A 144,179-nucleotide genomic window follows, 5' to 3' on the forward strand; every position below is an offset into this window, starting at 1 on the left:
TAAAATTTTCTCCCCTTTAATATTTTTCCAAAGATCAATTTTACCTGGGATGTATTATATTGTTTATAAATAGCTCCTTCATTTTGTCATTTGATATAGCTGATTTTGCCTGTTAAAACCACTACCTATACTTAAAATATAAAACAAGAGATTGGGGCGCACACTAAAATAAAAATCATAGTCCAAATCAGTAGGGACCTCAAACGGAACTGATCGGCTTCCACTCCTCATAGAGACAGGTATGTTGAGCCCAAATTTAAAAAATAGCAAATGAGATGAGTGCCTCATGGTGCAGTATTACACTCCAACATAAAAATAATTAAGAGTATACAGTTCCACTCACGCGTTAGAAAGTGACCAGATCCTTAGAGTCGTCTGGTGGGCTCACCTCCCGTCTCAGGATACAGACTGGAACCCAGCTCCATCAAGTTTAAAGGCACAGTTTACACCTTAATCATCTAAGTCATACCTTAGATTAAGCTGCAAATATCCTCTTTCACCCTTTCTTTATAATGCAGCAGGAACGGTAAAAAAATATTTTAAAATGAATATTGTTTCTGGCCACTTTGAAATGACTGAGATACAGGTTTCTAAGCAGCATGCCCCCTTTCCCTATACTTTGTATTGACAATTTTAAATAAAGTTGCGCGGTGACGTCATCATTGCGCATGATGTCACTGCACATAACGGGAAGCCCCGGCAATGCCTGTCACTATACAGGCCCGATCGCCAGGGTAGGAGCGGGTGGGGGCCCCCAGATTGCAAAAAAGGTAGTTGAGTGCTAATGATGGCTCTGAGCCGTCATTAGCACTCAAGTAATATAGAAAAGGTGCAGGAAGCTATTTGCAGCTTAATCTAAGGTAAGACTTTAAGGTGACTAAAGTGTAGACCGAACCAACTTCTCAATAGACACAGCAAGCGGCTAGGCAAAGAAACTCGCAACAAATGTGGAGCAGGTTAAAAAGTAAAGCAAATGCTTTAATTAAAACAAAGAGACGTGTTTCTCGGCTACAAATCATTTACACACTGCTCCCCGTTTAAACATTTACCCAAACAATGACAGTATATTTCCAGTGTTAACAGTAACTGTATCATTTGCCTTGAATGGTGGGATACAAACCTACTGTCGTCCATGCATGCCATGATACAGGGACTAAATATGTGATCAGATACAAAAAACATTGTACATATAGAATATATATAGATGTATATAAATAGTCACCTCGTATAATATGCTATACATAAACCAATAAAAACCATTAAATATGAAAGACACACCTCACTAGGGTGGACTAAATAAATCTAACGTAGGCAGGTATAGTAGGTATTTTAGAAACCCCACCCCCATTCAAGGCAAATCATACTCACTTTGCACACAATACAGGATATCCAGATAAAAACAACCCATACCTACATTGTGTACATTTGTGAAGATCGCAATAATTTCTCATCTCTCAACTGGACACAACAGGAAAAATAAAATACTATGGGCCAGATTACAAGTGGAGCGTTATTTAATGCTCCCACTCTCGCGCTTTCTCCACTAGAAGTAAGCTTTTTGCGCATATCGGGTAGCGCTCAAATTACAAGTTGAAAGTAAACAGATCCCTTGTCAATACGGCTGATGATCGCTCAAAACAATATATTAAAAGGTGGAACACGTAGATAATTTGGATGTCTGGGATGGACTAAACCTATCACAGGGCATCCATACGTGCTGCCCTAGCCACTGCTGAAAGTCATCAGCCAGTGGCTAGACAATTTTTGTATGCTAAACATACTGTGGCCGATTTGCGATATGTGATCATTGATCACGTCCCTCCCTTACTGAGAGGGGTAATAGGGCCAAATTGTTGTTCCAAAAAGAGACCAGGTGGATTTACACCTAGGATACTTTAATACCTAGAGGCCTTAATACCCATTTTGATATGCAATGTTTCTTGTAATGATCCTGTTTGTACATATTTTACACTTAATAGTATATTGTGTAGTACAGCTAGCCATAGATTCATACTAATCTGATAGTCATACTCTGAGGCTGTCAAATATTAGATTATACAGGGATGATTAAGATTGTATTCATCTTTTTGACATCTTTTTGACATATTCCCAGCTAGTTAAAGCAATTTTTGCGGTAGGTAGGTTCCATTTGTCTCCCTGGTCAAATTAATTATGTCCTGTTACAGGGTATGGATTTCATAATTACACTTGATATTCATTACTTGCATGTTTTTTTGTAAGTAACATCTTACTTATTCCCCTCATTAGTTAAGATGTAATATTTATTTGTAGCCAATTATTGTTTTTGCTAGTTTTGTTACATATTGTGAAGACGAGTTATTTATCACATATATTAGGGCTACTTAGGTTACATGTTTGTTTATATGAATATTGTTACATTGTAATTTCAGGCATTTTCCATGTAAAACTTTGCTTTTAGTTGTTTGTCCCAATGCAGCCACTGTAGTTATCTCTGAGCATGCTCAGTTGCGCAGATGAGAAGCTGCAGGTGTTTAGCATTCACAGTACATTGTGGAGGGTATTTAAGGGGAGTAGTTTGCACTATATTTGTTATCTGTCTGAGGAAGGGGCTAACTACTCCGAAACGTCATAGTTCAATTAAAGAAGTTTGTGTTTTCACAACGTAGAGTGCGGGACCTGTTTATTTCATATATATATATATATATATATATATATATATATATATACTGTGCCAAACAGACTGAAGAGGTACTACAAACTGATTGCAAATAAAAAAAAACTTGTGTGCACTCACAGCCTTCAAGTATATTCTGCTGCTTTAGTTTTTTTTAATTACGGCAGAAATCAGCCTACAGGTTTTGGGCAAGAAGGGCAATAGTTGCAAATTAAAAATGCCAAACTAGAAAAGTTTGTAGTAGTGTTCTATAAAAATGATCATTATTCCATGTCATTTACTATGCTCATCTTCTTTATATGCAATCTGCCTACAAAACTAAATTTTCATGCTGAAACAAAATCAGTGTGAAAATACTGGCCAACACATAAAAATGCACTAAATGTTCCAGTTAAACAATTGATAGAGCAGAGAACGCTATCAATTTTGCAGGCCCAGCACTCAGAATAGTACACAATCTGGTATAGAAAGTGAATGGTAGAACAGAATTACCAAAGATTGCGGCCGACATCTCTTCAGCACTATACTTTCAGTTGTAAAATTATACGTTTTTTTTTTAGCACAGCTAGAGGCCTGAACTAAACTGTTATGGTTAGAATTAAAGTATGTCAAAATGATTAAAATATTAAAAAAGTATTACACCCAGTTACCTGTCTACAGCATATCTACGTACCCTGCCTGCTATAACAGAGTAACCTGTCTACAGCATATCTACGTACCCTGTCTGCTATAACAGTTACCTGTCTACAGCATATCTACGTACCCTGCCTGCTATAACAGAGTAACCTGTCTACAGCATATCTACGTACCCTGTCTGCTATAACAGTTACCTGTCTACAGCATATCTACGTACCCTGCCTGCTATAACAGAGTAACCTGTCTACAGCATATCTACGTACCCTGCCTGCTATAACAGAGTAACCTGTCTACAGCATATCTACGTATCCTGTCAGCCATCGTATCCTGCCTGCTATAACAGTTACCTGTCTACAACATATCTACGTACCCTGCCAGCCATTGCAGAGTTACAGCATATCTACGTATCCTGCCTGCTATAACAGTTACCTGTCTACAGCATATCTACGTACCCTGCCTGCTATTGCAAAGTTACCTGTCTACAGCATAGCTACAAACCCTACCTGCTTTTGCAAAGTTACCAATCTAGGGCAAGATTACATATGCGGCGTTGCCCGCAAAAGCCGGCAAAGTCGTTTTTTTAAGCGGTTTTGATATCACATATACAGCGGCACGTATATTTAACCCGTCGGCTACAATTTTTACTCCCATAAACTAACATAGAACCGCATTGCAAATCGGTATCACATATTCAGCGCAAGGACTTACGAGGAGAAAATTGAGAAGTTTTACTTGCCACACATAGGCAGGCACAGCAAGCCTTGCGCTGAGTATGTGAGCACCGTAACTACGTGAAAATATTAACTAATACTTAACGCATGCGCAACATCTATCTACCTCCTGAAAATAACTAACACCTAAGACATGCGCAATACCTATCTACCTGTCAACCGCAATCCCCCACCGTAATAATTAATAAAGTATATTAACCCCCTAATCTGCCATTAACCCACATCGCAATAAACCTAATAAAGTATATTAACCCCTAATCAGCCATTAACCCACATTGCAATAAACCTAATAAAGTATATTAACCCCTAATCCACCATTAACGCATATGGCAATAAACCTAATAAAGTATATGAACTCCTAATCCGCCATTAACCCTGTTCAAATCAGCCAATAGGATTTCAGTAGCTCTCATCCTATTAGCTGATTTGAATTTGAAGTTTCAAATCAGCCAATAGGAATGCAAGTAACACCATTTTTAAACGGGTACCTTGAATTCACTATTCAGACTGTACGGCGGTGATCGTACAAAGAAGATCCTCCAAGCTCCATGGCTCCACGGTCGCCGGTCCTGCCCCACGCTCATCTCCGCTCCGCGTCTGCTTTGTCCTGGATGAAGAAGGAAGAGGTCCCCACTTGGAAGAAGATGTCGGCCGCTTGGAAGAGGACTTCACCGCCTGGAACAGGACCTTCTGCGCCGGACTTTAGAAACGGTGAGTACCTATTTGGGGGGATAGACTTAGGCTTTTTTTTATTTTTTTGGTCTTTTTTTTTTTTAGATTAGGGATTTCTGGACACTCTTAAAAGAGCTCAATGCCCCTTTAAGGGCAGTAAAATAGCTAAATGCAGAGAAAAAATGTGTGTTTTTCTCTGTGGTGGCAACTTTTTAGCTTTTTATATATATCGGAGACGTCCGATTTTATAGAATTTAAACTTGTTCTTAGCATTTATTTATGAAGCTACTTGACAATTTTTATTTGACTAAACTGGCATAGCCATTTTCTTTCATTTTCGTTTATTGGCTTTCTGTATATGTCCTTTTTAATTTCTCACATGCACCTTTAGCTTAAGTGCTCCTATATATATTTTCTGTCTGGTTTTCTATTTTTGCCTATTGTGAGGGTTTTTTAGGAGTTTGGTGATTCACTCAGCGCACACTACTTTACATATGTGTTTCAATAGAATGCAAGCTCAATCAATCAACCAATAGAATGCAAGCTCAATCAATGGGGCTGCATTACAGAGCTTTACGCTCCTTTGTTGCAGGTGTTAGGCTTTTTTTTCAGCTGGCTCTCCCCATTGATGTCTATGGGGAAAGCTGCAATATAACTAATAGTTACATTGTAGCTATCTTAGGGTTTATTTTTATTTTACAATCAACTTTGTATTTATTTTAACTAGGTACAATAGTTAAAAATTTAATAGTTAGTAAATAAGTACAATTTTACCTGTAAAATAAACCCTAACCTAAGTTACAATTACACCTAACACTACACTATAATTAAATTAATTACCTAAACTAACTACAATTAATTACAATTAAATTAAATTAAATAAACTACGAAAAAAAATAAACACTAAATTACAGAAAATAATAAAATAATTAAAAAAAATTTAAGCAAATTACACCTAATCTAATCCCCTAATAAAATAAAAAGCCCCCCAAAATAAAAAAAAAATCCCTACCCTACACTAAATTAAAAATAGCCCTTAAAAGGGCCTTTTGCGGGGCATTGCCCCAAAGTAATCAGCTCTTTTACCTGTTAAAAAAAGACAATACCCCCCACAACATTACAACCCACCACCCACACACCCAACCCTACTCTAAAACCCACCCAATCCCCCCTTAATAAAACCTAACACTAACCCCTTGAAGATCACCCTACCTTGAGACGTCTTCACCCAACTGGGCAGAAGTGGTCCTCCAGACAGCCAGAGGTCTTCATTCGATCCGGGCAGAAGAGGACATCCAGACGGGCAGAAGTCTTCATCCGATCCGGGCAGAAGAGGACCTCCAGATGGGCAGAAGTCTTCATCCAGGCAGCATCTTCTATCTTCATCCATCCGGAGCGGAGCGGGTCCATCTTCAAGCCATCTGACGCGGAGCATCCTCTTCCATCCGACGAGTAACACTAAATGACGGTACCTTTAAGTGACGTCATCCAAGATGTCGTCCCTTCAATTCTGATTGGCTGATAGAATTCCATCAGCCAATCGGAATTAAGGTAGAAAAAAATCCTATTGGCTGATCCAATCAGCCAATAGGATTGAGCTTGCATTCTATTGGCTGTTCCAATCAGCCAATAGAATGCGAGCTCAATCCTATTGGCTGATTGGATCAGCCAATAGGATTGAACTTCAATCCTATTGGCTGATTGTATCAGCCAATAGGATTTTTTTCTACCTTAATTCTGATTGGCTGATACAATTCTATCAGCCTATCGGATTTGAAGGGACGCCATCTTGGATGACGTCACTTAAAGGTACCGTCATTTTAGTGTTAGTCGTCGAATGGAAGAGGATGCTCCGCATTGGATGGCTTGAAGATGGACCCGCTCTGCTCTGGATGGATAAAGATAGAATATGCCGTCTGGATGAAGACTTCTGCCCGTCTGGAGGTCCTCTTCTGCCCGGATCAGATGAAGACTTCTGGCCGTCTGGAGGACCACTTCTGCCCGGTTGGCTGAAGACGTCTCAAGGTAGGGTGATCTTCAAGGCGTTAGTATTAGGTTTTATTAAGGGGGGATTGGGTGGGTTTTAGAGTAGGGTTGGGTGTTTGGGTGGTGAGTTGTAATGTTGGGGGGGTATTGTCTTTTTTTTACAGGTAAAAGAGCTAACTACTGTGGGGCAATGCCCCGCAAAAGGCCCTTTTAAGGGCTATTTGTAATTTAGTGTTTATTTTCGGGGGCTTTTTTATTTTATTAGGGGGGATTATATTAGGTGTAATTAGTTTTAATCATGCACGAGCACATTTTGCCAGGTCACCGCTACCGTAAGCAGCGCTGGTATTGAGGTGAGATGTGGAGCTAAATTGTGCACTACGCTCACCTTTTTGCGGCTAATGCCGGGTTTAAAAAAAAAAAACGTAATACCAGCGTTACTTTAGGTGAGCGGTGAGGGAAAACTGTGCGTTAGCCATGCACACCATTACCGACAAAAACTCGTAATCTAGCCGATTGTATTTTAGGCATGGATTCTCAGTTCCTGTTATGTGTTACTGACAAAAAACACCTCAATATGTGTTCAACAACATCTCCTGAATACAGTGATACCACCCATGAATAAGTTTGTCGGGTTCTCAGGGGGCTAAAAGGCCTTATTTTTAGGGTTCGCATTCCAGTTTTCCAACTTGGAATTTTCACATCTGTCATCATGCACCCATGTCCTATTTGGGACATTTCTGAAGCCGGCCAATGTAATTTACCCCCATCAAACTGTATATTTTTGAAAAGTAGACACCCTTGAGTATTTGAAATGCTGGTATTTTAACACATTCCATGCACTAATTCAACCACCAGTCTTTGTCAAACTTTTGGGTAGTAATTTTTTTTTAGTTATTTTTCACACACATTGTATTTTAGGCATGGATTCTCAGCTACTGTTATGTCTTACTGACAAACAACACCTCAATATGTGTTCAACAACAACTCTCACAAACAGGTCTGAGACAACGCAAAGGCAAAGCATACTGAACAGAGGCCCTTTAAATAATAAGTGATGACATCACAATTCTGAGACTGCATCCTGTCTCACACAGATGATGCACACCAGTCTGGTCATAAAAGGAAGTGCAGGAAATGAGCAGCATCCCCCACAATGCACCATAGTCAGCAAGAGAGGTGAGTAAAATGGCTGCCAGCAGCACATGGCAAACAAAACAAGGAAAAAACCCTGACAGTACCCTCCCCTCAACGACCCCTCCCCCGCAGGAGGACAAAAGGATTATTGGGGAAACGGGCATGGAAGGCACGGAGGAGGGCGGGAGCATGAACATCAGAGGAGGGAACCCAAGAACGCTCCTCCGGACCGTAGCCCCTCCAGTGAACCAAATACTGTACACGGCCCCTGGACATACGAGAGTCAATAATGCTGCGGACCTCATACTGCTCATGGTTACAACAAAGATAGGATGGGGACGAGGCAACACAGTGGTAAACCGATTACAAACCAATGGTTTCAAGAGGGAGACATGAAAAACATTGGAGATGTGCATTGCAGGAGGAAGGACAAGAGCGTAGGCCACAGGATTGACCCGTCGGAGTATTCGAAAAAGACCAACATAACGGGGAGCCAGTTTATTGGAAGGCACATGAAGGTTCAAGTTGCGGGAGGACAGCCAAACTCTCTCACCAACCTGGTAGGAAGGCGTGGGCAGACCCCTACGATCAGCCTGGAACTTTTGGCGCTGCATAGAACGATGAAGGCAATTCTGAATCTGCACCCACGTGGAACAGAGTTGCCGAAGATGCACCTCCAAAGCCAGAATACCCTGAGACATGAATGAATCGGGCAACAAGGATGGTTGAAACAAGGGGATAACTTGGTGGAAGCATTAATAGCACTATTACGAGCAAACTCTGCCCAAGATAACAGTTCAGACCAATTATTGTGGTGATCTGAAACATAGCAATGGAGGAACTGTTACAGAGCTTGATTAGACCTTTCCACAGCCCCATTGGATTGAGGGTGATATGCCGAGGAGAAGGAAAGCTGGATCCCCATTTGAGCACAAAAGGAACGCCAAAATCTGGAGACAAACTGGCTACCCCGGTCCAACACTATCTCCTTGGGTAACCCATGTAAACGGAAGACCTCCCGGGCAAAAATTGAAGCAAGCTCCTGAGCGATAGGCAACTTCATCAAGGGAATGCAATGTGACATTTTAGAAAAACGGTCAACCACCATAAGGATAACAGTATTGCCATTGAAAACAGGGAGCTTGACAATGAAGTCCATGGAAAGATGTGTCCAAGGACGCTCACCATTAGCAATAGGTTGAAGAAGACCCACAGGAAGACATCGAGGAGTCTTATTCTGTGCACAAACTGAGCAGGAGGCAACATACGCAGCAACATCAGAACGAAGACCTGGCCATCAGAATTGTCGAGTGACAGACCAAATCATTTGGTTCTTGCCTGGGTGACCTGCGGCTTTAGGATAGTGGTAAGTGTGCAAAAGTTTAGTTTGAATATTCTCAGGAAGAAAACACTTACCACTAGGTTTCTCAGGAGGTGCATGGGTTTGTGCAGCCAGGATCTCCTCCCCCAAGGGAGAAGTCAAATTAGTACGTATGGTAGCCAAAATATGGTCAGGAGGTATAACAGGCATAGGTACAGACTCCTCCTTGGACAGAGGCGAAAATTGTCGAGTGAGTGCATCAGCCCTAACATTCTTACTACCAGGCAGGTAGGAGACCACATAATTAAACCGAGACAAAAATAGCGCCCATCTGGCCTGACGGGGCGACAAATGTTTTGCTTCAGATAGATAAGTTAAATTCTTGTGGTCAGTAAGAATGAGCACTGGCATGCTAGTACCCTCAAGAAGATGCCTCCATTCCTTGAGTGCCAAAATTATAGCCAGTAATTACCTGTCGCCAATTTTATAACTGCACTCCGCTGGAGAAAATTTCTTAGAGAAGAAACCACACGGATAAAAGGAACCGTCAGGCATAGGACGTTGAGACAAAAGGGCACCTACTCCAGTCTCAGACGCATCAACCTCAAGAACGAAAGGCAGGACAGGGTTAGGATGAGCCAGAACTGGAGCGGCAGCAAAGGCAGTCTTAAGACTATCAAAGGCCTTAATGGCAGTAGGTGACCAATGGAGTGGATCATTCTCTTTACGGGTCATGTCTGTGATAGGTTTGACCAAGGAAGAAAAGTTTGTAATAAACTTTCTATAGTAATTGGCGAACCCCAAAAAACGTTGAATAGACCGAAGACCAACTGGGCGAGGCCACTGCCGAACTGCAGATAACTTGTCAGGATCCATGGAGAACCCTGCAACGGAGATAACATAACCTAGGAAGTTGGAACTCACATTTCTCGAGTTTATAAAACAGGCCGTTCTCACGTAGTCTCTGAAGAACCCGTGTAACATCATAACTATGAGCCTCAAGTGTGGGTGAGTGTATGAGGATGTCATCTAAGTACACCACAACACACTGTTGCAACATATCTCGTAGGACATCATTCATAAATTCCTGGAAAACAGCAGGAGCATTACATAGGCCAAAGGGCATTACAAGATACTCATAATGCCTGCTCCTGGTGTTAAATGCTGTTCCATTCGTGGCCCTCCTTGATCCTAACGAGATTGTACGCTCCTCTCAAATCAAGTTTAGTAAAGACCGTAGCTCCCTTGAGGCGGTCAAAGAGTTCCGTAATGAGCGGAATAGGGTAAGCATTCTTAATGGTAAGACGATTAAGACCCCTATAATCGATGCATGGTCTTAACTCGCCACCCTTTTTCTTCACAAAGAAGAAGCCAGCCCCTGCAGGAGAGCAGGATTTGCGGATGATCCCCCACGACAGAGCATCGGCAACATACTCCTCCATTGCACAATTCTCTGCAACAGACAGAGGGTAAACCCTGGCCCCGAGGAGGAATGGCTCCGGGTTGCAGGTCTATGGCACAATCGTAAGACCAGTAAGGAGGCAACGTACCCGCACGCACCTTGTCAAAAACGTCTAGGAACTCTCTGTACTCCTCTGGCAATTGAGATACCGCAGAAGTGCACAAGACTTTAACTGGTTTCCGAAGACAAGTGGAAATACATTGCAGGGACCACGACAAAATTTCGGACCTGTGCCAGTCAAGACTGGGATTGTGCTTTTGGAGCCAGGGATAACCCAGAACAACCGAAAAATGCAGAGAGTTTATCACCTGGAACTGGAGGGTTTCAAAATGGAGAGCCCCAACAGCCATGGACAACGTAGCAGTTTCGTGAGTAACGAGTGCGGGCTGAAGGGGCCTGCCATCCATGGCCTCAATAGCAAGCGGAACGGACCAAGGCAAAACAGGAATGGAGTGCTTTGATACAAAAGCACTGTCAATGAAATAGCCCGCAGCACTGGAGTCAACAAGAGCCTGGGTGACTATGGAGGAGTCCACCCAGGAAAGGACAACCATGACCAAAGGTTTCTCCGTAAGCAGTTCCGGGGATGAGAATAAACCACCTAAGGTCTGCCCAGGATCTCAAAGTAAATGCCCACCTGGTTCAAAAACCCTCTGCACTGAACAGGATCACCTCCATATCGCTGAGGTAGAGGTGCAGAACCGGACATGCTCCTGGTAGGACAAGGTGCAGCAGCGGAAACAGGAGCAACCATAACTTGTGGGACACTTTGGTCCAAATGTGCAGTGTGAGTCAGCAGGGTTTGCAGGGCTAGTGCAAATTGATCCAAGCGGTGATCCTGTTCATCCATCCTGGAAATGATGTCAGGTAAAGGTGGATTATTAAGTGAGTAAATTAGAATAATTTGGTCACTAAAAGAAACCAAAAGATTCTAGTATCATAGGCGCTAATGAAAGCTTAAAATAGTAATGTGAATATAAACTACTTACTAAGTGTAAATAAGGTGCAAAAAAATAAAAATGCAACAAATAAATAAAATGATTGTATCAAATAAAGTGAATGTGACACAAATTTAAAAATAATGTGCAGAATCTGCATAAATTTAATAACAATGTCAAAAGTCTGTATATATAAAAAAGCAAAAGAATACAAAGTGGCAATTGCGTTGATCAGACACAGTTAAAAGTGTAGTATACAATTTGCAACATTTGCTAAAAGAACAAACACCAGAATAAAAATCTTTTTGAATCAATATGAAGTCGGATAAATCCCGTTGGTCGTCAGAAGAACAATCTTGTCACGCCCGAGATAGGATTTTCAGGTCAAGCTGGAACGAAATAAGGGACCGATCAAACGGCAGAAAAGGCACCAAATAAAGGTCAACACTTTTACTTACACCGGGATCGGTGATGAGGCGAATGGATCCCTCTCTTTGGCTCAGTTCCCGACACTGTCAACACCCGCTTGGATGCGGCGTCTCAATATGGCGATAGAGTGGAAGCAGTATATTCGTCCAAATTACGTTTGCGAGTAGGTAGCCGAAGTCAGATTCTACGGAAGCCTTGGAGGGACGCAACACTTAAAAGAGCAGAGCAAAATACATGCTAAACTAACTTTATACTTATTTGTTGGATCATTAGACAGTTTTTGTAAGTCTGCTGATCTATAATGATATTATCACACATTGATAGATAATCTTTGCTGTCCATAATTACAATCCCGCCGCCCTTGTTGGCGGGTTTGATAGTGATATTTTTATTTTCCTCTAAATCTTTAATGATTCGTAGTTGTGTTTTAGTTAAATTATTATTAGTAGGTTTAAGTATTTTTTTGGGTAAATTTCAATATCCCTAAGTATCAACTTTTCAAAAGACTCAATAATTGGACCCTTCTCATATTTAAGGTAAAACTTGGATTTCTCTTTAAGATTCATGTGTATAAACTTATTATCAGATGCTAAAATATTTGAAGCTGCTTTTTCAGCGCCTGTTTTTAAAAAAAATTTTTTACAGTTAATTTTATGACAAACTTGTATGCATCCACAAATGTACCAAATTTATTTAGTCCATTTGTAGGGGCGAAAGAGAGTCTCTTACCTAAAATGTCTTCATGTTCTTTACTTAATGGATTTTTACTAAGGTTGAATATACCCAAACTCGAACTGGCTTTTTTGTCCTTCCTTATTAGTTAAACTCTTGATTTTTTTGTTTCTGCTATGCCCTCCCCTCTTGCCTCGCTGTCTGAAGCTCTTCTTTTTCGCATACTTCTTTGTGGTAAGGAACTTGAGCAAGTATTTGGGCCCTGACCTAAAAAATGATGACTTACAAAGTTAGAGGGTTCTCTATGGGAGTATGAACTCCTGTAGTCAGTATCTATATGATTGGACAGTGGAGTGAATCTATTCGATAATCTTAAGTCATTATCCAAATGAAAATTCTGTTGGTGAGTATTATCATATGCTTTATTAGGAGAAATTTGGGATCTATGATTGTAGAAATGAAAGTTAGAGTTCTTAAAAGGATTATTAACATGCCTTTGTTCATTAGAATTACTTGAATCTATTTCCCTTGAAACAGTTTGATGATTTTTAAAGACACGCCCATTTTGTGATCTATATGGATTAGTATCATGATGATTACGTGTATTTTGTGTTCTATATGAGTTAAAAGAATAGCTGTTTTTGTTTTTTATTGATTTCAGAACGTCTTTCTGTAAGATTAGAGTTCTGATATTCTTGAAACTGAGAATTTTCCAAATCTCCATGGCCAATATGTCTATTATAAATATGGTGATTTCTATTGTGATGAAACCTTCCCAAATTTCTATGAGTATTATTACTTCTAAGTGTTAGATACAAATTGGTATTAGAGTGTTCATCTAATATTTTTTCATTTGGTACTTTTTCACCACTTCTCCATTTATGTGAAATATAATTATCCCAATTGGGATTTTTGATATGTGAAAGATAATCTTCCCTATCCCTATCAAATTTTCTCACTTTCACCCTAAGAATTTCTTCTTTAGTATTACTTAAGGTTTTCTTAATATCTCTTTCTTGATCAATATATTCTGTACTGCCCTCAAAGGCTTTTAGCTGAACTTCCAACTCTTTTATTTCAATTTCTAATTTAGTTAAAATCTCATTTCTATGATCTTTAATTAATCTAAGTAAATTAAAAGAAGCCTATTCTAGATTCTCATTCCATTTCTTTTTAAAATTAATGTCCTCAACCTTAAAAGCACACTCTTTTTAATTCTGAGGCCTTGTGGTACCAGAATAAAAATCTTTGTGAAGCAATATGAAGTCGGATAAATCCCGTTGGTCGTCAGAAGAACAATCTTGTCACGCCCGAGATAGGATTTTCAGGTCAAGCTGGAACGAAATAAGGGACCGATCAAACGGCAGAAAAGGCACCAAATAAAGGTCAACACTTTTACTTACACCGGGATCGGTGATGAGGTGAATGGATCTCTCTCTTTGGCTCAGTTCCCGACACTGACAACACCCGCTTGGATGCGGCGTCTCAATATGGCGATAGAGTGGAAGCAGAATATTCGTCCAAATCACCTTTGCGAGCAGGTAGCCAAAGTCAGATTCTATGGAAGCCTTGGAGGGACACAACAAAAGAGCAGAGCAAAATACATGCTAAACTAACTTTATACTTATTTGTTGGATCATTAGACAGTTTTTTGTAAGTCTGCTGATCTATAATGATATTATCACACATTGATAGATAATCTTTGCTGTCCATAATTACAATCCCGCCGCCCTTGTTGCGGGTTTGATGGTGATATTTTTATTTTCCTCTAAATCTTTAATGATTCGTAGTTGTGTTTTAGTTATATTATTATTAGTAGGTTTAAGGTTTTTTTTGGGTAAATTTTCAATATCCCTAAATATCAACTTTTCAAAAGACTCAATAATTGGAACCTCCTCATATTTAGGGTAAAACTTGGATTTCTCTTTAAGATTTGTGTATAAACTTATTATCAGATGCTAAAACATTTGAAGCTGCCTTTTCAGCGCCTATTTTTAAAAAACATTTTTTTACAGTTAATTTTCTGACAAACTTGTGTGCCTCCACAAATGTACCAAATTTATTTAGTCCATTTGTAGGGGCGAAAGAGAGTCCCTTACCTAAAATGTCTTCATGTTCTTTACTTAATGGATTTTTACTAAGGTTGAATATACCCAAACTCGAACTGGCTTTTTTGTCCTTATTAGTTAAACTCTTGATTTTTTGGTTGTGTTGTCGTTTATGTTGTTGTTTATGCAGATTCTGCACATTATTTTTAAATTTGTGTCAAATTCACTTTATTTGATACAATTATTTTATTTATTTGTTGCATTTTTATTTTTTTGCACCTTATTTACACTTAGTAAGTAGTTTATATTCACATTACTATTTTAAGCTTTCATTAGCCTATGATACTAGAATCTTTTGGTTTCTTTTAGTGACCAAATTATTCTAATTTACTCACTTTGTTTTTATAGAGGTTGGAGAGACCTCTTGTTTTTCATAGGTATTATAGAGTTTCACAGCGCAGTAACCAATATACCTTTTTCACACCCAAAGGTGGATTATTAGCACCATCAGGATTCATGGCCCTTGCGTAATGTCAGGGTGCCAGGAATCAGACTGAGACGAGAAGTGCAAAAATAATCACACCTTTATTAATAACAAAAAAATAATAAAAAGTCCACAAGTCAAATAACAAGCCAGGAGTCAAAACCAGAGATGGTAGTCAGACGAGCCGAGTCAGGAGCCAAAGCGAATAGTCAGACGAGCCGGAATCAGGAACAAGGAAAACAGCAGAGTCAGGAACAAGCCTGGGATCAGGAACCAGGAAGGACATCAGACAGCCAGGTAATACACAGGAACTCTCACAAACAGGTCTGAGACAACGCAAAGGCAAAGCATACTAAACAGAGGCCCTTTAAATAATAAGTGATGACATCACAATTCTGAGACTGCATCCTGTCTCACACAGATGATGCACACCAGTCTGGTCATAAAAGGAAGTGCAGGAAATGAGCAGCATCCCCCACAATGCACCATAGTCAGCAAGAGAGGTGAGTAAAATGGCTGCCAGCAGCACATAGCAAACAAAACAGGGAAAAAACCTTTGACACATGTATAGGACTTGGAATTTTCACATCCCATACACCCATGTCCTATTTGGGACATTTTTGAAGCCGGCCAATGTAATTTACCCCCATCAAACCATATCTTTTTGAAAAGTAGACACCCTAGGGTATTTGAAAAGCTGGTATTTTAACACTTTCCATGCACTTTCAGCCACCAGTCTTTGTCAAGCTATTGGGCAGTCATTTTTTTGTGTTATTTTTCACACACTTTGTACTTTGGGCATGGATTTTCAGCTCCTTGTTACTGCCAAAGAAGACCCCAATATGTGTTCAGCAACATCTCCTAAATACAGTGATACCACCTATGCATAGGTTTGTTTGCTTGTTTGGGGGGTGCAATGCCAAATTTCTGACATGTGTTTGTGATTTTTTTTCACATTTAAAAACCCCCCACAATGGCAAATGTAAAAAAACATTTTTTAAATTTACCAGTGTGTGATACTGCTTGAAGCAGTCCCCAATGCAGTGTCCAGGATGTCCAGGGCAATCAGGACAGTAAAAGTTGGTGTCCTTTCTCTGCTCCCTCTTAGTACAGACTCTGCATTTTTTCTGAGGATTCTGCTTTGCCGCAGTAGGGGGGATTTTGAAAATAAAATGGGTAGCCCCAACTCTGCTTTTTCCCATCACCGCTCGGGAGCAGGTGCATCTTGGAACAACAAAAAGCGTTGTGGGTTGCAATCTGCATTAAGTAAATTGCAACCTTTTTGTACCAGGCCATTGTCTTCCGCATAATTAGGTAGGGCTGCAGCAGCTGATCTGCTAGATCAACCCCACCCATATGCCGGTTAGAAGCTCTGTCACGTACAGGGACCTCCACAGTCCTTTCTGTGTGGATGGTGGTAAGAAGGTATACATATTTCTTGTCTCTTTACTTAACTGCCAACAGCTCCTCTTGGCACAGAGCTGAGGTCTCCCCCTTCGTAGCCGGGTGCATGCAAGTTGTTTTGGGAAACCTGCGCATTTTTTTCGATTTGTACAGCAAGCTACTGTATCAAAACAATACAGTAGCTTGAACAAAAGGTCACTTGTATAAAAATTGTCTGCATACAAGTAGTACCCTTTGTTCATCCGGGGGAAAATCAGGTCCCAGACAATCTTGCCAGTGGTTCCCGTATGTTCTAGGCAGCCTGGAGGGTCACGGTGGATATATTTTCCCTTGTACACCCAGAAGGCCTGAGTATATCCAGTCTCGCTTTCACAGAGCTATACACCTTTACTCCATACATGGAGCGCTTGGAAGGAATATACTGCTTGAATCCCAGCCTTCCCTTATACTTCATCAGGGATTCATCCATGCATATCTTCCTTCCAGGTGTATAAGCCTCTCCAAACCTGGCAGTAAAGTGGGTAATCAGGGGGTGGATTTTATACAGCCTGTCAAACTGGGGATGCTCCCTAGGGGGGCACAGGCTGTTGTTGCTTAAGTGCATGAAATGTAGAATAATTTCATACCTCTTCCTCGACATAGGAGCGGATGGAGGGTTTCTTTATGATGCCCATCAGCATAGTCAATGCATAGTCAATGCCCAGCACATTGAGGGGGGCCCATTGCTGCTTTGCCAAAAAAGTGTCAGGCTTTGCAGCACGGAACTGATGGGCATATAAACTAGTTTGGGCGACAATGTTCCCCAATACATCATCTCCCAGAAACACCTCCATAAACTGTTGGGGGCTAAATCCTGCCACATCCACATTGATGCCAGGATTTGCACTGAAGAGTGGGATAACTGGCCTCTGGTGATGAGGCATTACCCACTCTTCAGCAGCAATGGCAGCTGGAGCAACATGTCTCCTTCTGGCAGGGGGGATAGTTGGGTTAGCAGCCACAGATACATCACTATCAGTTGAGACTGTATCTAATGATGTATCTGAGCATATGGCAGGGTCAAAATTGGGGTCTGTGTCAGACATAGAGGTGTCTGACTCTGACGCAAGGAAGGCATACGCCTCCTCAGCACTATATGTTCTCTGTGACAAGATTTATTTATTTTATTTTTTAAAAAAGTTTTTTATTCATTTTTCCTCAGAATTACAAAAAAGCGTAAGTCACATCAACATAACATAGCAAGAATTAAGGCTTACATCAACAAGTCACAGTTTCATATAAACAAAAATAATTTGTTCATAGTTTCCAGGTCACATTATTCATTAATATACTATACTGTCTAGCATGATAGTACACAATATCTTCTTCTCTTACTTTATACAAACCCATTTCCAGTACGAATACAAGTCAACAGAAAGGTCTATAGTGGCCTATATGACCCATCATACAATCGGATTCAAACACTCTCAAACCTACCACATTGAACAATCCTCTACACTAACTGGGCAATATATATTCTTAATAGTGTAAATTATTAGTCTGGCTGCCTATCAGATCTGGCCTCTGAATACATGATCCATGGTTCCCAGACAGAAATCAACTGCTCTTCAGTATCTAGCAAATTAGCCGCATTGCAACTCATTTGATAGTAGTATCCAATTTTTTTTATAATAAGCTGAAAGTTAGGATCTCATCTTTCCAAAACTGGGCTATTGTTAATCTGACTATTGTAAAAATGGTAAAAATATAAACTTATTTCGTGCCATATTGAATCCAGGTATGGGTTCATGTAAAAGGGCTTGAGTGGCTGTTACCCGAAAAGGGCGTCCGAAAATATCGCTCAATAAACTGAAGGTTTGTAACCAAATGTTAGCTACCTGCGGACAATCCCACCACATATGTGAGTAAGTGTCTATTGCATCACACCCTCTTAGACATTTCCTTCTACCCATCTCCAAATTATGAAGTCTCGAGGGGTGAAAGTACCACCGAAATGCTGTCTTCATGTAATTCTCTTTTAAATGTGAACATATGGAAAAGGAAGGTCCCTTATATAAAACAGCGTTCCATTTTTCTAAAGGCCAAGTAAAATTAAATTCCTTTTCCCACTTTTGCATATAGGGAAGCTTACAAGCAGACAACGGAGGGTTAAAAATGGTATACAGTCTAGCAATGATACCTCTCACCCTCTGCCTGGCTGAGCAGATTTGTTCTAGATATGTGGTGCTTCCTTTACATGAGTTACCTATCACCTCAAATACTCTTGCTCTCAGTTGTAGATATTGGTACCAGTAGTGTTAAAGTCCATAAAGTACTGTCCCCTCAGAGTGTCAGCAATTCTGTACAACCCCCTATTAGCCCATTTATTCTGAAGGCCCAAGTTAAGTGTAGTGGATAGCGTTACTAACGGCATTGCCTGGGATGTGTCCGATATCAGTTTAAATTTAGCGGACAGAGAGTCCCATAGCAAAATGGAGTATGCAACCGTTATGTAGGTTTTCCATATATTGGGTCTATGGGATTTATTGGTCCATAAAAGTTTATAAATTGGTTCTACCCCAACCATATCAGATTCTAATTGTACCCATTGAATATTATCCACTCTATTATGCCACAATGCAGTCTGAGCGATACGAGCTGCGTGGTAATATGCAAGAAAATCCGGCAACCCTATTCCTCCCCCTCCTCTACCTCTGCAAAGTGTTTGTTTATTGGTTCTTGCTCTCTTACCTTGCCAAATAAACAAAATTATATGTTTTTGCAGTTGTATAAGCGTTTGGTTTGACAATGAGACAGGCAGGCATCTGAATAGATACAATAATTTTGGGAGAATTGTCATTTTAATTCCAATTATTCTACCATATAGCGAAATTTTCATCTTTTCCCATTTCTGAAGCAAATTTTTAACCTGTGATAACAAGGGAGGATAGTTAAGTTGGTAAAGAGTGTCAGCCATATTCATGAGCATCACTCCTAGATATCTCATTCCTTTCTCTGCCCAAGAGAAAGAGAAATTAAGCTCCATGAGTTTTTTAGTGTGTGTTGGTAAATTGACACTAAGAGCTTCACATTTATCATTGTTAATTTTATAGCCTGAGATCGCAGCAAACTTATCTATAGTGGAGTATAATATTGGTAAGGAAATAAGTGGCTTGGTGATCGATAGGATAATATCGTCTGCAAAAAGACTAATTTTGTATTCTTTAGCATTTACGTTTATGCCTGTGATATCTGCATTTCGTCGAATGTTATCTGCCAAAGGTTCGATACATAGAGCAAATAAAAGCGGGGAGAAAGGGCTTCACTGTCTGGTGCCATTTGCAATTTCAATGGTCTTTGATTTATATCCCGCCATTTTAACAAATGCAGAGGGATGAGAGTATATCGTGGAGATTGCTTTTTTAAGTTTCCTGTTATGCCAATTGTGTCTAGTACCCTATCCAGATAGTCCCAATAAATACGGTCGAATGCCTTCTCTGCATCCAGGGAAAAGAACAGAGAAGGCACCCTGTTAACCGACGCAAAGTTAATTAAATCTATCACCTTTCTCACATTATCTGGGGCTTCCCTGTTTGTTATGAACCCTACCTGGTCCGGATGGACAAGTTTGGGCATTAGCTTGTTGAGTCTGGAGGCTAAAATTTTAGAAAAAATCTTAATATCCTGATTAATTAAGGAGATAGGACAATAATTTTTGCAGTGCTGTTTATTTTTACCCGGCTTCGGAATCACCAAGATTTGTGCTAGTAGATATTCCTTTGGGATAAAACCCCCTTCTAACATGTGATTAAAAGTGCTCACCAATAAGGGGCCCAATTGACAAGATTTATTTTTTATCTGTCACAGAGAAAAAAAAATACTTTAAAAAAAAAAAATCAACACAAAATTTAAATTTAAATTAACTAAATGGCTCTGAAAAGAGTCTTTGGGTCTCAAAAAAATTACTAAAAAAAATGAACCCCTAAAAAAATTCACAGAGAGCAAACAAGTGCTGCTGTGCTACTGCCAGTGATTTATAGTGATCACTGGAAAGCTAGGGGTTAATGGCTCTGAAAAGGGCCTTTGGGTCTCACAATTTTTTACAAAAAATAATTTAAACTAGCTTAATGGCTCTGAAAAAAAATCTTTGGTTCTCACAAAAAATTACTAAAAAAAAATTAACCCCTAAAAAGATTCACAGAGAGCAAAAAAGTGTTGCTGTGCTACTGCCAGTGATTTATAGTGATCACTGGCAAGCTAGAGGTTAATGGCTCTGAAAAGATCTTAGTTAAAACACAGGGCGGTCTGGTGATTATGTCACTCAGTGTCAGCTACGGAATCCGAGGTGCAGCTCCACTGATGCTGAGTTCTTCTCCTCTCCGCCGGTGTACATACAGAAAAAAAGGAGGAGACAGGAGCGCAAACTCGATTCAAGTGAGCTTATTAAAACAACATAAATATACAGCGCAAGGAAAAATCTGTACTTACAAGATGCAAAATATAAAAAAGCACCGGCTAAAGGTGGCGAAAGGTTAGGGAAGCAGCTGTCTGATGACCGCTGCTTGTTAAATATGGACTGAAGGTTCTCTTGTGAGAACCTGCAGTCGTAGTGGGGCTAAGCTGGACGAAGGGTATGATAAATCGACCCCTACATACTCTTTCTGTACCTATTTTGAATAAATACCTTTACAATCACTGACAATCAGGAGCTCACTGCATGTTTGTGTTTGGCACATAAAACAGACCCAACTTATTTATTTCTCACAAACGTAGGTTATTGTTCACTTGTGATCTAATCGATTGCTTTAGTAAATATTGATTGCCCTATTGGCATAACGTATTAGGTTTGCAATCTATATCATGAAAATAAAGCTTGCTATTGCATAGACCTCCAAATATTTGCAGGACTCAGTAATGGGTAATACGTTTCTTGATTAACACAATCTTCTCATAACAGTAGGCAACCTTGACAAGAAGTGAGCAACATCCACCCTGACCAAGGATACATTTTCCAAACAGTCCACTTAGGGCTTGTTTCCAATGAGGTGGTAAAGTGTGGAAACTGGTGGTAATTTATAAAAATCTACATAGACTTTAATGGAGAAAAATGTATTTATCACCAGTTTCCACAACTTATCACCTCAATGGAAACTAGGCCTTAGTCAGGAATTCTGGCTTTGATTCTAGTGGCTCACATCGGACCATAAGCAGCTTTGGCTTAACCTTTGCTTATGCTGAACATTGTTTTCCTTCTGTATGAGATATTAATGTTATTTATATACTGTATCACGTTCATCCTCCTGTAATAAAAAGTTAATAAATAAAAAAACAACAACATAACTTGCAATTTGTTAAATAAGCTCTTTGTGCCATTACCAAACTTGCTAGTACAGTTTCTTAATCCAAAGTTATTTCTTATATAATACTGCTATACATATAATGAAGCCAACAGTGATTCCCTCTAATATGTTTTAAAAAATAATTATAACAAAAGTTTGCTGCAGATTGAATTTTACCGTTACACAGCTTTTTCAAAGGGTATTTTTTTGATGATATTGATTGCAAACCTAGGGCGCGATCCGATATAGGTCGTAGTTTTCGGCGCAAGCGAGGTAACCCGCGTTGCCCGCAGTTTCAGCTCACAACTCGAGCTATCCAATATTCACCGCCGTCAGATGCTAAACTGGCGTAAGTGAGAAAAACCGACGAGCAGGCAAAATGTGCGCAAATACACCTTTTAGTCGTCGCAAGTACTTGCGCCTGTTTTTTGTTCACGTAAAGTCTCAATAAAGTGTAGTTTTATGCAAATTAGCCTACGACTCGTAAAAAATAACGCCAGTTCTAAGAGATGCGCCACGTAATGACGAGATTCAAAAATCATACTTAAACACCTGCGCAGCCGCCATTTCTTTAGTGTGTTTGGTTGGTTCTTGGAGCTACAGCACACTACAGCGAGTATAGAGATTAGTGGTAAGAGTAGTGAGAAAGGAGCATCATCAAGTTAGTTAGGTCGGATTGTTGGTTGGATTGTTAAGCCAGTACATTTACTTACACTTTTTTTCATATTGCACACATTTTGCATACACACATATACAAAATACACAACACTTTTTTTTTATAACACCCAACACTTTTTATTTATCTTTTACAGTTTGAAAGGCTGAGTGTCTGGTTGTGATTGTGTGTGATTGAAGTGGGAGTGAGTGTGAGTGTGTGAGTTTGTGTAGTGTGAGGATGTCAGGGAGAGATAGGGCTGGGGGGAGGAGGGAAGGGGAGTCGCAGGGAGAGGATTATGTACAGGAGGAGCAGCAGGGTCCCCGTCAGGGAGTGAGCGGAGTGGGGAGAGGGAGAGCCAGAAGGGAGGATGGGAGTGGGGTTGCCCAAAGGCCAGGCATACTGAGAAGAGGGATAGAGGGTGCACATGGGGATAGAAGGGGGGAGGAGGGAGAGGATAGGGAGGAACCCACACCAGGGACATCCCAGGGAGGGAGCCAGGCAGCCCAGGACGAGGAGCGTATGAGGTGTCCCAATTTCAGTTTTGCTGAAAACCTCGCTCTCGTCCAGGCTGTCCTGGAGAACCATAATGCCCTCTTTGGACAAGAGAAGGGCAAAGGAGTTGCCCGGAGGCGTAAAGATGCTTGGCAGAAGGTGGTGGAGGCCGTCAATGGTGTGTCCCAACAGAGGAGGAATGTTGACGGCCTTAAGAAGAGATGGAATGATTGCAAGAGGAGAGTCAAGGAGAGGATGGGCCAGGAAGCAATCTCACAGAGGGCAACAGGAGGTGGGCCTCACTATGAGGCCGAATACAATGAGTGGCAGGAGCTCATTCGTAGGTCCCTGAGCCTCACAGCAGTCCGTGGACTTCCAGGGGCTCGTGACTCAGGGACTGCAACATCAGCACAGCATGCTGGTGAGTAACATCCCACACACTAGTATAATATGTATTTGAGTTATAACATCCTATATTGTCACACATTCATGTACACAATGAGGATCATGGTATTTTGATTACTAACAACTAAATATACAATGATATTTAACATTAAAGGGACATGAAACACAAAGAATTTATTTCATTATTCAGATAGAGAATACAGTTTTAAACAACATCAAAATGTACTTCCATTATCTATTTTTAATTATTATTTTGAAAATCTTAGTTTATTAAATATCAATGCACATGGGTGAGGCAATCACACGAGGCATTGATGTACAGCCACCAATCAGCAGCTTCTGAGCCTATCTAGAAATGCATATCAGCTAAGAATATCAAGATAATGAAGCATATTAGCTACTGGAAGTAAATTTTAATTTTTTTTAAATTCCATGCTTGGCTAGCTGAATCATGAAATAATAAATATGGTTTGCATGTCCATTTAATGCTACTTAACACATTGAAAAGCATGATATGAGGTAGAATAGTGAAATACTAACATGTCTCAGAGTAACACAGGCCACAAGCCACATGTAGACCTTTCAGTAAATGGACACCATAGTCATCACAACCATAGTGTCACTTAAAGAACACATTTTCTCCATCACTGACATGTACACAGAACTATTGTATGAAACACATACATGTATAATTAGCATATTACAAACCCTCATATCACAAATCTCAATGTGCACATGCATGTTATAGAGTTTGACATGAGAATGTGGATAGGCCCTAGCATGTAAATTGTATGCCCACATGGATAGATATGTGACTGTACTAATCCCTCTCATCATTTGACTCCTCCACAGAACCTCCAGTCACCAGGGTGCCTACGCCCATGAATCCCCCAACACCGGTTCTAAATATATGTCCACCACAACCACCGGTACAGATAAGACAGCAGGAGTATGCCAGGCATGACATGGCTTGGACTGCGTCAATCGAAAATCCACATATCATGCCACCTGCATTAGAGGAGGATACCTGGCAGGAGCCCTGGCACAAGGAATATTCCTATGGCTTGGAGGGGGAGCCCCGCCAGCCCCAAAGGGTAGATGTATTTACCCCCCCCCAAGAATATCAGGGCACTACAGGAGTATACCAGCAGGCTGAGTGGATGCACACCAGCGGCCATTGGGACTATCGGTCCATCCCGACATCTGGACCATCATCTTCAGTTGTAAGGGCTCCACCAACTGTAATCCATCGCCCTGCACCTCCAGCTCATATTCCTGTGGCTGCACCTCCAGCTGAGATATCTGTTCCTGCACGTCCAGCTGCTGTTTTTGTTCCCGCACCTCCAACTGAGGTTGTTGTTCCGGCACCTCCAACTGAGGTTATTGTTCCGGCACCTCCAACTGAGGTTGTTGTTCTGGCACCTCCAACTGGGGTTATTGTTCCGGCACCTACAACTGAGGTTATTGTTCCGGCACCTCCAACTGAGGTTGTTGTTCTGGCACCTCCAACTGAAGTTATTGTTCCGGCACCTCCAACTGAGGTTGTTGTTCTGGCACCTCCAACTGAAGTTATTGTTCCGGCACCTCCAGCTGAGGAACACGTAATTGAAAGAGTGCCTATTGTCCCTGCTGATGAAGAGCCCATGGATCAATTGAGTTCTGCCATGGGTGATGAATATATCTCACTACAGAGGAGGCAAACTTTGACCTGTGAGACTCTAACGGAAACGTGTCAAAAAATGCAGAGGGAACAACACAGGTTCCATAGAAGCCAACACCGTTTGCAACAGAGGTCGAATGAGCTGCAAAGGGACATGGCAGCATCGGTATCAGCTATGGTCCAAAATCAAAACCAAATGCTGCGTGTAATATCGGACATGCAAATCCAAAGTGACCAAAGATGGAGGGAACAGAATCAACTGTTGGGGGCTTTGGTGGAGCATTTCACCCAACAGCAGGACATGGCATCAAGTATCTCCTCTGTGACCAGCACTCCTACTGGATCCACACAACCCAGGAGAGGCAGAAGACCCACACCAGGCCCCTCATCTAAGAGGCCTAAAAAAAAAAAAATATTATTCAATTTCATTGAAAATCTTGTCCTCTGTTATTTACTATCTAATTGTCATCCACATCCATGTGAGTTGTGTTTTAGTACAGTAATATTGGTAAAACATATAATAATACCTGTGTTGAAATGGACCAAAAAGGTATTATTATAATGTTTATGACATATTCATGCTCAATAAACAACATCACATGGTTGTGTCTCAATGGTACATATAGTAATATTAACTTCTAAGATGTACATCAAGGTTTCTCACATCCAATATAAATTGACACGTTGGTATATATAACTAATAATATATTTAAAGAAGGTGTGAACATAAGGTATAAATATCCATTATCCTCATTCTTAATGATAGTGAACTAAACATGAATTAAACAAATTATAAATATACAGTAATTAGGGTTGTTAAAGGGACATGAAAGCAAATATTTTTACTTCATGATTTTGAAGGAGAAGATAATTTCAAAAATAAACTATAATTTCATTCTATTATTTCTGTTGCTTCATTCTATTGATATTCTTTGCTGAAAACCATATCGAGATATGCTTGGTAGCTGATGATTATTAGCTGTATATAGATGCCTCCTGCGATTTCTTCACTGTGTGCATTTCTATGTCTTCATTAAAGTATATCTAAATAAATAATGAAAATAGGTAATTGATTTAAATTATAATGTTTTTAAAAATTATCTTCTCTATCCTTAATCATGAAACAATATGTTTGGGTATAGTGTCCCTTTAAGGGAAGGGGGTTGGGATGTAGTAGTTTCACTTACATGCAGTGGAAATCCAAACTTTTACATTCTGAAAGACATGATATATACACATGCAATGGTTGGTGAGGTACTGTCAAACATCATAATACATGTGAATGTTACGGTTTACTGTAATTATGAATAAGTAACTTACAGGTGAAGTATTCACGGATGACATAATCCCTCACTTCATTCCCCCTCAGTGTCCCCCTGTCCACATCCTCAAGTACAGGAACCAGCTGCTGCTGCTGCTCTGGGTCAATGTCCACCAACAAACGTGTGTCCACAGCAATGTTGTGTAGAATACAGCAAGCATTGACAATGGAACACACTTTGTTGGGGTTATACTGTAGTGCTCCGCCTGTAACATCCAGACACCTGAACCTGGTTTTTAATAGGCCAAAGCTCCTTTCAATGACATTCCTTGTTCTTATGTGTGCCTCCTGGTACCTGAGTTGTGGCTCCGTAATGGGGTGCACCAAGGGGGTTAATAGCCATGGTCTGCAGCCGTACCCTGCGTCACCTGTCATGTAACATATGTGTTTGGATTACTACAGGTACATCATGTGCTTTAAAGGGACACAACATGAATCACATATAAAAGATAGATTTAATCAAAACATTAATGGAAGTAATCAGGATAGTTAATTAAAATTAAAAGGCCTATCTGAATAATGGAAGTGCAATTTATACTAGACTGTCCATTTAATAAGAACCTGCAATTGTTAGCAGCTTGATAATTAACTTCGATTAGATCATTTTCTCCATTCTATAGATAACTCTTGATGACAAGCATATTAGATATGCTCAATAGCTGCTGATTGGTGGCTGCACATAGAAGCCTCATATGATTGGCTCATATATGTGAATTATAATTTATAAAATCAATATATTTAAAGAATGAATAAAATGATATAAGAGAAGTGAATTGTAATGCTGTTTAACATTGTATTCTCTATCTGACACATGAGATGACAATATATGTTTAGTGTCCCTTTATTAGAAATATACAGACAGAATGAAGGTACTCACCAAGCAGCCATCCTCCCGAAAGTGTTCCATTCTCAAACATATTGAATAAGGAGGTCTGGCGCAGGATGTAGGAATCATGTGCACTCCCTGGGAAGCCTGCATACACATGTAAGAATTTCAGATTGGTATCGCAGACCATCTGGCAATTCAATGAGTGAAACCCTTTCCTGTTAATATAGAGGATTGTCTCCTCATGTGGGGCCACAATACGCACATGTGTGCAATCAATTGCCCCCATGACATTAGGAATACCCCCCAGTCGATAGAAGCCTTGTTTAAGACGGTTCCATTCCTGGGGGGTATGGGGGAAATGAATGTATCGTTGTGTCTGGTTATCTAGAGCAGTCAGAACCTCCCCTAGAATCCTGGAGAAGGTAGACTGCGCTAGGCCAGACACAAGCCCCTCTGTTGACTGGTATGAGCCAGTTGCCAGGAAGTGTACAACACACAACAGCTTCTGCATACCAGTCAGAGCTCGGTTCCTATACGCTTGAGGGTCAATTTCATCCTTCAACACCTCATATAGGTTAATGAGGCTTGCAGATGTCAAGCGATATTTTTCCCTGACCTCCACTTCTGTCATCCCAAACAGGGTGACCCTAACCCTGTGTACCCTTGGTGCTCTTCCCCTCTGCTGATGCCTTCGTCTTATAGGCCCTGCTGGCCTATGGGCAGCTGCAGCAACAGCAGCATGGGGAGCACCAGGAACAGGGACAACAGCAGGAGGAGCAGGGAGGGCAGCAGCAGCAGCTGGAGCAGGGACAGCTACAGCACCATGACCAGGGACAACAGCAGGAGGAGCAGGGAGGGCAGCAGCAGCAGCTGGAGCAGGGACAGCTACAGCACCATGACCAGGGACCTCAGCAGCAGGGATACCATCCAAAACAGGGGCTTGTAGGGGTTCAAGCACCCCTTGTGCCCCACGACGCTGTCTGACTCTAAATGCAATATACTGCAAGGGAAACATGGTGGCTAATGAGGGTGTGCATTTGCAGGTGTTTTAAGTCTGCAGGTGAGAGGTTGTGCTGTTTGTGATTGGTTTGACACACTTGCAGGGGCAGGAATAATAAATGCTTTTAAGAGGTTAACTATTTGTGAACAAGCTGCTGCTATGTATATTGTTAGGCATGCATTTGTTAGGCCTTCTGAGAGTTACGTTGGTTTCTAAGTCAGTGCAAGGGTACCTGCGCCTTCAATTTGTGGCGAGCTGAGAATGGCGTAGATTTTGTAAAATCTGCGCGCGTAAGTCCTTACGCCGTATATTGGATAGCAAATTGCGCGTGTTTTGTATGTCAGTCTATGGGCCAAAAAACTACGGGCGACGCCAGAAATCTACGCGCGTAACTTCTAGCTTACGCCGTATATAGGATACCAAATCCGCGCAATTATTGGCGTCGCCGGCTTTTGCGGGCGACGATTTATATCGGATCGACCCCCTAATACGTTATTCCAATAGGGCATTCAATATTAGATTTAATTATTTCAATTAGATCTCAGTGTGATGATCATATGTGAACAATAACCTAATCTTTAATATAAACATGATTCAGTACTCGAGCGAAACAATAATATAGGCAGGTGCCTCAGAAGCAATATTTACTTATTAACATTACACTTGACAACTAGAGTGAATGTTATAGTGAACTATTTTACAATAGATCCACAAATAACTGTTGAATCTTTACAGCAGTCATCTTGTTACATTAAAGGGACAGTAAAGTAAAAAAAAACTTTCATGATTTAAATAGGGCATGTAATTTTAAACAACTTTTCAATTTACTTGTATTACCAATTTTCCTTTGTCCTCGTGGTATTCTTAGTTGAAAGCTGAATCTAGGAGGTACATGTGCTAATTTCTTAGACCTTGAAGACTGCCTGTAATCTGAAAGCATTTTGACAGCTTTTCACCACTAGAAGGTGTTAGTTTGTGTGTCTCATATAGAAAACATTGAGCTCAGGCATGTGAAGCTCCTAGGAGTCAGCACTGATTGGCTAAAAATGCAAGACTGTCAAAAGAACTGAAATAAGTGGGCAGTTTGCAGAGGCATAGATACAAGGTAATCACAGAGGTAAAAAGTATATTATTATAACTGTGTTGGTTATACAAAATTGGGGAATGGGTAATAAAGGGATTATCTACCTTTTTAAACAACAAAAATTCTGACGTTTAATGTCCCTTTAATGTATTGATATAAACCTGCAGAGTATCAGAGTCAGACAATATAACAAGCCAGATTTTATATTATGCAACTCATCATAGTTTGCAACATTTATATTCACACTTGAATATGCTGATATTTGCAACTCATTTTCAATTTGTAACATCAATGTATATACATTAATATGTTCATTAGCCATCAGCTGGGGAATGAATAGCTATACTTTTACTTTATACTTGCAAAATTACTTGCAAAATTACACCAGTATTTCTGGTTTATTATCAACTTTACACAATCAGTAGCTTTTCTCTGAAGGCCAAGATTTAATTATAATACTGCAAATACATTTTTGTGCTGAAGTACCAACAGCATATGAATATACAAAATAAGAACAAAGTGACTGCAGATAAGGTTTTTAGTTTAAATAAAAAGAGAGAAGCGCTCTGTCATTTTCAGACTCAAGTCCAAATTGGCTCCCTATGGAAAGTGGTGGTGGAGTTTAAAGGGATACTAACCCCACATTTTTTCTTTCATGATTCAGATAGAGCATGCGATTTTAAGCAACTTTCTAATTTACTCCTATTATCAATTTTTCTTTGTTCTCATGTTATCTTGATTTGAAAAAGCAGTAATAAACGGTTAGGAGCCGGCCCATTTTTTAGTTCAGCACCTTGGTAGAGCTGCTGATTGGTTTGCTACATTTAGCCACAAATCAGCAAGTTCTACCCATGTTCTGAACAAAAAATGGTCTGGCTCTAAAGCTTACAGTACTGCTTTTTCAAATCAAGATAGCATGAGAACAAAGAAAAATTGATAATAGGAGTAAATTAGAAAGGCGCTTAAAATCCCATGCTCTATCTGAATCATGAAAGAAAAAAATTGGGGTTAGTATCCCTTTAACTATTAGAAAACTATCGGAGCAAAAAATGTGTTAATTGTTCTAATAACGTGTTGACTTTGCTGATATGTTACTCTATTGGAAGACTGAAGAAGTGTGATGTAATTATAAAATGTTTACTCTCCCTTTAAGTGGTGTCCTAAATCCTAATGATGCTGCAGACACTACTCTAAAAGCAATTTGTCACTTCATTTGTAAAGGTAACGACTAGCATTAAAAGGGTTCTTTTTGTTGCTCAGTGCCAGTTACATACTTTACAACTACAATTTGTGATGGGATAGACTGATACTAGGGACCGAGTGGATAAAGGATCCCTTTGGTCCCAAAATCCAATTCTACTAACTTTAGACAGAAACCTTGAAAATATAAATTGCATTAAGGGTTAAAGCAACCATTACATCTTACAAGGAGATCGTGTATATAAATCTTCAACACATGTTAAAAAAATCAGTTCATATTTATACAGCATAAACAACAGCAAGTGACAAAGGTTACTAACCATATAGCGTTACTTATATGTGACAGAGAGTAATTTATTGTGCAAACACAGAAACACATGATAGTATACTTTTCACACAGCACAAGGGGAGGAGGTGTATGAGGAGGAGCCAGAATAGGGAAGGAGGGTGAAACAGTCAGACAAGCTTCCTGTAGCGTATTTTTCTCTGGTTTGCTAACTTCTTCAAAGTTATGCAGAAGAGGAGACACAGTGGACTAACTAGACTTTCCTGTGCCTGAATCAGGTTTTGATTTCCATAAATTGTAGAGGAAGGTCCCCTGTGTATTCAGATGTCTCCCAGGTCAAGTCTGCCTTCTTGTAGAGGGAATTTTGGAATCAGATGGTAGTTTTTAAGCAGTATCTGGGCTTATTTTGTGCTCCATTCTCTGGGCTGTAAACATAATTGTGGTGTTCCTGTGTGAGCTTCAGGCTGCATGATGAAGAAGCCAGATCTGAAGGTGGTCCTGCTAGGGGACATGAACGTAGGGAAAACCTCCCTCCTGCACAGATACATGGAGAGGAGGTTTCAGGACACGGTGAGCACTGTCGGGGGAGCTTTCTACCTCAAACAGTGGGGACCCTACAACATCTCTATCTGGGACACTGCAGGTAAATGCTATTGTTGTGGTTGTAGCAGACTCTGTAGTAAGGCACTTCAATAGAGCAGCAATAGTTATTAGTAAACAGGTGAGTGTGACACATTCTTTCTGTACTTACAATACATTGCTGCCTAGGAAGTGTTACAAATATATGTCTTAAAATAAATGCGACAGATGTTCCCTTTTGATGAGCTAAGGCAGTTTTATAAAGAAATATATTTATGTGTGTATTTTTTATGTTAGTGTGTTTTTATGTGTGTATTTTTATGTTAGTGTGTTCTTATGTGTGTAGTTTTTATGTGTGTATTTTTATGTTAGTGTGTTCTTATGTGTGTAGTTTTTATGTTAGTGTGTATTTTTATGTTAGTGTGTTTTTATGTGTGTATTTTTATGTTAGTGTGTTTTTATGTGTGTATTTTTATGTTAGTGTGTTTTTATGTGTGTTATTTTTATGTTAGTGTGTTTTTATGTGTGTAGTTTTTATGTTAGTGTGTTTTTATGTGTGTAGTTTTTATGTGTGTGTTTTTATGTTAGCGTGTTTTTATGTGTGTGTATTTTATGTATGCTTCATTAGAGCCTGGTTTTGTTGTTGAAAACTAACTTTCCGTTTTAAAGAAAAGCCTACAGAGACGTGTAGGATTGATCACTTCCTAAAGTTTGTGGGATTGCAGAAAAGCAGGGTGCTGGTTGCAAAGTGTAAACATACCCAACAGGGCATGTGTGTTGGAGCAGCTGCTGTGGTTGACAGGTGGACAAATCTAACCTCCTTAAAACAGCTCTATTAAATGTTGATATGTAAACTCTTTGGAGAAAGCCCCCTCCTCTTATCTTATATTCATAGGTTTAATTATGTATCCTTTTTAACCATTTTATGATTCAGTGTTATTGTGAACCCAGAATACAATTTGACAGTGCTTTATAAGTAAATACTGGTGATAATAACAATAATATTATTGGTGATAATAATATTAGTATTATTGTAAAGCAAGGTTATGTGTACAATAACTACATAAAATCTGAATACATTTAGATCCTCACTCTGCTTATTAGTTACAATTGTGCTAAAAGTAGCTTTATGAAAGGTGTTCTACAGGATAAGTGTGTTCATGAGTTTACTTACTCAATTATGTATTAGGGGCACAGATGAAAAAAGAGTCTTTCTCAAAATATTTATTAACCGCTGTTAAAAATAATATAATTATGACACTTGATTTTCACAAAATTCCTTTAATCCAGTATTATGGTACCTCTCATCAAGAGAAAGGATTGACAGTAGTTTAAAGCAGGGTTCATTAAAATACTGATCGCTACACATTACTGGGTCACAACACCATGTTGACTATAAGCAGGAATAAAAGTATGCACACATTTTAGTCAGTTTGCCAAAAATCGCAGCTATCTTATTGTATATTATGTCAGAAATTTTCAGACCAAGCATAAAAATAAGGGTCTTGGGAATTTTTTTTTTAAAGAACCCTGGTCTAAAGTAAGAAATGCGTAGGTGTGTGATTTCAAAATAATTGCATGGTTCATGGGATATGTAAGGAAACTGTTATGTAATAAGGGTGATAAAAAAGAAGGGGGCTCTACAAGTGCAGCTTTGCAACAGAATAGTTAAAGTAATGGTTAACTTTTTCTTTTGTATAACCAGATCCATAATGTTAGCAATATTTTATATGGGGTTTAACTAATCAGTTGTAATGAAGATGCGCTATAACTTTTTAATGTAAAGCTGAAATGAAAATATCCTGCGCTCCGACTGCCCACTTAAAAATATATATTTTCTGTAAGCTAATGGTTTGAACTGTCCTCCAATCGGTGCTCTAGTTACAAAAATAAAATAAAATTGAGGGTTGTATGGCTAGAGCGCTGATTGGAGAACAGTTCCAAATGTTAGCTCACAAAAAAAAAATACTTTTGAAGTGGGCGGCCAGAGCGCGGGTATTTGAATTTCCGCGGTACATTAAAAAGTAAGTTATAGCGCATCTTCATTACAACTGAAGAATTAAACTCCATCTAAAATATTGCTAACATTCTGGAACTGATTATACAAAAGGGGACATTTTGCCATCACTTTAAATTCAAGCTTGTGCAGGAGAATTTTCCTAGCTGAAAAGAGTCAGCTGCTTATGGCAGTGTGTAATTCTTTGCTTACTTGAGCTGAAAATTGTTGTGGTTGATGTTTTGTAATAATATTACATGGATATCTGGTGACAAATTTGTCACTGAGGGACATGAAAGTAGAGAAATAAAATGCTCTATGTGCAAGTCAATAGATAATAAATAGCCATGTGATCAGGGGGCAGTCTGCAGAGGCTTAGATACAAGGTGTTGGTTAGGCAAAACTGGGGAATGGGTAATAAAGGGATTATCTATCTTTTTAAACAATAACATTTTTGGAGTACACTGTCCCTTTATTTTCAAGTGAGAATTGGAAACACCATACTCCCAGATATTTAGATTCCTAACCCTGTTACATTATACACAGTGATTGTTAGATCAGTGTGATAGCGCATTTATATCAGAAGATAATTGCAGTTTAAAAGGCTATATCCACGGATAAGTGTTTTTATATACCTTTGAAGATTTCCTTCATCACCTACACTTGTACTGTTTTGTGCTTTCTTGTTTGTTCCTTGGCTTTAGAAGAGATTGCATACCATACACCAAATTCCTTTAGTTTTTGTATGACCAAAGGAACTAAGCCCTCTTTAGACTATTTTAACAAGATTAGCTTTATGTTAATAGAATTTTCCACAAGCCCAACAAAAATAATCTGCTTTGAACTTCTGTGAACCCTTTCGCTGCCAGACGAATTTCAAAGAAAATGTATTAAAGGGACAGTCAACTAAAAAATATTATTATTGTTTAAAAAGATAGCTAATCCCTTTATTACCCATTCCCCAGTTTTGAACAGACAACGTGGTTATATTAATATACTTTTAACCAATGTGATTACCTTGTATCTAAGCCTCTTTAGACAGCCCCCTGATAACATTACTTTTTCTTTTTCTTTATCTATTGACTTGCATTTTAGCTGTGTTGTGCAAAACCCACGGGCATGAGCACAATGTTATCTATATGGCCCACATGAACTATCAGTCTCCTGTTGTTAAAAGCAAATAAAAAAGTTTGTGATTAAGAGCCTGTCTATAGTGGCTTAGAAAGAGGCAGAAATTTAATTTCAAATGTTATAAAGTATATTCATCTAACAATGTTGGTTGTGCAAAGCTGGCTAATGGGTAGTAAAGGAGTTATTTAACTTTTTAAACAATAACATTTTTAGTGTTGACCGTCCCTTTTATATCTGTTGCTAGCCACTTTGGCAGTCATCTATTGCAGAACTATGTAAATGTGCAGCTAAAGCTAAAATCATGTAATAGGATACTGTTTGACTTGTAGGAATAGTAAGAGGAATGCTTGGATCTGGAAATATCTACTTGTGATTCATGTTTAGTAACAGACAGAAATAGTATGTCTGTAAAAAAAATACATTCAAAAAAATCTATTAGCTTTGGATAGAATTTCTCATCACAATAGGGAATGTGGTAGGTTAATTAGAATGTACATTGTTGTTTGTTCTCTCTGCTTTGGAAGTTAATTAATTTTTTAGCAGTGGGATAGCTATAGTGCAACCTAAGCCAATGAGCCCCCACCACAAAACAAACAAGCGAAAAATAAAATACAGTACAGGCCATTTTAGCTTTAGGAATTGCTATTTGCGTGTTCAAACCATCACCTCTACTGAAGATTTCTATACTGCAGTATTGGCTTAAAGGGACACTGAACCCAATTTTTTTCTTTCATGATTCAGATAGAGCATGCAATTTTAAGCAACTTTCTAATTTACTCATATTATCAATTTTCCTTCATTCTCTTGCTATCTTTATTTGAAAACTATGAATGTAAATCTTAGCAGCCAGCCCATTTTAGGTTCAGCACCATGGATAGCGCTTGCTTATTGGAGGCTTACATTTACCCACCAATAAGCAATCATAACCCAGGTTCTCAACCAAAAATGGGCCGGTTTCTATGCATCACATTCCTGCTTTTTAAATAAAGATAGCAAGAGAACAAAGAAAAAATGATAAGAGTAAATTGGAAAGTTGCTTAAAATTGCATGCTCTATCTGAATCATTAAATAAAAAAATTGCCTTTAGTGTCCCTTTAAGAAAATGTAAAGAAAAGATATCAACAATAATCAGCCTCCAAGTAGGTCTATGCAGCTGCTTTGGATACTATCAACTCCTACTATGAATACTATGAACTCCTATTAGCCGCTCGCCTAAGAACACTGCCCCTTTAAACAAGATGATGTGATCTGGTCATCTAATTGTTATCAAGCAGGGAGATCCTTAAATGAAACACAAATAGTTTCTTTTTCGATTTAGATAGAGTATACAATTTTACACAACTTTCCACTTCTCTAATGTTGCTTCAGTCTCGTTATGCTCTTGAAAAGCATACCTAGGTAGACTCAGGAGCAGCAATGCCTTACTGGGAGCTAGCTTCTGATTGGTGGAGTACATATGTCTCTTCTAATTGGCTCACCCATTGTGTTCATCTAGCCCCCAGCATTGCTGCTCCTTTTAACAAAGGATACCAAGAGTGAAGCAAATTTGATAATAGAAGAAAATAGCAAAATTGTTTAAAATGCTCTGTCTGAATCATGAAAGATACATTTTGGGTTTCACGTCCCTTTAAAGATACAACACTCTTGATATACCTGTCAAGCATATTTAAACTGATACAATTATATATATATATATATATATATATATATATATATATATATATATATATATATATATATATATATATATATATATATATATATATACACACACACACACAGTGTGTGTGTGTATGTGTATGTGTGTATATATATATATATATATATATATATATATATATATATATATATATATATATATATATATATATATATATATATATATACACACACACACACATTTTGAAGCTATGTTTTTGATTTTTGCTAGTCTGTAAGATAGAAGCCCACTGGCTGATAAACAAAACTCCAAAAGCTTTGTGGGAAAAGCAGATAATAAAATACAATTTTTAGATGCAACAAGGTGCCTTCCTATGGAAAGGGACAGTTAACCCTAATTTTTTCCCCCCTTTAATTTTTTCCCAATATTCAGTTTTACCTGCTAGAGCATATTCAATTGTTTACAAATAGCTAATTTTACCTTTATATTGGGATTTAACATAACTGATTTTGCCTGTGGTGTCCCTGCCTATACTGAACATTTCTTTACTAAAGTATAAGCTATAGAAAAGTGGTGTAAACATAGCGAGTGGGAGGTAGGAGAGATAATCGATAAAATGTTCATTTTCAATTGTTCTCTCTAAGGGCCTGATATTCAAAACCTAATGGTTCAGGTGAGATATTCTAAAAAGGTCCTTGAAAAAGCTAACAGTAGTTGGTGAAACCATTGTTAGTCTTTTAAGCATTGTTCAAATTGGTCACAAGGAGTATTTGTCCAGTACAGAAAGACTACAGATACAGTGTGGAGCTTCATGAGGTCTGTAACAATGGACTATCACACACATAATATCCTTGTATGTTTGTACCTCTTATCCTTAGTGATCTAAAAGAACTTTGGCTTTTGTTTTTAATAAATTGTACAATTGCTTTAAGCATTTGTCATTGTCTGTATCCAGTCTACAGAATAGAGCTAATTATCTAGATCTGTTGAGGCTCTAACTAATGTATTCTGGGTCTGCCTTCCATTCGGGAAGTGAAGATTTACACAGTATTATGCTATGATTGTTTCTTTCTCTTCCTTTTGAGGAACATCATTTGAACTATTTGTGTTTGGGGAACTGTCTCCATTAAAGGGACAGTTAAGACACATAATAATCATTATTCAGTAGGTTACTTGCCTATTGTTTATGTGGCACATCGTTCTCCCTGTGCTGCAGGCCTCAGGTATTATCCTTTTTTTTCCAAAATAACCAACTGCCGTTCACAGGTAAAAATGGTGGCCTATCTCCTCCGCCCATTGTCTTCTTCCCCCGGAGCAAAATTGTCATGCATGCCCAACTTGAACGAGCATTTAGCCCAACGAATGCGCAAATACTGTTATTTTTATTTTCCTATAGAATGCGGTGGAGATCCGTTTCAGTGCTGCACCAGAAGTCTATAAAGCCAAGCTCTCTTATGCGCGTTCAGTTTTCGCGCTTTGGAAACACAGGTAAGTTGTGTCTCAAGCTGCTCAGCTCCTCTCTCAGGCATTAGAAAAAGGCAGGCTGGCACATGCGAATCGGGTTGCAGATACATGTAATGTATGTTTTGTGATATGCCTGGCACAGGGTTATATTATTTGTGCTATACAGCCCGGGTGTCTGATTCCAGCACAATAGTGATTTGATTTGATCAATATCGCACTAATCATCTAATGCGATTGAGGCTGCGGGTTCATCTGTGTATTTAGGGTGACAGGGGCATAAGGCAGGCAGGCTGGCACACTGGAATAGTAGTGTCTTTCACCAGCAAAATGGAGATGTAACCATATCTCTTTTCACTTTGGATATATTCCGGAGTACTGATCTGTATTATTATCACTATTTGTGTGTGACTTTTGTTAAACATTTTATTTTTAGTTTATATCATTTTATGTGTTAACCACATTATTGTGATTTTTGTATTTATAGCATGTTCTTATCTTGTTCCTCAATATATCTACTTATTACCCCTAAATACTGAGTAAATGTGTTAGTCCCAGCTCTTACCCGTTACCCATTGCTCTAAACTTACCCTGCATCAGGTAGTCCTGCCATTCACACCTACCAATCAATAGGACCTACTTGGATTCTTGGCTGGTATTATTGTTCTTGGGGATCTATTAGCTACTGGCATGGTACTTCCCTCCTGATTATGGGTCATATTAGCTCTATATTCAGATGTAGGTGCCCTGGCATTACCACCTCACTGGTGTGTAGTCTTTTCTCTCTGCCAGTTTACTGTATAGATACATGTACAAATTGCAGAACAAAATGTGCAGTCTATTTAGCTTGGTGCTAGGTCTGTAAAAAACAGTACATAGGTCGTACTATATGTGAGGCACGTGAGCGCATTAGAGAACATTTAAATGACATTGAGAAATCGATACATTGTTCAGCTTTGGCTTCTCACTTAATTACTAAACACCAAGGACTCACCAATGATTTTAAATGGTGTATTATTGAAAAAGTCACTCGGCCTCCAAGAGGGGGCGATGTTCAGGCATTGTTGGCAAAAAAGAGTAGTCTTTTGGATTTTAAATCTTGAAACTCGGGTTCCCCTAGGTTTCAACATTGAAACTGATGTTATTAATTTTTGGCAGTGACTTAGTTAAAGGGACAGTATACTATAAAATTGTTTTTCCCTTTAATGCGTTTTAAATAACTTTATTTTTTAATCAGATGCAGAGTATAAAATGCATGAGATTTGCTTTTTTTAAGGCTTATTTGTGTATATGAATTAGCAGATTTTGTGTTTTGAAGCCACAACCTAATAAAATGGGTTGAGCTTGTAGGTATAATCAGATCTCATTGTTTTATCACATTGTGTAAATATACCTGCTTCTTTATCTTATATCTGTCCATAAACCAATCACCAATACTTGGAGATAACAATGGAAACTTAACATTGTATTACCTTATCTCTTCTATAACCCACTGGGAGTGTAATTTCTTCTACTGGCTGTGTTAAAGGGCCATTATACACTAATTTTTTTCATTGCATAAATGTTTTGTAGATGATCTATTTATAAAGCCCATAAAGTTTGTTTTTTTAAACGATGTATAATTTTGCTTATTTTTAAATAACATTGCTCTGATTTTCAGACTCCTAACCAAGCCCCAAAGTTTTATTTGAATACCGTCAGCTACCTACTCCAGCTTGCTCCTGTTTGTGTAAAGGGTCTTTTCATATGCAAAAGAAGGGGGAGGGGGGAGTGTCTTATTTCCCACTTGCAGTGGGCTTTCCAACTGCCTTTTCAACAGAGCTAAACTGAAAGCTTCTAAGTACGTTTTTAAACCATTTTATACTGGATTTTTATATCAGTATCTGTGCATCTTATTCTTTATAGTAGTGTCTATTACATGCAGTTCAGTTATATGAAAATGAGTGTATACTGTCCCTTTAACACAGCTTGTCCTTGAGGCCAAAAACTTTCAGGATGGGTGATGATACCACAGACTATACAAATTATTTCAAATGCCAATATAAGGTTAATGGAAATACAATTTTTAAGTAAACTGCCCCTTTAATCATATAGCCATTCTTTACCTATGTGTTCTTAATTAATTTCTTTGAACACTAAAATTAAGGATATATAATATGAGTAGTTAGTCTAACCTATCTTTTTATAAGAGTATTAAAAAAAAAATCTTTAGGCAAATAGAATTTTCCCTCCATGTTAATACTAGGACGTTTGTATTTTTAAGTTTATTATTTTCTGCATTGATATAAGTATATTTGTGTTTGTCTCAAGTTTATATTTGTGCTATTTAATTGATGTGTGTTTATGACTTTAAGAACTCATTTTGATTTGTAGCCAATTACGTTGCAGAGATGTGTTTAAATACCTGCGGGTAGGTGCTAGGAGATGCAGATCAATGAGTAAGGCAATGCTTCACAAAAACACGTATCTCCTGCCCTACAGATACTTGTTTTTATGCTCAACAATGCTGATTACCTCGCATGTATAATAAATACTTGGACATTTCTCTACGTGCCCACTTGTCTTGTTATTTTTCTCTCTGCCAGCGTCTTCTAGTTGGTGAGCTACAGTGGAAACACACCTCTCTTGACAGATCAAAGGTCACTGGTTAGAACTTGGTAATTACAGTTAGTAGAGTAAGGAACTAGTTATATCAACCTTTCTGCAGGTGGATTGTTCATATAGGCAAAACCATTGCTCAGATAATGGTAGCAACAAACTGTTTGCTATTTGGATAACCTACAAGTTGCATGTTTATCTTGGAACTTCAGTTTAATCATTTCTAAATGTACCCATTTAATGAGATTACGAAAATAGACAATTCATGTTTGAATTCTGAGATGTAATAAGAACATAGACCTGCAGTGCATATCAGCAGTAAAAATTGGCTTCCTGTACTACTAATTTTACTTTGCAAACATGATTTACTCATAAAGGAAAGAATAAGATTTGAAGAAATATAGAGGTCTATTACTATCTTAACAGTAGTAATATTTTCTCAAAGAAATATGATTGCTCTCGTCACTTTAAGCCTGGATCTATAGAAGGGAGTAGTTTGGCTGGCTGCCTTAAGAGGGAAGAGTATTGCAGGACCACAGTACACACATGAATGCACTTCTATAGCGAGAACATCATTAAGTGGTTTTGTCTGCGGAAACACAAGCTGCCTTTTTTTTTTTTTTTTAAATGATAGAAAACTCAAACCATTGTTGAGTGTGAGATTTTGTCACAAACTATGAAGCACAATTCAATAGAAGTCACTTTTTATAGACCTTTGTATACTTTAATCAAGCTATTTAAAAAAAAAAAAAAAACACTTTAACACTGGGTAAGATATTTTATATCATGTAAACAAAATTACTAAAATTGACCTTTTTCCACATTTTAATGCAATTGAATATGGAGTATAATTAAAGAATATATTCACTGTATTGATTGAAGCCATCTCTAAATTAGCACTGTAACTGTCAATTCCAAAAATGCATTAGTGCCACAAATATTCCCTACACTAATTTAATCTAACAGTTTTGGTGGCAGGTTTGGTTTTGTGGTTTTAAAACAAGGATACAAACTCTTATGAAGATTTCATGAAAAATAAGAAATTTTTATATGGTTTTGACACAAAGATACAAACTCTTATGTTTTTTTTCTGTGAATCATTGTTTTTGTTGTTGGTGTAGCAAATACTTCCATATGTGAAAAATATGAGTTTTGTGTTGCTTTTGAATTTCTTTTTTAGAAAGGCATAAAACAGGCTTATGGCTTGACCTATATATGTAAGTATATTGTTGGAAAATAGTATCCAGTAATCTTTTTGTATCTTCCTGGAGACTTCTGACCTGACACCCCTCCCTGCTCTTTACAGCAACAAGTTACTCCATGTCACATATTTATCAATTGTTTATAACCATCATACTTACTATTTGTTTGATCCTACAAGAGATATTGGATAGATGGAAAGTAGCCATAATGCACAGAAATGTAGAATACATTAATGTCTGAAATCCAGGAACTAACTTATAATATTGCTATTCTTAAGTCTGTTCACCAATTCTTGATTCAGCTTCTGTTTTTAGGTGGCCAAGCACTATAGTGCTGTACACCTATTGTTTTTGCTCAGATTATTATTATTATAATTATTTTTCCGCCGTTTTTTTTTCAAATGCTTATAATAACAACAGCATAACTCATAAACTCATGAAACTTGGCACAGTGCTAGAGATCTATGCTGTGCATAATCTTATGCAACATAAATCTTATAAGTCATGTGATCTAGCAGCCATATTGCAACAAATTTTGACAAACGCTTGAAAATCTTCTTAATCCGGAACCGCTTATGTTACATTTGTGAAACTTGCTGTGTGTACTGCTGTACTGACCTAGAATGTTTGTTCAAGAGAAGTGATTTAGTTACATGATCTAGCTGCCATTTTGAAATGTGCGAAAATCTTTAAACATCTTCTTCTCTGAAACCGCTAAGTGCAATGGAGTGCAATTTTGCACATGCTCTTTGCAAGGTCATCTACCAAGATTGTTAAAACTGCGAATTTTCCATAATCAACATGGCTGCTATGAGTCATTCGCTTTTTTATCGTTGTTTAATTGCGTAAATTAGCATTTTATGCATTATATTTGCACTATTTAACTATATTACAGTACAGCACACACATGATTACACATAGTCATGACCCCTAAAGGCAATATTGCAGTCAAAATTCGCACTGCACAGTCGCCTTTGTGAAATAAAACATTTGCAAATTTTCATGAAACTTCTGCAAATTGTAGAGGTCTATAGTGAGTTTTATAATGTGCAATTTGAAAGCCATACATTGCATCGCTTGGCTGTCATTTTGTTTCATATGCACTGTTTTTAAAAACTACAAAAATCTTCTTCTCCGAAACCGTTTATGGCAGGGCTCGACAAACCCAGTAGCCAGGGAGCCACTGGCTCCTAGAATTTTATCCCTGGCTCCTAACTTTTTGAGTTTTTCTCCATATATCTATATGCAATTACCTCTGTCTAGCTCCTAAATATTGTTACTGGCTCCTAATTTTTAAACCGATTTGTCGAGCACTGGTTTATGGGACAGACTGTATGTATGTATGTGTGTGTGGCGAGAGAGAGAGACTGAGAGAGAGAAGGAGAATGAATGAGAGAGACTGAGAGAGAGGAGAATGAATGAGAGAAGGAGAATGAATGAGAGAGAGAAGGAGAATGAATGAGAGAGAGAAGGAGAATGAATGAGAGAGAGAAGGAGAATGAATGAGAGAGAGAAGGAGAATGAATGAGAGAGAGAAGGAGAATGAATGAGAGAGACTGAGAGAGAAGGAGAATGAATGAGAGAGAGAATACACATTTTTGTTAATGGAAGTAAATAGGAAAGTTAAAATTGCATGCTCTATCTGAATCATAAAAATTTAATTTTGACTTGAGTGTACCTGTAACCATTCCCAACTGATCCGACAGAGGTTGCAGCTGAGACCTGATGTCTCTAAAGTAAATGGTGAATTAGCTACATTATATAATAGTGGTTCACAGTTTACTTCAGGAGTCAAGCTTGTCCAGGCATTGAGAATATCAGACTGTTACGAGCAATTATAAATATTTTATAAAGTAGAAAATGTTTATTATAGTTTTTACTATTAGAACTGGAACGGCACAATTTTTATATTATAAGGTTGACAATTTATATATGATGGCTAATTAGGACATGAAACGTGCACACACTGTTTTATTATTATTTATTATTATAGTTTATTTATAAAGCGCCAGTATATTCCACAGCGCTGTCCATGGGTATTTATAAATATGTTTCATGTCCTAATTCTGTTTAGCCACAAATCATATATAGATGATCAACCTTATATAAAAATTGTACCTGTCCAGTTCTAATAGTAAAAACTATTATGAAAGTTTTTACTTAACTTATAGAATTATTTATAAATGCTTGTCACAGTCTCTGGGGTATGATACTATTGCAGGCTATAATATAGCTGGTTCACTATTTACTTTAGAGACATTGGATCTCAGCTGCAACGTCTGTCAGATCAGTGGGGAATAGTTCAGAGTGAGAGCGTGCTTCCATTCAGAAACATAGAGCGGGTGGTGCACATCATATTGGCTGCACCACCCGCCTGTCAAAAAAAAGAAAAGAGGATAATAAAACATACATTTTACAATTATATCACAATTTGTGACATATATAACATTTTTAAATCACAAACATTTAATATGTAAATACTTTATTATGGAGAAATTGGATGTACCACACTTTAACATCACTTTAAATCTCAGATTTAGGATCAGCCAGATATCAATGCATTATATCTGTAAACTTTCTTGAGCTTTTTGAGTTAATATCCAACATATCTCAGCTTGAATAACTTCTTAGTATATTATTTTAAATGTCATTCAAAGAAATGTGTATAACAAACCTTTAGCACGTTTCATGCTTGGAGAGTTCTCAGGACACGAGTGAGCCACAGGTTGCTGTACTGACATGACCTGAAGTGTCAAGAGATTTGAATACATTGCTCATGCTATCTGTCTGGTACTTATTGTAATTGCAAAAGGGATGGTCAACACCAAAATAGTTATTGTTTAAAAAGATAGATAATGCCTTTACTACCCATTTCCCAGCTTTGCACAACCAACATTGTTATATTAATATACTTTATAACATTTTAAACCTCTAAATTTCTGCCTGTTCTAAGCCACTACAGACAGCCTTTTAACACATACTTTATTTGTTTTTCACAACAGGAGATTGCTAGTTCATGTGGGCCATATAGATAACCTTGTGCTCATGCCCGTGAAGTTGTGTACAACACAGCACTAATTGGCTAAAATGCAAGTCAATAAATAAAGTCATATGATCAGGGGGCTGTCAGATGATGCTTAGATACAAGTTAACCACAGGGGTAAAAAGTATATTAATATTACCATGTTGGCTGTGAAAAACTGGAGAATGGACAATAAAGGGATTATCTATCTTTTTTAAACAATAAACATTTTAGAGTTGACTGTCCCTTTAAGCAATAAACATTTTAGAGTTGACTGTCCCTTTAAGCAATAAAAGGAATGTTGGCTTGATGATGTTTGTAATACTCTCTATAGCCTGTCCAGTGCTGAGTAATTTTTTTTTTTAGGAAAGTTGCTTTAAGGACCTTCAAGGAACAGTAAATTCCAAATTAGACTTTCATGATTCAGATATGGCATATCATTTTAAACAACTTTCCAATTTACTTTTATCATCAAATTGTCTTTTTTCTCTTAGTATTTTTTGTTAAAGGCTAAACCTAGGAAAGCTCATAGTCCGATTCATAGTCTGATTTCTAAGACTCTGCAGTCTACCTCTTGTCTCACTGTCTGGCAGTGAATAGCTAATAACATGTACTGTTTGTTCATGTGTGTTATACAGATAACATTGTGCTCACCCCAGTGTAGTTATTTAAGAGTCAGCACTAATTGCCTGAAATGCAAGTCTGTCAAAAGAACCGAGATAAGGAGGCCATCTGCAGAAGCTTAGATACAAGGTAGTCATAGAGGTAAAAAGTGTATTAATATAACATTTTTGGTGTTTACTATCCCTTTAAAAAAGAAAAAGTAAAAGGCTGAATTAATTTAATTTTGACTGCTTTTATGCTTCAGTTATTTTGTGTGTAATGGTTGTGTAAGAAAACAATGGCACTGTGTATATAGCGTAAGAGGCTGCCAATATTAGAGCCTGATTCTGCAACATTCTACACACTGACTAAAGGACACTTAGATATAGTAAACAAATGAATAATACAATGACAATCCAAAGTCTGAATTTCAAATAAGAACTAGAGTTCTTTCTTACAATTTTTTTTTTAGCTCAATTTCCCCCCCCCCCCCCCCATCATATGACAGCCATCATCCAATCACACAATGCATATATGTATATACTATGAACTTTTGCACGTGCACAGTAGGAGCTGGTGCCTCAGAACATGTGCATATAAAAAGACTGTTAACATTTTGATAATGGAAGTAAATTGGAAAGTTGTTTACAATTGCGTTCTGTATCTGAATCATGAAAGATTCATTTTGACATTAGTGTGCCTCTAAGCCAGACATCTTCATACTTGTCTGCCTGAGCATCATGGGAAATGTAGTTCCAAAACCTCTGGAGGGCCAAGTTTGTTGATGTCTGCTCTAAGCTGTGCAGGAGCTCATTAATATCTATCTCTAATTGGTCACAGCAAAGGAGATAATGTAAACACATCCAAGAGGCTTACATTTATTTTTTATGCAGGTCTTTTGCAATGCAGAGCTTAGTTGCTGGTATAAATTATACATATATTAACAGATAACTTTAAAGTAATGGTAAATCTGATTGTTTAAGTCTAAGTGATCAGTTATTAAAAAAAGGGTGCTAAACTTTTTCTAGCCATGCTGGCATACAGAACACTGTCAGCTGACACGCACGACTTTTGGTTTAGAGGTGCAAACATCACCTTAGAGGTAGAAGAGTGCTGTGCCGTGTGCGACCGGAGCTGCAGAGTTTAGCAAGGAGCAGCGACACAGTCTGGGTGAGTTTTATTAACTGATCACTAAGACTCCACTCGGGAGCGCGCCCGTGCACCTAGGCGAATGCAAGCGGAGTGCGAAGAAGTTTCTTTCAGATTTGCGCAATTATAGGCGCAGATTGCTTTCATAAATAGGGCGATTGGTGCGTATGCGTTATTTTGCCCGCAATTACAGGCAAATTGCTTTGATAAATCTACCCCTTAGTTAGTGGCTGTTGTCATTATTATAACTTTTTTGTAGAGAGCCAACAGATTCCACGGTTCTAAGAGAGTTCATCTCACCTGTACAAAAGACTTTGTATTAACATGCAGGTAACATATTAGAAAATTTAGTTGTAATGGTATTTAAAGGGACATTCTGGTGAAAATTTAAATACATATAGACAAATTACATCTTCAAATAGAAACATATTTGCAATAAACATGCATTGGCAGAAATTATTCTAGTAAAAGTTATCATTGTTTTAGTGTTAACATTTCTCTGCATGTGAAGCATAGCTAGATATTCTCAGTGCACCAGCCTTTTAAATATTGCAGCAGCTCAGAGAGCAAGTGCGGCGTGTATCATGTCAGCAATTAACATATTAGATGGTACAAGCACCTTAAGCTCTCTGAGGCCTGAGCAAATGTTGTGTTTAAAATGCTGGTGCATGATGCATACTTGAATACACTTTTGAAACAGCTATATATTTTATTAGAGAGAGAGAAAACTAGGTTGTCTGCTATTTTTGCAGACTGAGCCCATTTATATGGACATGTTCTTGAGAATAATGGATTGAGGCTTCAATTGGCAAAAACAGTCATTTCATATTTAAAAAAAAAAATCAAAAGAAAGGGGCGGAGCTAGCCGGCGCTAAAGATGGAAGCAGGTGACTATAGCTCCGGAGTCTGGTCGACCAAAAAGAATAGGAGCCAAACAGCCCCGATGTGAGCAGGAGTCCTAACACAGCTCAGGGACATTCCGGCGCAATCAGGACAGTTGATGTTGCTCTGCCGCAGTGTAAGATTAATTGAGTCGCCGGTTGGGCCTGCACTCCCTAGCCGTTAGCAGCATTGGACCACACACGTACTGGCCAGACAGCTGTCTTGGATCGGCTATCCCTACACCTCCAGGCACCCGGAACATAAGCTGCAAAGTGAAAACAGTAGAGGCAGAGCATGCTGAATATAAAAGATCCAGCCACGTGGTAAACACAAGTGATTCCTACCATTATGTGAGTGCAGAGACACCACGCAGCACAATCCCTTTACACCTATCGAACAATCAACACAGCGGCAAATATCTGACAGACCATGCATAAAAATGGTATAGGCTACGATTAGGGCCTCATAACTACTGACACCTTGTATAACAGAGGATATAGCTTAGGGGTTGATGAAGTACATATCGCTTAAGCTACCATTAGACCCCAAGTGAACCCGTGCATAGTAGGCCTCAGCCCTAGTACCTAGACCTACCTAATCTTGCAGGATTAATTTTCAGAGGAGCAATCCACACATTTTCCCCTGCCTATATGCATAGAGCCACTTGAAATAGCAGAGTTTTGCTCATACAATTTTGCCTGATCAGTGTTAACATTATGTCGACTAGGAGAGTGCCCAGATATGAAAAAGCGAGTAAGGGCTTAACCACAACTACCACAAAGGTGCACTCCTTTTTTAAATCAATTGACGCCTCGGCAATAGACCACACAGACAAGCTTGAAAACCCACAGCCAGAGATGTCAGACCACGAGACAGACACTGAAGTGGAAACACCAATAACCAGAGCTGACTTACAAACCTTACCCACCAAAGAGGACTTTACCGGCTTTATAAACCAAGTCAGTAACATGATTAAAACTAGCCTCTCCAAAGTAAGAAAATAAATCAGCGGGAACCGGATTGTCTAGTTAAAAGATGTCGCACAGACCGACAACCTTCTGGACCTACAGCCAAGACAAACCTCTCAGAATTCCTCTGTGATACAGCAATTACAAGATCAGGTCGAAGACCTGGATAATAGAGGGAGAAGGCAAAATATTAGTATTAGAGGTATTCCAGAATCTGTCAGATCAATAGAACTGCTCCTAAGGACCCTGCACCACCAAGAGATGGTATTCTCAAGTTTTTTTCAGTTTCAGGGGCAAAGAAAACATTCTCACTGCAACACGGAAAAAAATATCCAGTTAACCACGAGGGGAATCAGCTTAAGCTATATGCTGACCTCATGCTAGCAAAGAGAAGAGAGGCGAAATACCTTACAATGAACTTGAGAGACCTGGGCACCCCGTACAGATGGGGGTTCCTCTTCTGCCTGAAAGTACTGAAGGTCTACAAAACACTGGAGGATTTAGACACCTTTTGTTCTTAGTTGCAGATCGAAGCACCAAAGCTTCCATCTCTTCAGGATGACACACAGAGCGCTAGAGCCCACAGACCCCAATGACAAGGATGGAGGCAAGTCTACCACAAACGAAAAAAGAAAGGCTCAATGGACACTTCTTCACTTGCTGTAAGCGAGAGCCAGACCTCTGTTACTTGAAAGAAGATCAACCCATGGTAGGACTGTTCGATCTTTTCCACCCTCTAGATCATGCCGAAAGAGGGAAATCACTGACCTCCTGAAACTCAAAATGGACAGTAAAAGTTTAAGTAAGGACTCACCACCTCCCCCTTGCAATATAGAGGGGCTGTAGCATGAGGCCGTCTGGCATAGAGTCGTACCTTTTTACTGGGCAACTAAGCTGGACTATAAATGTATACGACTCTATACATGCCAGGATACAATGTTTATCTATTCCCCCTTTCCCTCCTTCTCCCCCTCTATCAAAGCCACTCTATATAAGCTACCCTCTGGCTAATACAACTGTTAATACTCTAACTATCATAGGCTCCCATCCCATATAACTGCAACTTGCCGACCTGCTACCAAAAGTTGTAGCTGTTACTTGTCCCCCTCCTCCCTATAGGAGTTACTATGGCAATGCTTATTGTTTGTTTGAACTTGATTATTGTTGAATTTACATTTGTTTTTTGTTTCAAAAGTAAAGCTATTCTACCTCTTCTATCACCCCCTCTTCTCTTATACTTTCTCCGACCCGGCTAGGACATAATCGACGCTATATCAGATGGGAATAAGGTAAGCCCTTCTCTCCTCTACACACCCAACCACCCACCTCCACATTCATGAGGACTCAATCAATTAAATTAATTACATTAAATGTGAAGGGACTAAACTCGCCAACTAAGCGCTCGGTGGCCCTTTCTTGGTTCAAGAAATCTAAAGTAGATATTGTCTTCATCGAGGAAACACATTTCCCTAAAGACTGCCCACCCAGGTTCTCCACCAGAGATTTCCTGACCGGTTAGGAGTAGGAGGTATGCTTATACACAGGTCAACACTGTTTCAGCTACTGGCTGTTGATGCAGACCCAGGGGATAGATGGTTAATATTAGTGGGACTTCTTCAGAATAGACCGATAACACTAGCTAACATCTCTGCACCAAACAGGCCAAATTTATCCACCAAGTTACCCTTAGAATACCTCAATTGCAAAAAGGCTCACTAGTACTGGTGGGAGATTTAAATATAGCTTTGAAACCATTACTGGATTGTTCCACCGGATTGAGTGGGGCATCCCCTAGATCACTCCTGAACATAAGCGTGAACCTCCACTCTCTTGCCTTAATAGACGTATGGCGTGCTAGACATCCAGGTCAGAACAAACGTTGTCCCCGTTTTATATGGAGACTGGATGATTCTATGCTCAAAAACCCCATTTCGAACTTGAAAATTTCAGAACACATAAAAGAATACTATACCCTAAATCACACACCGGAATATTACAATAAATATACCGAATATCACAAAGAAAAAAATGTGAAATAAATGTGATATGGGATCTCACTGAGGAATGCTAACAAGCTGAAAAATTCATCCAGAGGACACCGACATATCCTTGATTCAGAACTTTATTTGGTTTTCCTTTTATGATTTTTGTTATCACATTTATTTCACACACCGGAATAGCCTGTCATATGCTTTGGGAAGCACACAAATCAATGATACGGGGAGACCTCATTAAACTTAAAGCATTCTATACTAAACAATACAGAAGGGCCTACACAGATATCCTAAATACCATAAGAGACCTAGAAACCCAACATAAACTAAATCCGACAAACAACATTATAGCCAGGCATCTACAAAAAGCGCAAAACAAGCTCAACCATTTATTATTCAAGGAAGCCCAAAAGAAAGCATTTTACCTTTAAAATGTTCATTTTTCTGATTAGAATAGGAACCTCACTTGCTAGGACACGCTAACAACAAGTTTATACATTCACAAAATTATACATCCCAATAGCCACAGTGGTGAGTAGTATTCAAATTGCTGAACAATTCAAATTCCTTTATAGCAAATTGTATAACCTACCGCTTCCACCACTAGCAACATCCTCTGCAGCTAGCGAACAATGTTGCAAAGGCCCACCTTTCTGTTCTATCTGAGGAATTAGCTGGTACCCTAGATGACACTATAACCACCCAAGAAGTACTAATGGATATTAAATCTCTCCCTCTTCACAAAAGCCCAGGGCCAGATGGCTTCACCAATTTGTATTATAAACAGTTAAACAGTTTGCACCTCTTCTCGCATCACACTTTACCTCACTCTTTATTTCCATCGACGACAACAGACCATGGTCCAAACAAATTCTAGAGGCATATATTACAGTAATACCAAAGGCAGATAAAGACCCAACAAAAGTTGAAAATTATAGGCCCATATGATTACTCAATACCTACATTAAAATATATGCTAAGATCTTAGCCTTACGCCTCCAACAAAATCCTTCTCCAATTAATACACCCTGATCAGTCAGGCTTTATGCCCTGGAGAGAGGCAAGAGATAATACGATACGGGTCATTAATTTTATGGAGGATGCCAGCCAGTCGAAACAACCCTCAATATTAATATCCACTGATGCTGAGAATTTCCTGAGATTATGCCTGTCTTCCTTTGGAATCGGCCCTAAGATGAGACATAGAATCTTAAGCCTATACTCATACCCCTCGGCAAGAGTAAGGGTCAATGGACTATTGTCGGACAGTTTTTATATACACAATGGCGCGAGGCAGGGTTGCCCACTGCCACCACTCCTTTTTGCTATTTCCATGGAAGTACTAACATCTTATATAAGAAATAAATCAGACATTAGTGGAATATAGCCAGGTCCCATGGCATATAAAATTAGCCTATATGCAGATGATGTTCTGGTCCTTTTGACTTCCCCCGCTACATCTCTCCCATATCTTCTGACTGAATTTCACACATTTAGTGACCATTCAAATTTCTTAATAAATGCACAAAAATCCAAAGTTCTCACCATCTCCATGCCAAGAAAGGAATACGAGGAATTGCGGTCGATCTGCCCCTACAGCCTAAAACCTTTTAAGCTTAAGTACCTAGGAATTAACATAACCCGACCCCACCTTGTCTTCATAAACTCTGTAAAGATTTCAACACATGGCGTGACAAACCCCTATCCTGGTGGGAACTAATTCAAGCGATCAAAATGACCACACTCCCACAAATCTTATATATATATATATATATATATATATTACAAGCTGCTCCAATACATTTACCTACTACCTATTTCCACCAACTGCAATCTCTAATAAATTCCTTAATGGGGGGGGCATAAAACCCATAGTAAATAGGTGTGTACTCTATCAACCATTTGGAAGGGGCGGTATGGGTCTACCTTCTATCCAACAATATTATAACGCAGTTGTCCTTCAAAAAATATTAGAGTGGCACAATAAACCATACTTGAAAACATGGGCATTTATAGATGCATATCTCTTAAATTCCCCAGAGGTAGGCCCCCTGTGTTGGTTCAAACATTCCGTCAGACCAGTGCTAGCCAAACAGTCTCTATTGTATGCCCATCTCTTTAAGACTTGGGACCACATAATATGTAAAATGAAGGGGATATCATCCACTCTCTCCCCTATGACCCTCATCTCGATTGACGCAGAATTGACTAGAGGCCTCATCCCACAGGAGCTGAAAACACGAGGATTAGGGCACACAATACCATTTTCTATGGTAGTAGACAAAGGGAAACTTAAGGAATGAGCACAGTTGGCTGAGATTACTGGGGGGTTTTTCACACCGTGGCTTAAATATTCTCAATTGAGATCACCCTACAAACTAGACCTTCTCAGAGAACCCACTAGCTTTGAGCGCCTATGCTTAATGGATACCCTGCCCCCGCGGCTCTCTGTCAATAGCAAACAAATTACTGGACGAAGCTACCACTCCCTCTTCACCCCCATTTGCTATTCACTGGCAAACAGAACTTGGGATTTCACTAACTAAGAAGCATTGGAACAATATTTCTTTCATGTAATTAGCAAGAGTCCATGAGCTAGTGACGTTTGGGATATACATTCCTACCAGGAGGGGCAAAGTTTCCCAAACCTCAAAATGCCTATAAATACACCCCTCACCACACCCACAAATCGGTTTTACAAACTTTGCCTCCCTTGGAGGTGGTGAAGTAAGTTTGTGCTAGATTCTACGTTGATATGCGCTTCGCAGCAGGCTGGAGCCCGGTTTTCCTCTCAGTGTGCAGTGAATGTCAGAGGGATGTGAAGAGAGTATTGCCTATTTGAATTCAATGATCTCCTTCTACGGGGTCTATTTCATAGGTTCTCTGTTATCGGTCGTAGAGATTCATCTCTTACCTCCCTTTTCAGATCGACGATATACTCTTATATATACCATTACCTCTACTGATTGTCGTTTCAGTACTGGTTTGGCTTTCTACTACATGTAGATGAGTGTCCTGGGGTAAGTAAGTCTTATTTTGTGACACTCTAAGCTATGGTTGGGCACTTTTTTATAAAGTTCTAAATATATGTGTTTAAACATTTATTTGCCTTGATTCAGGATGTTCAACGTTCCATATTTCAGACAGTCAGTTTCATATTTGGGATAATGCATATGAATAAATCAATTTTTTCTTACCTTAAAATTTGACTTTTTCCTCTGGGCTGTTAGGCTCGCGGGGGCTGAAAATGTTTCATTTTATTGCGTCATTCTTGGCGCTGACTTTTTTGGCGCAAAAATTTTCTGTCACTTCCGGCGTCATACGTGGAAGTCGCGTCAATTTTTTTGACGTTTTTGCGCCAAAAGTGTCGGCGTTACCGGATGTGGCGTCATTTTTGGCGCCAAAAGCATTTAGGCGCCAAATAATGTGGGCGTCTTTTTTGGCGCTAAAAAATATGGGCGTCATTATAGTCTCCACATTATTTAAGTCTCATTGTTTATTTGCTTCTGGTTGCTAGAAGCTTGTTCATTGGCATTTTTTCCCATTCCTGAAACTGTCATTTAAGGAATTTGATAATTTTGCTTTATATGTTGTTTTTTCTACTACATATTGCAAGATGTCTCAGATTGACCCTGAGTCAGAAGCTACTTCTGGAAAATCGCTGCCTGGTGCTGGATCTACCAAAGTTAAGTGTATTTGTTGTAAACTTGTGGTAACTGTTCCTCCGGCTGTTGTTTGTGATGAATGTCATGACAAACTTTCTAATGCAGATAATATTTCCTTTAGTAATGTTCCATTTTTTGTTTCTAAATCTATTAAGAAGGCTATGTCTGTTATTCCTCCTTCCAGTAAACGTAAAAGGTCTTTTAAAACTTCTCATGTTTCAGATGACTTTTTAAACAAACATCATCATTCTGATTCTGTTTCTGATACTGATTTTTCTGGTTCAGAGGGTTCTGTTTCAGAGATTGATACTGATAAATCTTCTTATTTATTTAAAATGGAATTTATTCGTTCTTTACTTAAAGAAGTCTTAATTGCATTAGAAATAGAGGAGTCTGGTCCTCTTGATACTAAATCTAAACGTTTGAATACGGTTTTTAAACCCCCTGTAGTTATTCCGGAGGTTTTTCCTGTCCCTGATGCTATTTCTGAAGTAATTTCCAGGGAATGGAATAATCTTGGTAATTCATTTACTCCTTCTAAACGGTTTAAGCAATTATATCCTGTGCCATCTGACAGATTAGAGTTTTGGGACAAAATCCCTAAGGTTGATGGGGCTATCTCTACTCTTGCTAAACGTACTACTATTCCTACGGCAGATAGTACTTCTTTTAAGGATCCTTTAGATAGGAAAATTGAATCCTTTCTAAGAAAAGCTTACTTATGTTCAGGTAATCTTCTTAGACCTGCTATATCTTTGGCGGATGTTGCTGCAGCTTCAACTTTCTGGTTAGAAGCTTTAGCTCAACAAGTAACAGATCATAATACTCATAGCATCGTTAATCTTCTTCAACATGCTAATAACTTTATTTGTGATGCCATCTTTGATATCATTAGGGTTGATGTCAGGTATATGTCTTTAGCTATTTTAGCTAGAAGAGCTTTATGGCTTAAAACTTGGAATGCTGATATGTCTTCTAAGTCAACTTTGCTTTCCCTTTCTTTCCAGGGTAATAAATTGTTTGGTTCACAGTTGGATTCTATTATTTCAACTGTTTCTGGGGGGAAAGGAACTTTTTTACCACAGGATAAAAAATCTAAAGGTAAATTTAGGTCCGCTAATCGTTTTCGTCATAATAAGAAACGAAAGCCTGATCCTTCCCCTACAGGAACAGTATCAGTTTGGAAACCATCTCCAGTCTGGAATAAATCCAAGCCCTTTAGAAAGCCAAAGCCAGCTCCCAAGTCCACATGAAGGTGCGGCCCTCATTCCAGCTCAGCTGGTAGGGGGCAGATTACGTTTTTTCAAAGAAATTTGGATCGATTCACAATCTTTGGATTCAGAACATTGTTTCTCAAGGGTACAGAATAGGCTTCAAGATAAGGCCTCCTGCAAGAAGATTTTTTCTTTCCCGTGTCCCAATAAATCCAGTGAAGGCTCAAGCATTTCTGAAATGTGTTTCAGATCTAGAGTTGGCTGGAGTAATTGTGCCAGTTCCAGTTCTGGAACAGGGGCTGGGGTTTTACTCAAATCTCTTCATTGTACCAAAGAAGGAGAATTCCTTCAGACCAGTTCTGGATTTAAAAATATTGAATCGTTATGTAAGGATACCAACATTCAAAATGGTAACTATAAGGACTATTCTGCCTTTTGTTCAGCAAGGGCATTATATGTCCACAATAGATTTACAAGATGCATATCTGCATATTCCGATTCATCCAGATCACTATCAGTTTCTGAGATTCTCTTTCCTAGACAAGCATTACCAGTTTGTGGCTCTGCCGTTTGGCCTAGCAACAGCTCCAAGGATTTTTTCAAAGGTTCTCGGTGCCCTTCTATCTGTAATCAGAGAACAGGGTATTGTGGTATTTCCTTATTTGGACGATATCTTGGTACTTGCTCAGTCTTCACTTTTAGCAGAATCTCATACGAATCAACTTGTATCATCTCTTTGAGAACATGGTTAGAGGATCAATTTACCAAAGAGTTTGTTGATTCCTCAGACAAGGGTAACCTTTTTAGGTTTCCAGATAGATTCAGTGTCCATGACTCTGTCGCTGACGGACAAAAGACATCTGAAATTGGTTTCAGCTTGTCGAAACCTTCAGTCTCAATCATTCCCTTCGGTAGCCTTATGCATGGAAATTCTAGGTCTTATGACTGCTGCATCGGACGCGATCCCCTTTGCTCGTTTTCACATGCGACCTCTTCAGCTCTGTATGCTGAACCAGTGGTGCAGGGATTATACAAAGATATCGCAATTAATATCTTTAAACCGATTGTACGACACTCTCTGACGTGGTGGACAGACCATCATCGTTTAGTTCAGGGGGCTTCTTTTGTTCTTCCGACCTGGACTGTGATCTCAACAGATGCAAGTCTGACAGGTTGGGGAGCTGTATGGGGATCTCTGACAGCACAAGGGGTTTGGGAATCTCAGGAGGCGAGATTACCAATCAACATTTTGGAACTCTGTGCGATTTTCAGAGCTCTTCAGTCGTGGCCTCTTCTAAAGAGAGAGTCGTTCATTTGTTTTCAGACGGACAATGTCACAACCGTGGCATATGTCAATCATCAAGGAGGGACTCACGGTCCTCTGGCTATGAAAGAAGTATCTTGAATACTTGTTTGGGCGGAATCCAGCTCCTGTCTAATTTCTGCGGTTCATATCCCAGGTATAGACAATTGGGAAGCGGATTATCTCAGTCGCCAAACATTACATCCGGGCGAATGGTCTCTTCACCCAGAGGTATTTCTTCAGATTGTTCAAATGTGGGGACTTCCAGAAATAGATCTGATGGCTTCTCATCTAAACAAGAAGCTTCCCAGGTATCTGTCCAGATCCAGGGATCCTCAGGCGGAAGCAGTGGATGCATTGTCACTTCCTTGGAAGTATCATCCTGCCTATATCTTTCCGCCTCTAGTTCTTCTTCCAAAAGTGATTTCCAAGATTCTAAAGGAGCGTTCGTCTGTTCTGCTGGTGGCTCCAGCATGGCCTCACAGGTTTTGGTATGCGGATCTTGTCCGGATGGATACTTGCCAACCGTGGACTCTTCCGTTAAGACCAGACCTTCTATCGCAAGGTCCTTTTTTCCATCAGGATCTTAAATCCTTAAATTTGAAGGTATGGAGATTGAACGCTTGATTCTCAGTCATAGAGGTTTCTCTGACTCCGTAATTAATACTATGTTACAGGCTCGTAAATCTGTATCTAGGAAGATATATTATCGAGTCTGGAAGACTTACATTTCTTGGTGTTCTTCTCATAATTTTTCCTGGCATTCTTTTAGAATTCCTAGAATTTTACAGTTTCTTCAGGATGGTTTGGATAAAGGTTTGTCTGCAAGTTCCTTGAAAGGACAAATCTCTGCTCTTTCTGTTCTTTTTCACAGAAAGATTGCTAATCTTCCTGATATTCATTGTTTTGTTCAGGCTTTGGTTCGTATAAAACCTGTCATTAAGTCAATCTCTCCTCCTTGGAGTTTGAATTTGGTTCTGGGGGCTCTTCAAGCTCCTCCGTTTGAACCTATGCATTCGCTGGATATTAAATTACTTTCTTGGAAAGTTTTGTTTCTTTTGGCCATCTCTTCTGCTAGAAGAGTTTCTGAATTATCTGCTCTTTCTTGTGTCTCCTTTTCTGATTTTTCATCAGGATAAGGCGGTTTTGCGAACTTCATTTAAATTTTTACCTAAGGTTGTGAATTCTAACAACATTAGTAGAGAAATTGTAGTTCCTTCATTGTGTCCTAATCCTAAGAACTCTAAGGAAAGATCGTTGCATTCTTTGGATGTAGTTAGAGCTTTGAAATATTATGTTGAAGCTACTAAAGATTTCCTAAAGACTTCTAGTCTATTTGTTTTCTTTTCTGGTTCTAGGAAAGGTCAGAAGGCTTCTGCCATTTCTTTGGCATCGTGGTTGAAGTCTTTGATTCATCATGCTTATGTTGAGTCGGGTAGAACTCCGCCTCAACGGATTACAGCTCATTCGACTAGGTCAGTCTCTACTTCCTGGGCATTTAGGAATGAAGCTTCGGTTGATCAGATTTGCAAAGCAGCAACTTTGTCTTCTTTGCATACTTTTACTAAATTCTACCATTTTGGTGTGTTTTCTTCTTCAGAAGCAGTCTTTGGTAGAAAAGTACTTCAGGCAGCTGTTTCAGTTTGATTCTTCTGCTTATAATTTCAGTTTTTTTCATTATAAGATTAAGACTTTGTTTTGGGTGTGGATTATTTTTCAGCGGAATTGGCTGTCTTTATTTTATCCCTCCCTCTCTAGTGACTCTTGCGTGGAAGATCCACATCTTGGGTATTCATTATCCCATACATCACTAGCTCATGGACTCTTGCTAATTACATGAAAGAAAACATAATTTATGTAAGAACTTACCTGATCAATTCATTTCTTTCATATTAGCAAGAGTCCATGAGGCCCACCCCTTTTTTGTGCTGGTTATGATTTTTTTGTATAAAGCACAATTATTCCAATTCCTTATTTTTTATGCTTTCACACTTTTTTCTTATCACCCCACTTCTTGGCTATTCGTTAAACTGATTTGTGGGTGTGGTGAGGGGTGTATTTATAGGCATTTTGAGGTTTGGGAAACTTTGCCCCTCCTGGTAGGAATGTATATCCCATACGTCACTAGCTCATGGACTCTTGCTAATATGAAAGAAATGAATTTATCAGGTAAGTTCTTACATAAATTATGTTTTTTTACCAATCCCATAAATCATCCTTCTTCCCTAGACTACTTGAACTGAACCACAAAGTTCTGTTCCGTTGATATCTCACTCCTGAAAGAATCAAGCACATATACTCCAATGCCAATACATCTTGCTGGAGGGGATGTGGTAAACCGGGTACAATGTTGCATATTTGGTGGCAGTGCCAATGTCTAGCTCCCTTTTGGAATAGTGTAGAGAATTTTTTTTCAAGGGATTACTGGGAAGTACCTTTTATCCTAAACCCACTAACTGCCCTTTTCAACTTCAAACCGGAAAAGCTATGCAAAATTAAATGGAAATTATTACAAATAGGCCTCAATAGCGCTAGACTCTTGATTGCAAGAAAGTGGAAAACAACACAAATTCCCACAATACAAGAATGGGAACTCCACACAATTGAGCTTCTCGCTTACAAGGAATTCTAATACTTTAAGAATGGAAACTTGACCTTCTTTCAGGAGGTCATGTTTTACTGGGAATCTCTCACCCACCTTAAACATTAGACAACTTCTTACCCCCCCTTACGAACCTCCCAGCCGGGTACCTCCCTCCTGTTTTTCTTTATTCTTCCCTTTTTCCTTACTATTTCTCTCTTCACCTTTCCCTCTCTTCTCCCCCCCCTTTTTCTTTCACCATGACTTATTAACATTGAACCTGCATTAGGATCCATTGTCTATCCTGTAATGCAGACTCAACAGTTCAATGAATGCCTTCGAAGGGTAGGACATTATTCTATACTTATTGAGTCTGTATCGATATACACATTATTATTTGTTTAGTCTATTTGAAACGTTATCAAGAGACTGACTAGTTGATACAGGAGAGACTAAACCGCAGAAGTTCACAGGTGAAGCTATATTGCTGAGAATCGCTGAGCTATCAGGTAGACCTGGAAATAATTAATGTTTTGTATTTTACTGTGTCATTGTTTGAAAAGACCTTTGCAGTCTGGATATCTTATTGACTTGTTCCAGTTTTACAATAAAGCTTTTTTTTTAAACTTAAAAAAGAGAGCAATTTCCCATATGTTTTGCACTTTGCAGCTTCTATAAAAAATCATTGGAAACACATTAAGGGGAAACCAATTTTATAGTTAAAAACATAGTTAAAGAACACTAAACTCTAAATACATTTCATGCACTTCCCTCTAATCATGGGTGCTTTCATTTTGGAAACTAGGTTACACTGCAGGTATCTGAAGGAGGGTTGCTCTACATTTGAAGACAGGTTAGAACTGGAATGTAGTGAAAGATTTCAGCATGGTAGCCCCATGACTAGGGGGAGGTGGGGAATAACCTCAATACTATGCTTATAAAATGTATTTATTTAGTGTTTAACATCCCTTTAAGGTCAGCTCCAGAGCAGCAATGCACTACTGGGATATAGCTGAACACATCTGGTGAGCCAATCACAGGAGGCACCAATCTCCAGCTAGCTCCAAGTAGTGTATTGCTTCTCCTGAGCTTACATAGATATGCATTTCAACAAAGGATGCAGAAGGAACAAAGTAAATTTGATAATCGTAGTTAAAGGATTCCAAAAGTTTTTCTTTTCTCCATGTAATCTAATTATATAAATCGAATCTACATAAACGAACAATCATAATTTAGCCACTTTTTGTTGAAACAAGCGTTATTATTGTAATTATAACATATATCATATTCATGAATAAACGTCATAGAAGCCAAACCAACTTTAACGTTGCCTACAATGCAAATTCTTATCTCCAATCCAAAAGCCTGTTCGTGCATATCATTAAGGTATCGTTGCATCACCCTGCTCATGCGCTATTGAATCCCGTGTTTTGCGCATGCGCACATTGCTGCTTTGAATAAACAGAACCACAAAGCATTTACTCGCATAACGTATGCGCTCTTAAAAAGACTATCAATTGCATAGGTATTCTAGGGCAATGTTGTTCACTAAGATATGTTTCACATTACACCTAAAAATTAGATTATCTTTGAAAATCGCTATTATAGAGCTAAAACCAATTTTGAAAACCTAAAATGTTTAGGGAATATTTTTTTTTTTAAATTGATATAATATGTATAATTGAGAAAATTGTATTTGAAATAGTAATATAAACATAATTATAGTATTTGTAATACTATCGTTTCTCTATTTGATTTACATAAATTGAGTTAGATATTCAATTAAAATTAAAAGCTATGTATTCGCAATGAATTGATAATGAGGGTTAGCTTATGATATTATCGTTATTATGCTGTTTCTATTATGACATTCGTATTTTAAAATCCTTTTAATGTTTGCAGTTAAATCTTGATTGTATGTTATTTATCAATCTTAATGACAACCAAAGATGATATAAATAAGGTCAATAATTGTAATTGAAAGCTTTTTACATGGTAAACTGCATTAATATTAAATATATCAAAAAGTATTCAGAGTATAAAATTATGTTAGATGAATTAAGTATCTGAATTAAATAGGGGTTTCATTCATCAAAAGTATAAATGTAAAGTAAGAACTGATAATTTATGCTCGTTATTGCAAGGGTCATTCTCGCTACGCATAATTACGATCTTACCTGTTCTATAACGCTGTCACATCTGTTTCCCAGTATCGATTCAGACGGTCTGCTTGTTCAGATTAGAGTGAGGTGTACGGTGACGTGTTGGATCGTAATTATGCGTAGCGAGAATGACCCTTGCAGTACTGCGCAAATCGGCCATATTAATAACTCAGGTTATCAAATACGATTCGTTATTCAAACTACAGGTTAAAACGGTGGGTTTGGAAAGCAATTAATTTTTTACATGGAATATTGATTGAACAGTAGTAATCTGACACGCAAAGCCTATTACAAATATGGATATCATAGATGTATATATCAAATTAAGTTAAGTGTATTCAAAAGTTTAGTGTCCCTTTTAAAGGGACAGTCAAGTCCAAAATAAACTTTTATGATTCAAATAGGGCATGTAATTTTAAACGACTTTCCAATTTACTTTCATCACCAATTTTTCTTTGTTCTCTTGGTATTCTTAGTTGAAAGCTAAACCTAGGTAGGCTCATATACTAATTTCTTAGACCTTGAAAGCCACCTCTAATCTGAATGAATTTTGATAGTTATTTTTACCACTAGAGGGCATTAGTTCATGTCTGTTATATAGATAACATTGAACTGAAATAACAGGGTAGTTTGCAGAGGCTTAGATACAAGGTAATTACAGCGGTAAAATGTGCATTATTATAACTGTTTTGGGTATGCAAAACTAGGCAATAGGTATTAAAGGGATTATCTATCTTTTTAAACAACAAACATTCTGGTGTTGACTGTCCCTTTAAATAAAAAGTCTTTTAAAATGACACGCTTTGTCTGAACAATTAAAGTTTAATTTTGCCTTTCATGTTTCCTAATCAATAGATTGTAGTTTTATTTATTTTAAATGTTTGTACAGTTATATATATATATATATATATATATATATATATATATATATATATATATATATATATATATATATATATATATATATATGTGTTTTGGAATACATCTTTTTAAAGATCTACTTTTTTAATAATGGTTTATTAAAAGCTCAAATAGTGCTCTCCTGTAGAATCATCATTTTACATTGCCCTTATGAGACTCTTAGAAATCAATTTTGTCTGGAGGATTACAGGTCTTGGCTCGTTGACCTCTCTCGAGGCCTTTGTTTTCTTCTCCAGGATCTCTGTGAGCTTATCTATATTTTCTCGATGAGAGTATATTTATGTTTCTTAACCTGTGCTTTTCTTTGTGATATATCTATTATGCGTAAAAGGTATGATCCTTTTCTTGTGCTGCCTTTATTTCCTTTAATAAAGCTCTTTTGAAATTTAAAAAAAAAAAAAAAAAAAGCTCAAATAGTACAATAACAATATAAAATGATAAACTATACAAATAGATAGCTATAAACTTATAAACCATACAAAACAATATAATGATAACAAACTATTATAGACTGTCCTATTCAGAACATCGTGAGCATGGAAATTGGGTGAGATTAGAAAAACAGAGAAAAACTTTAAATAATACAATCAGTTCCTAAATGTAAGCAACAAAGGTTCCAAGAGATGGTCCAAATGAATATTGACCCTAAAAAAGTACAGTAAAACAGGACCTCCGATACTCGCACATCTTCAGTTACTAAACATAGATAATATCATAATACACAGAACACCCTATAACTTCTGTCAATAAGGATAATTTACTACTTGTTATGTCAAAGGATCTTTAATTCAATTTAAACCTTACTTCAGGTCAAAGAATACATAGGTTTCTTTCACATGGTGGTGGGAGTCTACAAGCCATTACTCCTGGGATTCAATTCCTGGCTACTAAGAGGAGGCAAAGATTCCCAAAACTCCAAGAGCACTTAATCCCTCCTACCTTTCTGGCATGGCAGTTTTATCTTTGCCTCCACAGGAGGAATGTGAAGAATTGAGGTGCTCCAGATTCTTCATTGTGTGTTATACCATAAGAAAATTGCCAACATTCCTGACATTCAGTGCTTTGTTCAAGGTTTAGTCAGGTTAAAACCAGTGATTAAATAAATTTCTCTTTCTTGGAACCTTAATCTGATTTTAAGAGTCTTGCAGATTCCTCAATTCACATAATTTGGACATTCAGCTTCTGTGTCGGAAGGTGTTGTTTCTCTTAGCAATATCTTCTGCCAGAAAAGTTTCTGAATTGTCCTTTCTTGCAAACCCCCTTATCTTATTTTTCACCTGGTTAAGGCGGTTTTAAGGGCTAAATATGATTTCTTATTAAAGTTTTTTTTTTTTTTTTTGGTTGAACAAATTTGCTAGACGGCAACTCGGTCATAGTTACATCAAAGTAGTTGAATGTAGTATATTTGCTTCTTTTGAAGTGGCTTTTGGTAGGTAAGTCCTCCAGTCAGCAGTGACTGGAAATGAGGGGATTGCCTTCCAAAATATTTTTTTTGTCCCGTCTAAATTACTAGTGTACTTCACAGCTCGGGTATTAGTTCCCAGGACTCACACCTTTTTAAGAAATACTTTTTACTTACTTGATAGATTAATTAATGAGACCCACCAATTTTCATTAGATGTAATTTTTTTTCTGGCAGCAGTTCTAGTTTTCACTTCTCTTTCTCTGCATTGCCCTTTCCTAGCTTTTCTACTTCTCCTTGCTTGGCTTTATGGCAGAGTAGCATACCAGAGAGGTGGGAGAGATTAAGTACTCCTGGAGTTTTGAGAATATTTGCCTCCTCTTAGGGGCCAGGAGTTGAATCCCAAAAGTAAAGACTTTTGGACTCTCACCACCATGAAATTAATTTATCAGGTCAACATAAATTTTGATTTTGTACTTAGGGATTAAATATGATTCAGAATGAGTGCAACAGTCATTGGAAATATGCACTCAGTGCATGTGTAACAAAAAGAAAAACCAGCGCTATATCCTACTAAAATAAAATTAATTCTATATTGCACAAAATTACAATTCATCAGTATCAGTCAAACCAATATTTGTATTTAAATGTTGCAATTAAAAAACATAAAAAATAAGACAGAAAATAAACACATATATAATATAATAATTCTACTGGGATAATGCTAAAATAATTAAATGTTCAAGACTTCCAGGGTGATTTGGTTATCCCCACTTTATGTGTCCAAATTATAAGTAGAAAAAGGTCCACATAGACAATACTGTTACCAGGTGTTAAAGTCTCATCAATCCTTTAAACCGGTATAATCAGTTTATATGCACAGGTGCCGCTTTTTCTCCACCGGGGTTCCCTGGCCCCAGTGATAAGGTAAGGATTCCAAAAACTAGAAGACAAGTAAAGTGAAACTTTGTCTTAGCAAATGTATTGGTGCAATCAAGTGCAATACCATAAAAGCACTTACATAAAAAATAGGAGCAGTCCAGCGTCCACAAAAGGCAGTAAGCTATTTGGTCCACTCTTAGCGTGTACCGTATGTCAGGGATGTGTGTGCCTTGCCGGTCTTACTGTTGCCGTTTGACATCATGCTCAAACTGGAGCATCCCCCAGTCAACATAATAGTTACAAAGGAAAGCAAAACTGCCACCCGGGTTACTAGTTGCTCCGCCCCCTATGCGTTTCGTTTGGAACCCAGCCAAACTTTCTCAAGGGATTTCAAAAAGTGCAAAAAATTGAGCATCCCTGACATACGGTAAACGCTGAGAGTGGACCAAATAGATTACTGCCTTTTGTGGATGCTGGACTGCTCCTATTTTTTATATAAGTGCTTTTACGTTATTGCACTTGATAGTACCAATAAATTTGCTAAGACGGAGTTGTGCTTTACTTGTCTTCTAGTTTTTTTGACTCAGTGCATGTGTGATATCTCAAGATATTCTAAATATTAATACTTGTTGGCTGCTACATAGGCAGAATCATGTCATGCTTAGATAATAACGCTCTTGGCTCAAGGTGTTTTGGACATGAATTTCCCATACTTTTCCAGAAGTGTGGAATGAGCTGTTGTGATTAGCAGAGGCGTAACTAGAAACCACAGGGAACAGGTAGAAGAATCAAAGAAGGGCTTCCCCCCACACCCCCCTACATTTAACACAGAAAAAAAATATGAATCAGATTACATGTCTGCAAAAGGAGGTATACCCTGTGCCCACAGTTTGTGAGACCCCCTATTACTGTATATAGTGACACTGTTTAATCCACCAGTACTGTATATAGTGAGTTAGTGACACAGTCTGTAATTTGCCGGTGAGATGGCTGGCCTGACCCTACCCGCCCCGGTACTTTATGGAGTGACACTGACCACAGTAGTCTGTGACATGGTCCAGCCCCTCCCCCCGTACTGTATATAGTGGTACTGTATAGTGACACTGTTTACCCCCCACCCCCCCATGCTGTTGTAACAAGGTTTGTAATTGGCTGGTTCCTCAAACATACACACATGCATGCATAAATACACACACAGTCACATACATACACACACACACACACACACACAGACACACATATAAACACCAATGGGTAAAACAGAAACACTGACCCCTGTAGTCAGAGACACTAGTGAGGCATCATGTCACACTCACATGATATCAGTGCAGGCAGTGGCAGGTCAACGTTTTTTATTGGAAAAAAAAATCAAACATTTTTTATTTATTTTTTAAAGCTGGGCCCCCACCCTCAGGGGCCCAGTCACTGTTTCGCCCCTGGTGATTTGGTTCTTGGCCAAACTATCCATAATGAATTGCTTCAATGCAGTGAGATTTGTAAGTATTGGACATTAATTTACTTCTGGTTTTTAACACCTTAGTGGAGTTTAGGTGTTTACTGCCATGGGTCAGCCAGTCTGGCCCATGGCAACCCATCTTAGCCCATGGCAGTCTAATCCCACCCATGACACACGGGGCTCCTCCTATGACATATCCATTCTCACCTCCTGTTGAGGCCCCACCGACAAATCACCAGTGGGCCTCCTGGAGGTGCCCCCCCAAGACGAAATTCCTGGGGATGCCACTTCTGGACTGTGACTTTGTTTTCCTGTTCTGCACTGTGTCCGTACAAATAAAGATTTGCTTGTGTTTTAATATAACCAATCTGCTGTGTGGCCCAGATTCTTTTCAACTTATAGATGGGTGGCCAGATATTCTTCTTCACACAACACATTGTATGGGTCCTTCAATGATGTCAAGTTATCTAGATTGTGGTAGTGCATTGCACCCTGTAAACCATTGCACTTCTGCATCCATGCTTGATTGCTAGAATAAAACTTTGGCTGAAATGCATCAACAACTATTTTTCAGGATTTTTTTGTGACTATTACATGTTGTCACTTTGGAGTCTTAATTCTAGCAGGGCCAAGTTAACAAGATCTCGTTTTACCAGGGCTTTGCCAAAACAGGCCTCAGTACCTTAGTATAAAAAATTATCTTTCAATGAATAGAGTTAAAGGGACAGTTAACTCTTTGAGATTGTTATATAAAATGTTTCTGTGTAGCAAAAGAACTGTGCAGTATACTTTCGTTATTTATTTTGTTCCCTTTTCCTGTCATTTAATTCAGACAATTGTGTGTTTTCCAGTTCTGAGAATATAAAGAGCACACGGCAAGCTTCATAGGCATAAACCAGCCACATGCTTTGGCAAAGATAAGATAACAAGTAAAACAATGGAAAGTTTAACAAAATGACAGTGGGTAGCCGTATCTACTCCAATAACAAGTCCAGATTGGCTCCTCCAAATAAGGCATGTGCTGGGGTTTGGCTATTGAAATACATCTGCAGCAAACAAGGTGTTAATGCATTCCAAACCTTTTCAATTCAACTATTATGTCAATTTAATGCAATAGTGCAGACAAATCCTGTAATTACAAGGTGTTTACTGTCCCTTTAACTTAACTAGGGGGTTTATACACCTTTTGGTTTGAATACATAGCGAAACAAAACAAATGACAAACACTATTGTGCTTCTGTCCCTGATACTTCCCTTTTAAGATCTATTTATGTAAATCACAAAATGATGTGACCAAATTCAATGTGAAGAATATGGAACCATGAAGAATCTCCAGCAGGGGCAAACACTTTTTTCCCTCCAATGTATATCTTTAATCCAACAGGGGCGTAATGATTTACGTTACTGTATAGCCAAACTATAATGAGAAATCCAGCAGAACTTGTCAGTTGCAACATCCTAAGAATGTGTTAAATGCATATGCACTTTCCATGACATCAGATCAGAATCTGAACGTGTCCCCTTGTTGAACCACTGGACAGTACTTGTGTTGTTAAAGAATTCTACTTGCTATTCCACCAAACCACTAATACTTGGAGCAAAAGGTTTGTTTGTTGAAAAGAGGCATTCTTTTAATCTGCATGATGCATATTCTGTAAGGGGGTGGTAGTTATGGTATGCTTTTGTCTCCCACAATCTAGAGGATAATGCACAAACCACGTTTTGATAATTATATTACTGCACTGACCTTGCAGAAGAGTAATGGGTAATAGGTTATTATATATGCATTTTATGTCACTTCTCAACTCAGATGCACTTTTATGAGTCATGCCTGAATTGTTTCAAATATACACATACACAGTGTGTCAATTAGGGACCAACACCAATTGCAAATAATAGGGGCTAGCCGCTATTGTGATAGTTTGTCTTTGTACACATCAGAGGAAGACAGACTATAGAAGCAGGGGTTCCTTTCTGATTCAGTTTCCCCCGCTTAAAACTGTTAAATATCAGCTAGATCGTAAATGTTATTTGATTTGCCCAATACTGAATGTTGCCACATGGTTCCCCAGGAATAATCTAAGCTATAATACACAAGCCATTGTTTTCTAGTTTCCCCACTAATATGTTTGCTGGATTACAAATTCATATTCTTTTTATATCCCTTAAAGGGACATTATACACATTTTTTCTTTGCATAAATGTTTTGTAGATGATCTATTTATATAGCCCATAAAGTTTTTTTTTTTTTTTTAAATTAATGTATAGTTTTGCTTATTTTTAAATAACATTGCTCTGATTTTCAGACTCCTAACCAAGCCCCAAAGTTTTATGTGAATACTGTCAGCTACCTTCTCCAGCTTGCTCCTGTTTGTGTAAAAGGTCTTTTCATATGCAAAAGAAGGGGGAGGGGGGGGGGGAGTGTCTTATTTGCCACTTGCAGTGGGCTTTCCAACTACTTTTTCAACAGAGCCAAAGTGACAGCTTCTAAGTAAGTTTTTAAACAGTTTTATACTGGATTTTTATATCAGTATCTGTGCATCTTATTCTTTATAGTAGTGTCTATTACATGCAGTTATATGAAAATGAGTGTATACTGTCCCTTTAAAGGACCAGTCAACACAGTAGATTTGCATAATCGGCAAATGCAAGACAAGACAATGCTCATCTACAAATGAGTAGTAGTTTTTTTTTTTCTTACAATTTTAACTTATGTCTATTTCCACTCCCCCTGTACAATGTGACATCCATCAGCCATTCACAAATGCATTCAAGTACCATGTGACAGCCATCAGCCAATCACAAATGCATATACGCTTATTCTGTGAATTCTTGCACATGCTCAGTAAGAGCTGGTGACTCAAAAAGTTGAAATATAAAAAGACTGAGAATTTTTTGTTAATGGAAGTAAATTGGAAAGTTTTTTTAAAATTGCATGCTCTATCTGAATAATGAAAGTTTAATTTTGACTTGAGTGTCCCTATAAGCAATTCAAGTACATAGCAAATATTTATTGCAATGCTTATTTTGTTTTTTTACATTTCTGCAGCATCTATCATACCACATCCCCCTGCTGCAGTCAGTTAGCAACTGTAATAAACAGGGCCGGATTTACAGCCCAGGTGCCTGTAGGCACTAAAATCTAAAGCGCCCTCCACGCACTCCTGGTTCACATGTATGAATCTATAGATACAGTATAAAACTTTATAGAATTATGACTTTTTTTTACAGCAGCTGCAAAACATAAAAGGCCGTCCATGATCTTTAACAAAACACTCCAGACAGTATTTGCCCAGTATGATGAGATTCCAGTCAGAACAGTATTTTTTATTTTATATTTTTTAATTTATAAAAGAAAAGTGCAGGTTGTCTAGACTGGGGCTTCATTTAGAAACTTTGCTGACCAGGCCTGCAATCTGCACAATCAACCAAGGGTCAGTTGTTTTTTTAAACTTTGTTTATCCTGTGCAACAGCCCTAGCAATAATATTCATACCTATGGTATTTTATATGAAAGACTTCCCTCTGACTGTACAATCTGTTATTTTGATTTCAACAGCCGCTGCTGTTGCAGCTGATACATGCCCACTGTGCACTCAGAGCGCTCTGTAATAGCGCACAAATAGTCACTCACTTCCCATAAAAGAACCAACCCCCACACACTTTCTATTCGCATTCACTGGAGAAACTGATCGGACCGGCCAGCGTGGCGGCCATATTTGTTTAAAGCAAAGTTATTATCTACTATGGTGAGTGAGGGCAGAGCCTAAGAGGTGTGCAGAAAAGGCATATGGAGCAGAGAGACAGGCGCCCCTCTATGGAAGGGGCCTGTAGGCACATGCCTACTCTGTCTAATGGAAAATCCGACCCTGGTAATAAATGAGCTGATATTTGTCACCATTTCACAGGTTTTAAAGTCCATTAACATTTCTACATTCCTCTCAGTGATTGTTTGCATACTATAATATATTTTGATAAGGATAGTTAGAAACCAGTATAAGATTCACTAGAAACATAGGTTAAAAATTGGGACAATCATTACTTTATAGAAACTTAAAATATACACTTATTTCTTCAAAATTTAAAGAGCTAATATCATTAAAAAAACAACATAAAAACTACTACTATACTATTCTAAGGCTAACTTTTGCTTTGGAAATATATCTAGTATTTAGTTAGTGTTTCATATCCCATTAAATAGACATAAAATAGTGTGCTGCAACTGCACAGCAAATGAATGGTGATCTTGGAGATTTAATTAAAGGGACATTAAAGGGACAGTCTACCCCAGAATTTTTATTGTTTTAAAAGATAGATAATCCCTTTATTACCCATTCCCCAATTTTGCGTAACCAACAGTTATATTAATATACTTTTTACTTCTGTTATTACCTTGTATCTAGGCATCTTCTGACAGCCCCCTGATCACATGACTTTGTATTTATTATCTATTGACTTGCATTTTAGCCAATTAGTGCTGTGTTGTGCTGCTGACTCTTAAATAACTTAATGGGCGTGGCCCACATAAACTAGCAGTCTCCTGTTGTGAAAAGCAAATAAAAAGCTTGTGATATGAGGCTGTCTGTAGTGGCTTAGAAACAGGCAGAAATGTAGAGGTTTAAATGTTATAAAGTATATTAATATAACAATGATGGTTGTGCAAAAATGCATAGTAAAGGTGTTGATCTTTTTAAACAATAACAATTTTAGTGTTGACTGTCCCTTTAAACACTAAATAAATGCTAGATAGAATGATGCATTCAAAAAAAAAAGATTTAGTCTGAGAATAACATGTAGATGTATTTTTTAAAGTTTCATTAGCTGTTTAAATATTGACAAAATAAGTGTAAAGTTTTAGTGTCTATAAAGCAATGGGAGCTGCCATGTTGTAACTTAATTTACTTTCTCTGTTGTGGCCAATTAGGGACAGTTATAAATAGGTCACTAGAGTGTGCAGCCAATGGCTGTGTAAAATATAACAGTGTTCTGCACTTACATACCGAACAGGAACTGAAAAGCTCACAATTTCAGAATGGAATTACAGGAAAAGGAGACAAAATAAATAATTAAAATATATTGCAGGTTTTTTTATATATATGATTTATCATTTTGTATAACCATCTCAAAGTGTTTAATTTCCCTTTAAGTTAATTTTTTTTTTGTGTGTGTTTTGTAAATCAAGGGACATGAGACCCAAATATTTTCTTTCATGATTCAGATAGAGCATACAATTTTAAACAGCTTTCCAATTTGCTTCTATTATCTAATTTGTTTCATTCTCTTTGGTAACCTTTGTTAATAATCATACCTAGGTAGGCTCAGGAACTGGAAGCTAGCTGCTGATTAATGGCTGCACAAATATAATTCTTATTTATCATTGGCTTGCCAATGTGTTCAGCTAGCTCCCAGTAGTGGGTTGCTGCTCCTTCAATAAAGAATACCAAGAGAATGAAGCACAATTTGATAATAGAATTAAATTGTAATGCTGTTTAAAATTGCATGCTCTGCCATATGAAATGGACATGAAACCCATTTTTTTTTTCATGATTCAGGTAAAGTGTGTTAATGCTAGAGTCTTTGCATACTATTTACTCTTATGCTCTTTTAACACATTTGTAGATGTAATATCACTAGTAATGTAGCTATACCATATCTCCACAGGAAAAATAAAAGAACAACAACCCTATAATAATTTGACATACAATCCTCTCCAATATAAGACATCACTGTTTAGTTTTCCTGCTTTTCATACCATATGCTTGACTTGCTGTACATATACGTTTACAAATGAACAATATCTCTTTCACCTATTGGCAGCTGATCTGTAACACAACCACGGTCCTGTGATATTGCAGAATATTTTACATGAATGCCTCATTTCCTGCCCCTTTGTCTCATTAATCCTTTCTGTGTCATCCCCATACTTCCTTTTTTATTTTATGGTTCCTCCTTTATCCATTGATATTTAAAAATGCATCTGCTAAATGCAGTAAATAATATTTAGTGTTATTTTGTACAAGTATTAGCAATTTATAAATCAAATATTCTTTTTCCATTTTAACAAAGACCAATTAATATAACGCCAATGGATCCATATTTATCCTATTATTATTATTATTATTATTATTATTATTATCAGTATACATTACAGTATTATAATTTGTTTAAACAAACTTTCAGTGTAAACTATTCAAGTGCTTATGTACTATATTTTCACTGTAAAAATAAAACTTGACTGAAATTTAGTAATATTAGTTGTCATGTAGATTATTAAAAATATTTAAAATGTTAATTAGTTTATTTGAAAAGTCATTGAATTTTTTAATGAAAAGTTCTATTTTTTTTAAAGAAATTTGGCAGCTTGTTGATTAATCCGTTTGAAATCCACTTTCATTAACTCTAATGCACATTTAGACTTTGGAATTTAGTTTTTTTCACTTATAGAACTTTATAACATAAACTATTTCATATCATTAAATGTCAAAATAAGATAAATGATAATGAAGTGATGATCTGGAGATACATTTAGTGGTTACTTTGTAGTTTAAAGGGACACTGAACCATTTTTTTTCTTTCATGATTCAGATAGAGCATGCAATTTCAAGCAACTTTCTAGTTTAAGCCTATTATCACATTTTCTTTGTTCTTTTGGTATCTTTATTTGAAAAAGCAGGAATGTAAGCTTTGAAGTCGGCCCATTAGGTAGCCACCAATCAGCAAGCGCTACCCATGTGCTGAACCAAAGATGGGCTGGCTCGTAAGCTTACATTCCTGCTTTTTCAAATAAAGATACCAAGAGAACAAAGAAAAAATAATAATAGGAGTAAATTAGAAAGTTGCTTAAAATTGCATGATATATCGTAATCATAAAAAAATAAATTAAAAAAAATTGCTTCCATACCCCAACCGGATTTTGTTTAGTTACATATTTGATATGTGACCAGCCCTGACTGATAGTGAAAGAGTAATAAACAAACAGCTAAACTGCTGTCTTATACTGCTTGTCAAAAAGGAAACATTTAAACCAGAGAGAGCCTAGGGCATTGTTTATGCTAATAAATATAGTTTTAAGATAAAATAGGAAATATAGAAGACTGAATTATGAGAGCCAAGTTGAGCATAACATAGTTGTTCTGTGTATGGTTTAAACACTAACACATTTCTGTTGAGATTAATAGCTCTGGTGGGTCAAGCCATTGTCTACTCTATTAATGTATTTTTCATGGAAGTGAAGAGAATAGAGCGTACTGCTGCTGAAGTAAATATCTCACTTTCTAGGCCCATGTAAGGCAGTTTGTATTTACATATGTTATTTTAATAGTTATGTATAAGAGATAACACTGATGTGATATAGTCAGAAAGAGATCTGTAGCTTATGTTTATACAATCAGGTGTTTGTAAATGTAACATGCATCTAAGATGGATTGAACTTTTTGGATGATGTGAAATGAAAAATTGCGAAAGGAATTCTCATGGGTCAAGATACCTTACTGCTAAATTAAAGGGAAATGAAAGTAGTAAAAGAAAATGCATGACTGTGTTAGTTACATGCAAGCACATATGCAATGATAAAATTATCTATGTACTGATAGATAAAGTCAACCCCAGAGTTACCTAAATGCATTTGGAGAGCCATATGTGTGTAGCCACCAATGACCAGCTAGCTCCCAGTAGTGGATGTAAAATAATTCTGCATATAAAGCAAGCAATTCTCAAAGAAAGAAAAGAAGAAAAAAGACTTTCCATCTTAATGGTAGGAGAGTCCACTGCTTCATTCATTACATTTGGGAATTAAGAACCTGTCACCAGGAGGAGACAAAGACACCCCAGCCAAAGGCTTAAATACCTCCCCCACTCCCCTCATCCCCCCAGTCATTCTTTGCCTTTTGTCACAGGAAGAGTGATTGACACTCTCGTTCAGGCCAGGACGCCGGTCACTCGACGCATCTATCTATCAGGTGTGGAGGATCTACTTGTCCTGGTGTGAGGAACAAGAATATCCCTGGCATAAGGTCAGGGTATCCAGGATTTTGGCTTTTCTCCAGGACGGTCTGGATAAGGGTCTTGCCGCCAGTTCTCTAAGGGGACAGATCTCGGTTTTATCTGTACTGTTGCATATGAAGCTTGCGGAGCTTCCTGACATTCAGTCCTTTGTTCAGGCTCTAGTTAGGATCAGGCCTGTCTTCAGGAATCCGGCTCCTCCTTGGAGCTTAAACTTGGTTCTTAAGGTTTTGCAGAGGGCTCCATTTGAGCCTATGCATACTCTTGACATTAAGGTTCTTTCATGGAAAGTTCTGTTATTACTGGCTATTGCATCGACACGCAGAGTTTCTGAGTTGGCGGCCTTGCAATGCAAGCCGCCTTACTTAGTTTTTCATGCTGATAAGGCTGTTCTTTGCACTGGATTGGGATTCCAGTAACATGAATCAGGAAATAGAAATTCCTTCTTTTTGTCCTCCTCCTTCTTCTTCAAAGAAGGTTACTTCATAATCTGGATGTGGCTCAGGCTTTGAAGTTTTATCTTCAGGCCATGAAGGAGTTCAGACAGACTTCGTCCTTATTTGTTGTGTATTCTGGAAGACGCAGGGGGCAAAGGGCCTCTGCCACTTCTCTATCATTTTGGTTGAGGAGTATGATCCGTCTGGCATATGAGACAGCGGGACACAAGCCTCCTCAGAGGATTACGGCTTACTCGACTAGAGCTGTGGCCTCTTCTTGAGCCTTTAAGAATGAGGCTTCTATGGAGCAGATTTGTAAGGCGATCACTTGGTCTTCCTTACATACTTTTGCAAAATTTTATAAATTTGATGTTTTTGCTTAGGCGGAAGCAGCTTTTGGGAGAAAAGTTGCAGGCTGTGGTGCCCTCAGTTTAGGGTCCGTCTCCTTTTGCCCTCCCGTTTTTTTCATTCAGTGTCCTCTAGAGGTTTGGGTATTTGTTCCCACAAGTAATCAATGAAGCAGTGGACTCTCCTCCCATTAAGATGGAAAACATAAATTATGCTTACCTGATAATTTCATTTCTATCTGTGGGAGGAGAGTCCAATGCCCCCGCCCGTTTCTCCGGTGGGCGGATCTAAATTTAGTTTATTCTTCTGGCACCATTTATACCAAGATATTTCTCCTACTGTTGCTTGTTCCCTTGGCAGAATGACTGGGGAATGAGGGGAGTAGGGGAGGTATTTAAAGGGACAGTTTACTAAAAAAATGTCTCCCCTTTAATTTGTTCTCAATGATCCACTTTACCTGCTGGAGTGTATTAAAATGTTTACAAGTATGTCCATTACCCTTATATTGGCATTTGAATTAGTTTATTTAGCCTGTGGTATCCCCACCCATCCTGAAAGTTTTTGGCCACGAGGCCAAGCTGTATTAACACAGCCAGTAGAAGAAATAAACACTCCCAGTGGGTTATAGAAGAGAAAAGGTAATAAAATGTTAATTTTCCATTGTTCTCTCCAAGTATTGGTGATTGGTTTATGGACAGATATAAGATAAAGAAGCATGTATATTTACATAATGTGATAAAGTAATAAAATCTGATTATACCTACAAACGTAACCCATTTTATTAGGTTGTGGCTTTAAAACACAAAATCAGCTAATTCATATACACAAATAAGCCTTAAAGAAGCAAATCACATACATTTTATACTGTGCAGCTGATAAAAAAAAGTAATTGGAAACACATTAAGGGAAACACATTAAGGGAAACACTATTTTATAGTATACTGTCCCTTTAAGCCTTTGGCTAGGGTTTCTTTGACTCCTCCTTGTGACCAGGTTTTTAATTCCCACAAGTAATGAATAAAGCAGTGGACTCTCCTCCCACAGATGGAAATGAAATTATCAGGTAAGCATAATTTATGTTTTCATAGCGTAACACTAACAATTTACAATTTTCAGATATGAGTTGATCACCAATACTCACATTTCCCAGAGCCACCATAGCTCTGAGTTAAAAGCACAGGTATAGACAATCCCAGTGAAAAACTGCATACTACTACTTAATTTATTTATACAATTTAAAAGGTACAACGGAGAGTTTTTTTAAGCCACATTCAGGTAGCAGATGCGTAAAAATAGATTATGACCATTTAATATACACTAACAGATTACTAACACAGTCAGTTTATTAGAGCAGATGTCTCTAGGTGCTGCCGACTTTCTCCCCTTCTTGCAGTGTACTCCTCCTCCCCTCCTTGTAACCTACTCCTCCTCCCCTCCTTGTAACCTACTTCTCCTCCCCTCCTTGTAACGTACTCCTTCTTCTCCCCTCCTCGAAACATAATCCTCCTCGTAACATACTACTCCTCCCCTCCTTGTAACGTACTCCTCCTCTCCTCTCCTCCTCACAATGTACTTCTCCTCTCCTCCTCACAATGTACTCCTCCTCCCCTCCTCATAACATACTCCTCCTATCATCCTCCCCTTCTTTCAACTCACTCCTCCTCCCCTCCTCATAACATACACCACCTCCCATTTGTAACGTACTCCTCCACTCCTTTTTACTTACTCCTCCTTCCCTCGAAGCGTACTCCTCCTCCCCTCCTCGTAACATACTCCTCCTCCCCTCCTCGTAACATACTTCTCCTCCCCTCCATGTAACGTACTACTCCTCTCCTCCTCATAATGTACTCCTCCTGCCCTCCTCGTAACATACTCCTCCTCCCCCTCTTAACTCACTCCTCCTCCCCTTCTTTTAACATACTCCTCCTCTCCTTTGTAATGTACTCCTCCTCCCCTCCTCATAACATTCTCCTCCTCCCCTCCTTTTAACTCACTACACCTCCCCTCTTTTTACTCCTCCTCCCCTCCTCATAACGTACTCCTCTCCTCGTAACATACTCCTCTCCTCCTCCCCCTCTTTTAACTCACTCCTCCCCTTCTTTTAACTCACTCCTCCCCTTCTTTTAACTCACTCCTCCCCTTCTTTTAACTCACTCCTCCTCCCCTTCTTTTAACATACTCCTCCTCCCCTCCTTTTACTCCTCCTCCCCTCCTTTTTACATCCTCCTCCTCCCCTCCTTTTACTCCTCCTCCCCTCCTTTTAACATACTCCTCCTCTCCTCCTCATAATGTACTCCTCCTCCCCTCCTCGTAACATACTCCTCCTCTCCTCCTCCCCCTCTTAACTTACTCCTCCTCTTCTTTTAACTCACTCCTCCTACACTTCTTTTAACATACTGCTCCTCCTCTCCTCCTCCCCCTCTTAACTCACTCTTCCCCCTTCTTTTAACTCACTCCTCTTACCCTTATTTTAACATAGTCCTCCTCCCCTATGTAATGTACTCCTCCTCCCCTCCTTTTTACTCACTCCTCCTCTCCTCCTTTTACTCTTCCTCCCCTTCTTGTAATGTACCCCTCCTTGTAACGCACTTCTCCTCCCCTCCTTTTAACATACTCCTCCTCGTAACGCACTTCTCCTCCCCTCCTTTTAACATACTCCTCCTCGTAAACCTAATCCTCCTTGTAATGTACTCCCCCCCTCCTTGTAACGTCGTACCCCTACCCTCCTTTTAACATACTCCTCCTCCTCTCCTCATAAACATACTCTTCCTCCCAATGTACTCCTCTTCCCCTCCTCGTAACATTCTCCTCATGTGACTCTGACATATAAGGAGTAAACTCTGAATGTGTCTTGAAAAACTCCTTGTTTATATGTTTTAATAATTTTAAACAAATTATCTAAAAATATGTATACAGTTATCCACTGGAATTGTCTATATCTGCGCTTTTAACTCAACTATGGTAGCTCTGGGAAGTTTAAGTATTGGTGAACAACTCGTATATGAAGATTGTAAATTGTTACAGTGTATGCTATGAAAATATTTTATACAAAATTCTTTGGACGGATTTTGAAGATTAATATTTTTGGTGATTTGTTTTTCTTGGAGTTAGTTCTTTTTGTGTGTTTTATTCACAGGCTTGTGATATATTTGATTAATTTTTGTATTAAGTTCAATATATTGCATTTTTTTTTTTAAACCTTTATAAACATATTTGTCATAGGATGTCTTTATGAATTTCCTACCTGATCGCTGCAATCCTATTTTTAAAAAATTAATGTTTCCGAACCCACTCCGCGGGTAGCTGACGATTCTAGCCAATCCGGTGTGCAAAATGCAGTTTGAACATGGCTGCCAAATTTTGAATAGCGCATGCACGAGATTGCACTACGTCATCCACAACATCACTCCCTTCCAGACCTGCTCCGACACAGAGCGTTATTCCCTATGATGTGCTGGACATTGCAACGTCATTAAGACACAATGCGCAAGCGCTATTTGGCCCGTTTTTGTGCGCATGCAATTGTGTACAAATTAGTATTATAATAACATGCAAAAGCGGCGAAAACGTTTGGTTGATATATATATGTAGGGGCTAAAATAGTGGGCTGGATTAGATGACGTTATAGACGAAAAATTAAAAAACGGATTTACAAGTTAAGGAGGCTTCGTTTTGAAAGAGTTTGAGGTTGGTAATTTTAATTTCATAAATGTAATTTAAAATGTGTTTTAATCAAGCAAAAAACTGTAAAAGTTTGTAATCCTTTAAGAATCCACAGAATACAATTTAAATACAGACAAAGTAAGACGTAATGCGTTACTGAGACCTGTAAATTGAAACATCACTACATAGGTCTATTATACAGATACAACGAATAAGAAACGTATCAAGTAACAACTTAGGTCCAGCTGTTCATAGGTAGGTTGCTTTTGAAGGGTAGTAGGAGAGGAAGAAATCAAACAAAAAAAGGGAGTGGTGATAAACTGCCCTACCCAGCCATTGATCCCTATTCTTAAATGGACAGTCTACTCCAGAATTTTTATTGATTAAAAAGAAAAATAATCCCTTTATTACCCATTCCTTAGTTTTGCATAACCAACACGGTTATATTAATATACTTTTTACCTCTGTGATTACCTTTTTCTATGCCTCTACAAACTACCCCCATATATCTGTTCTTTTGACAGACTTGTATTTTAGCCAATTAGTGCTGACTCATAAAAATCTCCAAGGGAGTGAGCACAATGTTATCTATATGGTACACATGAACTAGCGTTGTTTACCTGTTAAAACCTATCAAAATGCACTGAGATAAGAGGCGACCTTCGAGGGCTTAGAAACTAGCATATGAGCCTACCTAGGTTTAGCTTTCAATGAAGAATAGAAAGAGAACAAAGCAAATTTGATGATAAAAGTACATTGGAAGTTATTTCAAATTGCATGCCCTATCTGTTTAATTTTGACTAGACTTTGAGTTTGAGTTCGTACCTAAAAGCATCCCAGGGATCCCAGCCTCATAAATAATTGTGCAACTTTTGTCCAAAGAGCCTTAATGACAGGGCAGGTCACATTTTTTAAAATTGTATTACCCATTGTTGTTCCTGAGCCCACCTAGCTATGTTTTCAACCAAGAAACCAAGAGATTAAAGTAAATGTGAAAAAATAAGTCTCAACTGCATGCTCAATCTAAATCGTGAAAGTTAAAGGGACACTAAAATGAAAATTAAACTTTTATGATTCAGATAAAGCATACATTTTAAGAGGCTTTCCAATTTACTTCCATTATGAAATTGTGCACAATATTTTTATATGCACACTTTGAGGCACCAGCAACTACTGAGCATGTGCCAAAATGAACCGTGTATATGACTCTGTGATTGGCTGATGGCTCTCACATGATGCAGGGGGCGGCATTTTTAAATTTGTCGGAAAAAAAAATCTACTGCTCATTTTTTTAATTTATTTTTCGTTTTTACTTTCATGTCCCTTTTAAAGGGATATAAAACCCAATTTTTTTCTTTCATGATTCAGATAGAGCATGTAATTTTAAGCAACTTTCTAATTTACTCCTATTATCAATTTTTGTTTCAGCACCTGGGTAGTGCTTGCTGATTGGTGGTTAAATGTAAATACCTCAAAACACAAGATCAGTACTAGACTGCAGGACATAATGCAAATTAAAGGCACACTTTTTTTTTTCTTTCTTGATTTCAAAAGAGCATTAAGTTGTAAAAACGTTTCACTTTACTTCTATTTTCTAAATTGCTTTGTCTCATGGTATCCTTTGCTGGAAAGTATACCTAGGTAGGCTCAGGAGCAGCTTATTGGTGTCTGCACATATTTTCCCTGTGTTATTGGCTCACCCATCTGTATTGCTGTTTCTTTAACAAAGGATACCAAAAGAATGAAGCAGTTTAGATAATAGAAATTAATTGAAAAGGTTTTTAAAATTTGTATTCTCTTTTTATATCATGAAAGAAATTTTTTGGATTTCATGTCCCTTTAATCAACTAAAACCAGATGCTACATTTTAGAATGTAATTTATTTTTTATTTCAATAATCAGCAAGCACCTTATTCATTTGGCCAAATGTGAAATAAACCACAAGGGTAATGTACCCAGAGCTACTGCGGTTTTAGTGCAATTGATTATGTGAGTGATGCCCCTATGTTAGTTGTATATAACAATTTTGCAGACAGTGCATATAAAAATGTTGTGATAATTACAGCAGTAATAAGATTCTACCCTTACCAAAAATAGTATGGCTTTAGGCCTCCCATGGCTGCAGCAGGTGTGAGTCCAGCATATGATACCACCTGTTGGGCTACACTGATTCAGATTGCCCTTCTTGCACTGCCTTTACACTATGCTGGCTGTCTGTGCTTGAATCCTCCCCTTTACAGGGATGTAACCCCCTCATTAGGGGTCCTCAGCAGCACTATGGGAAGGCTCGCAAGCAGGGCTGGATTTGCCTACCAGGATAACAGGAGATTTCTGGGTGGGCTGCAGCAGCTGGGGCTTGAAAGTTATAATTTAAAGGGGTGATTAATGGATGCAATTGGGTTGTAGGGCTGCTATATAAAATCAAGCTGACATTTTTATTTAATACAAAGTAATATAATTTAATTCTTAAAAAATATTGGAGAAGAAGTGTCCCAGTAATCCCCTTTGAGAAAAATGGGGCTTGTGCATTCTACAGACTCAATGGAAAACATGACTGGTCTTCATAATTTTCCAGGGCTGCTTTTTATTCTCAGTCCGGCCCTGCTCGCAAGCCACCAAAGCCATAGCCGCAGCCCAGCAGTTAGTAGCAGGGCAGAGAGTGATGATAGACCAGAGTAAGAGGCTGGGCTTAGGCCCAGGGTTCAAGTACTATGCTACACTCATTTATGCCCCAGCAAGACATGCAGCAGAAGTATTGGGCTCAGCGTTGATCTGGGCTGTCGGCCGGTGTTTAGACAAAATAGCAAACCCTACAGATCGGCAAACCACGTTACTTCCTGTGATGTGGCATCAGCTGTTTGACAAGTTCTTACCTTAATGCGCATGTGTGCCGCGTCATGGCATTCCTGCTCGCACAGAGGTGAGGTGTAGTTTGTATATGTAAGGCATGATGGGTAATGAAGTTTAATTTCAAAGAACTACGGTATCTTTATTTATATTGCTGTAATATACAGTTATAACAAGTCAAATTACAATTAGTTTTATTAAATGCATAAACTGAACCTTAAAGAATTATATGCTGATATTTTTAAAACAACTTTATTGAGAAAGAAAAATACAAAGCAGTACTTTTAAATATATAATGGAGTCTAAAACAAATCAGCTGGCAGTATAATAAGAAAAGCTGTTTTTGCCCACAGTTAAACAAAAACATCAAAAAGGGGTCTGTTATTCCTCGCTGATTTGTCGTCTTCGTAATTTTGTCCAAACAGTGGCAGGCGAATTTATAGGCTGCTGTCCGGATCCCACCCATGCATTAGTGCCCCCTCCCCCAGAACTCACATCCACATGGCCTAAAAAAGATCCAACCGCATCGTTCTCAGAGCATCTGGCAGACCAACTAATCGATAATGAGAATTGTTGACAGCGATTTTCATGATCTATTATCGATTAGTTGTTTCAGCCCTAACCAGAATAGTATCTGTTTCTGACTTTTTTCTTGAAACTATTCATTTTATTAATTCTTTCTGTCTCCCCTCCCCCAAATCCTTGGTATAGATGTTATGTGCATGACATGGAATTGCAGCCCCATGGTTTTGAGGCCTGTGATTGTTTATTTATCTCTGCAAATCTCTGTTGTTTTGTCACCTGTACTACTGCCTCTGTTTTCCTAGGGTTGACTAAATTCATCTTAGCTGCTTTCTTACTGAGTGTCTACAGAGGTAAAGACAAATCAGGGCTACATTTTGTTACTTTTCTTGTCGGAGGTGCAATACATTGTGCCATACATTTGCTAGGACTTTCTCTACATCATGTGTTGGAGTGAAGCCTGTCTGAAGGGGGTTAAGCATCCTGCCTTTCTCTATTAATTACTTAGGCTTTGCTTTTCACAAATAACAAATGATATATAACCCTTAGTATCGTGTAGCTACTCTTAATGTGATATTATCCCCTTATCACACAAAACAAATATTCAAAAAGAAGTGTTAAGTATAAAAATGTCCAAGACAAAACTAAGATAAAAGTGACAATTTATTAATAAAAAACATGTAGGATACTAAAATCTGATTTCTAAATGTGTTTCAATGTTAAAATGTAAAACAGCGTTACAATTAGCAACACAAATAACAAAGAAATGTGCGCGAATCCTAAACAATCAACATTGATTTACCAGTTATACTTTAGTAAGATTGTATATGTTTGATGTTTGCTATAACTGCCCCTTATTAATGAGAGATGAAGAAAAGGCAGAATATTGATCTCCGATATATTATAAACACTTAAAGTTCTGTTGAATGATATTGGTAGGAACAGGTGACCTAACCAGTCAATTTAAGAAAAGTTCCTTATATACCCGTGGTCTGAGTATGCAGAATGACAAATTCGTTTTACTGGAATACGAAAGCTTAATCTTTGACTTACTTTCCTTAGGATCCAAATAAACGTCCGTGCTTGGCGTCTCCTTCACCGACACTGTTCCGACCGTGACATTTCTTGGTCACGTGTATAGTATCCTCCATTAGGGTAATCAGATTACTGGTATTTCCAATCGGGCTTGTATTTCAAAACTTTTGTATCCGTTAGTATGTTATATTGTAACAATTGGTGCTTCTCATCTTGACGTGTATTTGGATCCTAAGGAAAGTAAGTCTAAGAAAGCAACCAAAGATTAAGCTTTCGTATTCCGGTAAAACGAATGGGCCATTATTTGATATTCTGCATACTCAGACCATGGGTCTGTAAGGAACTTTTCTTAAATTGACTGGTTAGGTCACCTGTTCCTACCAATATCATTTAACAGAACTTGAACTATTTATAATATATCGGAGATCAATATTCTGTCTTTTCTTCATCTCTCATTAATAAGGGGCAGTAATAGCAAACATCAAACATATACAATCTTTCTAAAGTATAACTGGTGAATCAATGTTGATTGTTTAGGATTTGTGCACATTTCTTTGTTATTTTTATTGCTATTTGTAACATTGTTTTACATTTTAATATAGATACATATTTAGAAATCGGATTTTAGTATCCTACATGTTTTTTATTAATAAATTGACACTTTTATCTTAGTTTTGTTTTGGACATTTTTATATTAAGCTGTTTCAGCGCTCTCTTATCACTTTTGTTTGAATATTTGCTTTTCATAACATTGTCTGACTTTAGTCACAAATGGAGTGCTGTTTTTTTTTACCCTGGCAGAGATGTATGGAGTTCTCCTGGAGATGTGGAAAGCTCCTTTATTTGATCAGATCCAAATAAAATAAAATATGCTGTTACATGAAAGAATGCATGAAGGGACATACAAATTAAACTTAAACTTTCATGATTCAGACATGGCTACTTGCATTAACAAATTTACTTTCTTCTCTTGATAGTTTTTGCTAAAACGTATACCTAGGTGGGCTTAGCAGCAGCAATGCACTACTAGGAGCTAGCTGGTGGCTATGCACATGTTCATCATGTCATTTACTCACCAGATGTGTTCAGCCATTTCCCAGTAGTGCATTGCTGCTCTGGAGCGGACTTACACTACATGTTTAATCTCTTTGCAAGGGGGTTAAACACAGTAATATGTAGACAGAAGTGCAATAATAAAAAGCTTTAATACATTAGAGCATTTTCTTTTTGCAATTGTATTTCCTTTTGGTTTGAACTAATTTAGTGTATATTTAATAGGACAGTAAATAAAACAAAAAACCCTCCTTCTATGCACTTACCCCCAATAAGCTATATAAAGCTCACACCACTTCTGAAATCTGAATAATCAATTTTAAAATCCATTTTGCATTGTTGAATATGATGTAGCTTCTGACTACCTTTCCGGGTCAGCTGCCAAGTGCGAGCTTTTGTTTTCTCTGCTGAGCCAGGTAGCAGAGTAGGGAAGGCTCACGCCGTGTGCAGTTGTGAGGCTTCTCTGTGCTATTAACCTGACTCTGAAGAGAAAACAGGATCTTGCAGCCGCCATATCGCTATCATTAATCTTCTGATGAGCCTACCGCCTGCAATGATAAAAAAACAAAAAAGCTGAACTGGATAAGCAGACAGGGACTTAGTAAAATTCAACAACGTAAGTTGGATTTAAATTTGAAACAGTGGGGTTTCAGAAGTGGGTGTGCTTCAAATAGCATATCGGGGTTAAAGGGACATGAAACCCAATTTTTTTCTTTTATGGTTCAGATAGAGCATGCAATTTTAAATAACTCTCCAATTTACTTCTCTTATCTAGTTTGTTTCCTTTGTTAAAAAGCATACTTAAAGAACCATTATGCACTAATCATTTTTAACAGTTAATGTATACATGTACTGTTATTTAGTATATATGTCCCAACGTAATGAAAATAAATTATTCAAATTGCGCTAAATTTACACTTACAGTTTCACCGTTTGTCCATCGCCATAATGCTCCTCCTTCAGAGAAGGGCAGCGCTAACTCAGAGTATGCTAACGCCTACGCATCAACTACTGACCACTAAGTTCAGAAATTCAAATTATGTGTTGAATTTTCCCCTTTCTCATTGCGCATGCACCAGCCCTTACGTGCACGGCATGCCTGTGCACAGCATCCTTTCGTGCATGCGCATTGAATTCTAGACTGACGCGCACGGACATTAGTTCATCAATTTGCGCACACATAGGATCATGCTGTATTTGTCCAGATTCGGCATCACTGTTGCCAGCAGTCATGCGTTGTATTACAGTAGTTAGACATTTGTGGTCAGAATAAAGCTTATGTGGATGATCAGATATTAAGGAAAAGCAGAGAAGCAGTTTATTAACAAATGGTGTTTTTGGTTTAAGATAAAAATGTTACAAATGGTTGTAGATAAGCCGCTGACTGCTTTTTACAAGTTCATGGAAATGTGCGGAAGCAATAGCTAGTAACAAAGGGGTTAATCCCACCCCACATTCCTGTAATTTATCTCAAATGCTCAGTAACTCTCCAACACTTTCGTACAAACCCTGTTTGAGTATAGATATAGTTATAATACAGGACTTGCTAACCCCAGACTGTGATGAGTCATTAGCACACAGGGCAGAATTAATTACGTCACTAATGGCACGCATGCGCTCTACATGGAATGTTCACTGGAGCTCGCATAGCCAGAGTGGCCAAACATATTCTAAAAAGCGATTTAGGCTTGGTAAGTTAAAAAAAATATTGAGCGATCGGCTAGAAAAAAATTATAGTTACATTATGTTTCCAACGCTCATTAGGGATACACTACATGTTCGCAACACACTACATCCAAAAAAAATAAAAAAAGATGGGTGTATAATGTCCCTTTTAAAGTGATGGTAAACTCTCCCCAATATAAAACCAGATCTGGAATGTTAATGAGATAGTTTCATTCAACAGTTGTAATTAAAGGATTACTTTCTGCTATAATTTTTAAGCTAAACAACTAACATATTAAAGTTAATAAACATTAATTAAAACCTACTGACCTATATTTTCTCCAAAACAAAGTTTCATAACGTTCTAAAAGTTATATTTTTTATTCGCCGATGATGTCACGTTATCCTGCCCACTATTTTCAGCACTGCATGTTTAAAATACTTAAACCAATAACTTTGTGTTTAAAGCGCCATTTTGAAATCTAGGTATTGTAAATGGATTGGTACAGAGCAAAGGATACCCACGGAGTGGGTTTGGAAAACAATTAAATTTGCAGACAAGATTTCTGATATACGGTAGAGATATGTTAATGAAATGCTATTGATAAAAAGCGTATTTGGGGTAGTTAGTAACAGGCATAGAAAATATTTACTTACAGTGGCCCTTTAAGTTGCGCTATAACTTACTATTTAATATAGTTATGAGATTCAAATACCCGAGCTCCGCTGCCCACTTCAAAAGTCAATTATTCTTTGAACTAAAGAAGATGGTTTAGATAAAATAGTTCCCCCAGTGGTAGTCTATGACAGAGGTACGAAAATGTAGTAATAAAGATAAGGAAGACTTTATGTAAATAATTAGACAAATAAAATAATGAGGCGTTCTCTCTCTAAAAGATTATCCCACTGTTTTGGGTTGTGGTTTCAGTTAGCAGAAACAGTTATTTCATATTCATAAATATAGCTAAAGGAAGAGTTTCCCATACATTTTAAACTCTGAAGTATAGTAGTACATTGGAAAGTTGTATGGTCTATCTGAATCATTAAAAAAACTTTAGGACTTTCCGAATAGAGGATAGGATGGCTGCTGTTTTTAGCTAATTTATACCTTAAAGTGAATGTCAAGTTTTATGAATCAGTATAGATTTAGACAAGAGATGTTACCAGCGCTAAATTATAACCGATAGAAAAGATGGACAAAATGTAGTATATTATGTAACTACCTAATAGTTCAGTGGATGTGCAGCATGAAAAAATGATAAAAGTGTACCCTTGGCACTTATAAAAATGTTAACAAAAAGAGAATAAATCACATATGAAATTCAGCGCAACAAACACGATGTAAGAATTGTTATCAAGATAAAGTCAGTCTTAATAGAAAGTAAGTCTTGATATAACACTTTTTTGATTTTCGTTCTTGATGCTTCTAAAGTCTCTATCTCCAGTATTATTGTGAGATAGAATATAAATAATACAATGTGATGGGTGTTTCCTTACCGGAATTACCCTCAATCGTATGAGGTAATGAATGCTCTCAAATGTTAGCCCAGGCAACTCTGGAACGGTGGTAATGTTTCGTCTGTAACTGTTCTTTACAGAGTGGTTTAGTTGTTCTTTTGCTCTGTTCTTGTGCGTGCCACTTGTTGAATGGAAACTTCCAAAGGATATTCTCCTTGTGATATGGATCCTTCTTGTGGTCTCTCAGGAGTATGGTATTCCTCCAATTCAATGGTTATAGAGGAGAAAAGAACAAACAAGACATAGCGTAATACTGTATAAAAAATGGATTTATTACAGATACTTTAACGCTATACACTTACATTAAAAGCCCTCAATCCATGATGAGGTAAGCATTCACATGTATAAATGATATAAGATGTAGATTGGACCAGGCCAATCTAGTGGTGCAGGACTGGATACAATGTGAGCCTTAATCCAGATTTGTTATATCAGTTGATGTTAAAAAGTCACTTCAAAAAATTAATGATAATGAGGCTTCCAATAAGAAGCTTCTTAGTGCAAATAAATAACAATTAGTTAGGTCTGGATAGAGTTTGCTATATTTAGGAATACGGGATTGCAGTCAGTGACGTGCAGTAATAGGAGGCAGGGGAGGCGGAGCCTCCCCTGTCCAATCTGAAAAAATAATGTTTTAATTATGATTAAAAATAAAAAAATACTTGTGTTGTTTTTTTATAAATTTTTTGGACCACGCCCCCTCCAAGGTACAACCCCCCCTCCCTCCGACACTACCAGATGTGATCCCATCCATGTTGTGCAATTAAGAGGCAGTAAGCCATTCCGCTGCCCTCCTTGATTGCGCAACAATGGATGCAGACTACTGTTCTTGGCTAGCGCCACCCAGTGGTGTCTCACCGGAGCCAATATCACTCTCCAATAGAGGCGGTTCTCAAAACCGCCTCTGTGAGATGGAGCTACTCGCAGCCAATCAGCCATCAGGGCCGGGCTTGTTTGTGACGAAGACTAACTGGTGTCATTGGCTGCTGGCGGGAACTGTGAGGAGGGAGAAGCAGCAAGTCTGACTCTTCCTTGTCCCAGGTGTTATAAACTGAGTGAGTGTCAAAACTGCAGTTAGTATAACGATCTCTTTTACAAAGCATTAGTATTTTACTTCTAAGTATTGTGATGAATGTGAGCATTTTTTTTGCCATAACCCGGTGGACAAGCATGCATAAGGCACATGGCTCTCTGAGACTCTGTTAGCGGTGTTAAACTCAGTCCCCTAAGTTGATACTTGACAGCCAGGATCTAGTGAGATCGATGGGTATTACTATTTAGCAGAGCGGCATGGGATGGTTATTTAGCACAGTAGCACATTCAACTGTGCTGTAAGCAGTTAGCAGACAGAGGCACGTAAGACAATGTGTGTGATTCTCAAAATGTACTTCCTGCAGCCTGCCAAAACTGCTAGCTCATTAATGCACTTGCAAAACCAAATCATTAGAACATATTGAACAGGTACCATAAAAAAGTTAAACTAAAAAGTTCACTATAAGCCCAAAGACACACTGTAAGTCTTATATTTCCTGAGGGTGGTTTGTCACCTGTCAGCGTGTTGGAGGCTTAGTGTAAGGCAAGCTGAAAAGAACCGGACCGCTATGGGTATGAAACTGCACTGCCGCTATTTAAAAAGAACCCTTACGCGTTTCGAAGTTTGTCCGTTTGATACTTCTTCGTCAGAGGTAATATAGTTGTGCAGTCCGTCCGGTATCCGATTTAAAGCCAGCGAAGGGGAGTGGTTTCACTACGCCATGCGTTACGTCGATGCGTAGCGGTCCTCAGCCGCCAATCATAAGCTCTGTTGATATGGTAACAGTGGAAATGGGGAACGGCTACTGTTTGATCTGTTGTCAATGTTTACTATATTCACCTAGTGTGAATTAAATTTCTGTTTCCGATTTTTTGTAAAAAAATTCAGTTTTACAAAAAATCGGAAACAGAAATTTAATTCACACTAGGTGAATATAGTAAACATTGACAACAGATCAAACAGTAGCCGTTCCCCGTTTCCACGGTTACCATATCAACAGAGCTTATGATTGGCGGCTGAGGACCGCTACGCATCGACGTAATGCATGGCGTAGTGAAACCACTCCCCTTCGCTGGCTTTAAATCGGATACCGGATGGACTGCACAACTATATTACCTCTGACGAAGAAGTATCAAACGAACAAACTTCGAAACGCGTAAGGGTTCTTTTTAAATAGCGGCAGTGCAGTTTCATACCCATAGCGGTCTGGTTCTTTTCAGCTTGCCTTACACTAAGCCTCCAACACGCTGACAGGTGACAAACCACCCTCAGGAAATATAAGACTTACAGTGTGTCTTTGGGCTTATAGTGAACTTTTTAGTTTAACTTTTTTATGGTACCTGTTCAATATGTTCTAATGATTTGGTTTGCAAGTGCACTGCAATCCCGTATTCCTAAATATAGCAAACTCTATCCAGACCTAACTAATTGTTATTTATTTGCACTAAGAAGCTTCTTATTGGAAGCCTCATTATCATTAATTTTTTGAAGTGACTTTTTAACATCAACTGATATAACAAATCTGGATTAAGGCTCACATTGTATCCAGTCCTGTACCACTAGATTGGCCTGGTCCAATCTACATCTTATATCATTTATACATGTGAATGCTTACCTCATCATGGATTGAGGGCTTTTAATGTAAGTGTATAGCGTTAAAGTATCTGTAATAAATCCATTTTTTATACAGTATTACGCTATGTCTTGTTTGTTCTTTTCTCCTCTATAACCATTGAATTGGAGGAATACCATACTCCTGAGAGACCACAAGAAGGATCCATATCACAAGGAGAATATCCTTTGGAAGTTTCCATTCAACAAGTGGCACGCAAAAGAACAACTAAACCACTCTGTAAAGAACAGTTACAGACGAAACATTACCACCGTTCCAGAGTTGCCTGGGCTAACATTTGAGAGCATTCATTACCTCATACGATTGAGGGTAATTCCGGTAAGGAAACACCCATCACATTGTATTATTTATATTCTATCTCACAATAATACTGGAGATAGAGAGACTTTAGAAGCATCAAGAACGAAAATCAAAAAAGTGTTTTATATCAAGACTTACTTTCTATTAAGACTGACTTTTATCTTTTTATGGATCAGTGCCCGGTTTTTAAAAACACGGGCACTTTCATTCATCAAACTTTACATTTCACTTGTTTTGTTAAAATACCTTTTAATCTTTAAAGCCGCTCCATCGCTTCCCCCTCCTGCCGCTCATCACTTAATACGTCAGCAATGACGAATACGGCATCCTCCAATCACGGCTTCCCCTCAGGGGAATCATTGCCTAAGGCAACCCCGTGAATGGAGGAAGCCGGATTCGACATTTTTGACATATGAAGAGGCTTGAAACAGACGGGGGAATCGCTGGAGCGGCTTTCAAGATTAAAAGGTAAGTATTTTAACAAAATGAGTGAAATGTAAAGTTTGATGAATGAAAGTGCCCCTGTTTTTAATAGGGTTTTTAAAAACCGGGCACTGATTCATCAAACTTGACATTTACTTTAACCTGTAGAGTGCAGCCTTTCTTTCATATTTTGAAGAGAGTATAGTATATAAGTTTCTTTTGTTTATTGTCCATTTGATGCACAGAGAAATGAATTTGGTAAATAAAAATAAAGATTTTATTAGCTACAGTGTAAAAAAAGTAAATTTACGAACTTATTAGGATGTTTTGTATCCTTTTCCAATGCTATGTTTGTATATGTACCTTGCTGCAGCTGTATTTCCACACTGCACTGTATATTGATTGTTATATTCACATACACACACTAAATGCAAATAATTGCCATGTGTAATGTGACCAAATATTTTCATTGTTAAAGGGAGGTTTAGGGTATGAGATCTGTTGTAAGAAAGAATTCTCAGTACGTTAGACCCAGTAGGGGGTGTTTTTTTTATATATATACACCATATTAAAGTGATAAACCTAAACCTTTCTTGTATGTATTGGGTACTTGTAAAGCGCGGCTAATCAACCGTAAGGGTCTCAAGACACTGCTCATTTTATGTACCTCGGAAGGATGAAAGGCTGAGTGGACCTCGCCGGGGATTGAACCTGCAACTCTTGGGTTGCTACAGAGCTCAGCCATAGTGCCTTAGCATGCTGAGCTATCTAATTTACTTTGATTTTCAAATTTTCTTACTTCTTTTGGTTTTGTTGAACAGCATGGGTGTACGCTTAGGAGCCAGACCGTTTCTAGAGCACTATATGGCAGCAGCTTTGCAAGATTGTTTTCCATTTGCGAGATCACTAGATGGCCGCACTATTTCCTGCTATGTAGTGCACAGGATGCCTACCTAGGTATCTCTTCAACACAGAACTAAGCAAATTTAATAATAGAAGTAAATTGGAAACTTTAAAAAAATTGTATGCTCTGAATCACAAAAGCAAATTTTTCGTTTTTATATCCCTTTAACAGCAAATTATCTTAGATTGCCATGATAGAGTTCCAACGTATTTCACTGTTGTCTTTACAAACATTCTTTATCTATGCTTAGATCAATATTAAGGTCCTTTGTTATTTACTTAGTACCCATATATTTCTCAAATGCTGCACATTATTTGCAGAAGAACACACTTACTGTTATTATCCAGTTAAAGTCATAGTCATACAACTAAGCTCCAGCCCCCCATCATTTTGAAAACATGATCCCTATGCACTAAGGGAAACCTGCAACTTCAGTCTACTCTCTAATCACATCTCTTAGTCCTAAAAATGATGAAGATGGGACTGAACACCAGTGAGCCTCAAATAATGCAGAGATGGCGTCTGATAAATCTAGCTCTTCCTCAAAAATAATAAAGATGTACATTGTTGGGAACGTAGAATAAATGTAGGATTCTCTGACCCTTTTACATACATGTATCTACCTAATATGTTCCCCTGAGGTGCATCTTGAAGACATCTGGTGTAGTATTATGTGCAGCAAATCCAGACCGAAAGGAAAAAGACAGTCCTGACACATAGTTATGTGATATCTTGCCCCATATATAGATTTTCTCAGAATCTCCCTACATACCAGAGAGAGTTTTTAATCAACTGATTAAATTAAATTTAATTATTTAATTGTCAATTTTTATTTTGTTTTAGTTCTCTTTGTGATGTATATATTCATAGATGTGTAATGGATCTTAGAGAAACTCTTTTTTTTTTTTTTTTACATTGTAACTGTTAAATATTTCAGTATTTCCGAGTTTGTCAGTTCATTACTAAATTGTAATATCAAGTTGATATTGCACATCCTGGTTTCTGAGAAATAGTTGGCAAGCTTATTTTTTTTTCTCCTGTTGGAAATCCTTAGTAAGCAGATTTCACTTCCCAAAACAAGATACATTCAGCTCATATGAAGCCAAATACATGTCAGTAATGATTACATTAAACCTAGTTATGAGAATTATGTTTCCTAACCCTAAAGTATTATTTGTTTCAACTGTATTTTACATACTGGGATATTATAATTTACAAATACTACAAAATAGATAATATAAACTTGCTCACTGACTGTATGACACTAATTAGTTTTGAATTGGCACCATAAATTTAGGAACCTGAAACTTTTGGTTAACCCTATTATATAGTTATAGGTGTGTGTGTTTGTGTATGTAGAAATATATGTGTGTGTGTGTATATGTGTGTGTGTATATATATATATATATATATATATGTATACAGGTGTATATATATATATGTGTATACAGGTGTATATATATATATATATATATATACAGGTATATATATATACAGATACGTTGATTGGAGTAGCCGTGTTAGTCCAGAGAATAAGATATCAAAATAACAAGAGTATAGCATTGAGCAATTATACTTTTTTATTGGACTAACTATATATTTATAAGTTGACACGCTTTCGGAAGAGTTCCTTCCTTTCTCAAGTCTGATGCAATAATAGTATTGCTTCAGACTTGAGAAAGGAAGGAACTCTTCCGAAAGCGTGTCCACTTATAAATGTATGGTTAGTCCAATAAAAAAGTATCATTGCTCAATGCAATACTCTTGTTATTTTGATATCTTATTCTCTGGACTAACACGGCTTATATATATATATCTGTGTAAAATATATATATATATATATATATATATATATATATATATATATTTTTATATATATATATATATATATATACATACATACACACACACACACACACACACACACACACACACACACACACACACATATATATATACACGCACGCACGTCTGCACACACACAAACATATATATATATATATACACATACATGTGTGTGTATGTATATATATATATATTATGTATGTATGTATGTGTGTGGTCTGTTGCCATCCGGGTGTAACATCGCACTGCTTAAGTGGTTGGTCCACCTCCTGATAACGTGTTTGTACATAGCCGCTGTGCTGTAGCTAGGATTGTTTAGAATCTTCATCTGGAGTTTGGTTGCAATACTTTGGTCAAGCTGCACTAGCTTTCAGTATTAGCATTATTGGGGTATATCATCTTAGGGTAATATGGCTAGTGATATATTTCAGGATTTGACATTTTATTGTCACAATTATAGGATTTGTTTTATGGGCTAATATATGGAACAATGTACATTGATATTTTGTTCCATCACTATTTATTCATGTAGTGTACACATCATGTGATTCTAATAGTTGGTATAATTGAGCACAATTAACTCTTTGTACAATATATTACTTTACATGATAGTGAATATATGAATGAACTACTACATTTGGGTGAGGAAGGGGTGAACACCCCAAAACATCACTATACAATAAAAGGAGTTACTTTTTGCACTTAATTAAAGTGACATGAACCCCAAAATGTTTCTTTCATGATTCAGATAGAGCATACATTTGTTAACTTTCCAACGTACTTCTATTATCAATTTTTAATATTATTTTTTTAAAGGAGCAGCAATGCACTAATGGAAAGTTGGTAAACACATCGGTAAGCCAATCACAAGAGGAATACATGTGGAGCCCAGCTTCTGAGCCTATCTAGGTGTACTTTACAACAAAGGATACCAAGCAAATTAGATGAAATAAATACATTGGAAAGTTGTTTAAAACTGTATGCTGTATCTGTCTGAATCACAAAAGAAAACAATTTGGGTTTCATGTCCCTTTAAATCCAGAGAGTGGCATCTCTATTTCTTCTGCTACATACACTGTACTCTGGCACCCTGGTATTTTGTGGATCTTTGTCAGTGAGAGTGCGCCTACTGTGTTTCTGCAACGCATCCTAACATGTCACTAACACTCAAATATTTTCTGTATTTTTAACAAACTTGTAATCGTATTATATACCTATTTCTTTTTTTCAGGACGGGAACAGTTTCATGGCTTGGGCTCCATGTACTGCCGGTCGGCTTCTGCAGTGATCCTGACATATGATGTAACCAACATGCAGAGCCTAATGGAACTTGAAGATCGATTCCTCAGCCTCACAGACACCGCAAGTGATGACTGTTTGTTTGCTGTGGTTGGAAATAAAATAGACCTCACCGGTGATTATGTATTAGAGAGTGAAAAAGAGGGAGAAAGGCCTCGCGGCTCCCGAGCATCTATTAAGGTCCGCAAACAAGTTAATCTAGAAGATGCTATCGCCCTTTACAAAAGGATAATAAAATACAAAATGATAGATGAAAAGGATGTGCCTGCAGCAGAGAAGATGTGTTTTGAAACCAGCGCCATGACAGGATACAATGTTGATACTCTTTTTGAAGAGGTTTTTAACATGGTTGTCCCATTAATACTGAAGAAGAAATCTAATGGACCACAGGAAACTGTAAACCTTGCTCAAGACAATCATAGTAAAAAGGGGAAAAGTGGTTGTTGTTAATGATTAAACATTAACCTTTTTAGTGGTATACTGTCATAGGATTCAGAAGTGATTGGTTTGCCTGTAATTTATGCAGGCTTTGGCCTTTATTTCACTTCAACAGACCACAGGAAATGGATATGATTCATCCTACCATAAGATCAGATACTATGTATTTGCTTGTTCTTGCACAAACCTTTTGAAGATGTGAACATTTTAACACAAAAGTTAAGGATTTTTTTATTATTTTTTTTGTCAACCTCAAAATAATTTCCCTAAAGAAAGAAAAAGTGTTTTTTGCTCCCTTTTACACTTAAATGTACACATTTCTACAGTTCATTCTTCTAAGACTGTGCTTGCCAATGCTTCTAAAAATTTATTTCTGAATCATTCTTCATATTTTTATATACAAACACACTTTTCTGACTCCTAAATGTGTGCGACTGGCTCCTCTCTTTTCTTGCTGGATTCTAAACATGAAATTAATATTTTCACCGCTGATCTTGGTGTTTCTGAACTCCAAACCTTCTTTAACTGTAACAGGGCATATCTTTGCCTACTTTGTATAGGAGACATGGAAAACGTTTTTTTTTTTTTTTTTCTTCCAACAAACGGAAGTTTTAGTAGTTTATACATTGTATACTCCTAATCTTTCTTTTCAGCGAGGCTTGGTCATGTAGAGCAATGTTAGAGATATTCCCATTCCCCAAAGAACTTTAATACTGTCATGTGAGTTGTGCATTAACAGGCTTTTGCTGCTGAATGTTCTTAATTCTTTTTTCTCTCCATACAGTTGTAAACATGTTCAGTTGTGAACTTGTGTCCACATCACAGAAAATTAGTTTTTTCTGCCTCTCAATAATAGTGTTATATGACAATTAAAACCTAGCCTTTAGGTTTAATTAAAATCTGAGACTGTCAATTAATATAATATTGTACATCACAAATGCTCTACTAGTAACGTTCTTGGCTTTTTCTCTTTTCATAGACCTTTGTATAAGGGATCTGTTTACACTTATGTCAAGATTTTTACTGTTTTTTTGTTTTCTATTTGTAAAGCCAATACTACTGTACTGCTTTGAAAGAAGATGCAAAAAAAAAAAAAAAATAATTAAAGGGGAGACTTTTTTTCCTAAAAAGGAAGTGCACAATTAAAGGAACATTATGGAGTCAATTCTTTTTGTGGAGATTAAATTTGAGTGTCCTAATTTGGTGATAGAATGGAGAATATATCTTTTTAACACAGTTCAATTTTTTTAGCTTTATTTTACTATGCTAAATACATTAGTGAAATAAAACTCTCCTTGATTTTTTTTTTAATTATTGTTTTCCTGCTTTTTCTCTGTCTACATTTTTGTTTTTAACTGATTTTTTCTTGTGGAGATTATTTTTGTTTTCTAAATTACATTTATAAACTAAATAATTGTAAAAATTAATTTGTTACTGTTTATCATTAAAATATTTATCTTAATAGCTGTAGCAATGATTAAATCTAATATTAAAGTTGTAAATGCTTTGGCTATTTATTTTTTTAAATTGAACAATTTTCAGAAAAACACATCTTTAATTTTCAGTAAAATTTATAGCAAAATCCCCCCTTTTATAATAAACAAATGTGTATATTTTGTTTATTTCTGGGAATGATTTTATTTTCTGTGTACAGCAGTATGATTATTAGATGTGCAAACATTTGTTTTTGTTATTTAACAAATTTGTCCAACCTTTGTTCATTCATGAAACAAACTAATGACAGAATAGCAAAATGAACATTTTTTAGTATTAGTTCCCAACATTATTTTGTTAATGAAGGAATTTCTGAGAAATATGTCGGTTTTTACAAACAAATAATGAAAATAAATATTTGCACATGTCTAATTATTATATTATTACCAGATTAAGTAATTTTAAAATGAAAAAAAAAAAGAGTTTCACATTGTAGCACCTCATGCTGTAAGAACATGAAATAGCATATCCGTAATAAATTCATTGTTTAGTAAATGTGGTGTAGAACTAAAGCTTTATGGTCATATTATGGTCCTCTACTACTTTCAATTTGCCATATCTCCTCCATACATGTAATAGCGAAATGTGAAGAACTTTTTTCAGCATTCCAGACTTGATGGATGTATGCAAAGCATTCTTCTCTGGAAATGTGTTTATACTGTAGAATGCATATTAGTTTTGATTATTAACATATCTTAAAATAAAAAAAAAAAACTTTACTGCTCCTGAAAATCCTCTGTATTATAATATTTAGATGAATTATCTATTTGCAATGTCATTATGTTATTATGTTTTATAAAGTTCCCTTTTAAGATCCCACAGTCTTTGCAGAGGGGTTGCCCAGAGATTCTTCATAAGGCAAGTGCTTATTTTTTCCTTTTTTTTTAATACATAATTTTTCACCTTATCTGAAAAAAAATTCAGGAACTCTAGGTAATGTATATTTTTAAAATCCCATTCTTGTAGTTTAAGATTACATACTTGCTTTTATTATACTAAATGATGAAAGCATGGGCCTAGAATTGGTCTAGGCCACCAAATTGAACCTTAAAGCTACTGTATACGCCACTAGATGGTGCTAGTGAGTTCCTGAAATATCTCCAACTGCTTTTCACATCCCTCTTATTTGGTCATTCATTTTATTGTGTTGCGTATAAGCTATGTATGAAGACTGATAACTACATATTATTTCTCAAGTTTATAGTTTTACATTTTTTTTACATTTGTTTTTGTTTGTTATATTTTTAGGCACCCATGGACACTGTTTTTTATACATATATACAATGAAATGTTATGCACTATGAAACCTATATAGACAAAGCTACCTAACATTTTTCACTAGAAACATTTCATAATTAAACTACATTATACTCTTTGGAAACAAATCCTAAATACCTTGTGTTTTCTCTCAGAGGCCCCGATGATCGACAGTGCTGCAAGGCGGCTATATATTCAAAAGGGATCCGATGGAATGTCGAGAATGTTGGCAAAATATTCAAAAAAGCAGACATTACTCTTTAAAGGCAGCATCGCAGAGGGATATTTTGCTATACATCACAATGGATGCAGATGCTGGCAAAATATTGCTAACAGCATCGGCACCGACATTGGCGATGTAAAGGATCGCTTTTCAATATATAGCACACAACCTAATAACTATACCTATGTACCCCTAAACCAACATAACCCACCACCACAAACTAACCCTGCTCTTACTAACCCCTAAACCGCCAATAGCCCACTACAAACACCCCTTGCACTACTTAACTCCCGTACCACTAATAGCCCACCGCAAACACCCCCTACACTACTTAACCCCTATACTGCTAATACCCCCTAACCTATTGACCCCTATACTGCCCAAACCATCCAACACAAACTACTCCTACATTACTTAACTACCTAACACCTAACTTGCCCTCCCACCTCTAAGCTAAAACCTCTTAAGTTATAAAACATAACAAACACTAAATTGACAAAAAAACAACAACTCACTACACTGTGCAGCTTGTATGATTTTTAGCATAATGCTTATGCTGGTTTTACGTTGGATTGAAAAAATATGAACTTTTATCTTAGCTGAATCTGGGACTTCGACTTTTTCTCTGTTCTTGGATCTATATTTCACCAGTAAGTCCCAGAAACAGCCTAATGGCTTTCTTTACCTTGCCACCATCACTTCTGGAGAGAGTTGGATATGCAGCTCATAGAGTAACTGCAGTGACGTCATCACCTTGGGGCTGAAGACTGGGAGCATAACTTTTGCACACTGGAACATTACGAGGACGCTACTGACAAGATACCCGCCACAGCAGCGACTGCATTGAGGTGTGTCTTTCGTGAATAGAGGATAGCGACCGTTTTGCTGGGTGAGTCCCCCACTTCCATAGTGGGGTGGTACCACTTTTTCCTCCATTTACATTTAACTGCTTGAATCCCGGTGCCTGCTGTTTTTGGTGTGCATACACTGTGTGAGACTTTACAGGGTCTCATCCTCAGGACCTGTGGTGTTTTCTGCTATTAGACTGTCGGCTCGCCACTATTGTGCCCCACATTGCACCACCTCTCCATATAAGTCTCAATATTACCTGTAGTGGGTTATAATCATTCGTCTTTGAACTGTGTATGTCTGTATAGCTAAATGAGTGTGGAGAGTAGACAATACAAAATAGCTATAAGTAAATGGCCCCTCTAGTATATGCAGTTGTAAGGGGATTACATGTTGATTACCAAGCATATACAAAAAGATCATATTAACTGAGTAGATGTAGGTTACATATCTAATTTAGTAAGCTTGCCATTTCAAAGATACAGGTATGCAAATATTCAGTCCTTGTATGTCTGGTCATTTGACCGTCATATATAGGAGCTTAAATCTGAAGAGCAGGGAATCTTCTCGATGTACTATAACAGTAACTAGGGTGTTCAACCTGTAACTTACAAGGGATTACATATGGGCTAGCCTGCTCCAACCTTACAGAGTAACAGTCATACCCCACACCCGCTCTCGATATTGCCTGCTTCGAATGAGTAGGCCTACTGGAAGGTGGGATAGGAGAGTGTTCCCTTAAACTTTTAAGTCTCTTCCAGCCTCCCGTTTTCATATGCCTCCGGTTGTCAGGATCGGAGTAAAGTTCTTTTCTCACCATGTTCCTATGTGCAGTAGATGTCAGGAGCGGATGAGCTTGAATGATCCCTCTCTTGAGGTGCGACATCACCAGCCTTGTGGATCTAGCACTGCTCTGCTGTCTTTTAACGGTTATAGCTTTGTTGCTGGGAACTTTCTCTTTCATTGCGCCAGACAGGGTATCTGCTCCGGACTTAGTTTCATGTGCGTTTCGTTCACACATGGCGTCTGGGTCCCAATGTTACCGGTCCCTCTGTCATGGGTTCTAAGGTAAGCGGAATTGTTTTGGGAGCGGTAGTTTTGTGTTCTTTATGAGTGTAGGTGTTGGGGGCCCCTTTATCATTAATTCTAGCCACATTAGGCGTAGGATCATCAACCTGTTCCCTGTTAAGCTGATCTTTAGGTTCCAATATCGTTCCCTCAGTGTTCAGAGTGGTTATAAGTAGGACACATAGTTCCCTCTCAAAATTCCAGAAGTAACCGTCTTATGAGCTGGGATTCCCATCTATTCAGGCCCTCCATTTCTTTCATGTAATTGGCAAGAGTCCATGAGCTAGTGACGTATGGGATATACATTCCTTCCAGGAGGGGCAAAGTTTCCCAAACCTCAAAATGCCTATAAATACACCCCCCACCACACCCACAATTCAGTTTTACAAACTTTGCCTCCTATGGAGGTGGTGAAGTAAGTTTGTGCTAGATTTCTACGTTGATATGCGCTTCTCAGCATGCTGAAGCCCGGTTCCTCTCAGAGTGCAGTGAATGACAGAGGGATGTGAAGGGAGTATCACCTATTGAATGCAATAGTCATCCTAACGGGGATCTATTTCATAGGTTCTCTGTTATCGGTCATAGAGATTCATCTCCTACCTCCCTTTTCAGATCGACGATATACTCTTATATACCATTACCTCTGCTGATTCTCGTTTCAGTACTGGTTTGGCTATCTACTTTATGTAGAGGAGTGTCTTTTGGTAAGTAGGTTTTCCTTTATTTAGACACTCTCAGCTATGGTTTGGCACTTTATTTGTAAAGTTCTAAATATAATGTTTTTACTTATATTTGCCATGATTCAGGTTTATCAGTATATTTCCTTTTTGCAGACTGTCAGTTTCATTTTGGGAAATGCATATTAAATAAAAAAAAAAATTCTTACCTGGAATTTTCAAATTGACATTCTTTCTAAATTGCGGGCTGTTAGGCTTGCGGTTGCGCAAAATGCTATAATTTATTGCTTCATTCTTGGCGCAAGACTTTTTTGGCGCAAGAATTACGTTTGTTGACGTATTTTCGTCATTTCTGGCGTCTTAGTTGGCGCCGAGAATTTTCACATAGTTGCGTCATCTATGACGCTCGTGTTTGTTGCAGACGTTCTTGGCGCCAAAAAAAAATAAAATATATATTTTGTCAGTTGTGGGCGTCATACTTGGCGCCAGATTTCTGACATTATTTAAGTCTTTATTTCATTCTGCTTCTGGTTTTCAGAGGCTTATTTTGTTTGCATTTTTTTCCCATTCCTGAAACTGTCATTTAAGGAAATTGATATTTTGCTTTCTATGTTGTTTTTTCTCTTACATTTGCAAGATATCTCAAAAACTGTTCCTGTATCAGAAAACACTATTGTATTCCTGATGACTGATATCAGTTCTACCAAAGCTAAGTTCATTTATTTTAATGTTATGAATTTTTATCTTTAGCTATGGTTTGTAATAAGTTATCATGATAAATTTTTACATGCAGAGTCCATCAGTATTAATGCATTATCTATTGCTATTCTTTTAACATCTAATGTACAAGATATACCTAGGAATTTATAGGATTATTTTTCTGATTCTATTCTAAAGGCTTTGTCTGCCATTCCGCCTTCTAATAAAATGTAAAGGTCTTTTTTAAACTTCTCATTTAGTTGATGAATTTTCAAATGACCGACAACATACTGAATTATCCTTCTCTGATGAGGATTTATCTGATTCAGAATATCCTTCATCAGATATTGACACTAACAAATCTACTTTTTTACTTTTAAATAGAGTACATTCATTCTCTGTTGAAAAGGTGTTGATTATATTGGTTATTGAGGAGACTAGTCCTTTTGATTTTAAGACTAGCTAACATTTAAATTCTGCTTATTAACCTTCTGTGGTTTCTTCAGAGTTTTTTTTTTCCAGTTCCTGATATTAGGGAATGGAATAGGCCTGGTACTTCTTTTATTCCTTCTTTAAGGTTTTTAAATTGTATCCTTTGCCAGCAGTTAGTTTGGAGTTTTGGGGAAATATCCCCAAAGTTAATGGGGCTATCTCTACTCTTGCTAAACATAATACTATTTCTATGGAAAATAGTATTTATTTTTAAGTTCCTTCAGATGGGAAACTTGTATCTTATCTAAGGAAAATTATTTTATTTTCAGGTCCTTTTCTTAGGCCTGCAATTTATTTGGCTGATGTTGCAACTGCTTCAACTTTTTTGATTGGATACTTTAGCCCAACAAGTATCGGATTATGATTTGTTTAGCATTGTTAAGTTGATTTAACATGCTAATAATTTCATTTGTGATGTCATTTTTTGATATTTTCACAATTGAGGTTAAATCTATGTATTTAGCTATTTTAGCTAGAAGAACTTTGTGACTTAAATCTTGGAATGCTAATTTGATTTCTAAAATCCAGATTTTTATTTTTCCAAGGTAATAAATTATTTGGTTCACTATTGGATTCAATACTTTCAACTGTTACTCTGGGGAAGGGAGTTTTTTTTTGCTTCAAGATTAAGTTCTAGAGTAAATCTTAAACTTATGTTAGTTTTTGTTCTTAATAAGGAACTGAATCCTAATTCTTCCCCAAGTAACATGTTTTTAATTGGAAGCTTTCTTCTAAATGGAATGAATTCAAACCATTTAAAAGATCAAAGTCAGACCCCAAATTTGCATGAAGGTGCGGCCCTTATTCCAGCTTAGCTGGTAGGGGGCAGGTTAAGATTTTTCTAAAGTTGTTTGGTTCAATTCGGTCCAAACTTCTTAGATTGGGGTACAGAATAGGATTCAGAATAAGACCGCCTGTGAGAAGTCTTTTTCTCTCTCACATATTCTAGCTATTCCAGTAAAGGCTCAGACTTTCCTGAAGTGTGTTTCAGACCTGGAGTTATCTGGGGTATTCATACCAGTTCCGTTTCAGGAACTTTGTCTAGGGTTTTATTCAGAACTATTCATTGTCCCAAAGAAAGAAAAACTTTAGAATTGTCATGTTAGAGTACCATCTTTCAGAATGGTGATTATAAGGTCTATTCTGCCTTTTGTTCAGCAAGGGCATTATTTGCCTACAATAGACTTACAGGATTCATATCTTCATATTCTGTTTTCATTCAGATTATTTTCAATTTCTGAGATTTTCTTTTTTTAGACAAGCATTACCAATTTGTTGCTTTTCCTTCTGGCCTAGCGACAGCTCTAAGAATCTTTTCAAGGTTCTCAGTGTTTCCTTATTTGGACGATCTCGTGGTACTTGCTCAGTCTTTTCGTTCTGCAGAATCTCATACGATTCAACTTCTGTTGTTTCTTCAAAGACATGGTTGCAGGATCTTTTTATCAAAAGCTCCTTGATTCCTCAGACAAGGGTCACCTTTTTTAGGTTTCCAGATAGATTGTGTCAATGTCTTTGTTTCTAACAGACAAGAGACAATTATATTGGGTTCAACCTTCAGTCTCTATTATTTCCTTCAGTAGCTAAATGCATGGAAGTTTTAGGTCTCATGACTGCAGCATTGGATTCGATTCCCTTTGCTCATTTTCATATTAAACCTTTCCAGTTTTTAATGCTGAATTAATGGTGCAGGGATTATTCTAGGATATCACATTAATATCCTTGAATCCCAATATTCAACTATCTCTGACTTGGTGGTTCGATCCCCATTGTATAGTTCTACGGGTCTCTTCGGTTCATCCAACCTGGACCATGATCACAACAGATGCGAGTCTTTTAGGTTGGGAAGCTGTCTGGGGATCTCTGTCAGCACAAGGGGTTTGGAAATCTCAAGAGGCGAGATTACCATTCAATATTTTGGAACTCCGTGCGATTCTCAGAGTTCTTCAGTTTTGGCTTCTTTTTGAAGAGAGAGACGTTTATTGGTTTTCAGACAGACGATGTCACAACTGTGGCGTATGTCAATCATCAGGGTGGGACTCTCAGTCCTCAGGCTGTGAAAGAAGTATCTCGGGTACTTGCTTGGGCAAAATCCAGCTCCTGTCTAATTTCTGCGGTCCATATCCCAGGTATAGACAAATGGGAAGCAGATTATCTCTGTCATCAAGCTTTACATTCGGGAGAATGGTCTCTTCACCCAGATGTTTTTTCAAATTGTTCAGATGTGGGGGCTTCCAGAAATAGATCTGATGGCATCTCATCTAAACAAGAAACTTCCCAGGTACCTATCCAGGTCCAGGGATCCTCAGGCAGAAGCAGTGTATGCATTGACACTTCCTTGGAGTTATCAACATGCCTATATTTTTCCGCCTCTAGTTCTTCTTTTAAGAGTGATTTTCAAAATTATCATGGAGCAATCGTTTGGGTTGCTGGTGGCTCCAGCATGGCCACTCAGGTTTTGGTATGTGGATCTTGTTTGGATGTCCAGTTGCCAACCTTGGCCACTTCCATTAAGGCCAGACCTTATATCTCAAGGTTTGTTTTTTTCCGTCAGGATCTCAAATGATTAAATTTGATGGTATGGAAATTGAACACTTAGTCATAGAGGTTTCTCTGACTCAGTGATTATTACTATGTTGCAGGCTTGTAAATCTGTATCTAGAAAGATTTTTTATCGAGTTTGGAAGACTTACATTTCATGGTGCTCTTCTCATAAATTCTCTTGGCATTCTTTTAGAATTCCTAGAATTTTACAGTTTCTTCAGGATGGTTTAGATAAGGGTTTGTCTGCAAGTTCATTGAAAGGTCAAATCTCTGCTCTTTCTGTTTTGTTCTACAGAAAAAAAATGCTAAACTTCCTGATATTCATTGTTTTGTACAGGCTTTGGTTCATATCAAGCCTGTCATTAATCAATTTCTCCTCCTTGGAGTCTTATTTTGGTTTTGAAGGCTTTACAGGCTCCTCCGTTTGAGCCTATGCATTCTCTGGAGATTAAATTACTTTCTTGGAAAGTGTTGTTCCTTTTGGTCATCTCTTCTACTAGAAGAGTTTGATTTATCTGCTCTTTCTTGTGAGTCTCCTTTTCTGATTTTTCATCAGGATAAGGCGGTTTTTGTGGACTTCGTTTAAATTTTTACCTAAAGTTGTGAAATCCAACAACATTAGTAGAGAAATTGTTGTCCCTTCTTTATGTCCTAATCCTAAGAATTTTCTGGATAGATCCTTGCATTCTTTGGATGTGGTAAGAGCTTTGAAATATTATGTTGAAGCTACTAAAGATTTCAGAAAGACTTCTAGTCTGTTATTATCTTTTCTGGTTCTAGGAAAGGTCAGAAGGCTTCTGCCATTTCTTTGTCATCTTGGTTAAAGCTTTTGATTCATCATGCTTATTTAGAGTCAGGTAAATCCCCGCCTCAGAGGTTTACGGCTCATTCTACTAGGTCAGTTTCCACTTCCTGGGTTTTTTAGAATGAAGCTTCTGTTGATCAGATTTGCCAAGCAGCAACTTGGTCTTCTTTGCTTATTTTCATTCAATTCTACCATTTTTATGTTTTCTCTTCTTCAGAAGCAGTTTTTGGTAGAAAAATACTTCAGGCAGCTGTTTCAGTTTGATTCTTCTGCTTATAATTTCAGTTTTTTTCTTTATAAGATTAAAGCTTTTGATTTGGGTAGTGGATTAATTTTTCAGTGGAATTGGCTGTCTTTATTTTCATCCCTCCCTCTCTAGTGACTCTTGCGTGGAGTGCCACATCTTGGGTATTTGCTATCCCATACGTCACTAGCTCATGGACTCTTGCCAATTACATGAAAGAAAACATAATTTATGTAAGAATTTACCTGATAAATTAATTTCTTTCATATTGGCAAGAGTCCATGAGGCCCACCCTTTTTATGGTGGTTATGATTTTTTTGTATAAAGCACAATTATTCCAATTCCTTGTTGATGCTTTCGCTCCTTTCTTGTCACCCCACTTCTTGGCTATTCGTTAAACTGAATTGTGGGTGTGGTGGGGGGTGTATTTATAGGCATTTTGAGGTTTGGGAAACTTTGCCCCTCCTGGTAGGAATGTATATCCCATACGTCACTAGCTCATGGACTCTTGCCAATATGAAAGAAATGAATTTATCAGGTAAATTCTTACATAAATTATGTTTTTCGGTGTAGGTTCCAGGCAGATGGTTGTGGAGACACTTTGCTGCAATTTTGTAAAGTACTGTCCAGTTACAGTTGAACTAGTTTGGTAACTCAGGGTTCTGGGGGGGGTATGTACACGGTAGCTTTAACAACACTGATAATCAGCGGATAAAGGCCTCTCAAACTCGTGGCTAGTCGCAGTGAAGTCAGCTGAGGAACATAGGTAGGTCCGTATTATGCAAGATACTCCCAGACTCCTCTTAAGTGACACAAGGTAGTTTAGCTTGAGTTTATCAAGAAAAAAAAATAAGTAAAAGTTAGAAAATAACTCTTAAAAGGCTAATTAAGTCCAGGAGCTCCTCACACACACACACACACACACACACACGTCCTGCCTCAACAGCTATAGGCTCCCCCCAGCATTATGTATTTTTTAATAAATGCATTTTTTAATAAATGCTGCATGGATTTTTCATCAATTACTGAAGAAGCTGTGCCGCCCACCTGAAACAGCTAGTGCAGATGACAGTGCTGCGCTAGCTTATTTCACTAGGCTGTGAGTAGAGGAATTGAAAAGATAAAGTTTAGTAGCCACCTTCCTGCCCTTAAACTGCTAGCTCAACAGTCAGTACTGTGTTAGCAGATTAGCTGGGTAGTGAACAGGAAGGGTATAAAATCCAGGAGCCAAGATTTATAATGGGGGCAGGAGCGAAGAATAATATTACATACCATTTGCAAAGCAACAGCAGTACAGATGATTGCTACAGCTTAGTTGAGTGTGACCAGAGTGTAAACACTTCAGCCTCAGCTAGGCACTCACACTCGCACTGGGGCCTGACTGTTTACAGGGTTAAACAGCCTTCACAGAAATTGTTTTTTTGTTTTATTTTTTGGTGCTACTACTTGTGCTATTTTCTAAATATACACACCACATCATGTACAGCGCTATAATTATGTGCAGTGTTTTTGCGTGTCTTAGGTATCTTCCTCCTGATACATATTGAGTTCCTCTCCTGACTACTTTCCACTCACACAAGGCCCACCCAAATCCACCTAGCACTGATACTGACGCCTGTCTTGGCTGGTTTTACTTACCTGGGGTGTCCAGGTCCAGTCCCATCTGCTTTTTGTCCTGTGCTGTCCTCCTATTGAACTGCCGCTATAGCACATGCACATATGCAATGGCACTCTGACAGGCCTGGAATTAAGGGCAAAGGATAAAGATTGTGTATAGTGATCTGATTTAGAGCTTGGTAAACATTACAGGGTCTTAGACCTCCATCCCTTTTCTACACAAAAAAGAAACCTGAGATGAGGAAAGATGTATAAATCCCTTGGCTAGATTTTCTTGTATGTAGTATTCTATAGCTTAATTTCTTCTTTGGAAAGTGGATAAGTGCAATCTTTATGAATTGACGCACCAAGGTACAATTCTATCCTACAATCATGAGAACGATGAGGAGGTATGATATCTGAATCTTTCTTTTCAAAGGCATCTGAAAGGCAGCCACAGGTTAAGCAAGAGTAAGAAAAGGTATTTTAAGACACAATCAAAAGCAACCCTCTTCCCATGCAGACAATTGCCGCACAGTCCAATGAAACTGGGGATTGTATACACATATCCTCTGTAGTCCTAACATAATGGGCTTGGCAGGACAGTTGATAAAACTAAATTGTAAACTCTCTTGAGGGCAGGATACCCACAGAAGAAAAAGATATAGCTCGGATTTCGAAATGTTTAAGACCTGACCCTAGAGGAGAGTCACCCAAAGTAGTGATCTGCAAGGCCGCCACTAGAAATTTTGGGGCCCTTCACTTAACCATTGATCAGGGCCCCCCCTCCTTTTTGACATGTGCAAGTTTTGACCAAGTGACTAAAACGTATATACACTTTATTCTTAAGTGTAGTCAAACTTGGAAATGTTGTAAAGGTAGTAACACACAAACACAGAGACACACACACACACATAAGAATTCACATATAGACACTCTAGCAGAAAGAAACACACTCAGACACAGACACCCACACAGACACTCAGCACTTGTTTACATTGACCTGACAAGTAATGAGGTAGACTACAGTTTTGCCAAAAAAGGAGATTAACAAAACAAAATATGGACTTCTGATGATCTTTTTATCAAGTAAGATGCCAACTATATGATGACAACAGTATGCAGTGGCTGAAAAGAAGGGCCCTGAACTGCCTAAACAATAATTTAAAGGTTAAGTGGTTGATTGGTGACTTCCAGAAAGGTCTCATTAGTCTCAAAGTCTGTAGAAAGATGTAGTAAGGTCAAAATGTCCTAAAAAGGAACAGACAATGGACACACACACACAAACTCAAACACAAACTTGCATATACACCCAAGGAAACACCCACAGAGACAGCCTCAGAAAACGCACAAAGACATACACACTCACAGACACCCACAGACAACACACAGACGCACACACACACCCTCACAGAGACATCCACAGAAAATGCACAAAGACAGACACAAACCCTCACAGAGAGATCCACAGAAAAACAAATACATACGCAATCATAGAGATACTAACAGGAGGTAAAATGTCTGCACATTGCCATCCCCTAAATCAAAAGTGTGTGACATGCATGATAAAAAAATAGCAGAAATTAAGAGATCACTTTTTAAAGAATAATATTTGTAAATGTGCAAAGAAAAATACTTCTGTGAATTCAAAATTGTACATTATTGATCTGTCAGAATGGGTAGATGGAAAAAAAAGTACTTTTGAGAGGTTGACATATGTTTGGGGGTCCCCCCCACATTTTCCCCAACCAAGAGCACCACTTCAAATCTGGTGTACACATGTTCCCATCTATCAGCTGTACTTATGGATTTTGAAAATGCTGTACTCTATATGGTCTTGGTGGAACCATAAGCTGTGGCACTAGGTCTCATACCATTAAATCTGGTTAAATGCAGGATTTAGACTTTTTTGTATGTATTTCATAATTAAGTCAGCTGTAGTGTAAACTGAACAGTGTTAAGTTAACCTGTCTCATATCAAACACTGAGCAATCTTAGCCTGATAGTATAACATTTTACGCAGATGTAAAAATCTTAGATAAAATGTAAACTGGAATGTAATTAAAATATATATATATATATATAAATTTAAAAAATCATATCTGCCAAAAGGGCACCTACCATTTGTGTATTGAGGAGGAAGCATTTCTGCATGGTTTTAAATATAGAATTTCTACAGCATTGTCAAATAATCATAAATGTGTTTTTATGGACCCCTGGCCCCACCACACACAACTACCGCACTAAAGTTACAATCTGAAATTGTACAAATAAATAAAAAGCATTTACTAAGTAAGTCCTACCTACTCTGCAAATTAAAGTGATCTGCCGCCTGACTCTGGCACACACTGTACAAACTGAAGTACTGTCTTACACTGTGCATAGTGGTTTAGTGCACACTCAGAAATCCTCTCAAATGCTAATGCTTTGCTGTTGAGCGTGGGAAATGTCATTACAAGGAGTACTCTGATGTATCGCCCTCTGGTGGCTGTCAAAATGTGAAAAAAAATATATATATATATATTTTAAATAATAGTTGTGTTTGCCTCATGGGGCCCACTGGGCCCCTGACAGGAGTCACCCTATTCACCCCCTGATGGCGGCCCTGGTGATCTGGTGTGTAGCAAGATGAGGAATTTCTACACTCTTGGCAAAATAATTTTTTATACAATTTCCAGCTGCTTTAGAATCAATAAAAGCTTTCAATGAGAATAATTTGTCTCCAAAATAAAGAATAATGGGAAATAAATTCAATAGCATAGTGGGCCACAGGTCTATTATTTGGATGTAGATCTAATACAGAGGCCTCAGCAGTAGCAGAGTGGCTAGGGGTGCCAAAGACAGAGTTAACAACTGTAATAAAATTCTCTGCAACATCCAACATTTCAGTATTATTTTCCAATATTGGCGAAGCCTAGGCCTGGGTTTTACCCCGAGAAAGAAAATCATTAAAATCCCTTTTGCTGGGGGGGAGCTTACACTCGAGCTGGATGGTCGCATATCTCAGCAGCTCCGGCTATATTACTTTTAAAGGTCAAGTTTGGTGACCATCCAGACTCTAAATCATCAATAATATTCGTACCCTAGAGACACAGGAGTCTCAACAGCCTGATAGTGCATGAAAAACATATTTTGATATCAATACTCTGCTATTTAAGGGCTATCTTGCTTAATGTCTTCGTTTAACCCACGATGGCCTGCCTTATTCCAGGTCTGCTAAAATCTATCACTATTCTAACAGTTTGTACCTCATCCAGCAAGCCACCATTAATTCTATCTGAGACATAGAGGATCTATAGCAGGACAGCTAGGGCTACGATCATGGACACCCTTTGCAAATGGGAAGCGGAAATCTCTTGACTGATCCATAGCCATTTTTGTGAGCTCGAATGGAGCTTAATATCATTACTATATGGTAGCCCTAACCTACACCCTGAACGGTCTACACCACTATGAGAATTCCAGTGGCAGCCTACTAGAAAAGGAGAGATTGGGATGACAGCGCAGCAGTTATTGAGCGGACAGGCTGAGTCCCTAAACTTAGACACCTCGGGGAGAACTTACCACACTACAGCTGATCACACTAGGCCGGGTCCCACCATCAATCCATTGGGAGGACCAGAGTATCCCAGTAGGACACTGAGAGTGGCACTCACACCCAAACAAGATGAGACATTGGACTTTGCAGGGAGTCCCTTGGTGGCCACAGGGGCGGAAGGGTCTGGAGTGAGGCTGCCAGTGTCTATGGCTCTTAAGTTATGCGATGTGAGGTATGGTGTCCAACAGCAGTCAATGAGCAGTAGAGCAGGAGACTGTCATGCCGATCTTGGCAACCGGATCAACCGAACTTTAATCCCACAAGAAACACACTAGCCTCTTCAATGGCTAAGCCATACTCTCCAGCACAAGCAAACATATATAGACAGGCACCTGGCTTGTACAGCGGGTTGGGATAGGATGAACTCTGAATTTACTGACAGTCTCTTCCAGATATACATACAGTAAACTGCTGTGGGACTAACTTTAATAGTACTAATATTCTTTAAGTAGGTTTTTTTATCTGTTACTGTTCTGTGGGCTGTTAGTTATAGCAACATATTTGGCTTTATACACAATTTGGATTTGTTCCATGCCCTAAGGGAACTGAATATATTATATCTTTATCTTTAATGGGGAAATTGCCTATATTATGTACATGGAATACTTGTAATAGCGAGGCTGTTGCACTAAAAATGGATACAAGTGCTTTAAGTATTTAACCATTTACTGTTCATATCCAATCTAAATTTATTGTTATGTTTCCCTAAGGAGACGCTATGTTACTCTGTCGACACGGAGTGAGTTGAGTGACAGTATGTTCAAACAGAAGATATGACAGGTTTTTCATTTACAGGCTCCTACCCACTGTGTTGTCATAGAAGATTTTATACAGTTTACGATGGGTAGTACTACTTAGCTATCTGGTTTCTTATTATAATGTTGCACCTATCTACAGAAAAGATGCTCCTTATGGGATCGATACATGCAGGCAGCTAACAGTTTACATACACTAAGAGGAACAGTGCATTTGCTAATTGACAATACAAAGAGGGGAGGTTCCCCAGCCTAGCCCTGCAAGCTTTATTAAGATTTCATATTTGTTATAACCTTTAGCGGGTTACATAGGTTTAAAATAGGCTGACATTCTCCGGGCTTTGACTTTTACATTGTTTATGGGTTGGTTATTGTGCTGCCAGCGGCCGAGGCAGTGCGATCTACCATTCAAGTCAAAGGCTGGTTATATGGATACTGTAAGGATAAAGGCCCCATAAGAGAAATTGATTGTATTTTTATTGTCGCCCTTCCAGACAGCTATCGAAAATTACATTGCTCTATCTTTTACACAAGCTTAGAACTACTAGTATAAGAGTTACTTAATGTGTACGTTGGGGATATGCTGGATCCATTAGCCTCCAAGCAACCACCTTATATTTCGCTGAATCTTTTATATATTCTCCTAGGAACCTAAGACTACCCTCTGGGTTAAAATTAGAATAATGCCCACAACTAAGGGTTAGTTATTGGAAGAACATTACCAGCATAGTCAATGTTAGCACCGCATAATTGTAACAGTTCTCATAGGTTTGTCTTTATATTATTTTTAAATATGCCTGACTCCAAATTCCTAAATCTGCCTTCCCAACTTTTTTACCAGAATATCCCTGTGCCACCCCCCATACTCCATACTCTATAGTGCTATACATCGTAAGCGTAGGAAAATATATCCTCTAGAAACTCCACCTTCTGTTATTGAAAACATTGATACATGTACACTAATATCTACAGTATAACTGTACCTTCATGTGACATAATGGCCTCGTGTTAATGTGTTGTTTTATTTTTTAATTTTGTCACGATCATGTAACGTATTACTGAGGGTCCAAGAGTGACTCTATATGCCTTAATTTCCTCAAACCACTATATTATAATACCAGAGGTCCAAGAGAGGCCACTACCTTTTTATATTCCATATAAGAGGTAAACATTAAGATTTACATTACATTGAATATTACAAACACAAAATGAGATGTCATGTTACTTGCTTAACCTTGTACGTGGATATATTTTGTGAATTCTTTTGTGGTTTTAAGTTACCTGTACACTTGACTGTATGACAAGCTGGTGACGTATCTTGTATTATGTACTCGTTTGTACCATCGCAATAAAAAAATTATTTAAAAAAATAAAATAAAAAATCACTTTTGCGTCAGAAAAATGAAAGGTCTTTGGGTTATTTAGAAAATGCAGTCGGCATTGGTTTAAGAATCTTCAGGTGAGGGAACTTAAGAATGACTTCTGGTGCCAGACGAAGAAGTAACTACTAGGAGTAGTAGCTGAGTTTGGTAACTCCTGATGTCGCAGTCTTATGAGTTCCAAAAGAAGCCAACATATCAGTTATAGCCTCTAATTTAGTATAAAAGATTTGAAGTTGCGCTGCGTATATTCTTTGCATTTGACCCTGATAGGAGGCAGCCTTCATTACCTCTTCTGGGTCCATTTTGTGGTCCTTGCATACTGTCCAACTACTCAGAGTTAGTGTCAAACAGGTAGAACCCAGAGGCTGAGGTAGATCGATCTTGGGTTCTGGATGAATTGTGGCAGTGACTTCACAGAAACCCCCCCCCCCCCCAATAATTATTAAAAGGTATCTAAAGAACTGTCATACAGGACATCTGGGAAGTAGCCAGACAGGTGACAGTGGAAGGACACCTATGAGAGAAGCTAGAAATTTGTCTTAAATTGCAAACTGGCAGGGATGAGACAAGCCAAGCTAAAAACACAGTTCAGAGTTCAAAGCAAAAAGGCTAGACAATACAAGTTCAAAATACAGTTCAAGCCAGAATACAAACAGAAGATATCCAAGAAGCAGAAGCAAGGTCCAAAGCAACAATACAGCAATAAAGTACACCCAAAAAGGCATCCTGCATCGTTAGAAATATTTGCGTGTGACAGACTTTAGATAACCAGTATTGTATCTTGCACCAAAATTGACTTATCTTGAGCCAACTCCAAAAAAAAGGTGTGTAATGTCAGGGTTGGCTGCTGAGTATTTAGGACATCAATCTGCCATTCCAGGAATCCATTTTTTCCTTAATTTAGGGGTAATATAGCTAAGGTGTATAGATTTGGTATGCATCTCTCTATGATACTGCAAATATGAAAAAACAGAAAAAGGCGCTCCAATGGTGCAGAAGATCACAACAATTGTTGGAAATTGTATCAATACATCATTCTACAGAATGATACTGACAAAAGCGGCGCACTATGTGGCAATGCAAGTCAGGCAGGCTGGATAGATCAGAGCCCACCAGCTGACTCACTCCAGATCGTGGATATACCAATGGTTGCTGCAAAATAAAATGCAAGGAAGGAGGGGGAAGGGTACTCCAATAGTGCATGTAGGTTATTTTGGTTTTTATCCTAAACTGTGTTTTTTTTTACTTTTATTTCAACTGTGGATCTGGTACCTGTTTGCCTGAGTGAGCTAGCTGGTGGGCTCATATTAAACCAGCTTGTTTGACTTGCACTGCAATATAGTGCACCACTTTTGTGAGTATATTCTTTGGAGGCTTTTTGGGAATTTTCTCTATTTTGTAGTGATTTCATGCACTATTGGGGTACCCTTCCCCCTCCCTCCTTGCATTTTATTTTGCAGCAACCATTGGTATAGCCATGATCTGGAGTGAGTCAGCTGGTGGGCTCTGATCTATCCAGCCTGCCTGACTTGCACTGCCACATAGTGCACCACTTTTGTGAGTATCATTCTGTAGAATGATGTATTGATACAATTTCCAAAATTGTTGTGATCTTCTGCACCATTGGAGCGCCTTTTTCTGTTTTTTCATATTTGCAGTTTCTCCACTTTGTTCCAAGAAGAGTTGATCCTGGTGTATCTCTCCTTAACCATCGACGGAAGCCTCTAGAGGGCGCCTTTGTCCTGAGGGACCATCTTTAATGGACTTTATTTGGTGATCTCTCTATGATCCTTAGCGTGTGGATTATTGTGTGAGTCTAAGCTGGTGATTTAATGTGTGTTCCCTAACCTCCACCCCATTGATATCTTTCCATTTCTGACATAATTCCATCATAGTGGTAGGTTGTAAATATGAGAGATAGAATTAACTCCTTGTTTGGCAATTAAACATAGGCTGTCAACATCAGTGGTAGATTCTCAATCTAGGCCCTATATTAAAAACTTGCGTACATAGGGTATGCTTTGGAAATATGTAAAGGTACTTTTATGGGGAAGGCTAAACTTGAGTTGTAGATCTGGAAGGGAAATAAGGTTGATTAGTGCTTAGATCTAATAATTGAGTGACTGTGTTTGGGCCGCATTTTCTCCTACAGTTTAAACAAGTCTGTTGTCATACAAGGTAAAAAAAATAGGGTTGCCTTAGAGAGGTGAGGGTTTGCTGGTTCTGTGCGGCAAACCCCACCAACTGCATAATCTAGCCCAGGCCAGCAGAGAATCTCTGAACAGTATTTTGTTCTTAATCTGCTTTGGAAGAGTCTCAAATGTTGCATGAGTTAGAAAAGCTAAATGAAGCGGATGTGTAAGGGACCTCCCTAAGTTATAATCATTAAAAACTGAAGTGGCCATCAACCAGTCAAGGACAAGTTTACTCAAAGTGGCCCAATTGTACCATTTTACATTAGGAAGCTTATCTGTAGGCAAAGCAAGTTTAAGTAGTCTTTTATTATTCCAGGCAAAATTTGTAAAAGCTTTTGTGATGGTCAATATATCTGCACGTGTCAACATAATTGGTAACATTTGCAAAGGATGCAGTAATTTTAGCATGGGCATCATCTTTATTTGGCCTATCCACCCGACAAATAGACTGTCAATTTGGTCCACCCATCAAGTTAAGAGCATCATTTTAATCATAGATGCTATATTAAGCTGATAAATCAGGGTAGGGTTAGTGTGGAGACAGACTTCTACGTATATGAAAGGACCTTTATTGATTTGTTTGTGGTAATGGAGGATTGGTACTATCGTGAAGATAAATCACTTCAGATTTATCTAGATTCACTTTGTATCCTGATATTTTGCTGAATTGTTCAAAAATGGAGATAAGCTTGAGGATTGTGTATAGAATATACAATAAAAATAATTTTAATCAAAAGAATAAAAATAAAAACAAAGTAAGAAACTAAAAATCTCCAATAAATATGGAGACAATCAGTTCAACAACATATAGTGTAGCATTAAAAAATAAAATTAAAATTAAAATAAAAAAAAAATTAAAATAAAATTGAGTATATACAATACAAAAAAAATACAGGGGAATTCTTATACAATATAAAATGTACAAAGGGTTTTAAAATGTGTATAAGAGCAAACAAAGTTCATATCCATGAGAGGGAACACTTTGGTAAGGTAAGCGTACTCCAAGTGATCAGAAAACGCTGAAATTGGAAAAAATCCCAATCAAAATTGGAAGAAAAACCAAATCTAATGTGCTTTAAACTACTTACACCAGGAGGATTCGACTTCAGTTCCACACAAAGTAGTCCTTAAAAGCAACGGGCAGAAATCCGAAACGTCCTTTGTGCTATTTCGGTATAGTGTTTCTAAGGTGGTCTTTTACAAAGTATCCGCTATGTTGTGGTTTGAATATTACCACCTAATGACAAGACTACGAATACCGGGAAAGGACATAAGGCAGAGGTATAAAGATCAACGCGTTTCAGCCGTTCAGACTTTTTCAAGCTCTACGGATAATGCACCCATGGTGCATTATATACTGGCACATGCTAATGCAAACAAAGGGGCATGGGTGTAATTTGAAAAGTTTATCCAATAGGAAAAAACAAGGATTAAAGTACCGTATATCTCAGACAAGGGTGCACTATACAAATGTATAGCAGATTTACTATATCAACATAGACTTTAACAATGAAAGCAATTAATTACATCAATAGTAAGGATAATAACTCAGTAGTAGGAAAGTGAAAGTAAGTAGTGATGTGAGTTGTTGTATGATTATATTCGTTATATGTATCCTCACATTGACAAAACCCTATATGGTGATTTGTAGATCTTGAAAAAAGCAGTGAACAGCTGAAACGCCTTGCTCTTTATACCTCTGGGGGGCGGGGCTCCACATTAATTTCCTGCTGCATTTCTGCTTCTTGTCTGTTTGCTGACATCAGGGTTGCAGATTGAGGAGCAACTGCTTTAAAATATTTATCAACTTTATAAGAGGAAGGTAAAAAAAAGCAAACATCGATATATAGTATAATAAAAAGCACATGAACAGTCTTTCGCTGACTCATATGGGGGACTGTAATAGTTAGAGAAGAGGCTGTGAGATGAAAAAACAGGAGATGGTTGTAAACTAGTAAGGCGTGCGTCACTCCTAGGGCCACGTGTCCTTGGCAGAACAAGCCGTGGATGGCACTGGTAAAACAGTAAACGTGTGGCTACAGGGTGCAGGCTTAAAATTGTTTTTAAACACTGTAAATTAACAGAAGCGCCACTAGATGGCAGCTGAGTACAGTTCAGTTCACAGTAGTGTCAGTGAAATAGATGGTGGATCCTCACACTGCACGGGAGAGAAGAGTAAAAACAAAGGGTTTGATGTCAGCTTGCTAACACATATGATTTATCTGCTTAGTATTGCCTGCAGTTCTAGTGACACAGCTGAATGTAGCAGAAGTATAATAAGCATTGGCCCACAAAATAAACAGCAGGTGTATATGTCAGAGCTCTGGTTAAGGGTTATACCTCTCAACGATTGAAAGAGCTAAAGTGGGACACTTTTCTACTCCGATAACAGAGCTCCACCGCCCCCCTGCCACACATGTACAATGTCTCTGTAACAATCACACACTACAATTTATTTGAATGCAACACATACAGAATATGTATATTAAAAACAATGCACATATATCTTTTTTATTAATTTTAAAATGAGATCTGTCTTGTGTGTAATTTTTTTTAAGCAGAAAAATTTAGCAATTTGCATTCATTACAGCAATTTACTTTGTCCCCATTTCCTGTAGTTTTACTCTAAAATGTATGTATTTCCTATTTCCACAAGAGGTTAAATCCATTCTCCAAAATTCAGAAGCCAAACCTTGCTGTAGTGTACACAGTGATTGTTTGATCAATGTAGTAGCTCGTATACCCTAATTGGCTTTAGCAGATAAGATAAACAGTACTTATTGACTGAAACGCAACATTTTTATTTTATTATTCGGCTAGAACATACAATTTTAATTGACTTTCCAATTTACTTCTATAATCACATTTGCTTCATTCTCTTGGTATCCTTTGTAGAAGGAGCAGCACAGCACTGCTAGCTGAGCACATCCAGGACCAGATTATGAGTGGATCACTATTTAACCCTCCTGCTCAATGCGCTAGAAGTAAGCTTTTCGCACGTTTTGGGTTGAGCTCGTATTACAAGTTGAAATGTAACTGTTTTTGCTTGAGCGCTAACCCGACAAGCGCAAAAAGTGAAAAAACTAACACCTTACTCGCGCGCATATTCTCATGTGCACTAACCCAACATGAAAATATGAATAGTTCACATTCTAATAGAAGAATATGTTCAATTTATTCATAAATATAAATATTTCTACATATATCTGGTATTGTTATACAATATACAGTATCTCTCTCTCTCTCTCTCCATGATTATATATAGGTATAGATATATATTTAGGAATATCTATTTATAAATACTTAGTACATATTCTGCTATGTGCAGAACAATGGAATGTGAATATTTACAGTAAATACACAGTATAACACTTTATTAAATATGAATATTGAATACATATTATTTTACATCTTTTCATCTACTTAACTGCAAAGGGCTCCAATGCACTTATATATATATGTGGTTATATGTGTATATATGTCTGTAAATATAAATATATATATATATATATATATATATACACAGTTGTGCCCTGGCAGAATTTATGATTACTCTTTTTAAATCATAATGACAACAGAAACTACCCAAATGACCCTGATCAAAAGTTTACATACCCTGGTGATTTTGGCCTGATAACATGAACACAAGTTGACACAAATGGGTTTGAATGGCTATTAAAGGTAACCATCCTCACCTGTGATCTGTTTGCTTGTAATTAGTGTGTGTGTATAAAAGGTCAATGAGTTTCTGGACTCCTGACAGACCCTTGCATTTTTCATCCAGTGCTGCCCTGACAATTCTGGATTCTGAGTCATGGGGAAAGCAAAAGAATTGTCATAGAATTGTCATAGGATCTGCGGGAAAAGGTAGTTGAACTTTATAAAACAGGAAAGGGATAGAAAAAGATATCCAAGGAATTGAGAATGCAAATCAGCAGCGTTCAAACTTTAATCAAGAACTGGAAAATGAGGGGTTCTGTTGAAACCAAGGACTAGAGTAATCACTTTAACTACAAACTGTAGCTAAGTGATAAGTTATTTAGCTGCGCTATCCAAAGATAGCTTAATGAGTGTAGTATACTAATATCTAGGTAATCCTATATTAGCACAACTATATCAAATGTATTTAAAAATGTATTTATTACAATGCGAAAAAACAGAAAATTAAAATCAAATCAATGCAAGCATATAATGATTAGACCATTTAAATACACACAATAAATGGATAATATGCAGGACATATAAAGCATAACATATAAAGCATACAAACGAGACCAATGGGATGATGTTGATGAGATGATATGGTTCCAATGTAATAGATTGTGGCATATGTGGCAAGCCGTATTAGTAAAGCAGACACATGTGTTTAATAAACACAGCGATGTTAGCAAGGTTAGCGTTTTACTTTTTCTTTCCCAAAGTTGCAGAGTTGGCCAAACTGCAGAATAGAGGCGAGAAGAATGGACAAGAAAATCCTTTTACAAACACAAAATGAGTTCAAATTGGCAAGGTGTTTACTAATACTTACACCGGAAGCCAAGTGATGTTCCTCTGTGTTTGTTTGTTCCTCCAGGCGGCAAATTTCAAACGGTCCTGTGCTTCCCTGGAGAGATCAAGTTACACAGCTTAGGAGAATGTTTGCGGCAGTCAGTACAATGTGGCTACGGAAGCCCAAGTAGTCCAGTATTAGAGTAACGCGTTTCGGCTGTGCGCAGCCTTTCTCAAACTCAATACTGTTGTGAATGGGACGATGGTATTTATTTACTCGTCTTAAAGGGATAGATGCACCCACTTTTTTCTTTTTTTCTTTTCTTTAGTTTGCAGAATATAAATGTCCAACATATAATAACAGTGCAATTTTGCTATGGGGATATATTGTACATTAAAAGACAAAGTCCTGGTAACATATTTTATATAAAGAACAACACATAAAATGAATGGATAAAGAACATCGTTAAAACATCCAAAGAGAGATACCAAATGTAGTATGTTAAAATTACATTGTTTTTGGATAAAGGATCGCACTAATTCTAAGCTTAACCTTCAAATCTTTCTTATATCAAAACTACATGTAGAAAACTTAAAAGGGGAATTAATTAGATTGTATAGATCATAAAAAAATATATTTTAAAACTTATAAAATAGATAAAACTAATTATTTAAGATATTGATAAGTCTTACTCAGATTACACACTTATCTGCATATGTATATACATATGGATCCATACGTATATCCATATACACATATTCCTAATAAGTATATTTATTGTTATTATTTTATACTCCTCAATTTCTAATAGTAGATTGAGGTTGGAATATTAGGATATTAAAATATTAGGACATTAAAATATTAAAATATTAAAACATTAAAATATTAAAATATTAAATATTAAAATACAGTACATTTGCTTCAAATTAGATTTTAAGGGCACATTTTGATTATGGCTTAGATCTTATAAATAGAAGTTAATCTTTCAAATAACAATTTAAGTCCAATTCCAAGTTTAGGCCTTGTGGAGTCAGGGTACCTAGTTGGAAAATCCACTTCCCTTCTCTTTTTAGGACTTCATTATGAAGGTCCCCTCCTCTCCAATTTTTGGAAACCTGATCTATACCCATGAATTTGAAATCCTTAAGATTGGCATTATTACAGGTAGCAAAATGTCTTGGCACTGGAAGGTCTTTATTACGATCCTTGTCGTGGTGCTCAATTGACAGGATATGCTCTCTTATCCTATCACGTAGGGGCCTTTCCGATTCCCCTACGTATTGAGCCCCACATTTACATTCTATGACATAAATTACATTTCTATCTGTACATCGAATCATTTGTTGAATTTTAAAAGTTTCTCCTGTGATATTAGATTTTACCTCTTTTTTCTTCATTCCATATTGACAGGACTTACACTTATGGCATGGGTAATACCCTTTAAGGTCTTTTCCCCATAAGTCCTTTTTCTTTTTTTCTTGTTTTCTTTTTAGATCTGAAGGGGCAAGTCTCATTTTAAGATTTTTTGCTTTTTTATATACAATTTGTGGTTTATCTGGTATAAGTGGACCTATCTTCTCATCTGATTTTAAAATACTCCAATGTTTCCTTAGAATTTTTTCTATTATATTTTTATTGCCACTATATGTTGTAATAAATGGTAAAAACATTGCTTCATTTATTTTATTTCTCTTAGTTAAATCAGTTTGTTTTCCCTTTAGGATTAGGTCTCGGTCTAAATCACGTACATTTCCTATTGTTTTGTTTAAGATGTCGCTATCATAGCCCCTATTGATAAACTTCTCTTTTAAAATATTTGACTGTATATCATAATCATGTAGGGTACTGCAGTTCTTTCTAATTCGTACGAACTGTCCCTTTGGGATGGTTTCCTTCCATTGTGTGTGGTGGCAACTTAATTGATGTATGTAGTTATTAGCGTCCACCTGTTTAAAATGTGTTTTTGAAAGTAACTTATTGCCATTTACAAATATTTCTAAATCTAAAAATTGTATATTAGTTTGACTCTTAGCACATGTAAATTTTAAATTTTTAACATTTGTATTCATGGATTTAATGAACTCATTTAGACCCTCCTCACTACCGTGCCAAATCATGAAGATATCATCTATGTACCGCCGATAGGTCTGTTGAAACCAAACCACGGTCAGGTAGACCAACTAAAATTTCAGCCACAACTGCCAGGAAAATTGTTCGGGATACAATGACAAACCCACTAATAAATTCAGGTGAAATACAGGACATGTGGTGTGGCTGTTTCAAGATGCACAATAAGGAGGCACTTGAAGAAAGATGGGCTGCATGGTCGAGTCGCCAGAAGAAAGCCATTACTACGCAAATGCCACAAAGTATCCCGCTTACAATTTATATATATATATATATATATATACATACATCTGTACACATACACACACATTATATATGTATGTATGTATGTATATATATATATACTGTATATGTACACACATACATATCCATATTTAGATATGTAAATGTATGTATCTCTATGTTAAAGCCTTTTTCCTGCTTTTTTTTCTAACACCTGAGACCTCATATGTTTCAACCCTTATAACTATTGAGTGCAATATCTGTTTGAATAATTTTTATTAGATGGTGTTATTATGAGTATAAGTGTATAAGGAGGCATGAAGGTTGTTATAAAAGTCTATCAAAAAGAAAGGATTGGGAGAACCGGTTGTAAGTGTTTTGAATGTGGGGAGAAGGGATCAATGTCTTTTAAGAGGAGATTGGTGGTTCAGTGTCACATGATAACAAGTAGAGTGCGAACTGTTGATTGGCTTCCGTAGTAGGTGTGTTCTGGTTTAAAGGGACAGTCAACCCAAAAATTACTGTAACTTTTTTAGATTAGTTAATTAACGATCTTTACAGTAAACTGTAGCCCAATTTTCATCTAAATAAACTTTGGCAGAAAATAAACTTACTAGATCTCATCTGGCCGTTTTGAAATGGCCGCCTGACCCCTCCTTCTCTGACGTCTCCCAAAAGCTTGCACTAGTACAGGATCCTTTCCTTTCGTCCCTGCGCTCTCCTGTGCCTCCATTTATTCAGTGAGACACTCATATGGCACCCCCCTCACTTCGCCATCTCCCTCATTCATCCCCACGGCCGCAATTTCAGCTCTCTAGCTGTTCGTACCCGGCACTCACTGCCTCTCATTCATGCTGTGCGCTGTGTGTTACAGAGAATGAGAGGCAGTGAGTGCCGGGCAGGCGGCGATGTGATGTGGGTCTGTGCCCCTATAACCCCCTCAGGTGTATGCATTTACCCTCCACGGTACAGCTATATAGAGCAAGATACCAGCACTATTATGAAAGCAGGCACTGGCACTTCTGTCAAGGATACTTTTACCGAAAAAGAGCAGGCTATTCACTTCTGTATATATGCCAAGATTAACTCACACTTTTGTAGGCTATTTTGAGATGGGACAGGGTATATGGAACTGTCCATTAGTGCCTCAATTCGTAGTCTCGGACCTTGTAAAATCGCCTTCTGAACCAGCACATCAAGCTGGCCACGCAGCCCATCAGACAAGCTCCTGTGCTCCAAGAGTGTAACATGTCACTGTCACCTGTATCACTTGTTACTGTATTGTGCTATTGCTTTATTAGTGCAGTTCTTGTGCATCAGTGCTATAATTACATATATACAGAGGCAGTTACACTAATGTACAAACATATGTAAAGCGCAAGTCACTGTCACCTGTATCACTTGTTATTGTATTGTGCTATAGCTTTATTAGTGCAGTTCTGGTGCATCAGTGCTATAATTACATATATACAGAGGCAGTTACACTAATGTACAAACATATGTAAAGCGCAAGTCACTGTCACCTGTATCACTTGTTATTGTATTGTGCTATAGCTTTATTAGTGCAGTTCTTGTGCATCGGTGCTATAATTACATATATACAGAGGCAGTTACACTAATGTACAAACATATGTAAAGCGCAAGTCACTGTCACCTGTATCACTTGTTATTGTATTGTGCTATAGCTTTATTAGTGCAGTTCTGGTGCATTGGTGCTATAATTACATATATAAAGAGGCAGTTACACTAATGTACAAACATATGTAAAGCGCAAGTAACTGTCACAGGTATCACTTGTTACTGTATTGTGCTATAGCTTTATTAGTGCAGTTCTGGTGCATCGGTGCTATAATTACATATATAAAGAGGCAGTTACACTAATGTACAAACATATGTAAAGCGCAAGTCACTGTCACAGGTATCACTTGTTACTGTATTGTGCTATAGCTTTATTAGTGCAGTTCTGGTGCATTGGTGCTATAATTACATATATAAAGAGGCAGTTACACTAATGTACAAACATATGTAAAGCGCAGGTCACTGTCACCCGTATCACTTGTTACTGTATTGTGCTATAGCTTTATTAGTGCAGTTCTGGTGCATCAGTGCTATAATTACATCTATAAAGAGGCAGTTACACTAATGTACAAACATATGTAAAGTGCAAGTCACTGTCACAGGTATCACTTGTTATTGTATTGTGCTATAGCTTTATTAGTGCAGTTCTGGTGCATTGGTGCTATAATTACATATATACAGAGGCAGTTACACTAATGTACAAACATATGTAAAGCGCAAGTCACTGTCACAGGTATCACTTGTTACTGTATTGTGCTATAGCTTTATTAGTGCCGTTCTGGTGCATCAGTGCTATAATTACATCTATAAAGAGGCAGTTACACTAATGTACAAACATATGTAAAGCGCAAGTCACTGTCACAGGTATCACTTGTTACTGTATTGTGCTATAGCTTTATTAGTGCAGTTCTGGTGCATCAGTGCTATAATTACATCTATAAAGAGGCAGTTACACTAATGTACAAACATATGTAAAGCGCAAGTCACTGTCACAGGTATCACTTGTTACTGTATTGTGCTATAGCTTTATTAGTGCAGTTCTGGTGCATCGGTGCTATAATTACATCTATAAAGAGGCAGTTACACTAATGTACAAACATATGTAAAGCGCAAGTCACTGTCACCCGTATCACTTGTTATTGTATTGTGCTATAGCTTTATTAGTGCCGTTCTGGTGCATCAGTGCTATAATTACATCTATAAAGAGGCAGTTACACTAATTTACCAACATATGTAAAGCGCAAGTCACTGTCACAGGTATCACTTGTTACTGTATTGTGCTATAGCTTTATTAGTGCAGTTCTGGTGCATCAGTGCTATAATTACATCTATAAAGAGGCAGTTACACTAATGTACAAACATATGTAAAGCGCAAGTCACTGTCACAGGTATCACTTGTTATTGTATTGTGCTATAGCTTTATTAGTGCAGTTCTGGTGCATCGGTGCTATAATTACATCTATAAAAAGGCAGTTACACTAATGTACAAACATATGTAAAGCGCAAGTCACTGTCACAGGTATCACTTGTTACTGTATTGTGCTACAGCTTTATTAGTGCAGTTCTTGTGCATCGGTGCTATAATTACATATATAAAGAGGCAGTTACACTAATGTACAAACCAGTGATGTGCGGTGACTTCAGAGGCTGGTGAGGCAGTGGCTAGGAATCGGATACGCCTTCATTCTTTAGATATCCTTTGTTGAAGAATTAGCAATGCACATGGGCGAGCTAATCGCATGAGGTATCTATATGCAGCCGCCAATCAGTAGCTACTGAGTATATTTAGATATGATTTTCAACAAAGGATATCTGATTTTCTTCATTCTTTTGATATCCTTTGTTGAAAATCATATCTAAATATGTTCAGTAGCTACTAAGCATATTTAGATATGATTTTCAACAAAGGATATCAAAAGAATGAAGAAAACCAGATATTAGATGTAAATTGGAAAGTTATTTAAAATTGCATGCTCTTTCTAAATCATGAAAGAAAACATATGGGTTTCATGTCCCTTTCAATGGTGTCTTGGAAAACTGGTCAACTTAGTAAACATCTGATTTTAGTCTAAAGGATTGTAACAGAAACTCTTGCCAGATAACAAAATGCTTGCTCTGATTATGAGATCTAGAAATCCAGGCCCATTAAAATATGTTTAAAACATACTTTTTACTTTAATGCTGCAAATTATGCTTATAGATTCCTTCATTATTCAGTAAAAATAAAAATGTTGTGAACCAGTGGCAGCTGGTGAACAGGGATAGGCACAGACAAAGGCTGTGGCGGACATTTTACAAAGTAAAGACCGTAGTGAAGGACAACAAGGTCACTATTTATACAAATGATAAGAGTGCATGGTCTTACCTTCTCAGAGACAGCAATTTCTCCATTTTCTATGATGAAAATTAAATTTTTCTGCAAGTCCCTTTGAAATTAAAATGTAAAATTAGGCATTTAAACTAAAGCATTCCCCAGTACATGTGATATACTCTGTGTCTGCTCTATATTCATTATACATAGATCTAGAGACCCTGACAGGCTAAAAATGATCACTTTCCTAAATAATACTATGATTCAGAGGATTATTTAAGAAAGTAATAATTTTTAGCCTGGCAGGGTCTCTAGATGTATGTTGTATAATGAATATAGAGCAGAGTATATCACATGTACTGGAGATAATAAACGTCAGTCCTTGCAGGTTCACCTGATGAGCTGTTGATTGCTGCTGGGGAGTGGGGACATGTCATTTTTGTGTGTAATTAAGTCATTTCATACATGCACTCCCATCCCATCCTTGCTTATCTGGCAGCTGCTTGCACTGGGTGGCAGTAAATTAGCTAACTGATCTCTGCTAGAAAGTGCAGACTGCAGGGCTAAACAAGCTATGTGTTTTCTCCACCATTTAAGGGTTAAATAGACTGTGTACTTGAAAGTCATATAAATCATATTAGGGGGTAGATGTAAAGCTTTCCAATTAAATTCCCAGTTCTTTGATCAAAGTAAAAGAATCCTGTCATAAATTTGTATGTCCAGGTTCAAAGAAGTGTTCTGCATGAGAAAATTAGGTAAAGATGGTAACAAGAGATAAGGGAATCATTCAAAGTTAGTCATAAAATCCTTAAACCCAGCTCTGGACTAGCAATCCAAGAGGCAAAAGAGAACTCATCAGTTGATATTCTCCAAAAAATATATTTGTGTGCATGAGTTTGTTCGCACATATTATTTGTGTGTACTCACATTTCTGTGTTATATGTTATTGCGTGTACACGTGCACTGTCTTGTTTATATGTGTTTTGTGTGAGTGTATGTTTGTTTGTGTGTGTGATTTCACACTACTACTTTATATATCCACATCTGGTGCCCTGGGATTTTTGAGATTCATTTAAATTCTGCTTGGATCATTTTTCTGCTTACACTACTAATAAATTGGATATGGAAGAAATAAGTCTGTGCATCTCTGAGAGCACTGATTTAGTACAGTAAATGGATTTGTTGATCCTGCATTTTATAAGATATAACCAATGAAATACCTAGACTCAGAGTCTCAGTGGTCTTTTATATACTTTTTAATCAATTCACTATACACCTGTTCATATATTACCCATATATGAATTAATTGTAACCAGTGCCACATGTAAGAGAATAACTTTGATTAATTTACATATAACAAAATATTGGAGGACAAATAGAAAATAATGTCAGTCCATAAAGTCTATAAAATTTCAGGATCCAAAGTTGTGCACAAATAAATATCTCTCAGCATTTGTGTAAGTGCTTAATCTCCAATTAAACACACTCTCTATGATGTATCATTTAATTTATCATTTTATACATTTAGGATTTTTCAGCAATTATAAAAAAATATAAAGCAACAAAAGAGGACATACTAATAACTCCTCCATACCTTTGATTTGATATAGTCACTCACTAGTAAGTTAGCCAAGGCCCCAAGCCAATATATAATTACAGTCACACGGATAAGTTTAACATTTTGATGATTTTATCCTACACACCCTCAACACGTGTGTGTATATATATATATATATATATATATTCAGTGCTGCTGTGTACCAGAGAGCTTGCACTCTAATCCTACACACACACACACACCTGTATATATGGATATTAAATATAAAACGTTTATGTATTTATATTTTGCACCACTCAATACAAATAGCTGTTACCTTTCTATTTGACCCAAGTTCAACTGATCCCTTTGCTCTGATTGATAATTTGGAAGATTTTTATTTTATTTTTTATTTTGTATTTATTTTTATTCAGTATTTAAATATATACTTTCTTATGGGAGCTATTCTTGAGATTTAGCATTTTGTTCTTGACTCTAATTACTAAAAATGATTTCAGCATATTGAAACCTAAAAAAATATATAATTCACAGCTTCAGAAAGGGGATTGCATTCTTATTATACAATAATTACTATAGTGAATATCTAATAAAAACTGATGTTTAAAATAAATAACATTATTTACTAATCACTATATGGACAAATGTTTGTGATCTGGTGACAACAAATCGTTTAAAATGATGAAAAGGAAAAAGTAAATGCAGAACAATATACACCACAAATCTAAAAATAGATTTTATAATTATGGGTTTCATAATCACTAGTTAATAACTGCATTTGATCATTTTTGTAGCGATGCTTCTGTAACGGCCATACCTACAATTTGATATGATCTGATGATGATCACCGTGTTTAAAAAAATACAATAGATTAATGTCAACATTTCATCTGGATCGTTAGCTTGTTTGATCACAATCTGATCAAACAAGATAACGATCCAGATTCCAGATGAAAGGTTGACTGTAATCGATTGTATTTTTTTAGACACGGTGAATGATACCATGCTTGATGCTTCCCATTCCCATCTGCCTCATACACCGTCACACTGACTGCAGATTCTATTTTGCCGCTGCGCCAGTCAGATGATGATCATCAGATGCCAGTCAGTTAGTGCTGGGACTGAGTCGGAACATCAGGGACAGGGCCAGGCAGGGCTACCAGTTATAAATAATAAATATATATTATATAATATATTTAACTATGTTTTTGCTGCAATGCTTAGCCTTCTCACTTCTCACTCTCAACTGTCTCACTGTCTCAGACCAGTCTGACCGACTGTGACCATCACACCACCTACCTCAGTATTAACGCAGTGGTCACGCCGTCAACTTCACTAGAGTAGTTAGACACAGACATTTGCCACTTGCCTCCTGCTGACTGTTCTTGATGGATGACTAACACTCACTGACTGCCACACGTGACACACCCGACACGACACCGACACCACCACGCTGCCATCTGATTCCGCGCCTGCGCCTAAGAATTTCCCGACCAGCATTTCAGCCCAGACTGAGACTCAGACATAGTTACTCATGTCTGATTGGCTGAGGGGTGGGCAGGCAGGGCTGAGAGCTCCCGAGGCTTGAAGAGTCAAGCCTCCAGTGGGAGCAGTATATGGGCCACAAGAGACTGCTGCACATAGCTATTATTCCAGTGGGTGGCAGTCTTTATTAGCCCATATACAACACATTCCAGTTACATTCATATTGCGCAATGAAAGGATAGCTCGCCTCTTCTTTCTTGCACAATATGAATGTAATCAATGTATATTACTTATATTACGTTGTTTTTTTTTAAACCAAAATGGAAATAAAATAATGAATTTGGTGGAGGGGTGGGGGGGTGTCACCTTTTAAGATAAAAAAAAATAAAAAATAAAAAATGAAAATAAAAAACATTTTTTTTTTTTAATAAATAAGGCTGTAATGCACCATTTGGCCAGGGGAGGCACTGCCTCACCTGCCTCCTATGAGTGCACGTCACTGAATAGCACAATACAGTAACAAGTGATACAGGTGACAGTGACATGTTACACTCTTGGAGCACAGGAGCTTGTCTGATGGGCTGCGTGGCCAGCTTGATGTGCTGGTTCAGAATGTGATTTTACAAGGTCCGAGACTACGAATTGAGGCACTAATGGACAGTTCCATATACCCTGTCCCATCTCAAAATAGCCTACAAAAGTGTGAGTTAATCTTGGCATATATACAGAAGTGAATAGCCTGCTCTTTTTCGGTAAAAGTTTCCTTGACAGAAGTGCCGGTGCCTGCTTTCATAATAGTGCGGGTGTCTTGCTCTATATAGTTGTACCGTGGAGGGTAAATGCATATACCTGAGGGGGTGATAGGGGCACAGACCCACATCACATCGCCGCCTGCCCGGCACTCACTGCCTCTCATTCTCTGTAACACACAGCGCACAGCATGGATGAGAGGCAGCGAGTGCCGGGTACGAACAGCTAGAGAGCTGAAATTGCGGCCATGGGGATGAATGAGGGAGATAGTGAAGTGAGGGGGTGCCATATGAGTGTCTCACTGAATGAAGGGAGGCACAGGAGAGCGCAGGGACGAAAGGAAAGGATCCTGTACTAGTGCAAGCTTTTGGGAGACGTCAGAGAAGGAGGGGTCAGGCGGCCATTTCAAAATGACCAGATGAGATCTGGTAAGTGTATTTTCTGAAAAAGTTTATTTAGATGAAAATTTGGCTACAGTTTGCTGTAAAGATCGTTAATTAACTAATCTAAATAAGTTACAGTTATTTTTGGGTTGACTATCCCTTTAAGGGTATATAAAGCTCTGGTTGAGAGGGGTTTTGTTGGTCTGAGGTAGGGGCACTGTACGGTCCAGAAATATCACGATTTTAAACTATTAAATGTAATTTTGAAGATGACTAAAGTCCAGTTTACATACATACACATAAATATATACATAAATGATACACACACACACATATATACAGTATATATATATATATATATATATAGATATGTCTATATATATCAATGTACATACCAATTCACACACATACAATACATATACTACTTTGAGCCCTTCACAATCCAACACCTTACCATATACTTTTACTCAATGTTTTAACAATTATATTAATTTGATATATATATATATATATATATATATATATATATATATATATATATATAAAGCATAAATTAAAACTTTGGAAAACTCCAGTATTTTTTCTTTGTTTTAGCGCACCTTTGGGTTAGCACTCGAGGGATAGCCAGGACCTGACTTTTTCAGAGTGCCCCATAGAAGACTATTATGTGAGGTATTTAGGGCAGACACGCTATCTGACGTCCTGATGTTAGCGTGCCCAAGGCTATCACTCAAGCGCTAACATTTTTCTTTCCACTTGTAATATGGAAATAAAAATGAAAGCGCTATGGATTTCACTCTAGAGATGTAAGCGCGTGATAGAATAAACATTTTTATGCTCCACTTGTAATATAGGCCTATATATTTTGTATAAATCACATACATCTCAACAGTCACGGATATTGCATTATTGTCACAGGTTGGTAGGTCTGTCCACTGTCTCTCCTGCTGCTTCCCCTGTCAGTTGTTTAAAGTACAAATCTGTTACGGAGTTATGAAAAAACTGTTATTACAATTTTACTTTTTATATTTTTTTATTGAATATCAACATTTGTTAATACCTGTATTTCCTGGCTTCTTACATCCAAAGATTCTGTTAAAAGGATATTAAACTCAACAAATTTCTATCACACACATAAAATATCACTATTTAAAAATATTTTGTACGTGCACACCTGTTCTGTGGGATAGATGCTGTTTGGCTGACTTTTACAGTTCTATTGGTGGACAGTGACACACCCCACAGACATTATAAAAAAGTTGTTTATTATTAAACACAGGAGCACTTATCTATTTTTTCAATTAACCAAAAACTTTTTTTATCTTAAAGGTTTTTCTTTTGTGATTCAGATAGAGCATGCAATTTTAAGCAACTTTCTAATTTATTCCTATTATCAATTTTTCTTCGTTCTCTTGCTATATTTATTTGAAAAATAAGGCATCTAAGCTTTTTTTTGGTTCAGAATCTGGACAGCACTTCTTTATTGGTGGGTGAATTTATCCACCAATCAGCAAGAACAACCCAGGTTGTTCACCAAAAATGTGCCGGCATCTAAACTTACATTCTTCCTTTTCAAATAAAGATACCAAGCGTATGAAGAAAATTTGATAATAGGAGTAAATTAGAAAGTTGCTTAAAAACATAAATTATGCTTACCTGATAATTTCATTTCCATCGAGGGGAGGAGAGTCCATGGCTTCATTCATTACTATTGGGAATTAAGAACCTGGCTAACAGGAGGAGGCAGACACCCCAGCCAGTGGCTTAAATACCTCCCCCACTTCCCTCATCCCCCAGTCATTCTGCCGAGGGAACCAGGAACAGTAGGAGAAATATCAGGGTATAAAAGGTGCCAGAAGAAGATAAAATTTAGATCCGCCCCATGGAGATACGGGCGGGAGCCGTGGACTCTCCTCCCCTCGATGGAAATGAAATTATCAGGTAAGCATAATTTATGTTTTCCATCTAAATGGGAGGAGAGTCCACGGCTTAATTCATTACTATTGGGAACATATACCCAAGCTCTAGAGGACACTGAATGAAACCGGGAGGGTAAAAGGCGGACCATAGTCTGAGGGCACCACAGCCTGCAAAACCTTTCTCCCAAAAACAACTTCCTCAAGTGCAAAGACGTCAAATTTGTAAAACTTTGTAAAAGTGTGTAAGGAGGACCAAGTAGCCGCCTTACAAATTTGCTCCATAGAGGCCTCATTCTTGAAGGCCCAAGACAAAGCCACAGCTCTAGTTGAATGAGCCATGATCTTCTGAGGAGGCTTGTGTTCTGCTGTCTCGTAAACCAGGCGAATCAAGCTCCTCAACCAAAAAGATAGAGAAGAAGCAGAGGCCCTTTGCTCCTTGCGCTTCCCAGAATACACCACAAAAAGAGATGTAGACTGTCTGAAATCCTTTGTAGCCTGAAGATAGAACTTCAAGGCACGAAGAATGAACAAATATTTCCTGATTGATGTTACGGTCAGACACCACCTTGGGGAGAAACCCCAACCCAGTGCGAAGTACAGACTTATCTGCATGAAACACCAGATAAGGAGGGTCACATTGCAAAGCAGCTAGTTCAGATACTCTGCATGCTGATGCAATAGCCAACGGGAAGAGAACCTTCCAGGTCAGAATCTTAATGTCAACGGAATACATAGGTTCAAACAGAACCCTCTGCAAAACCTTAAGGACTAAGTTTAAACTCCAAGGTGGAGCCGACTGTCTAAAGACAGGTCTGATACTAGACAGAGCCTGAAAAAAAGATTGGATGTCAGGGAGCTCAGCGAGTCTCCTATACAACAAAACTGATAATGCTGAAATCTTTCCCTTTAAGGAACTAGCGGCAAACCTTTCTCCAAACCATCTTGCAGAAAGACCAGAATCCTGGATACCTTCACCTTATGCCAAGGATATCCATGCTTCTCACACCAGGACAAGTAAGTCCTCCACACCTTATGGTAGATGCGACGAGTGACTGGCTTCCTTGCCTGAATTAGAGTATCAATCACACTTTCAGAAAAGTCTCTCTTGGCTAAGACTAGGCATTCAATCTCCACGTAGTCAGCCTCAGAGAATCTAGATTTCGATGTTGAAAGGGGCCCTGTGACAGCAGATCCCTGCGACAGGGTAACCGTCACGGCGGAGAGGATGACATCCCCATCAGATCCGCAAACCACGTTCTCCGCGGCCATGAAGGAGCAATCAAAAGGCTGAGGCCCGCTCCTGTTTGATGCATGCCACTACTCGAGGTAGAAGTGGTAGGGTTGGAAAAATGTAAGCTAGGCTGAATCCCCATGGAACCACTAAGGCATCTATCAGTTCTGCCTGGGGATCTCTGGACCTCCATGAGTCTGGACGCCATGAGATCTATCTCCGGTGTTCTCCATCTGTGACAAATCTCTGCAAACACCTTGTAGTGAAGAGACCATTCCCCCGGATGGATTGTCTGTTGAGAAAGTTTGCTTCACAGTTGTCCACACCTGGTATGTGAATCGCTGAGAGCGAGCAGTCATGGGACTCTGCCCACTCCAGAATCTGAGACACCTCCCTCATCGCGAGGAAGCTCCTCGTACCTCCCTGGTGGTTGATGTAAGCCACCAAGGTAATGTTATCGGTCTGGAATCTGATGAAACTGACTGACCCCAGAGAAGGCCATGCCTTCAGAGCATTGTAAATTGCTTGCAGCTCTAGGATGTTGATCGGAAGGAGAGACTCCTCCCTGGACCACTTTCCTTGTGCCATTCTGACACCCCAAACAGCTCCCCATCCTGTCAGACTGGCATCCGTGGTCACAATCTCCCAGGACGGTCTCAAGAAGGATGTCCCCATGGAGAGTTGCTCCGGACGGGTCCACCAAGAGAGGGAGTTCTGAGTTTGAGCATCCATGGATATCACCTGTGATAGATCTGAATGATCACCGTTCCACTGTCTCAACATGTACAATTGAAGAGGTCTGAGATGGAACCTGGCGAATGGGATGACATCTATACTTGACACCATGAGACCTATCACCTCCATACATTGAGCCACCGACTGGCTTGTGGAGGACTGAAGGGCAAGACAGGTGGACGCAAGCTTCCTGCGCCGCTGATCTGTGAGAAATATCTTCATGGACATAGAGTCTATTATCCTGCCCAGGAACTGTTGCTGGGAACTAGGGAACTCTTTCCTGAGATTGGATCAGAAGAAGAGCCCTCAAATGATCCTCTGTGACGGTGCCTGGACTAGGATGTCGTCCAGGTAAGGTGCCACCGCAATGCCCCTGGATCTGGCCACTACAAGCAGTGCCCACAGAACCTTTGTGAAGACACTCGGGGCCGTCGCTAGACCAAAAGGAAGGGCCACAAACTGGAAGTGTTGGTCCAGAAACGCAAATCTTATGAACCTGAAGTGGTCCCTGTGAATTGGCATATGAAGGTAAGCATCCTTCAAATCCACAGTTGTCATAAACTGTCCCTCTTGAAAACTAAGGACAGAATAGATCTGATAGTTTCCAAACTTGTTTAAACACTTTAGTTCCAGAATCGGGCGGAACGTGCCCTCCTTCTTTGGAACCACAAAAAGGTTTGAATAATACCCTAGACCCCTCTCTGCTAGGGGCACTGGTACAATAACCCAGAGAGAGGCGAGATCTCTCACACACTCTAGAAAGGCCTCTCTCTTCTCTGGTCTTGAAGACAGGTTTGACAGGAGGAATTTGCCCTTTGGCGGATAGGATCTGAACCCTATCCTGTAACCCTGAGAGACAACTTCTAGAACCCAGGGGTCCTGAATGTCCTGCAGCCATGCGTTTGAGAATTGAGATAATCTGCCCCCTACGTCATCCGGAGACTGGTCGGGGGCCGCCCCTTCATGCCGATTTAGTCTCGGCGGGCTTCTTGCTCTGCTTTGACTTGTTCCAAGATTGAGGTGGCTTCCAAGATCCCTTGGACTTGTCCGCTTTCACAGCGGGTTGCTGGCACTGGGCCTTGTCCACACGAAAGGGACAAAAAGTAGATCCCTTGGGCTTAGCCTTCTTATCCTGTGGTAGGAAAGCTCCCTTGCCTCCCGTAACCGTGGATATGATCGAATCCAATCCTGGACCGAACAGGATCTTTCCTTGAAAAGGCAGGGACAACAGCATCGACTTAAAGGTCATGTCCGCAGACCAAGATTTTAGCCACAAAGCCCTGCGTGCTAAAACAAAAACAACTGACACCTTAGCAATCAGGCGAATAATTTGCATATTGGCATCATAGATGAAAGAATTGGCGACCTTCAGCGCCTTAATCTTCTCCTGTATCTCGTCGATGGATGTCTCCCCTTCGACCATTTCACACAGGGATACACACCAATATGTCACAGCTCTGGTGACTGCTGCAACGGCAGCTGCTGGCTGAAAAACAAACCCTGTGTGCTGAAACATCTTTCTCAACATGTTTTCCAGCTTTTTATCCATGGGCTCCTTAAACGGCAAACTATCCTCGAGGGGAATAGTTTTCCACTTCGCGAGTGTAGAGATAGCCCCATCCACCTTGGGAATGGTCCCCCACAGCTAGGGTTGCCACCTTTTGCCCCAAAAAATCCTGGACACTTTTTAAGTGGGCGTGGTGAGGGCGTGGCTTGGGGGTGTGGCTTGGAGGCGTGGCTTGTCGCGGCCTCAAATTCATTATGAAATTCATTTTATTTATATATATATATATATATATATATTATATTATATTAATTTATATATTAATTATATTAGTTGTTTAATTCCTGCAGAAAATAAATTGTTTAATTCATGGGTGATGTAATTTTGTAAGCTAGGATCTCTCTAGGTTTTGTAAAAAAAAATGTTTTTATTTATCTTTATTGAAGATTACAGAATATAACAAATAAAATATTATGAATTCCCAATTATTTAGAACAGGTACAAAGTTACATTCAGATACATGTAGGTGTATTTGTGAATATACAACATTTATACTGCCATTGACATACTCTTCTCTTGCCAAAAATGATTGGCTGCTACTTACATATGCTGCCCCTTAATGTTTCTGCATGTTGAGGAGGGTGTGTAACTTTATAGCATGTCAAACTCACTGGTTGTATTTCAACCAGATCTACAATCAAACATCGTCAATTATCCTCTGTGCTAAGTGTCAACACACTCATTACACATACAAAACGCCGCTGTAACTATGAATCTCAGAACAGTTTACTGCCCGTGGTACATAACATTCTAGAACGGAACAAGTTGCTAGACACGTAACCAAGATCACGTACTGCTTACCAACGTTCCTTCTAGCGCGTCCCTCCGGTTCCCAGTACCCTAAACCTCCGCTGTATGCAGCAAGCACAATAGACGTTTACACAGGTAGTGCTACTGTAACCAAGGAAACAACTCACTCAGCGCAGTGACGGATGGACGTCTAAGTAACCCTCCTCTTGCTCCCTCCCACATACAGTTGAGTAGTATTACTCCAGGCAGCAGCAGGCTCCTCCAGGCTCCGTCTCTCCTCCCGCCGGGCTAAAAGCTCCCTTGGCCAGCTAATTTGTTTTTCATCTGCGCTCACTGCTGTGCCCGCCCCAGGGGAGCTCTTAGCCCGGGGCATTTGACTGTAGTTCCGGGACACGGGACATACAGTCCCAGACCGGGACTGTCCCGGTGAAACCGGGGCAGGTGGCAACCCTACCCACAGCTCAAACTGATAGTCCGTAACAGGGAACAGTTTTTTAAAAGAAGAAGCAGAAAAGGACGACCCTAATCGCTCCCATTCATTCTTAAAAATATTCTCCATCTTAACGGGAACCGGGAAAGTCTGAGGCACTACCCTGTCCTCGTACACCTTGTCAAGCTTAGGAATCGCAGGTTCCTCCGGGATCCTAGGTTCCGGAACCTCCAGAGTAGCAAGTACCTGCCACAGCAGAAAAGCATATTTTCTATCCTAAACCTATAACCAGGCTCCTCCGCAGCAGGAGGTTAAGATGACACGGACTCCGACCCAGAAGGGGCCTCCTCTGAAAAGTTGGAGTGGGCCTCGTCCTCATATAGAGCCTCTTGATCTGCCATCGGCAAGGACAAACCCTGGGCCGGGCCACCATGATACACCCTACGCTTGCGCTTAGCAGAACGTGGTAAGGCATGGATCACCTTCGAAACTGTCGATTCCAGTTGGTCTGCAAAGTCTGATGGCCAATTAATCTCTCCCGAAGGAGTTGGACCCCGCATGTCACACCCCACACTGCTCTAGCCATTGCTAGGGGCGCAGCGTCTCCTTCTCTGCTTGTTGTCAGGGGCAGTGTCGGCTCTGGATGCGTGTGGACCTCAGGGGCTCGAATCTGCGCCTATTTAAACTGCCCAAGTATAGGTGTTGCTTTGTGTGCTCCTGGGTGCTCCTGGGTGTGACAGATCGTTCTTTCCTGTGTAGTTGCTGAACCTGCCTGTCTGACTACTCTTCCTGCCTTAACCCTTAAACTGCTGGATTGTTTGCTGTTGCTGAACCTGCCTGTCTGACTACTCTTCCTGCCTTAACCCTTACTCTGCTGGACTGTTTTACTGTTGCCAAACCCTCCCTGCCTGCCTATTCAAGTGGTTTATCCTTGGCCTGCTTTACTGTTGCTAAACCCTGCCTGCTTGACCATTCTAGTGGTGTGCCCTTGGATTGCTTTACTGTTGCCAAGCCCTGCCTGCCTGACTATTCTAGTGATTCATCCTTGGACTGCTCCACTGTTACCGTTGGGGACTGTCCTGCCTGTGGTGAGTGCTGCTCTCCTCATCTCATTAACTTTCTCTGCTCAGGGATATTCCCTATCATTCTGGCTCGATGCCGGGATAACAAGACTACTGGCCAAGTTCAGTCTGATAGAGGAGTATCCCACGAGCATTACACCGGGGCGCTGCATGTGCAATCGGAGATGAATGCAGGGAACCTCACAGGACGAAGAAGCCTCAGAGGTGGACGGCTCAGTAGTACTAGACATCCGTTTACATTTAGATGTTGTGACTTTATCAAGGAATGTGGAACAAAGTTGAGCAGGCTGATCTACCAGAACCTCCTCACAATAAACACAGGAATGAGACTTAGTTAAAGAGGGAGAGCCCTCTAACACATCAGAGTCCTCCATAGCTCTCGCTATTGATAGAATAACTTACTTTACAAAAAGGGCACCTTTATACCGCCAATGGCCAGGGCACTCACCACCTCCTAGGACCCGGACTCCAGAAACTGTTACGTCTCCTGCGTCACAGATCAACAGAGGAGAGATAGCCACACCCAGTCACCTGGCCCTGCAGTACCTCCCCTGCACTAGGGAAAGCGCGCCAAAAAATGGCCGCGGAATATTCGCACAAGTAACCTGAAAGTTCCACACATTGCCAGAGCTTCATCTTGCACATAATGCAGCAATGACACGATAAACAATATCATGTATAAACCCCTCCCTGTTCAATAATCCCCTTTCCAGGAATATTAACCCTTGATTCTGTAAAGATTAAAAGGCGCCACACTGTGACCCTGTCTTCTATGTTATATTAATACAAAATGAAACAATCTTACCAGAATCTACACCGTGGAATAGGAACATGGCCCTTCAAGTGTGACAGGTTAGTAGCCTCGCTCCTGACATGGACTTGAGTGTAGAAAGCAGGCAGTGAAACTCGTCAACGCTGATTGCTTGCGGAGCTGTTAATATGAGTCAGGATGGTTTCGCAGAAAGACACTCCCTGCATCTCCGGACTCTAACTTTCATCCAGGCTCTCACTGAGAGGCTGACAGGACTACTTAAAACTCCAGTCCCACTGCGAAGAGTACTACCCTCCATAAGAGACTACTACGAAACTCTGGAACTTCTCTGCCATTCTCCTGTGATGAAAGGCAAAGAATGACTGGGGAATGAGTTAAGTGGGGGAGGTATTTAAGCCTTTGGCTGGGGTGTCTTTTTCTCCTCCTGGTGGCCAGGTTCTTAATTCCCAATAGTAATGAATGAAGCAGTGGACTCTCCTCCCCTTTAGATGGAAATTGCATGCTCTATCTGAATCACGAAATAAAAAAATTGGGTTCAGTGTCCCTTTAATTCAAATTCTGCAGCAGTCCGGTTTATGTCTCTCCTCTTCTCTGTTCCTATATAGCTAGGCCCAGTGTGTGGTGTCTGAGGCAAAGCTGATGGTGTGCCAAACAACCAGGAGCCACAAGGAAAAGCTGCCCTTGAACTTGGTTTTTCAGATAAGGGGCTACAAATTCAGGGATCTAATCTGAGAACCGCTTAGACTCACAGATGGGCTGCAGGGCCAGGGGTCTAATTTGAGATCTGATGAGGCTGAGAGAGTGGCTACAGGACCAGGGGTCTAATCTGAGACCTAATGTCACTGAGAGAATGGCTACAGGCCCAGGGGGCTAATCCAAGGTGATGTGACTGAAGGGCAAGGTGTTAAATCTGAGACTGTTGTGGTTAACACAGAGTCTATAGGGACAGGGGTTTAATTTGAGGTCTGATGTGGCATGTGATTGACAAGGGTTGCAGGGCTAGGGGTCTAATTTGAGACTTGCTCTGGCTGTAGAACCAGGGATCTAATCTGAGATCTGACGTGACTGGTATTGGACTATGAGACCTGATGTAGCTGAGAGAGTGGCTACAGGACCAGGAGTCTAATCTGAGGTCTGATGTGGCTAATAGTGGGCCTGTAGGGCAAAGTGTGAAATCTGATAAGGCTAACACAGGGTCTGCAGGGCCAAGGGTCTTATCTGAGATCTGATGTGGAATGTGACTGAAAGATAACCTTCAAACCAGGGGCTGGTCTGAGGTGCGCTATAGCATGTGACTCATAGATGGCCTCCAAGGCTAGGCATTTAATATATGGTCTAATCATTTCCCTGCTTACCACTCCTTAGGTTGGTTGGTAATCTATAATGGTTTTTAGAGACACCAATTTACCATGTGAAGCACACATTTGTTTTACCAGTGACTCTCTTAACAAGATATGTACAAGTTTCCCTCACTGGACAGAACTCTATTCAGATAAATGCTTGAAGCACTAGACTGCTTCAACTCTCTTTATAAACAGATCCCAATAAACAATAAATAAAATATGAATTAATAGACCAGTGATTATAAAATAAAGAGTTTTTATTCATGATAATTACAGCAAAAATAGAAAACTTGGCACCCTCGAAAAACACACGACAGATGGTAATTGCAATAACACTGTATTGTAAGCAGAATACTGTGGGTTGATAACTGTTTCTGTACCATCATCATACACCTGTCAGAAGTATATAGTTGACCATATGTTAAATGAATGGACAGAAAAAGTGCATGTTCCTGTTATATAGACAATCTACAAAATTATAAATTCTAAAAAAATTTGGTTTAGAAATTGTACCACCTTTTACAGTTTTTATCTTCTGAAAGTAACTGCTATCACAAAGTCTACCCTGTCAATCAAGCTGGGCATACAGGAAATAGTCTGAATGAGGCCTGCTTGTCTCTGTGCAAGGCCAGCGAGGGAAAGTAACCTTGTGTGTGCATGAGTGCTTACACCAGGGCCTAGCTTGATTGACAGGACTTACTGTGATCTAGGATAGAGGTCCTTTAAACACAATATATGACTGATTAATTGCTTTGTATAGCTTGAATCTAAAATGCAGGATGAACATTACATATATGTCTCTTTAGGATTTTTAAATAACTTTAAAATTGCATAGTCATGTTAACCCTGGTGTTGAACAAAACATAATTTGGGTGTCTTTTTTTTGTACAGCACAGAAGCCATAGGTCCCATTTTGTATATTTATTACAAACTATATTCATATAAAAAGCTATTTTGAGTCAGTAAATCACAATGAATATGTGTAGTTTGTGCTTTATATCATATGTATTTCAAGTAGATGGTGTACAACAAAATATTTTTTACATCAAAATGAACGTTTATTCTAGTACAGGCAAACAATGCATTAAATATGTAAAAAAATGTTTTATTTTTATCTGTAACAACAAGGTACTTTATAAAGAGGAAAAGAATGAGAACACATGTATAAAGGCAAAAGAAAATCAATTCTAGAACATATATAAAAGAGAAAAAAATGTTGATTCCTAACAGTGCAGTTATTTAAAACCAAAATTGCTTCACATTTACCCTTACACATATAGCTCTAAGTAATTGTCTGTAATCATGTTAATCAAGCATCCTATATTGTTTCATGGGGATAGTGCAGCTTTTATTTGTGATGATTAGGTGAAAAAACAAAAAGTCATTTCTAGATATTTGTTGCTTGTGAGCTCAAGCAGTAATATTTGTTTGCAGTTTTGATTTGTATTTTGTTTTGTCATTTTTGGGTAATGGAACCATTATGTACCTTTAGGTACCATAATCATGTTTAAATGCAGTGTTATAATTATTTATAAGATTTTAGCACAAACAGTGAGTATAATACAATATTTGTTTTTTCGCTGTTTCCTTCAGTAATGTAATAGCTGTAATAGAAATATTGTATGATACATAAGATGCATATTCTGCTGCTAGCTACAGAGCTGTACTATTTACAGAAGGTATAGAAGGCCAATGATATGTATAATCAAATTCTGCAAGGTTCTGTTTTCTTAACAATTCGTTGTAAAAATACTTGAAATGGAGATTCCCTCTTATGGGTACTGGGAGTATTGCATTTTGCTATGATTTACCCTGAATAGGGTAATATGAACAGTGGCCTAGTCATTAAATAATTTGTTTTATTTATTTTTTTATTGTGCAAATGTTTCACATTGTTCATTAGACTTTCTTAATGCTGTTGTCACTGCAAGATACAGACAGATATATTTTCTGTTTTTCTCACCAAATCCATTGTTATAAATATGTATACATAAATCTAACCCATAATGTACATTAAAGGGACATACTACTTATATGCTAAATAACTTGAAAGTGAAGCAACATAACTGTAAAAAGCTGACAAGAAAATATTACATGACCATCACTATGTAAAATGTATTCAGCTCACAATAGTAAGTTATATGTGAACAGTTATCCTTCAACTAGTGCCCACCAGTGGGTTTATAAAAAAAAGACAATAGCCAATCAGCTGAGGTCATGCTTAGCTTTACTGTGATCTTATGAGATTTCACTGAAATCTAGAGAGATTTCATAGTAAACTTCTTAAACTGGAGAAGGGAAAGAAGATGACTGTGTCTGCACATGCCAGATGCATGCTACCTTGCAAGTCCTGAGACTAATATCCTGATTGGCTGCTTAAAGTCCTTTTTACAATGGGATGCGGCTACTTTGGAAATTTTTAAGTAAAATATCTCCCTTTTTTACATAGAGATGTCCAGGTGATATTTTCTAGTCAGCATTTTACTGCTATGCTGCATCACTTTCAAGTGCTTCAACATTTGGGTAACATGTCCCTTTTAAATAAATAAAAAAATTATAAGGGAATCTGAGTGTTACCTGCTTAAGTTGTGGTACACAGACTTAATAGTACATGTACATCATTATTGTGTATTTCTTTTTTCAGTTTTATATTTAGTCACATACAGATAAAAAGAACAGTAAAAATACTTTTGAAATGGAAGGCCGATATTGGGTTCTTTACATAAAAACAGTTTTATAAAAACTTGCTCTGCATCACATCGCCTGTGCATTGTATGAATGTACCTATTCAAGAACACAAAAGCTTTGTGTACAAGGTACTTTCTATTGTGTGACATTTAATCATCTTGTTACATCACCACACACCTGGGGGGAAGCAAATGTAAGTTTGTACTTTGTTCATTTAAGAACAAAATTATTATTGCATCATGTGATGTGCGATTTTGTATATTACAAGGAACAATATATGTTCTTTGTTACGGTTTTGGCTAGAATGCTGAAATAAGACACCACACATCAGGGTATATATCCAATAACATTACTGTGAAAGCAAATTCACTGCAATATCTAATGTTTTTATGAAAATGTGAATCTATGTATTGCTTTAAACACATTATTACATTTACAATAGCTTATATTAGAAAAGATAATTCATTGTTGGAAACCTCTTGACTAATGATTTTACACAGTTTTTTCCTTTATAAGATTTTTTTTTAAATTTACATTATGGCATTTCTCTTAATATACAGTATGTAAGCATATAGATTATATATGTGTTTTATTTGTACTTCTAGGACAGAAATAGTTAAATTGTCTAATGTACTATGATGCCACACAGCCATTTTGACTGGCCGTCCCAATTAGTCTGTTAAAGTATTAAAACCTGCAGGGTAAGTCAGAAAAAGGGCAGCTATAGCGTCTCTAAAAACCCCTATCTTAAACCACAGCAAACGTATAAAAATCCACTGGGTTAGGAAGAGAGTATTAAAATAGAAAAATAATGAGATAACATTTTTAAAAAACTTCTCAATTTACTTCTTTTGGTATCCTTTGTTGAAGAGTAATACTAGGTAGTCTCGTTGTAGCTCAGAAGCGTGCACAAGTGCACATCTTTAGTTCTCTATGGCAGCAATATTTGCAACCCTGATTGTAGCAATATTATACATTGTTACAAACACCACTGCCATAGAATGCTAAAGACATGCACACCACTAAGCCTAGCTAGGTTTACTCTTCCATAAAGGATATCAAGAGAACAAAGCCATTTAGTGATAGATTTTAAAATTGCGTTCTCTATCTGAATCCTGAAAGTTTCATTTTGATTTTGCTCTTGATTTAATGGAAGTACATTAACATGATACATGTTCTGGGTTAAAAATTGAATAAATCCCATTGTTGCTATCATATGTTGCTATCACTAAACTAGTTCCACCTTTCTCCCTGTATTAATAATAATACAATGTGTGGTAATGTAGGTTTTATAAATATATTTTAGTTGAATGTAAAAATGTATAACTCCATATTTCTTACATGTTTATGTAAATATGATTTATACAGTGCTATGTTGTTACCTTTGACATTTTTCTTTCTACTAATAACTACTATAATGCCATATCAAATAATTTTTAAGATTATGTTGTGTAAAAATAACCAGTAGATGAAAGTCAGACAAATATTTAAAAAAACAAAATCATATCAATGTCTACTCTGTGAGGTAATAAGTTAATAATGAGCACCAATACAAATTTTTGTTTAGTGTTATTTTTTTTTTACATAAAGATAGGAATGAAAATATTTTTTTCTTTTACAAATTCTTCATACAGACTTGGCACCGACTGATGTGAGTTCGGATCAGCCCTGCTTTCAGAGTATCGGCAGATGGGGAACTCTGGAAACTGCGATCAATTGTAGTTAGCCAGAAGCTATATTTATTTGCAAAGTAGTGGCAAGTGCCACGGGCACCATTGCATTCAATAAATGGAGTTGCCCTGAAGTCCTCTAAACAGCTTCCTGGAGAAGAAAGAGATTGTCCGCCTCCCTCGTCGCCTGCTGCGGTGTGCTGTGAAACAAAATGATCTTGTCTTAGTATAAAATTATAATGTAGAAGTTGTGACAATCAAATATTCAAATGTAACGTTGAAATGTTGTAATTTTTTTTTTTTAAGTTTAAAACACCTTTATTAATTAATTACATTTTTTACAAAGTGCATAAATACCATGAGAAATGAATATCCAATCCATAAACTTCTCCAGCCTTCTGGGCAATGGGGAATGGAGGTGTCTTGACTATGAACGGCAACAGCAACTGCTGGAGCTTCGCAGACAGTGCAGCGACTTATGTAAGGCTTAATTTCATCTTCAACAACTGGCATCATTGGCAGAGATGCAGTGGTGGAAAGCCAGTAGGATTTATCATTACGGCTGGCATAATAACACAGGTCTCCAGGGTTGCAGTAG

The 144,179-nt window shown here is 38.1% G+C and overlaps 2 protein-coding genes across 2 annotated transcripts in view; one reads left to right on the top strand and one right to left on the bottom strand.

Moving 5' to 3' along the window:
• Window positions 1-31,003: 31,003 nt before the first annotated feature.
• RAB20 (RAB20, member RAS oncogene family) lies at window positions 31,004-96,125 on the top strand. Its single transcript, XM_053707782.1, has 2 exons — window positions 31,004-31,472; window positions 94,118-96,125. Exons 1-2 carry the CDS (start codon window positions 31,298-31,300, stop codon window positions 94,633-94,635), a joined length of 693 nt encoding a protein of 230 aa, XP_053563757.1. The 5' UTR covers window positions 31,004-31,297; the 3' UTR covers window positions 94,636-96,125.
• Window positions 96,126-139,462: 43,337 nt separating this feature from the next.
• Window positions 139,463-144,179, bottom strand: part of COL4A2 (collagen type IV alpha 2 chain) — a 406,346-nt gene continuing 401,629 nt past the window's right edge. The window contains exons 47-48 of the mRNA XM_053707783.1: window positions 143,939-144,179; window positions 139,463-143,781 (exon numbers count right to left, since the gene is read on the bottom strand). The exon at window positions 143,939-144,179 is cut by the window's right edge and continues 46 nt beyond it. Of these exons, the coding sequence (XP_053563758.1) occupies window positions 143,527-143,781; window positions 143,939-144,179 (496 nt within the window). The 3' untranslated portion in view covers window positions 139,463-143,526. The remainder of the gene's footprint in view (window positions 143,782-143,938) is intronic.

This window comes from Bombina bombina, chromosome 3 (genome assembly GCF_027579735.1).
Source record: "Bombina bombina isolate aBomBom1 chromosome 3, aBomBom1.pri, whole genome shotgun sequence".
In the NCBI taxonomy this organism is placed as follows: domain Eukaryota; kingdom Metazoa; phylum Chordata; class Amphibia; order Anura; family Bombinatoridae; genus Bombina; species Bombina bombina.

Bases quoted from the DNA above. Each gene is read 5' to 3' on its own strand.
- RAB20 (XM_053707782.1), top strand. From the start codon at position 31,298: ATGATGAAGAAGCCAGATCTGAAGGTGGTCCTGCTAGGGGACATGAAC. The intron at 31,473-94,117 runs GTAAATGCTATT...TCTTTTTTTCAG, and splicing joins CTCTATCTGGGACACTGCAG to GACGGGAACAGTTTCATGGC.